The sequence below is a fragment of the Arvicola amphibius genome, chromosome 5, assembly GCF_903992535.2.
Source record: "Arvicola amphibius chromosome 5, mArvAmp1.2, whole genome shotgun sequence".
NCBI classification, from domain to species: domain Eukaryota; kingdom Metazoa; phylum Chordata; class Mammalia; order Rodentia; family Cricetidae; genus Arvicola; species Arvicola amphibius.
In genome coordinates, this window is record NC_052051.1 from 36,734,004 (window position 1) to 36,878,182 (window position 144,179).

At 39.6% G+C, this 144,179-nt stretch overlaps 1 protein-coding gene across 1 annotated transcript; it reads right to left on the bottom strand.

Moving 5' to 3' along the window:
- Positions 1 to 2,687: 2,687 nt before the first annotated feature.
- Sptlc3 (serine palmitoyltransferase long chain base subunit 3) lies at positions 2,688 to 110,131 on the bottom strand. The gene is made up of 12 exons (XM_038331986.1): positions 110,015 to 110,131; positions 86,412 to 86,597; positions 73,949 to 74,103; positions 73,211 to 73,359; positions 60,812 to 60,936; positions 58,805 to 58,898; positions 49,649 to 49,754; positions 41,600 to 41,819; positions 34,699 to 34,825; positions 12,789 to 12,924; positions 6,773 to 6,902; positions 2,688 to 2,834 (listed from the first exon to the last, which is right to left on the bottom strand). The coding sequence occupies exons 1-12, from the start codon at positions 110,129 to 110,131 to the stop codon at positions 2,688 to 2,690; spliced, it is 1,692 nt and encodes a 563-aa protein (XP_038187914.1).
- Positions 110,132 to 144,179: the final 34,048 nt, after the last annotated feature.

Here is a 144,179-nt window from a genome sequence, read left to right on the forward strand (position 1 = left end):
CATTCAGTCAGATATTCATCTATCTGTTGATTCTCTTCTTCCTTTTCAAAAAAAGTAAAAGTGTCCATGTATATGTATGTGTGTATATGGGTACATGCAGGGATGTAAAACACTATAATTCAGAGTCCTTGATCCTAACAGACCCAACTCTGATTAATAAAACTCGGTAGTTACTACTGTATTGAAATCAGACTTAATTAACCTTATAAAAATCAATAGTTCTTACAATTTACAACTTTCTATATGATATATACTGATATTGCTACACAATGGAGTCAGGGTCTCTCCTCACTCAGGAAGCATTCCACCGGAATTAGAGTTCTTTTCCTAAGTGTATATTCATTGTAGACTCTGACAAAAAGTCAGTCTTTTCATATGTGTATGGAAAGGTCACAAGTTGCTCCAGGACCCTCAGATCTTAATGAAAAGGGAAGAACCTCCTTTTCACTCTGTATACCGGGCAGTAAAGTAACTTCTCAATGATTAACTGAACACAGGTTCCTCCAAGCAAATACTAAGCATGAACATCCTTACTCGGGAAGATACCTGTCCCTCTGGTGGTTTAAAATCTTAGTGCAGGTGTGGCACTGCAGGTGATGATAACGGACAGACCTAGAGAAGAAGGGGGATGCTCACTGTCGGGATGCAGGCGTAGATCTCTCTCTGTCCTCTTTACTGCCCTTTTCCTGTTTTGAACTCCAGGTATTCTGCATTTTGTTTAGATGATCTATAAAAAACAACTTCATTGAGTGCACATATTAAAAAGAAAAGACCTACATACCTTCCTTGCTTTATGCCTCTCTGTGACATTTGTTTTCTCTGCAGAAGTGATGCTGCACCCATTCACTGGGAAGGACTGAGACCTCCGTATCATGTTGGTCTTTGACAAGCAGCTGTGCACATAGTACCTATTTTCCTCCTTTGCCACAGCATTCCTTCAGCTTTTCAGCAGTTAGGAGGCACTTTTTAACTGGGGACCACTTTTTAAAAGGATTTATTTTTTATTATATCTTAACTATGTGTATGTGTGTGTGTCTGAGTGCAGATATGCCCACACGAGTCATGGTGCCCAGAGAAGCCACAGGCATTAGCTGCCCCCGAGCTGGAGTTACAGGTGATTGCGAACAATACAACCTGCTGTGCTGAGAACTGAACTCAGGTTGTCTCTGGAAGAGCAGTAAGTGCTCTCAGCTGCTGAGTCATCTTTCCGGCGGCAAGAGATTCACTTAAAAAAAAAAAAAACCCTTAGAATCCATCAGGGGGGCTACACTTTTTGCATGAGTATCATTTCCTTTTCGAACGATCTTTAAGCATCACTGTTGCCCCAACCAGTATTGGTGTTGCAGGTTGAATTTCTGTCTCCATGCACAGCATGAAAGCTTGGGCCCATCTGTGTCACACAGAGCCAAAGCTCTTTTGAAGTGATTTGTTTACAGTGTCATTTGATGGAGTGGAATGTTCTGTAACTCATTCGAACTGCTACAGAAGCTTGGCTAAAAGGTCAACTCTGCGCTTTGGAGTTTCCAAGTCTGGGCACCATCTGGGAGCTTGTTAAAGATAAGGTTTTCCACTGGCTTTTTCCATACCAACTAGAACCAATTAGCAGAGGACTAATTTTTCAGAGATGCTCATACCGTTTTGTGTGTATTGGGTGGGGAAGAACCAGAGGTGCACCGAAGTATGCAATATCACTTCTCACCAAACCCGAGTAGACGTGCCATAGAGGATATTATTTCCTGGACCTGTATCTACAGACACGCAGCCTTGAAAGAGACAGAGAAAACTCGCTTTTGAATACTTTGTTTAACCAGTCCATTTGGAAATGAGTTTTTAAAGGGAATTGAATTTCACTAGGTCCTCAGAATTCGATAGAAAATGGGAAGTTATTAGGACCAAACAAGCTAAACTCACTCTTCATGGCACCAGCATCCAGCATCTTTTGGGTTGTTTGAGTTTTACAGTGTTAGTCTAGGTTCAAAGCTGACTTGTGCTTGCTTTCCTTATTCCTCTTTAGAAAATGAGTTACGAACTTCCCAGTCCTCAAAAGCTTAACAGCAAAATTGTACAAGAGCACCAACAGGCAAAAGCAGGTTCATTTCAAAGACGTCTCTGATCACTACTGGACCACTTTACATTCTTTCCCAAGCATTAATTATGTCTTTTAATACCTGTCCTTGGATAAAGTCGAAATGTGGCAAACAGTAGATGCAGCGTTGCCTTCTATCCTTCCTGGAACTTCCCACGACATGTAGGAACTGTTCCTGGTACTGTTATGGGTGGAACAAGAGACTCAGCTCCTCTCTGTCACTCTTTATGTGTGCAGATGGCATACATGAACACACAGCTAGATTACCCAGGTAAAAATCAAAATCCTTTCATTTAGTTGGAGCCCTTGAAGGAATCTGACTCAAAAAAAATCTCCTTGCCATGAGAGCATACTCTAAGGAAAACGTGCTTTACGTGTTTCTGGCGGAGGAGAGAAAGAATGTAAATCTAGAATTATATATTTTTGATTGTGTTGCAGTGGGTTAGAGACATTAAAGAAATGATGATTTCCCTCACTCGATTAAGCTGCGTTGGAAAATAAAACGGCCCTGGAGAAGAGGTAAAACGCAGTCCTGCTACTTGTGAGACAAAGGGGGAAGGAGGGCTTCCGGCAGTCTTCATCCCGCTCAGAGCCGGGAAACTTAGGCTTCAGGCTCAATGCTCATCTCATCAAAGCTTGCGTCTTTGTCAAAACTCTTCTCGTTGTAGAGTGCAGGGTGACCAGACTTCTTGTATGGGAAATATTTCACATTCAGGAGGTCGCCAAGTTTATCAACGACTTCCAAAACCTGCAATGAGATGTCCTTCCATAAGTTATCTTTAAACTCTGAAGTGGCCTCCTGTACAGAGCCCGGATTAATGGGCGAGCTTCCCCAAGACCCATAGTAATGTTTTGCCAGCAAAGTTCCATGTCATTAGGTTGTGGTTTGTAAGTCCTAGAAGAAGTTTAATGAACTAATCAATTTATCTGTATGGATACATGTACGTGTACAGGTGTATATGCATGTGTGTATACACATATATGATGGTCAGACGACAACCTTGACTGTCGTTCTTTAAGAGTCTTCCATCTTGTTGGTTGAGATAGGGCCTCTGGAGCTTGCTGACGAGTGAGTTTCGGGAATTCTCTTTCTCCCTTTGCCTCTCCAGTCTTAGTATTACAAGCACATGTCACTACTCTCGGCTTTATAAAACGTGGATTCTGGGAACTGAATACAGGCCCTCATGCTTGCATGTGAGCATGTTACCAACTGACTGATCTCCCTAAACATACTAGAGAAATATTGGATGGTTATTCTTTTTATTTAATGTTTTAACTCAGCGTTGTGAATATTCTATTTTAGCAGTGTGAGGAGGAGAGGGACTTAGATATCTGACTCTCCTAAACCTTGTTTTTATTTTAAGACCTGCATATGACCTCATAGAAGAAAATAATAGGGTTGCAGAATACATTGGAGATTATGTCTTCATAACAGAGTAAACCAAGGAAAGAGAACACTTGGGGAGCTAATAGCTGCATCTTCGATCCTCTCATGACTTATTCCTAACTCTTATTTTAAAAATGCCATTTCTACATTCCATGGAATAACACAACTTAGACTTACAAAGAATCAAGACCACACATATTTCAGTTTTATATTAAAGCCCTTGCAGAAGTATGGAAGAATATTGGACACCTATGGGCACCTCTGGGAAAAGGGTTAGAAGGGAGGGAATTCTTACTGCATTGCGTTTACACTGGAGGTGATTTTTAAGAAAGTAGACACAAATTCTGCCTTAGGTACCAGCAGGAAGCCACTGGATGACTATGCACTTTTCTTTTTTTATCTGGGGAGTAAAATAATTAAGAAAAGCTAGAGCTGTCACTGAGGAGCCAGACAAAGAAAATGCTATACTAGCCTGTGTCTTTTCTGTTCCCTACCTGGTCTCTGAATGACGACCCCTCTTTCTCTCTTTTCCTTTGTAGGTGTTTTACATATGTATGTGTGTTTGTGTGTGCGTCTGCACACACATGCCTGTGTATGGAGACCTGGCATAGACCGGGCCAATACTTGCTGGTATTGTTTTCCACTTTGGTTTTTGAGGCAGTGTCTCTGACAACCTGAAATTCACAGGTTCCACAAGATCCAGGACTGTGCCAATCTCTGCTGCTCTGGTGCTGGGATTATAGGCACCCGTGCTACTGTGTCCAGTTCTTTTTTACGTGAATTCACACTCATGTCCTCACACTTGCAGACGGCTAGCACCTTTCCCAACATTACCACCTCCCCAACCCTCTGACTGCCTTTGTCTAATATCGTTTATATTCTATTAGTGTTCATGTGCAGTTGCTAACCTAGTCCCCTGACTAGTCAGCAGGTTCCAGTTTCACTTTATGCTATATTAAATAACTACTCGCATGCTTGCATTGAAATGGGTACGTGATCTCATAAATAACGGTCGAGTTGATCTATCAGTACTTCTAGCATGTCAGGGGTTTGAGAGCAATGAAGAAGTTGCAAAAAGGAGCCCAGGGTCTGATTGCTACAGACAGAGTTGGTTATACTTGAGGTCTTATCGTTGTTTGGACCACAAGAAATAAAAAATCATCTCTGCTGCCCATCCCATTCCTGCCACCTTTTGGCGCTAACTCATTGTTTAGATCTTCCTTATGGTTTCTGTAAGGTTTCTTCATCACTGCCTTCTTACTTTCTTGTGTAAGCAGACACAAGCTTTCCTCCACTGTCTTCCCCTTCTCCTTCTCATCTTTCTTTCTGTCTTCTCTTTTTGCTATCTTTCCCCTCTGTCTTTCTCCCTTTCCTCTCTTTTCCCTCTGTCTGTCTTCTGCTCTTCTCTTTCTGTCTCTGCCTTTGTCTGGCTCTCCTCTTCTCTGTCTTTGTCTTAGCCTATCTCTCTTGGCTTTCTCCTTTGTCTCTTTGTCTCTCTGTCTCTCCCTCCTCCCATTCTGTCACTACCCTCTTCCCCCATCTCTTTGTCTTTCTCCTCTCCTACTCCCTCCATCTCTCTCTCTAAAGTGTGATTCACCCTTAAACGATAATCTTCATCTTCGTATTCATTGTGTTCTCATTTCTGTTCCCTGCATTCCCATAAAACCTCCCACTCTAAGGAACATTAAGCTCCCATGAATTAATTCAATAGTTTCTTCACTTCTTTTACCCTATTTGAACTTTCTTATATTTAGGTAATGTTTCTTTCCTTTATCTGGAAACTGGTGTTTAGTATACTTAACAGTATAGTATTCTCCATCCTTCCTGGCAGTTCTAGCTCTGCCTAAATTCCCACTTATTTCCCACCTTCAATTCCATCTCAGGATGTATATTGGGGTTTGGCCTGACCACTCTTATTTCTTTCTTAACAATTAGGCTTTCTGTCCTTCACTTTATCCACTTCTCAGTTACAAAACCTACCGTAGACCTAGGCTTGCAATATTTTCTGAGCTCTCCAATCAATTTCCACTGTCACCAATGGCACATACTCTTAAGACATAGTGCATTCAGCACTTCTTATTTCTCCATTCTCATTGAAGGTGATCTGATCCTTCCAGTATGTCTTCTCTCATCTACTGCTTCACCTTCATCCTTCTCTTCAACAGGACTAGAGATCTAGAGAATTATCTTTGGCCTTCTCTGCTCAGGAATCCCCTCCGTCAAATTACTCGTCAGATCTTGGCAACTCTTGCATTCCCAGTTTGTGTTCATAGATTCATTTCAGGGATTGTTTTTACCGCCATTGGAACTCTTGCCAACTTTGGTTTTGTTTCAAATGACTTCATCTCATTTTTTTTTCCTCCAGGTTCTTTCCTTCCTAACCCAGTTGTCACACTATTTTTACTGTGACTGATCATGTTGCTTTAGTGGTCAGAATGACTAAATAATGCTCCGTAATTGTTCTTTAAGAAGGTCCACTGAAAGATATGTTGTAAGAAGGTCCAACTGAAAAGTCACTTGCTTTGTGACTATTCACCACTATAATAATTCACCCACACCTTTATGCTCCCACGGGTTCCTTATTTTCTTTTCATGGTTAATTTATACTGCCTGGAATTATTAGTTTGCTTTTAATTTAGTTTTTCAATATTATCTAGTCTTTTTGTCCCAGGTTTTGTATATGATACACACACAGCACTGTTTATAAAAATTCATTGATAGTAGTCCTTTCTATAAAATCAAAATTCTGACTTTAATCAAATCATCAGTAAATGCAGTAAATGGATTTCTTTCTTTCTTTCCTTTTTTTTTAAACTGACAAAATAAGAGTTTAAATTTTTTACACTCAGGTTCATATTTGACACATAGGGAAGGTTTTTTCCCCCCAATTTTCCTTTTTTAAATTTTTTTCATTGATTTTATTTCTCTGCTTCCCTCCCTTCCTTTCCCCTCCTCTTGAACCCTCTCCTGTGGTCCCCATGCTTCCAATTTACTCAGGAGATCTTGTCTTTTTCTACTTCCCATGTAGAGTGGATCATGTCTGTCTCTCTTAGGGTCCTCTTTGCTGTCTAGGTTCTCTGGATTGTGATTTTCTTTACTATCTATTGATTCAGGCATGCTGCTGGATATTGTTGACATACCATAGTCATTTGTTTTATAAAACTTTCCAGGGAGTTTCCTCTGTCATAAGTTTTCTTCTTCTAAGCCACCCTAGAGAAGGCTAAGATGGCTCAATAAAAGTGCTTGCTCAGAATCCAGGGTATCAGAAGTAGTAACTCTGCTGGTAGATGGATACTCACTTTATCTAATGTCTCCCGAGTATGTGCTGATGAAAGGCAGAACCGTGCCCGACCTTCTGCCAGGGCAGTGGCTGGAAAACCAACAACCACCACCCCAATGTTTTTCTTAAGCAAATGTCTTCCAAAAGCACTTAAGGAAAGAGAAAAAAAAGGTTAACAGAGAGAAGTTAGAATCATCCTGCTGAAAAAAAAAAGAATATGGTTAGCTGACTTGTTCTTTTTAAAATGATATTAAGGACAGGATGGTTAAACTTGCTCCCACACAATGGACCAAGAAATGGAAGAGAATTTGCTGTCCCTCATAGCTGAGTGTGTGCTGTTATGGAAGCTGACACGCTGGTAAGACAGCTGTCAGTCTGGAGCCTTTGCTATCCAGCAGAAAACACTGATGACTGATGCTGGTGAATGAAGTCTGCACTGAGAGGAACGCCTTGAACTGCAGAGTCGTTGGGCTAGAAATCAAACAGCTGGTAGGATACAATGACATGAGAAACAATGGTCATTAAATGTAAACATATATGTTTGAAAAAATGAACTGCTTAACTGTGGATTTTTGAAGATGGGATACTTAGTGCCAATAATTTGAAGATTGTGGTTTGAGGGCTTGCAGAAGCCAAGTGAGGGTCTTCTCATTTGTTTTAAAAATTTTATTTATGAGTGAATACACACAGGTGTGTGTGCACAAGTGGGAATAACCTCTTGTGTGGCCTTGAGGGAAACCAGGTGATAGGCAAGCAGGGCGGTAAGAGACCCTCATGGGCAGTTGCAGCCTATAGGATTTCAGACATAGAACTGACTACAAAGCTCTCTGAGGCAGGGGAACCTTTGTAAGTTCTTCCGTCCCTTCATTCTTCTGCCTTTTCTTCATTCCAAAGTTAATCTCAGTAATTATCCCAGAATATTAAACTCAAAGTCTAGAAATCCCCTGTTCTAAGAGCCCAAATCAGGTTTTAACCTGATTCAATGGCAAATCCCCTAGTGAGTTCTTTTTCTCTTTGGGCTCTGTTGCTCTCTGCAGGAAATCACAATTGTGGAGTAGTGGATCTACCCACAGAAAAGTCAGGCCCTCTGGTCTGTTCCTAGCATTAAGAACTTTCTGGTCTATTATGTCAGGCTGGAAACTGACAGCAGTATAGAAACCTCCTAGCCATAATTCAGGAGGAAATGACTGAACCAGACTGTCTACTCATTCATCCATCTTGCTATTTAGCTGTCTGCCTTTTGGTTGCCTCGTGCAGGAGGCATTCTGTCAAATAAAGCAGTGGAGAACTGCAAAACCTACTGAACACACAACCCTTCTGGCCCCCTGGCTTGGGCAAGGCGAGGTTTTGTCCTTTGATTTCTACTGAGAAGGTTACAAGGCGGCAAAACTTTCTAGCTGAGAAAGTTTGAAAACAGGGGCTGTTCTTTCTGCCTTCTTGATCACCCTATGGAAGGCTGCCCACGGCACTGCACAGGATGAGAGCTGAGAATTGTCTGAGAAACAAGTCAAGTGCTTTTATTGCTAGACTACAAACCACCTGACACATGATCTCAGGGCAGTTTTCAGAGTTCCCAGAAGACCATTTCACTGCCGGTATGTTTCCCTTTGTACCAAAGGAAGTGAGTTTTGCCAAAGAATGTTGAACAAAATATACGACTGTTAGTTCGTTAGGATTATCTGGGACCTCCCTGCAACATATCCAAATTTAAAAATTAGACTACTGCAGTGAATATAGATAACTGTATTTTACATAATGAGCCTCTGGGCATGTAACCCCCAAAGCATATTAGAGTTGCTAAAGACTAAAAGCAAGCGTATGAACCAACAATAAACATGATGATGATAAGCATTAGCATTGCGCTGGAGGCAGCACTGACATCTTGTGTACCAAAGTCTCCAAATGCAGGACAAGGACACATCATGCTCATGTAGGGGAAGTATAAGCCTGAACCACAGGATAATGTAACATATTCTTTATATGTACACTTTAAGTTTTACACCTATTTACTTATTTTTTTATGTGCGTGTGAGCAGGTATGTGTGTCTTGGCACATGTGTGGAGGTCAGAGAACATCTTTTTAGAGTTAATTTTCTTCTTCCAGCGTGCGGATTCCAGGGATTGAATACAGGTTGTAGGCTTGTTGAGTTATCTTGCCTGCCTTATTTGCACATTTTATGAATGAAATTACATTGTACTGGAGCACTTTGGATGATTGTATTGTTGTAATACATTTAAACCTACACCTAATTTGAGATTACTTTTTAAAATCTCACATAGGTAGAAAGAAGAGGAAATCTCAATTCATAAGAATATCAAAGTTCTATATTTTTAAAAATTTTATTTTGTGTGTGTATGTGTGTATGTATTTGTGTGTAAATGAATGTGGAGGCAGAGGTGAATGTTGACTGCCTTCCCCTTATTTTATTGCGATATTTGACAATTTCATAGTAAGTACAATACACTAGTTCCACCCTGCACTCCCCACTCCAACTTCTCTTAAGTCCTGCCCACTCCCTCTCAACTTCAGTACCTCTTCTTTGTAATTATTTATTTAAAGGAGTCTCTCACTGGCTGTGGAGCGTCTCTGTTTGGCTAGGCTGACTGGCCAAGGAGCCCCAAGTACCTGCCTGCTGGTGTCTCCAGAGTTACGATGGTGGGTGCCTCATGCTTTTACATGAGTACTGGGGTCTGGATCAGGGAGGCACTTTGCTAACTCTCTGTGTTTCCTCAGCCCCTCATATCAACATTTTTAAATGTGAAAATGAAAACAAGTGCCTTCACCCTGGCTGATACCACTTTCTTCATGTTTCAAAAGCTTCTTTATACATAGCCTTTCAATGGAAGAGCATCATAGGTACTTTTCTGTCCTAATGGCCAACACATTTTAAATCATCAAAGACAACATTCAAGACTGTTAAGCCCACACTCTCTGTTGCATTAATGAGGGGTAGACTAAAGCTTGGATGATTGCTGCAGGTTTCAGAGCCTCGATTCATGGGCAGAAGAAAATGACATTGAAATCCTAGTTTGCTGATTACAACCTGGGCGAACCTAAGAAGGTAATCTGACCTTTGTTAGTCTCATAACCCCATTTATAAACTGGGGGCAAGCATCTCGTCCACCATGAGTATATTAAAAAAGCCTTATTTAGAATATAACCAACATCAGCAATGCTAGCTTCTTCTGAAGAACAACCTTAAGATGTAGGGAACCAGGATCTAGGCCCCATGATTGTGTAACTAAGGCAGAGTAGCAGGTTATTCCATACTATTTTAGGAGTTCTGCTTTAGTTAACTACAGTGCTTATGTTGGAGAGCCAGGCAACCACGCCAATTTCATTTTGTGTTCAGTTGAAACTACTACTACTAATTAGTACATGGAAAGGGAGCAGTGATAATAATGGCTAGGAATGACAGAAACCTTACACCTTATCAAGAGCTACGTTAAACTCATGCTTTTGAGGTCTCCGAGACCTCAAGCTGGAAGACAATGGTGAGCTCATACCCCCACTTGGTGGCTGAAGGATACTGATCCCCAACTTCTGCTCATTGTGCTTTCCTGGAGCACCCTCTCAAATGCCTGAAGCTATGCTGGGTCAGGTGCGACCTACACATGTGTCCCAGAAGCAGCAGCCAGCGTTGTTATCAATGACACCTGGGTAGACTTTGGGACGTGTGGAGCATTTACAGCGAAGCTGGGAAAAGACAGCTTGGTGGCTCAAACTTTGATCCAGCTGTAAACAATTTGGATGACACGCTGTGGGAGGGGACTGCGGGACTCTGGTATATTCTACATAAGCTCTATCCTGTTGCTGAACTGGTTTGGTTTTTGTCCAATGTGTTGGAAACTGGGATTCAGTTTAGTCGCTGGCCCCCAGCACATTCCGACAGGGTTTCTTTGGAGAAACCTGTCTAGATTGGATTGAGCAGAACATATGATCGAGGGCTCAGAGCAAAGGAGAAAACAAACATGAATGCTTGTTTACAAGAAAAGGGGAAGAGAGAAGACATTTTTTCTCTCCAAACTCAGTTTGTGGGGACTGGAGAGATGACTCGGTTGGCAAAAGCCATTGTTGCTTTTCCTGTAGAGGACCATTGTTTAGTTTCCTGTACACACGGGGGCCTTTTCAACCATCTCTAATTGGAGAGCCAGAGGATCTCAAGTCCTCCTCTTGTCTCCATGGGCACATCCATCTCTGTAGACAAAACCTCATCCAAACAAAACACGAAATGGATAAAAATTTAGAAATTAAAAAGAGCTCTGTTAAGCACTATAAATGCAATGAAAGCCATGCAAACAACAAATCCTGTGTAACTCTTAGAATGGAAAGCATCATTCCAGACGCTGTAAATGCCTTTTCTTTTCTGTTTCTTTAGTGCTGGAGACTGGGTGCCGGCTTTTGTGTGTGTGCCAGGGAAGCTTTCTGCCACTGAATTAGATCCTCGGCCCTTTGTTTGGTTCACCTCAGGAAGTGGGCACTATCTTATCTTATTTCGTACAAGATGAAACTAGTCTTCAGAGGGTTGCCTGGCTCGTCCAAGGTGCTCCAAGTAAGAAGACGGGACAGTACTCTGATTCTGAACCTTTTACCACAATATTAAAAATAATGGTTACATGAAGTATATTGTATTAGTAAATTTGAAATGTATTTGTATTTCGGGAATATTAGTACACCGTTGGGTAACTATATAGAACAATGGCATATTGTATATTCTAAAATCTTAGAAGGTTTTTGAATATTTTCACTATGAAGAAATGATAAATGTTTGTGGAAATAGATATGTTCCCCTGATTTAGTCACTATATAAATAAATGTAGATATATGTATATATTTATGTGCATATATATGTATAACAATTGTGTAATACCCTATAATTTTTATATTTTATGTATCAGTGTAAAAACAGATGTACTCTAAAATACGCTACTTTTTCTATGAGTGGACTCCCCATTTGATGAGTCACAATTCTAATTTGTGAGATTCTACTTCTGGCCCCCCTTCCTCATGCTTCTTCCTGGTCTCACTCCAGTGTCATGCATTGTGAACCTCACCAAGCTCACACTGAGTGCCTTCTTTTGAGCTATGATAAAATATTAGGTAGACATGCTCTAAGTTTGAAATCTTACAGAGCATTCTATTTACCAAGTCATTTTGAATAAGTGCATGTGTTCTTTTGTGCCCTCAAATATTAGAAGCTAGAGGGTTTAGATTGGTGGGTACTTAGAATCTCTATTGTTGTTCCCCACCTGCCATTATACTGAGCAGAATGGTGCTGTATTCTTTCTCCTTGGACAGGCAATCTCTTGGTTTTTTGACCTATGTTTGTGAACAAAGGGCTGATTCTGATATTACGGTCTACTAAAGAACTCACGTGTGTTCTCCGATTGCTTGATGTTTTGCTGTGGCAGAATGGTACAAGGATATGTTTAGAAAAATCAGGTTTTTGAGAACTTATGACTCTCTTCTACTCCGCATGAGTTCTCAATAGTCTAGGCTCCAACTACTTTTTTTCCCGCGCCACGAGAGGGCGTGGAATGGCAGGCACACTCGGGACACAGACGGCACACGGCCGCTCTGTGACACAATCGAACAACTGGGGACATCCAACTACTTTTAACGCTATGTTTGGTATTATAAATTATTTACCTCTTCAGATGCATGGTGGGTCAAACAGAAAGCTCCAATCCTGAGGTTATGTGTTGGAAGAATAGTCTTGGGTCAGAAGAAGGCTCAAAAAAACCAACTTTCTTACAGATGAGATAAATCATTTCCCTAAATTTCCAGAGCTTGAAAGTGGTGTAGAGGGGTGAGTCTCAGCATCTGTCTTTTTTTTTTTTTCTGGAAGTTACATGGAAAATGTCCTGAAGATGCTGGCAGGTGACTCCTGAGAAGCTGCGTGTCTGAGGTCAGAACTCAAACATCCCTCCAAGCATATAATCTAAATCATGCATAGAAAGCCATCCTGGTGTCAAATACGCTATCTCAGTCATGACACACTGGGCATTGGTATGATCCTGTGTTGGATACTCACGATACTTTAGCAGGCATGTATAGGAGCACAGGGATAATGGGAGAGTGGTCATCACCGTAGATGATGAATCCCATGTCTATCAGCCGCTGTCGGAAGTATTTAATGTTTCTTGTAAGTTGTTGTATTCTCTGCGGACCTGAAAGGAGACAGGTATGACACCCTTTAATCCCCCAAAGGAGGAGGGAAGTAAAGGTCAGGTTGATATGGTAAACATTTTTTGTAGGTTTGCCTTTCAGCCAGGAAGGGCTGGAAATAGGATGATCAGACACAGTATTGTCTTCTGCCTGGGAGACAAAATGGGAAAAGGGTGTGCTTAATGATACAAGCAAGTCGCAGGACCAGTGGAACAGGTATTTCTTGTGTATATATTCTAAGCCAAGTGTTTAAATCACTAGCTCAGGAGAAGGGAGTGTAATAAGAAAGGCATGAACACTCACTCACACACACACACACACACACACAAAATTAGTTGTTGGTAACATTCTTTATCCAAATCAAACCAGCCCATTAAATTCTTAGACTAAGTCTCTAATCAAAGGGAAAATCAAGTAACCTCAATTTAAAGAAGTAGCATGCCATGGAACAAGGATGGAGCCAGCTGAGACCAGGGCGGCTTCACTTGTTAGCAGTAGAGAGGGAGAAAGGAACAGGGACTGTCTGCTTTTCTCAGCCAGAAAGGAAAGATAACTTTTGTTTAAAACAGGTCAGGCAAAACATGTGCATCCATGTCAAAGATACTGATGGTTCTGTTCACTTCAAAGATCATCCTCTGTTCAAGGCATGTACCTCAGTCCTGTGGTCACATTCATAGGATGACAAAGGGAATTGAAGAGAAGACAAAGTTCTGAGAAAATCTGCTTACATCAGTCCTTCCTTTTAGAGGGTAGTGGTGAACAAGCAAGCCAGAATTAGTGGGCGTTTTCTCAATGAGAATGAATAGGATTCAATATTCTAGGTGTCCTAAATGTTAACTCAGTGTGAGCATTTGGCAGAAGGTTGCTATTCAGCCAGAATGTGCCACCGTAGTTGTGACTGTCTTTAGCTGGCTTCCATTCTGATTCATCAGGTGCTCATTTAAATTGGACTGAGGTCATGACCTAGAAGTTATCCAGCATTTTAAATATTACTTGTAGGTGTTTCTAACTCTCCAGAGAACAAAAGTGAACACTCCAAGGAACATGTTAGTTGCTGTTATCTTGGTCCTTGAAAAGTAGTTGAGCTGTGGGCATCCAGGATTCAGCGTTTTTCCTCCTGTAGATAATGATGTTTGAGTGAACCTGGTACATTTCATCTTTGCTGCAATGGCTGGAACAGTCCATCCTTCTGATTGTTGGTTCGATGATGGAATAGAATTTGTGTATATCTGTCTTAGTCATGGATCCACTGAAGAAGTGAAAGGATGGGACGCTAGATCTTTGCCAACACATCGAGAAATCCTGCCAAGAATGTTATTGACTCGGATAAAATCCAAGGCACAACATAGTGAGGGTCTTAAATGAAACCCTTGCATTTAGCCATGGCTAGGCTAAGACATCATTTGAACTTTCTATTATGTGAACCAATAAGTGATCTTGTCTGCCACCTATGAGCAAATGTTTCCTGAGTGACAGGTGGTTACTACTTTGTTTAGGTGGATCAAAGGGTATAACAATCTCAATAAATAACATTAGTAGAGTGTTGGTGAGTTTGCTCAGTGGATATAGGCACAAGTCTGATGGCCTTAGCTTGATCCCTGGATCCCACAAGGTGGCATGAAAGAAATAACTTCTGAGCATTTTCCTCTTTATGTACAAATGCTTGAACACACACACACACACACACACGCACACGCACACGCACACACACACACACAAACAGAGAGAGGAGAGAGAGAGAGAGAAAGAGACCACAGAGAGAGACACATACACAGAGAGAATTAAATAAATAAATATTAAAAGAACAGTAGCGGCAACAATGATTATTGTCCATATATGCCATCGCCTTTACAAACTGGTGCCATTTAGAAACTTATTTATTGCTACTTTATGATGACTGTATCAAGGTAGGTATTGTAATCTTATGTAATACATGAGGGGAAGCAAGTACTTACTTAAGTTCATATAGTTTGTAGCTATTCAAGCTAGAATTTAGCCCAGGAAATTGGGGCTTAGAATTTGGTCTATTAACCTCTACACTATAGTCTTCTGTCTAGATAATAAATAGATGGTGGCTATCTTTTCTAATCTTTAACAAAAATTCTAGTCTGTACAATTACAATTGATCATAATTATGCCCTCTTTTTACTAGAGAAAGTAGAGAGGTTGAAGGCCTCATGCTATAAGGGGTTGGACAGATATCAGAGATTAGAATCCAAAGCCTGATAAAAGGAAGACCTTGTGCAGCTCCTTCACTTTGGCTGGGGGCCTGAAGGCATGTACACAAAAGTAAAGTGAACTGGCAGACTGTCTTCCTGAAGCCATTTGTTAGTCTAGTCTTCTGCTATGTTGAATGATAGGATCGGTTATTTCCCAAACACATCAGATCATCTTTTACAAATTTTCTTTGCTTATTGGTTCCAAAGGGACTTAACATTCATTGCCTGATTGTGCTAACTGTACATGCAGAGGAATGAATATTTTGTTGAGTAGAATCAAGAAGTGGGATGTTAAATGATGTTTCACTTGCCCATGCTTCCCCCCACCCCCAGACATGATTTTCTTTGTGTAACAACCCTGGCTGTCCTGGAACTCTGTAGACCAGACTAGCTTCAAACTCACCGAGATCTACCTGTCTCTGCCTCCTGAGTTCTGGGATTAAAGGAGTGTACCACCACCCAGCTCCATGCTTCTTATCTATTATTGCTTCTTATCTAAGTCCAGTTCTCTAGGAAGATCCTTTCCCAAATTTCGTAGTTCCTGATAAGCAGATTATGATAGAGAAAGTATTTATTGCCATTTTTGTTCCCTAATCCTGGCCACAGAGAGTGGGTAAATATTCCCTTGGCCTAAGGAAGTCATTTGAATATTGGCTATAAAATCAGGTTGTAGTCTGTCACAAGAACTTGTGCAAAGAGATGATAAATACTAATGAAGCCCACCAGATCATCTTGCTAGTAGAGTTTAGATATAAAAAAATTCAAAACTAACAGTTGATAGAACAAAATTAGAAAAGAGACAGAGAGAGAGAGAGAGAGAGAGAGAGAGAGAGAGAGAGAGAGAGAGAGAGAAGTTGTTAGTAGCATCCATGAGACAGAGTGAACCATTGGTTAAAAGAAGCGAGGGCAGCTGTGATGAACAGACAACGTTCATTGGTAGCAGTGAGAGGAGAAGATGCAAAAGCAGAAAAGGATTATGGTCAGTGGGAAGGTAAGTGTAAAACTAAGCAATCATATTAGATAGATATAGATGATATAGATACAGATCCACCCACAATTCTACTCAACACCATGAAGGAAAGCTTATGTGGTGTTACGACAGTTCACCCGAGGCAGACTAGAGCAAGTGCAAGGTAGCCTGGCTCTAGTGATGATCAGGATGGGATCTAAACTGTGAGTAAGCTATTGGTAGAGAAACACCAGAGCAGTGCAGTCCGTTAGAGAAAAACAACACAATGGTGCAATCATGAGTAGCACAGCAGGGGGGTGGAGAACTAAGTGAGGTTTGATTGAGTGTGAGCCGGAGCATGGGAAGATTGCCTAAAGGATGAGAGATGAGCGTCCAGGGATTGAAGAATTCAACATTGAAGTTGTGAGGAGAGTAAACCTGAAAGGAAGGAAGAGGAGGGAGAGTGTACACATGCAGGAGATACAAAAATATAGTATTCCTGGGATGCTTCAACATGGCAATCATTGATAAGAGCTTTTACTCTGGGGTTCTTGGTGAACAAAGCATTGGCTTGAAAGAAACAGGGAGCTGTAAGAATGATTTACTGTCCTGTATACATCTTTCTCCGCCACGCTCACTCACCCTTCAAAAGCCAAAAGGAAAAACAATAAAACAATGCTTGCTCTCCAATTCTAGATTTGTCAATTGTATGGGATCTGAAAATGTGCAGGACCATCTGTATAAATTATACTGTGTAGACACAGCCCCTTAAGTCATTTTAAAAAAAGAACTGTTTTATAACGTGTGGAAATGTCTCTTGGAAACCAGTCTGTGTACATGGAATAGCCTATTTGAAGTAGAAGACTAGAAATTATAAAGGATGACATTTGCCTTAAAAATTTTACCTATTTGTTGAAACTCCATGTTTAGGGAGATAAGAGCATTGAGTGGGGAGAATGGGTCCAAGGACCGGAAGAGGGTGGTGGTAAGATGTGTTATGAAGGTGACCAAAAAGAAGGCATGGGTACACAGTCCAGCCACCCAAATGTATTCCATATGGCCTGCCCCCTTGTGTGCTCAGCTCTACCCTTGATTGTTAGCTGCGCAATGAACAGATGACTTCATCAGGCTGGGTCTGATGATTCCTGAATGTTCCCCCCTCAAAGACCAGGAGGATTTCCTGGTCTGGAAGTACAAGAGTGATTTAAATTGCTTTTCCCAGTGGCATTATCTTTGCACTTACCTATAATGACTCATCTATCATTGAACAGCCCGGCTACTTAATTGGCCCCGTCTGTCTTCTCTTCCTTGATTAACTCGAGTAATTGGATCATAAGCTAGTGACACCACTTCACTACTCCTAGAATATTCGAAAACTTAATAAAACAGATCAGAATTTTGGTTCTGAGATTATGTGATTTGTAAGAACTGGCCGCTTCATCCCTATCCCGTCTTTTACCTTTGCACCAGTTGTTAGCACAGTGTGGCTGATAAGGCATCATGGCACACTTTGTAGTCACCATCTCTTCTCATATAGGTCAACTATAAATGTCTTTGAGGTCTTTGGTGTTGGCCAAGATACGGCTCCTTTCAATTTTTCTATTCACTCTAAAGTTGGAAACATTTGCATTCTCCTGAAGGGCCCAGGGGCACAGGGGAATTTGTACACATAAAATGCTGCTCATCTAGACAGGATGTGGGTGATTGTACTAATTATGGTGTGCTTTGAGATCTGTGCTTGAAGAGAGCTTGGTAAAAGCAGAAGAAATATTTGGCAGGGTCCTTGTGCACAGGAATTGTTGCTGTTGAGACAGCACCCAGGCGTTCCTGGAGACTGGGCGCCACAGCCAGATCCTGTGGGAGAGGTATAGAGCCGCTCATTACAGAGGTTCATACCCTTCTGCCACATATTCCATAGACGGCAGAGAAGGTCCGAGTCAGCTAAAGAGATGAATGAGATGACTCTGACACAGGCTTCTGGAGAATTTATGGAACTGTTCGTTTTGCTAACCTCTGGACTGAGTGTGTTGTGAGGGGAAGGAATAGACTTTGGAATGATATTTCGGAATACCACCAAACTGGGCCCGGATAACTTTTGTCTTTGAAAGGAGCCTCACTGTTTTCTGCAAGATAAAGATAAACTCACCTCAGGAAGATAGAGAGAAATGAAAACTGTAAAGCAAGAGCCCTGATCATCACTGCTACTGGCATCCAGAATATACTGGATGAGAGTTAATTCTCATTTTCCACCGTTTTCAGCAGCTTTAGCATCACCTTGGCTGAAGAATCACATGCCCAGGCTGCACCCAAAACCCACTGAATCATGGACTGGGCATGAATTTTGATTTTCATAAGCAGGCTCAGATATCTCTAGAAACTGGAATGATTGCAGTTCACCAATAAGCTATGCATGCTTGTGGTAGGTGCCTGCCGATTTCCTGACTGGGCTATACTCTATGGTTGACTTTACAGATAAAAATGGAGGCTTCACTGTCAAATTATGGGCATCCAATACATATTTGTGGAATAAAAGAAAAAAAATGGAAGTTAGACAGCCGCCTCTTATTTGATATTATATCTAGGTAGTTACTGAATCCCCGGTTCCTTTTGTGGGGGTAACCTGCCTTCCTGGCCATTACCTGTTGCAAGCTAATCTCCTCAGCTGGAGATGAGCCCTGTCATCTGTCTCACTCCTTTGTGAGGGTAGACAGGGTTAGGGATGAACCCATGCCTGCAAATGAGCTAGGTACTGCCTTTCCCTTCTTCCAGATTTCCAGCCGTACCCTAGCCTGAGAGATGAGCTAGGTTAACGGAGGCCACGAATTCTTTAACCTTCCCTCTGATGCTGTTAAAACAAAAACAGCTGGGGCAGAGGAAGGAAAACAAATAAAACACAAAGCCACTTACTACAAAGCTTTGCAGTCCCCTAATAAAAACAACGGTCTGTGGCGTTTCCAGAAATATGTTTAGGACAACTCAGTCTCCCAGAGGACCAGAAGGAATTATGAATCGTGCAAACTGCCAAAGGGACCTGTCTTAAAGGAGGAAAATTTCTTCCCCACCCAAACCATTGGTATGCACAGGGGTAGAGTCGGGTGGGCAGGCAGGCATTTCCCTTGCTCCGATGGAGAAACAAGAGACCGTCTGATGATCTCCTGGGCCAACACAGCGTCACTCTCGGTTTCTAACAGAGGAACGTACCCAGGTGCCAACGGGTGACTTATTTTTATCGTTTCTCAAGCTTCAAAATGGGCATGGAGGAGTACACACTACTTAGCCCTGCTTAAATTATTTAGGGCACCACTACTGTCAGAGTACTGACCGGGCAATCGAACATTCCAGCTTGGGCAGTGATACTTGAAAAATGAGGTCCTTGTCTCCATCAACGGAAAGTATCTTTCTGTAACACATTTCTTGCCATTTAAGCAATTGGTATTTCAGAGAAGTTAGCCCATGGAAAATCAAATTGACATTAGAGGATGCCTACAGTAGTGTAAGCCTCGTCCCTTTCTTTGTCCCTGGCATTCCCCTGCCTGCTTCCCTGGCAGGACCCAGAGTGGGGGGTGTCGAGCAGACCTGGCAGTAAAGTTTCCATGTGGCAGCAGGAACCCAGTGTCTGTTATTTTTAAGCACTGGACACCAGACAGGACATTTTGTTTCCAACACACTCAGGGGCAGAGAGATCTCAGAGAAGATCAAGAGGCTAGGAGTTGTGAGAATCCTAAGAAGCGCATTAGCAGTGACAGGCTTCCCAGTGGGGTGGAGACAGCAGCGTTTGGAGTGGTTTGCTTAGAGGAGCACACATTTTTATAAGGCAACAGAGCTCTCCCTTTTGATGTCAGGATTCCAAGGTTACGGCATGTTTTATAGCTACATACACATGTGCCAGGGGCTCTTTAGTCTGCTCAGTCATGGCCCTGGGGAGTGTACAGAGGGGCAGGCTGGACATCAGGCCGGGCAGCTATCTGCATGGCCTGATCTCAAGGAGCCCACTACTACAAAGCTACTCAAACACTCTTAGGGATTTAGCTTGCCAAGCAGGATGAGAAAGGTCATCTCCTGCACATTAACGAGGAACCAGAGAGTGATGTTTTGGAATCCTTTACAGATGGGAAACTGAGGCTTAAGGATTATGAAAGCATTGGCAGGATAACAGGGAAACTGGCTCTGCTTACAAGATTACCGGAGCCTGCTGTTTGAAGAAAGATTCCTTCATGAGTGATGCACGTGTCTTAAGATGCAAGGATCTATGCATTTTACACCCAGAAGACTCGCTACAAACAGTAGCTGGGCTAATTCTGGAGATGTAATTTTGATCCAGAAATGATCCAGTAGAGGGACGGATAGAAAATAGCATGCAGAGGGTAATACACACCATTAGACCTGTGTCCATATTCCTATGGGACTATCTCATGAATATTATTAACTGAATGGGTTAATTTGCATTTAAACAGAGAGTAGTATCTTAGCAAGTCACTAATAGTAGGATTTTATTCATTATAGGAAGAGGCACACCAAAGGCTTCCGGAATTTTTTAAAATTGAGGGGAATAGGAAAGTAAGGCAAATTTGCTTTTATGTGCAGAATCAATTTCTCTCTCTGTAAACATACCCGCACGCACACAGACACGCACACACACATCCACGCACACACATCCACACACATGCACACACAAATTAAACTTGTGCTGAGAAACCGAGTCAGTAGGACCCTTTGAAAAGACTCCTAGAAGTCAGACAAATGAAAGTAGTCACCCAGAAGCCCTATGGGGATGGCCAGCTAGCTATCTAAGTTTAAAATCTTTGGTTTTCAGTGATTGCTCAGAAGTGGGCACTGACGTAGCCCAATCCTGACCATTTCCCCATATGACACCAGCACCAGGATCAAGTGCCAGAGGGCTGTGAGCCCAGTTTCTGGGGTTCAAAATCAACTCCAACACCACAGGTTTATATTTCCTTATTCTGAAACTTAGGTTCTTCACCTGTAAAAGTGGGAGTAACAAAAACAATGAAACACATATTTTTCTAGTATGAGGATTAAATATTGATCACTTGGTGGAGTGACAGGCGCCCAAGAAATTCAGTGTTATAAAATTAAACAAAAAATATGTGTGTATACAGTGGGCTCCAGTTTCTATTTCTTTTTTTCTTTTTTAGAAAAAAAAATCCCATGATTCAAAAGTTGTATAAAAACCAGTAGTTTGAGCTAAAACCTGACTGTTTGACTTATATTTGCTCCCAAAGGCTGTCCCTTTGTCCTTCTAGATCATTTTGCTGCCAGGGATTTGCTTCCATTATTTCCCCATCTCTCAGAATTGAGTAGAAACTGAGGCTTAAGGATTATGTTTCCTGAGTAATTTTTATCTTAAGTATTTGGTTTGAAGTAAATCATTACTGGGAACGTAACACTTGAAGTCTAGTCATATATGTGTGTATATAACAAATAGATAAACAAAAACATCTGAAAGCCTAGAGATAGGAACAAGCTTTGACGTCTTGATCCAGCAATCATCTTGACAGCTTGGCCAGAAAGGAGACTACTCTCCCGTTTGTGGATGGAGGGGCTGCATGGTTAGGAATGAGTGACCTCTACTTGTTGAGAATGACTCTGGCAGCCAGCCAGCAAGAAAGTGGGGACCTCAGTTCCGTAGCTCCAGAGAACTGAATTCTGTCATAGGCACCCTAACATGGGAGAGGAGCCTGAACTGACAGAAGGGTAGATGGTGCCATCTTACCTCAGCCTCCTGGGGAGCCTGAGAGGAGACCTGCCTCTGCCCAGTTTCTTGACAAGGAAGCTGATAATAAACGGGCATTGTTCTCAGCTGCCACTTAAGGCAATTTGTTATGCAGAAACAGAAAGCTAATACATTCCTTGTAGCTCAAACACACACATGCTGGGCTTCGTTAGGCATGAATCCACCTGCTTAATCCTCCCCAGCTGTGGCGGGTGAGGTAGCTGGTTTTCTCAACAAACTTCCCCCAACCAGAGTGAGGCTGAGTAAGTTGTGCTGCACAGTTTGAAAATGAGCCCACGATGAAAGAAACAAAAGCCGGCGTGGAATACCAGCTCTTTTCCACTCTAGGAGATGAGACGAACAGAATTATGTTCTTTCCTTTTCTCGGTTTACTGAACCAGTGGGGAATTCCATGTGGGTTACGTCACAATTCCCCTGTCTCAAAGCCTTTTCGTGGTGCACCTACGAGGAAGAAGAGACTTCAGCAAGGTTTGCTGGAGGGCTGTCAGGAAGGGGCCACACAATCTTGGCCCCTGTCTCGTCTAAAAAGCAAACAGTTTCCTTCAGGCCCTTGCTAGGGAAACCTTGTAAGACCTCACTAGTATGTGCTGATTTCATTAGGCTGACATAAAATTCTCTCATTAGCTGACTCCTAAGATGAAGCAAACGACGAGGCACAAGGTCTTGGAGAAATTTGCCAGGCGTTTCTGTGCAATCAGGCAACCATCCCCTTCCTATCCAGAAGTTCAGCGTGCTGGCTAATTTTGTGTTCAGTGGACAAACTCAAGTTGCCCTGTGTATATATGAGCAGCATTAAGGCCAGGAGGCAAATGCCCGCCACCTTGATTGCTGACCCCGACCTTAGGTCTGCTCACACAAAAAGGCCAGGTAGAACGTCGCTACCCACCAGCACAGGTGATTAATCATGGACGGAGGCAGGCCCTCAGTTGAAAGCCAGTGGAGCATAACACCTGACATCTGGTTCATATTAGCTATTGCTGAAATGCCAGTGGCCTGAAACCATTTAGAAAACGCAGCTCTCCGTGCCCTCTGTTTCCTTCTAGGCTGCTTTCTCTGTCTCCAGCTGGTAACCAAGTGGCAAATATATTTAGGAAGCAGCAGCTAATTCCTCCCTCAACAATGCCAAGGGCCTTCAATGCCAGGACCCTCAATACAGTGTGTTTTCAGTGGATCCCATCAGTGGGCTTACATTCATCATGGGATCTCAGGAGGACGGAACCAAGAAGTTGCTGGATTTGACCAGAAAGGGGAAAAAAAAAAAAAACTGGGAGGAAGCCAATTTTCTAGTCACCAAGTTCCTTGCTGCAAAAGACATTGAGAAATGTGAGAAGAGCTCTTCAAACTGTATTTAAGGATGGATGGTTTATCCCTTGGTGAGAGTCCTCTGTAGCTTCTCACTGTCCCTTCCTATCAGAAAGAGTATGAGGAGAGAATACATTTCTAGAATAACACATTCAAGGTAAGTTTGGTGATACCAGTGAATACTCGAGCTTAGCCCTAAGCAGCTAGCACTGAAGAAAAGCCACATTTGCTGCGGGAGGTTTGCAGCGGATCTCATGACAAAAGCCAACAGGAAGGGACTAAATTCCTCCGAAGAGCTAATGGCTGTCACCCAGGGTACTCCCTTCTTTCCCTGTCTCGATGCCCTAAATCTTCGCACTTAGACACCCTTGTTTTTAAACCTATCAAACTCAAGTGTAAAAATATGTGTGTCCTGTGTCAGAGACCAGAGCAAAGGTTGTAGGTCACAGCTGGAAGGGGCTGGTGCCACTTTCTCCAAGTCCACACTGGGTTAGGGGCCAGGTCAGTGCCTCACCTGCCAGTCTCATGGTAAACTTCCACGAATGATCAGAACGAAAGAAAGAAGCCAGACAAGGACTTTGAAAGGAAACACAACTGGGCTTTTCAGGGCAAACACATTCTCAGTATCACTTACTCATTTTTTCTTTTCCTTTTCTTTCTTTCCTCTGTAAAAGGTACATTAAAAAAAAAAGTTTCAAAAATAATTAAGTTACTGTGGCATTTCATTTAACACTTCTCTCAGTAACTGAACAAAGCCCAGAAATTTAAGCTTTAGAAATTTTGCAAAAGTCTCAGAATGAACTATTTGGCAGGAACTTGCCCACTTAACAGTAACAGTAGTAGCAAACGGTTCTGAGAGCTTTCAAAAGAGCCGACATGTTTAGAGTTCTGTGGATTAGGGTGTTTTCACACGGACTCAGTCTTGGACTGGACTATCCAGTTCCCTTTCTCTGGGCTCAGAATTCAGACTTGTCCTGTGCTTGGTCTCTCAGTTAGCCAAGGGTTGACTATGCACACAATAGGAGCACAGGCCCTGTTCAGATATTAGCTCCCTTTTTGGTTCTGGCCTCAAAAGAATTCAAGGAGAGCTAAGAGGGAGTGGGGCTGACTGAAAAAACAAATCCATCCAAGTTCAGATAATTATCCCCAAGTGGACATGTCCTTAAATTGCAATTTAAAATTTTCTGATAATAGCATCACTTTTCTGATTATAGCCCTTAAGCTTCTTTTTTCTTCCAAAAAAAAAAAAAAGACTTTTTTTTCTCTTTCTGCTTAAATTCTAGAGCTTGTCTAACTAATTTTACATCGATCTTAATTTTTGTTTTTGGTGAAGCATTTTCCTCTCATTCCATTTTCTGCTACCATAAAGAACATGGTGCTGGGGAGTTTAGAACATATGACACTCATATCACTACACACTGCGGTGGAACATGGTTCTGTGAAGAAGAAGGGAAGTAGCTGTAGTCAGGCAGACTAGTAGCCTTGAGAACCTACCTAAAGAGACCTGTTCTAGTCATTTGGGGACATTTCCCTTTCATTCTTAGCTGTTCTTATTATATTTCAGGTCAAAAGTTTATCTGCTAAGCTACTGGAAGAAGACTGGGTAACTGCTTAAAATGTATGAGATCGTAAAGTCCCTCAGGACATCTGAGGATGGCAAAGACCCATTGCCTTTTTACCAAAGGTGAGTTTTCTTCTCCTAGGGAAGATGGTTTACTGCTGTGGGATAATTCCCCTGTACACTGTAAAGATTTGCCAATGGTATTGGTTAAATAAAATGCTGATTGGCCAGTAGCCAGGCAGGAAGTATAGGCAGGGTGACCAGACTAGGAGAATTCTGGGAAGAGGAAATGTAGAGAGTCAGTCATCAGCCAGATGTAGAGCAAGCAAGATGAGGCCCCACAGAGACAAGTTACCAAGCCACGTGGCTAAATATAGACAAGAATTATGGGTTATTTTAAGTTGTGAGAGCTAGTTAATAATAAGTCTGAGATAATAGGCCAAACAGATTACAATTAATATAAGCTTCTGAGTGTTTCTTTGGAACTGAACAGCTGCAGGACTGGGCAGGACAAAAACTTCTGTCTACAGTTTACGTTGAAAGCATAGAAGCATGCTTCTCTGTGGTTAGGCAAAATCATGTAATTGATTTATGACCATCAGATTTGGGGGGGGGGGTCACACACCTCTCCAGCCATGACTCATGAAATCATCATGTATATTCCAAATCCCTTACCCTGTCTACAAATTTGGGATCCAGTTTGGAAAGATTTCCCCACTCCCAGTACTGTACTAGGAACTGAGCCTTGGGTGTTCCACATACTAGACAAGTATACCTTTCTATATCCCCAGGCCTCTTTTTACTTTTTGTTTAGAGAGTCTTGCTCTGCTGTCCAAGCTGGCACTGAACTTGCAATCTTGTGTCTTAACCTTTCAACTCAAGTAAGAAGCAAGCTAAACCAATGATATGCCAAAATGTGTTGGAAGCCTGTTTGTTCTCTCAGCCAATAAACCTTCACCAATCCAAAAATTTATAATGAGTGATTACTATAAAAAACGATTGAGAATTCAAAATCCTAATGGCCTGCTACCATTTATTAGCTGTGTAGTATAAAAGAAAACCCACATTTTTTTTTTGTGGGAATTTTACTGTCTCAACTTCTCATTACCTTTACAACATAATCCCACAGGGAAAAAAATCGAAGCACAAATGATTATTATGGAGGAGGAAGAGAAGGAAGTGGGGTAGAAAAGATCACATCAGAACCAAGTCAGCCTATTTATCTCCATTTGGACAGGCAGGGTTCGATAGGGCACGATTCCTGTTGATTACTATGTATTAAAAAGTCAAATGCACCTTTGAATGCTAGACAGTGTCTCCATAGGAAGCTCTAAGTGAGGGATTCAGCTAGACTGCTTGGATAATTAAAGGCACAGTTCTGCTTTTGCTGTTGCTATTTGGGTAGTGCTGGCTGGAGTTACTCAGTCTGCCTACCTCACTTCTATGTCGAGACACATCCCAGTATACACAATGTAAAACCATTCATGTATCCAGAGGATAGAAAAGTGAATATAGATTTGGGCTTACAATAGACCCACCCAGTGAGTGATTCTAATTCTATCATTTGATCCAAAATAGCTCCATAGGCAACATTTAAGGACAGGATATTACAGTGCTCCTAGATGTTGCTCAGGCTTCAAAACTTGCAGGCAATCTGAGTTGCTCCAAAGCCAGCATTTACTGTGCAGTCATTGGCAAATTTGATGCCTCAAGACATGTTTTAATACTTAATCACTACCAATTTAAAGAGCTTCATTTGGGATATATGTGACTAAAATAACAGGAGCAACAACAACAACAACAACAACAACAAACTGCTGGAAATTGAATGAATTGGGGATTATTGATTAGGGATATGAGGTAGGCCTTAGAAAGATGGTTCAGGAGTTTAAGGGATAGAGAAAGGTTTGGTAGGAGGAATGAAAGCTTTCTAGGTGGAGCTAAAATATTGGACATGTTTTGGGAGCTAAAAATGCTGAGACTAGCCAATAAGACTGGCCAAAGCTCAATCTGAATGGAATCATTCAGCTGATATATAACTTTGAAGACAACAGAATTCTACCCTTTTTAAGTTTGTCCTTTAAGGACAGGGGATTTGGTTGGGAATAATGCAGATGCAACTCAATGAGATAAAATATTACACATTAGAAATTGGAGTTTTGTGTGTGTGTGTGTATATATATATATATTTGTAAGTAATTTTCTACTATTCTTTTCCTGTCAGTAGACATTACTGGTGACTCAGATGTAAAATAAATATTTCTAGGCTTATGGTAGTAAATGATAGATTTAGAACTTTGGTGATTATTCCGGCAGCTTGACATTGGGGAGATTGCTGGCATAATCATACATGTGGTCTCTCTATAGCCATTTTCATCACATAAAGGAACCAGCTAATCAATGGGGTCATCCAAATTTAGACCTGCTAATTATCGCTAGGAGTATTTCATACTCCCATCTCCAGTAAACCCTTTTAAGTGAAAGAACTGGTGTTACACAAAATCCTAAGAGAGGTGAAGATGTGTGGCTGTGAGCTGCCCGGTGTGAGTGCTGGGAACCTAACCCAGGACTTCTGCAAGAGCAGCATTTGCTCTTAAATGTCAAGCCATCTCTCTAGCCCCTATTTTTTTTTTTTTTGAGATAGGGTCTCACTAAGTTTCCTAGGCTAGCATCAAATTTGCTACATAGCTCAGGCTGGCCTCACAATGAAGATCCTCCTGCCTCAGTTTTTTGAATGCTGGGATTAGACATATGCACCATCTTGCATGCATACTATAGAACTGTTATGTTTTTTTTATGTGTGTGTGTATGTGTGTGTGTACATGTTCATGTGGAGACCAGAGGACAGCCTTGGGTGTTATTCTTCGGGTGCCAAGTGCCCTCATCCTTTCTTTTTGTTTTATTTTAGCTAGGGCCTCGCTCTCACTGGCTTGGGATCAGCCAGGCCCAGGGATCCACCCATCTCTGCTTCTCCAACAGCGGGATTATAAGCCTGAACTACCACAGCTGTCTTTTAAAATGCAGCACTGATATCCTCTCTTTACCAACTGAGCTCACTCCCCAGCCCTACACAGACAAGAATTAAAGCGGGTCTTATGGATACCACCCCTTGTATCCCAAGCAACACCAATTACCAAAGCAGTGTCTCTGCTGGACGGTGATGATCAAAGAGAATACCGTAGCCAGTGTTGTAACCATTAGCTCTTATGACTTTATAGATCACAGGGAGTTTTATGAAAGCACAGGTTTACAGGACGACCTGCTATGAAGAGCACACAGCTCTGTGGGCACAAATAGCACTTCACTACAGCCAAAGTGGTCACCCGTACCAGGAATGACAGACCAGCACTAGTGGTAACTGAGTGAACAGAGTTGATGCTTGGATTTAAATGGTGGCTTAAGGAAGTGGCTCAAAATGTGTTTCATACTTTTTTTCTGATTCGCTCACATTTTCCAGTCCTCAGGCCTCCTTTCTGCAAAGTTGTCTAGCTCTGTCTGTTTGCCAGAAAGCTGTCTTCTGTTCTGTTTCCCTCTGCAAACATCCCCTTACCTGGTTCCTTTCTTTTATATGGAAATGTGGTTTTCAAATGAGGCTGCATCCCAAGCCCCTGAAGGGATGGTTAGACTGTTTGCTAACCCCGGCCCTAAAGTTTCTGACTCTAAATGAAAATGTCTATTACAGTTCTAACAAGCCCCAGGTGATGCTGACATGCTTGTCTAGGGACCACCCTTTGAGAGCCACCATAGCACACGGTGTAGCCATCCTCCTCCTCCTATGCTGCTCTCCCATCTTCATGAAACGTGAAGTGATAATGGAAGACAGATGGGCAGCAACTTCCTACACCGAAGGCATTTTAATAAACATACAAAGGCTATGAGCCAAAGTAGACATGGATCTAGGCGAGAATTATAAGGGCACAGGCTGACCTTGGTGAGCAAGCTCAGTTGCTTTGATGGCTGACAGAAATCATTCTGCTCAACACTTTTGATGAAGAGATGGCTCCCAAAATATCCCCAAAGATATTTTGTCAGCGTCTGCCTCATGGCACAATTGGAACTATCCATATTCCCCTTTAATTCCATTTGGATGCCTGCCTCCATGGTCTATTATCTGTCAGGCATGTGCTGATAGCCAACGGTGTGAATTGGATGGCTTCTATCTGGAAGAAATCCTAACTCATTCATGCTTGATGGGAAGGAGAGAGTGGGTGTGATGAGGTCATCATGCAGCAGGTGGTTCTCAAAGGGTGGCCCCTGGACCAATCATATTAGCACCACTCAGGATTTTTTTTTATAAATATAACATAAATTTTGGGGAGCAGGGCATCAGCAAGCTGTTTTTACCATCTTTGCAGGTGACTCTAGTGTGGAATCACATGGTTATAAGCAGGAAAGGAATCATGGGAGTACACTTGTGCTGGGGAACTGTATATAGAAAACCAAGGCTGGGATCCTGCTCAATGCAGGCCGAGGAAGAGGCCTTGAAGAAAGGGAATGGGGAAAGAATAAAAACAGGAGATAAACAGGGGACAATAGTAACGTGAAGACTGTTACCACAGGGGGAGGGGTGTTGAGAGGTGAAGGCCTACTGGGCAGGAGGAAGAACAGGAGAGCAAAGGCCTCAGAATGGAGGGGAGGAGCCAGGCCAAAACTGAGGGGGCTAGAACCCAAGAGCTAGCAGTCTGGGCAGAGGAAACCTGAGACTGTAAAGGAAGGAGAGGGAAGGGAAGATTGTTTTGGAAGGATAGCAGCAAGATCGTGCTGTGGAAAGGGACCAGTGCTCTTCAAAGAGAGGAATCGAACACAGCTGTGCAGAGAGATTAGAGGCATTTATTTGCTGGACTAAAAGGGCAAGGAACAGCATTGCTGCCATTCAGTAGATCTTTGTTGAGAAATTGAGGACCATGCTTGCGCGGTGCTGTTCTCTGTGTGCTTAATGAGAGGAAGCGCCTCTTCTCTTGGAGTTTGTGCTCCAGTGAGAGGAAAGAAGGACTAGACAGGAATGCTATGAGAACTGAGGTCAGAGGAATGGGGGAGATGGAGGCTGGGCTATGTAGGATCGGGCAGCTCTTTCAGAAGACCAGTGGAGGCAAAGAAAAGCCATTCTAGAGGGAGCAGCAGGCGCGAAGGCCTTCCTGTGGAAGCTGGTTTGAGTGCTCACGAGTCACTGTAATGAGCAATGGGAAGAGCCTGAGAAATATGAGGGAGAAGTTTTGGAAGCCTGTAGGCCACTGGATCACATGTCGAGTGAGTGGGAAACGGATGGGTCGGGGAGTGGCATGCTGTGAGTTATGTTTTCTCTTTTCTTAACGAGTTAGTATTTCTCTCAGATAGATGTTATTTGAAAATGTCAGCAGGAGCATAGAATGGATTTATTAGAGGCTGGGAAGGATTGAGGAAGAAGGAATGAGAGAGGATGACAGCAGTTATCCAGTAGAATAAATTCTAGTGTTCTAGAGAACAGTGGAATTGCAGTTCATAATGTCCTATTATCTATTTTAAGAGTAACTAAAAACAGGAGTTTAAAGGCTTTAAATGAAAAAAAAATGCCAATATTGAAGAGGTAGAAACATTAAATACCTCCATTTTCTCAGCATATTGTACATATATATTGAAGTGTTACTCTGTATTCCATAAATATATAATTATTATATTTTATTCAAGGCTTTTAAGACATAGCAAGAAATGGAAATACTAATAACCCTGATTTGTCCATCTCTCATACTGTATGCCTGTGTTAAATCATTATACTGCATCCTCTAGCTTTGTGCAGTTCAAATAAATGCTAAAAAGGATGATTTGGGTTTCTGTACTAAGGACAAACCATAAAAAAGCCAAGACAGAAGTGAGAAGAATATTCAGGAAGTTGTTCGAATTGTCCTGAGAGGCAGAGTTGGAGAGGTGACCAGATTATAGACATATTTTTAAGCAAGTGATGCAGGATACAGGATTACTTCTCTTCATGGATGAATAGTCATAAAATCTTAGAACAGGGGAGAATCCCATGGTGGGTAAAAAACTACCAAAAATATTTGAGAAGGAAGGGAAGGAAAGTATGTAAGTTAAAAATCACACTACCTTTGCCGAGTTCTTACTGTGCACCACCACTGTGCAGTACCCACTGTCTAGACTGTATCACTTAGTCCTTCCACCTATTTCCATTGTCAGCCGAGGAACTGAATGAAGAGAGGGAGCACGGCGAGCTCTGGGCTACATGTGATCTGGCCGCGCAGGATCCTCTTAATTACTTGTACATTTCGCCCTCCATTTTCTCTCTGTGAGAAGTAAAAGATTTCCCACGGTTGGGGAAAGAGACTGGGAGTTGAAAAAGACTGACTGAATCTCTCTCTCTCTCTCTCTCTCTCTCTCTCTCTCTCACACACACACACACACACACACACACAGCTCATTAAAGATCTAAATAGAACAAGGCAACAGATGACATTGTTTTCTGTAGGGAAGCTGTTGGTATGATTTGGGGCTTAATTCCCTTGTGGCTGCTTGTTTGACATCTAGATTAGGCCAGTGACAGAACCATCATCTTTCTAGAGTTCCCCGAAAGTCATCCCCCTCACTGAAAGGTCTCCTCAGGTACCACACTGGTGTGGACCAGACTCTTGCTCTTAGTCCTCTGAAATAAACATCTCCGCAATCTTATTTAGCACAAACATGGACCTGAAATCCAGAAGGCTGGCAAGATGGAAGTTGAGTCATGACGTATTTATTAAGCCGAGCACCGAGTTTGACACTCAGAGGAACACAAAATTAATTCAAGACACATTTCTTGCCCTTGAGGGGCTTACAACATTGGTTTAGCTAGGAGACCACCCAACAACCATTAGGATGGAGAAATCAAATCTCCACATTGGGCTCAGTGTACTGCACAGAGTGACAGGCGAGGAGATGAAACGGGCCTTGGTGCATATGGAATGCACACCCGGCCTGCAGCCCCTCAGCCTGTGTGCATTAACTCCACCAGCAGCCTGGGTGCAGAGAGAAGGTGGCTGTTGGTGCATAAACATTGTCATTTTACTGGGACTGCTATTTCATCTTTGAACCTTGGCATCAAAGGAACACTGACCTTATTGCTGTAGCTTGCTTCTCTTTGAAGCGTATGGCTTTGCCTTGCAGATTAAAGTGAAGACATTCATCAAGGAACAGATCTGGCCAACCGCTCCCCAAACTTGCCCATAACAAAGCCTTGAAAGGTTCCAGTCACAGTTGCAGTAGGTTGAAGAAGGCTTGGAGCCAGGCTCCTCTTTCTTAGATCTGTGTGGCAGATCTAGCAAGATGCAGCCTTTGGAGCTTTGGGTAACTTTATTCTCAGCAAAGGTGGCCAAGCTAATACAGTATCCTGACCTATCCTGTTCATTTGAGCCAGTATTGTTATAAATGAGGTCAATGTGATCATTCCCAGACTGCCTTTGAATCCTTTAAAGGATGTGCCAGGCAGAGTTACCTGAACCTCGGTGACTCTGTGAAAGGGAACTGCTTTCTTTTGTTCATTGATTTGAAAAAAAAAAAAAAAAATAAAACAACATCAGTAACAAAACCCCCACAAAACAAACAAACAACCCCCCTCCAAAAACTGTCTTAAATTTTCTCCTATGTCTATTTTGACTCACACCATTCTGTTTTCTTTTAATTCATAAGATGCCAAAAGATATGAGGTAAAGTATTTTAATTATGATGTTAAGAATATAAGGACCGGTTAATATGAAAGGGGGAGAATTTCACAATGTCCTATCTCTAGATAAAGAACTAGAGGCAACTAATGACTTGTGGGAGCAGGCAACTGGCCTCTTGCTTGGATGAACACCCTTACTGGTTGTCAAAGAACACTTAAAAAAAATAAGAATTAAAAAAAGCACAAAACAATATCACCACCAACAACGAAAGAAATAAGCCTTAGCTTTGTTAAGGTAACAGGATTTTTTTAGGGTTTGCTATGGTAGCCTAACCTTATTTATTCTGACTAGTCCAAGACCTGGGAGGACATCCAGTTCTTCATTTCTTTCCTAAGAAGTTTCATACAGAATCAGGGAGTTTTCACATACTTCTTGAACGCCTCAGGAACAATTGCAAATAACAGCAAGCAATTATACAAAATTCATGATTGTTTCCAGACATTCCTGAGTATTTTATATAAATTAACTTACCTAACTGTCATAAAACATCGATGCATAAATGTTATTATTCTCAGTTCACAGCTGGAAGAACTGAAGCAAAGAAAAGTTAAATCACCTGCCCAGGGTTGGATGCACCATTTGCTTGTGGAATGTCACGTGACAATAAGTAGCAGCAGAGGAACTGAATCCTGGCAACTACCTCCCCGACTGGGTTCTCAGCCAGTTAAAAACACAGTTCAGTCAAAAAAGAAAAAAATGCACACACACACACACACCACACACACACACACACACACACACACACGCACGGCAATCCTAAAAAGACCCCAGCAATCCACCAGTCACTTTTATGTAGTAGAAAAGGTACCATCTTGTGGGTCATTTTCCAGCTTTAGTGATAAAACAAACACCACGTTATAATTTTTTATTAATATTCTGGCAAGCGGAATGACTCACTGGAAGGCCTCTGGGACTGTCAGTGTAGAGGTGACTGGAGGTCCTTCTTCAAAAGACCAGTTTCATTCTTATCTGATTTGTATAAGGGATATAGGTTGTTCTTGATCAGAAATGCTTAGGACCAAAAGGGATTTGGATTTTAGATTTTTTTGAGAATATTTGTATACATATAATGAGATATCTTGAGGATGGGTCCCAAGTCTAACCACAAAATTTATTGATAATTCATATATATACACATTGTTGGCAGGATTTTTTTGAAATGATTTTTTTTTTCTGAAATCATTCTGTAGCCAAGGTTGGCCTCAAACCCAGAATCCTCAAGCCACCTGAGTGGTGAGGTCACAGGCACCTGCTGCTGTGCATTGCACCCACAGATAATTTTATAGCAGATTTTTAGTGTGCCTGCATTCAGATCGTCCTATAATTTGAGGGCAGGTGTGGAATGTTCCACTTAGAGCTTCATGTCAGTGCTCAGAAAGTTTCAGGTTACAGAACATTTCAGTTTCAGATCAGGGTGGATACTCAGTTTGAAGAAGGATTTTTTTTTTGATAAAACACGTAAGTATTCTTACTTAATACTATTAATGATAGATATTCCCGTATATCCTAGTAAGTGGGTCTAGAAGTTTGCAGAAAATGATACAGGTCTTTGTGCCAGATGGTGGTAGGATGAAGCACAAGGATTGTATAGCCCTGTGGCCATTTTAAGTATAATTTGCTGTTTCTTACTTGTACTCACTAGCTCCCTGGCAGGAAGAACTGCTTTATTATCATAACATGTAGTGAATCTTTAGAGACCAGATCTGAAAGATGGAATGAGAATTCTCAGAGGCTTCTGTGAAATAATTCTCCAAAGAGCAGGTGAAGTTCTTTTGGGCTAAGCAAAGTAGCACATTTTAGCTGAAATGACAGTAACAGACGAATGGCTGGGCTGATACTGTGAGTTTATATGTCCTCAAATGACCAGTGGCGATTTTCCCTTGCCCAACTTCTGACAATAAAACATATAAAATATTATACTAATGGTATTCATTTCAGGGAAGCACAAGGAACAGCAGTCAAGCACAGGCAAACATGCATAAACACATAACACACAAAAAGCACACATGCACATGCAAACATACATATACACAAAAGGCATTGCTTACTTCATTTTAACTACTGATCACCCAAAGTGATCCAAATTTGATGATCATACTAACATGTTGCTAAAGACTGTATGTATGTGTTACAACAGGGTTTGTGGTGTGTGCATACACATGTGAAGATGTTCTAGCATGCTCCTCTCTTGACTAAAACACTGGGCCTCACAGGACGAAAGTGTGTAGTTGAGAAGGTGGGAGACAGACAGGCAGAAGCCTAGGAGAGTTCTTGAGGGCTGAGTTCCCTGTAGATTCCTTACCTCCATGCTTCTCATCTTTTCCCATAATAAGCTTCAAGGATCTGATGATTTGCTCAGCTATGACGGGACTCATGGATGTCGCATAGGTAGCGCTATGTGAGTGAACTCGAACATAATCCACAAGTTCCTAAAATGAGGGCATAGCACAAAATGTAAGCAAATAATTCTCAGAACTTGTCCTCTGCACATTACAGCAAAGCATTTGCTCAGGTCCTCAAAAGAGGACAGTTCTCTGTCTAACCCTCATCTACTTTGTGGAACATCCAGCTCCTTAGTCTTTTCTCCTTTTTCTTAGTCTTTCCCATCGAAATCTAGAAACTGTACAAAAGTTAGAGGGAGCTATAAATTTAGAGCTGGCCTGTAAGGCAAAAACTGGGTATATGCAGGAAAAATGATTTTTGTAATATCTGCCTTGCACAAGAGCGAATGCCCAGGAACGGCCGACAATACAAAATTTGGCTCTTTTGTTCCTTGAGATTATTAGTAATTGTGCCGTGCACTGATGCATGGAATAGACTGAAAGATGCAGGGGAAAGGGCGGGTGATGCTAAGAGGAGCAGTCAGGGGACGCTCCTGAGAGGAGACAGGGCCTATGAAGCTTTGATGCGTGAAGACAGATGAAGAAGAAATGAAAACCCAACCGGGGAGAAGATGTGTGAGTTCAGAGAGACAAGATACCCCAGAAATCCAATGTCATCCTTCCACTCCTGATCCCCACCAACATTATACTCTTCCCATTTTGGTCTTTTCTTCAAGCAGTCAATGAACCTGGGCTGGCCTTGTGCTCTGCTTTCAGAAAGAGAGATACCATAGTGCTGGGTGTGAGCCCAACTCAAAGACTTTGGACACTTTGATTCAGCATGGCAAATGGCTTGTTTCCTTTCTTCCTTTACTTCTAGATTCTTTCCTTACCCTTCATTTCATTCCAATTCCCCCATTTAAAAATTTCAAATTATTAATTTTAATTATTTTTCTCTTTATTTGTAAGTATTTGCCTTTTCCATCCCTTCTTCTTTTTAGTTTTCCTTCTCTCTTACCTTCTATTTTTTCCTTCTAGCAAGTTTATTAAACACCTGTGTTGGGCTTTATCCTAGATTCACGTGTGAGGCTAGGCAGAAGGGGCACCTAGGCCATATTCTAGCTTGACATCTTTGACTGTTCTTTATTTTTCTTTTCTGAATCATGTAAAAGTAGCTGCAAGTATATCTCCTTCTTTTGAGGAGTGGGGATGTCATGGCAGGCCTCGAAGCCTCAGCTACATGGTATTTAAGGAAGTTCGCTCTGGAAGTGCTGGAGCCCATCAAAGAGAGCTCTTTGGTAATTTTCTAAGAAGTACAGATAAACTGTCCTTCAGAGTTTGTGTTCTGCCCTATGATAAATGGCAATAGGGGTTTTCATCCTCTGTTGAGATTAAATACTTTCCCACGGGCTGCTAGGGGAGGTTAGGAGGGGACTGTCAGTGAGTCATAGGCATTGGACAATAGAGTCTTATAGGATCCTGTGTCTATGGAGGAGTGTTTCCAGGGGTGATCTGGCCACAGAAGATGGGTGGATATGGAGGAATTCAGAGGAGGTTAAAAAGCACTTATATTGGCTTGCTAAAATGAGGATGTAAGGGCAAAGAAAGGAGGAGTCAGTTGGGAGAAGAGAGAGAAGCTAGTGGTTTGGACAAAAGTTGATCAGGAGTTGTTTCCTCGAAGGGTAGTATGTCCTAGAGTTGAAACAACTTCTGGAACCTAATTGCTCACTCCAAATCCTGCCTTTGTTACTGACAACTAAGTGACTATGCACAAATAAGAAAGTTTACTATCTCAGTCTTCTTCTCTGCAAAGTGAGAAAGCAGTGATACTTTTATTAACTACCTGAGAGTGATTGTAAGAGTGTGTGTATTAGAAAATATGTGAATATATATATATATATATATATATATATATTAGAAAAAAGGTACATTATGGTATTTAATGCAAGTTTATGACAGTGGTTAGACTATCAATTTAAACATTTGTAGAACAGGAAGCATTTGTGGGGTGGAGTCAGGAACCAAAACACAAAACTTCTTGGGATTTTGTTATTTCATTTTGCTCATTTGCAAAGGTGATGATCTAAGGTTAAATTACCTGCATGTGGGCAGCTGCAAGGAAGCAAACCAATGATACTTAGCTTGTATTTCCCTCCATCCCAAGATGGATAGTGGCGGCAGCAGTAAAACCAGACCAAACCTAACCTAACCTAACCTAGCCACTACGGACTACAACAGTAAAACAGACAGACCTTTGGGAGAAAGGAGAGCACAAACTTGCACTATTGAATGACTCAGAGGAGAAAATGAGGCCAGAAGCAGACACCATAGCCAACGTTCACAGGATGCTTTCAACTCCATTTTAAGAACTTTGTATATGTTAATTAACTTACAACAACTCTGAGGTAGCCAATGCTTTTTAATCCCAGTTATATACAAAGGATAATTGAGCCACAGACATCCTGAAAATTACTCACAAAGGATGGTGTGGTGAGGATTTGAACCCACTGATTCTGGTTCAGGAGTCTCTGCCTTTAATGCTATGCCTATCATCTGTTCAAAACCAGTGAAGAGCAGCCTCAGTATGAAAAGAAGTGAGTCTCAGACAGCACGAAGACCAGCTCTTCTGCCTACCCTGTGGTCCTTTCCCTGATCTACAGACTTTGCTCTTTTGGGGTTTAAAGGATTTTGTGTGTACTATTCTTATCTGTTCAAAGGGAGTGAGTACCTGGAGAGAAGGCAACGGAGGGTACACTACTTTTCTTAAAGTCCACTGTCACAGGGTCTTAGCAGACAACCTGCTCATACCGACAGCTGAGTGGGAGTCAAGGCGCCTCAGCGACAGGAAGGATGGGCAGTCCCTTGTTGTGTTAAGGATGAGCAAGCTGTATTCTTAAGAACAAGTCCAGCAACATCTCAGCTGGGAAGTAGCTACCTCAAAGATCAGACAAGGAAACAAAGCAAAGCCTCCTTTGATCAGAACGTCCCCACTCCCATTTCCTTTCATAAATTGAGGAATTTATGCAATCACTCACAAGCATCCTTAGTTCGAATAATAGCCCGTCAGAGAGAAATTGCCCCCGGGACTTGAAAACTCTCTGTCCTACAGCATATTCCTTTAGACTGAGTTCATTTTGTTCTACTCCAGGTAAAGGGTATTTTGCTTGTGTGGTTGAGGAAGGAGGGTTCTGTAGTAACTTCTGGAGAATGTCAAGGAAAGCCCACCGATTCCATCCCTTTATCCCCTGATTGGGTACCACAAGCCATGAATTAAGAGTTGACTTTTGTCCTTCACAAGGTGAGTCTGCATTGTGTCTTTCTTTGGGAGTGGGTAAGAGGTATTCTCAGACGCAGGCTTCCAAGCCCTGTTTTTTCTTTTCAAGTTCAAAACCCTGATTATTTTCTTTACCCTTAGGCTCAGAGTTCAAGGGCAAGGGTGGGTTTTGAGGAGGAAATCAGACAGGAGGCTTTTAGAATAAACATCTTGGTACTCATTCCGTGACCCCTATTTACTTCAAAGGGCTGTTATGTGCAGGCAGGGCTGAGAATGCCAGCACAGAAATGCCTCGGTAAGGGGCCTGCATTTGCTTGCTTTTCAGGCCACTGGATCTAACTATCACCCCAAACCTCGTCTCTGTTTCCCACTTCCATCCTCTAGAATTACAACTCCGCAGTCTATCAGTCACAAGGGCAGTCTCTGCTTCACGTATTTGCCAGTCATCAATCTGTGGCAGTTGGGAGAAGCCAGTGGGCAACAGTCAGCGTGCAAGAAGATGCCGGATCATGATCAGGAGAATGAGAAGATGCAGGATCATGCTCAGGACAGCAGAGGGCAGGCAGTGTTGATCACGTCCCCTCAGCAGTTAGATAAATAAAAAATTGAAAATTGAAAAGTGAAATCATTATCTAGCTTTTCATCTGGGACATCGTGGAAGGATGTCCTCCTGAGTATTGAATTGTTCACTGTCAACAGAGCTCCAAACTCAGAGAGTAAAAGAGGAAAGCCTCACAGGTTTTTGAGAAAGTACTTCAGCTTGGAATTACCCGGATTCACCAAGATGAATTTGTAGAACACCCAATAAGAAGGAAAAACTGAGATCCCAAGAGCACCTCTGCTTTCCGTGAGACCTTAGCACCAAGCACATTTCCCCCTGCCCCTCACTTGTTTCCAAGTATTTTTTACCTGCCTAATTTTTCTGTTTGGTAATGTGCAAATCTCGGCTCTTCATCCACTCCACAAAGATTCCTAGAATATCTTCATTGCAATGATTGAGAATATTGTCTCTGAACTGCCGACCAGAGAGCGTGCATGGTACTGACCTCTTTAAATACGTTACAGCTGTGTACCTTGGCGTTTTCCTGGGACTCCTAACAGTGGGACAAGAGGTTATCTCTGACTCTGTTACCTGCTTTTGGGACCCTTCCCTCCTACTGTGTTGCCACTTTCAGTCTTAATAAGAGAGGAGGTGCCTAGTCTCCTGCAACTTGGTATGCCATGGCTGATATACATGGGAGGCCTGCCCTTTTCTTATGAGAAAGAAGAAAAATTGAAGGGAAGCAGGAGAGGGGAAGTTCGGGGGGGAATGTCTGGGAGGAGAAACTGTTTTGGCTGGAGAATAAATAAATAAGAAAGAATATTGTTTGTAAATGAAGACTAACAAGAGATTTCAGAGCCAAGTATTTTTATATTTATCTAGAGTTTTGAACCCACTCGATTATTTTCGAGACTTGTGGCCAAATTCTCTTGCTCAGCCTCCATGTACTGGATTCTGTTTGTGTCTTCAAGGTTTTGCCACTTGGTGTTTTAGGACTGTGTATGGCAGTTTGGCGAGCGAGCTCCGGCCAAACATACTCTAATTCATGATGCCACCTGGTGGTTAATTGAGATACTGCAGTATAACGTGGGATAAGGGAAAAAATGCAGGCGTGATTTACAATAGCTTTCACAACTGTTCAGTCTCTACCCTAAAGGATTAGAAATCATGTGGACAAGAGTATTCCACTTAGGAAACCCTGCCCATGCCTTCAGAACAGAAAACCTGTGCAGGATCCCAGGGAACTGTCCCTCCTGCCGCTAGTCCCGGGCCTTTGTTTAAAATAGGTATCAAATGAAGGCACTCCAAGGAGAAAAATGTGATATCCAACACATCTGACAGCGTTTCAAGGATCTGCTTGCTTCAGTTTATCCAGGTGCCTTTGGTTCAGGAAACAGAGTTACGCTTGATTAAAAGTTTTGTGGCTCAGCACTGCTGCTAAAGCAATCAAGGGCGTACAAGGCAAGGTAACCCGGATCTGACAGCTCCTAACCCCGAGACCCTCTGATCCCGCTGATGTGACAGTTGGGAAGGAAATATTAACCTGTCACTAGGCTTTGCTGAAGTCTTTGAGGGCCTGACATTCCCTCTGTTTCTAGCATTACCTAGCTCATCCCCGTAGGGCACCGGAGGGAGGATGATATACAATGCCTTGAATATGGAGGAAGGCAGCAGCTAAAGGAGGGCAAAGACCACTGGAAACAGGGTTTTAGGCATCTTTATGCCTCATGGTAAGTGGCCAAGATGAAATGTGTTGTTTTAAATCACTGGCTTTTAGTGATAGTAGCTGCCTGCTACATACCCCACCAACTGGTCTAACTGGTTGACCAGTAGGCTGAACTTTTGTTCCTGCTGGTTAGAATGGATAAGTAACTGGATAAGTAAATACCTCTGTCTCACCCCTCACCCAGTTTTAAAAGATGGCATTTCTCTGTGTAGTCTTGACTGTCCTGGAACTCACTCTGTAGACGAGGCTGGCCTCGAACTCATCGAGATTTCCCTTGCTCCTGAGTGAGTGTTGGGATTAAAGGCATGTGCCACCACTGCCTGGCCTAGACAACATTTTAGCAGCACCTCCATGCACTAATTTGGGGCCAACAATGCCCCTCTAGTAGGAGCTATACTACAGTCCCTTTGGGACAAATGTAAACTGGTATGAAACAGCTGCCATGATTTGGAAAAGGTACATACAGGTAAAGGGACCAGGGCACAGCTTCTTTGTCCCTTAGAGCTAGATCTGAATATTTGATTTTCTTTTTCACTTCTTTAACAGTATAATGTCATCTGATCCAAATTTTCAAACATTTTGAGAATATAGAAGACGGGCTATATAACATTATAGGAAAGTTATTTCTTAGAAAAATAACCTTCAAAGTCCATTTTTGTTCTGCCATTGTTTAGGTGACAACTTGTAAAATCCATCAGGTCAGCTTCTCTAATACATGAACTTTTCCTACTGTTTCTATCACTTACTTTATTTTGAACACACACACACACACACACACACACACACATACACACACACCTCCTAATTCTTTAAGTTTTGAATTTAAAAAATTGTATGCACATGTTGCCTGCATGTATGTCTATGTGCCATATTTGTGCAGTGCCAGCTGAGGCTTCAGATCCTTGGGGCTGGAGATAGTGTTGAGCCGCTGTGGAGTGCCAGGGATTGAACCCAGAAGAGCAACCAATAGTCTCAACTACTGATCCATCTCTCTACCCCACTCCCTTGTAGTTCTTATAGGATCTCTTATCAGTTCTGTGGGTTGGTGTATGCTATTGTCTCTTGTGAGATTAAACCTCCCACTATTTGTCTACAAGACTGATTGATGATCTTTCCACAAGATGTCTCAGACATCGTCCAGCTGAGTTTCCTCTCTCCCAGGTGCTCTGCACATTGAGCCCTCGCTGTTGTTATCTGGTTGTGATCACTCTTTCCACACTCCTCCTTACTCCATGTTACAGGTGAGCACAACTGAAATTTACATGGAATTCAGAGAAGCCCTGCTTCCCGCTTCCCTAGGGGGTTCAGGGTCTCCACAAACACTAGACTTTCCGTTCTTACCTTCTTCCCAGCTATATAGCCTCCTGAGGCTGCAAAGCTTTTGGTGAACGTCCCCATGTATACGTCCACATCTTCAGGGGCCAGTCCAAAGAAGTCTCTGACACCTTGGCAATTGGGGCCCGTAGCACCAATACTGTGAGCTTCATCGACGTAGAGGTAAGCCTTGTATTTCTTCTTTAGAGCCACTATCTGAGGCAGATTCACAATGGAACCTTCCATGCTAGCACAGAAGGAAAAATTCTTGGTAAGTAGTGAATAGCCTCTGGAAAGTTCTGTTGCTTTCCTTCCAGTGCTTCCTAGAAAACCTGCCCTGACACCGTCAGGCTGCTGACAAGAATCTGTCACTCTTCTATTAGCATATTTTATTCAGCAATGACAACCTTTCAATCTTGTAAGGCTTCTCTGTGCCGTGCTACTTTAATAAGCTACTTATATTTGATGGATTGAGTTGTTATCTTTAGTTCTTAACACAGAAATGAACTTACCATACTGTTGATCTGATTTGTCTGTAAAGCTGCTTTTTTGCAGTTAGATCAATGCTTTGGGGATAGGTATTCTGCTGGTCTTAATGAAAGTGCTCCACTCTGAGCCACTTTGATCTATCTGCCATTGCTTGTTTGGCAGTGCTGGCCAGATCTAAAGTCAGCATCTGAACTGCTGAAGATTAAACTGGGGAACTAAAAATACACAGAAATTTTGACATAGTAGTACCAATTATCACATAATAGAAAATCCCTTGGTGTTCCTGCTCAGCACTCGTTTATGTGAGCCTCCTGGTGGCACCCTTTCTTCATGATTCTTCAGAGTGATGGGACAGAAGTTGGTTAAGCCTTAAAACTCCTGATAGGTTTAAGGCTCGGGTTTCTGGGTTCCTCCCACAGAGGTTCCAGAGGTGCTGGGTCAGGGGGCGGGACAGATCAATGGTATATACGAGCTTCCAGGATAAACTCACACCAGAGGCTACGGACATCACTTTGGGATTTACCGCTACTACCCAACCCTTTTGCTTTAGACCTATTTTATTATTTATTTTAGTTTTTCAAGTTTTAGGTTTCTTTTTTTTTTTTTAAATTGACAAAACTTCTTGTAATAATAGCTTTATGTTTGTAGAACAACTGAATAAAAGGTACTGAGGATTCTTGTATCCCCAGTCTTGCCAAGTTTCTCCTGACATTAAGGTCACCTGCTAGTGTGGGCCGTTTATTACAATTTCATGAGCCAATTTTGATACATTAACTAAAATCCCTAGTTTAGAGCTTACTCTTTGTGCTCTATGTTCTATGTGTTTTCCAAAAGAATAAGGATAATTTCCCAGATTGGTATGTCATACTTACCCAGGGTCATGTTAATCCCTGTCATCCCCATTTTAGTGTGTGTAGTGATCAAGAGAGTGTCTAAGTGTTTTATTGTCCATGGTAGTGCAAATTGTAAAATGCTTCAAGTCCCTAGAGAAGGGTAACATAAAGCCAACTAATAAGTAAAATTAAATTTTATATTTACATAGCACCTCTGGATCTCAATGGGTTTTAAAGAACATTGGCTCCACTTAGTTCTCAGACCACTGGAAGATTTTGCACTGCATAACTTGGACTGTACAAACACTCTGGCTCAAAAAAAAAAAAAAAAAAACCCCAACAAACCAGACTCGTATGTTCACAACACAATGCAGCTTGTCAAACAACTCAAGCAACAATTTAGCTAAAGACTAATCATTTGAAGAGCAGTGAACTTCGCCATCCTCCCCTGTTAGGTCTTAGATTGTATATAATACATTAAAAATAAGTTTAAGTGTTAGGTTGATTCAGTCAAAACAGTTCATTAAGTGTCACAGCTACCCAGACCAAAAGAGTTGACTTTAACCATCAATGATACAGCGCATGGGTATTTCATGAGGTCATTTGGATGGCCAAGTTCTGATTTTAATGGAAGACCAAATGGTCTTCTCTTATGCATGTTTGTGAACTATTTCCAGCACTACTTTCAATTTCTTGCTTGTTAGAGTGCTCTCCCCTGAGGAGGCAATATTACTATCTGTCTACCTTAAGCTTATATTGGGGTCACAGCACTTTCTAACCTGGGACTTAGGCGGCCTATATGATGTTTTCCATTATCCTTCGCTTCATTGTTATGTAGTAGAGGCGGGATGATGAAGCTTTCCTCCCAGAATCTTTATAATGGCTAGCACTCATGCTTGTTAACTGTCACTCCATGAGCTTGCAAGCAGAAAGTTTTACTGAGGCCTGATTTGATAAAAAGGAGGCTTTAACAAAGTTCTGGGTTTAATCTTCTAAAATAAAGGCACATGAGTGTCATTGCAGGGGTCACACATGATAAATGATTTCAGACCCTCAGAATTCTTAGATTTTGCTTGTCTTTAAAATGCTTTAATTTTAATTTAATACTTTAATGTAAGTAGGTAACACAAAATCTGCTAGAAACCTGACACGACACGAACAGCCATTCTTTTTCTCTGGAACTGAATTTGGCAGGAGGCAAAGTTAACATTGACAGTGTTTGTAGACACTCTTCACAGGTAATTAGCCGTTTTTCCAGGGGCTGCTCTCGCTGAGGTAAGGACCTAACCACCTGGCTTGTACTTCTTCTTCCTCCAAGATTAATGGCTCTACAATACTGCTTATTTTGGGGGTTAATGCCAGGCATATATCGAGCCCTAAGGAGAACTCAGTTTTTATATAGTTACATTCATCCACAATGGTTTCATTCCCCCCCCCCAGTATTATTGAATTTGCATAGAACCTTTTGTCATAGCGGGATAATGAGTCTGGGTGAAATAAATAAATAAATAAAATCATTATCTGTGTCACTACCACTATTTTCTGTCAAAACAATCAAGACCAAAAGCAATAAAGAAAAACACATAGCATGTTGTTATGTTTTTTCCTGGGTGAAAGGTTTTGTTATTCTTTTGGCTTTAGTAGAAGAAAAAGAAATAAAATACGGCTATAAATAAAGATAACGCCATCAGTTTATCTGAGACTCTGTCTAGGGACTTGAATTATTCTTTAGGCCACAAGTCAACAAGTTACTGATTTTTTATTGTATATAATGCATTAGTTGAGTAACAATTCCTTTTGAAATCTTCTCATCATCCTCTTCTCCACATGGAAACCAAAAATTAAGCCACAGCTCAGGAAACTTGTATGGTGGAAAACTTGTTGGCAGGCGCCCAAGATTTAATCCAAGAGAAAAGAGGAAAGGGTGTGGTAGAGACAAAGAGGTTCGAGGAGAAGGGAGGGGGATGTAGAGAAAAGGAAAGGGACGGTGAGAAGAAACAGAGACTGAGATACCCAAAAGGGAGAACAAGGAAGGAGAGGGATTAAGACAAAACCCATCTTATTCTTTGTCTTTACAGGTTGAAACTATAGAGGATTGGGGAAAGTTTATCACTGAGGTTATTCTTAACTTTTCGCAGTTTGAGGGAAGAAGAACTGTTAATCTATTCTTAGACTCAAGACATTCTGCAAATTCATCATATGCTTATGTGTACGATTTGGGAAAGGTTGACACATACTCTGAAACTCTTTAGATTCTGAAAGTTTGGGCTCCCACCATGCTGGTTTGTGTCCCAAGTTACCTGGGACATCTTTACTAGCATCATGCTTTTGAATAACTTTGAGATTTCTTATTATGAATTGATAAGGAATCTGTTCTCAGATACTACAAAAATAATGCTGTAGTCAAAACAGATGTTCGGTTTGAAATGATTTTTAGGACTAAATCAACAAAGTCACTGAAGTAATGACTTTTAGCTGGGTATGAGACAGTCACTTTGACCAGACAAGATGAAGAACAGGTCTCAGAGAAAAACCAGCAAGGCTAGTCTTGGCAGACTCTGGCTAGTCAGCTCAAGCAACATGAGGTTCCTGCCTTTTTAGCAACCTCGACACTATGGGTCATTAGAATTTTTAAACATATTCTTGCATTTAATGTATCTAATGGTGGATCAGAATGGCTTCTAAGACCATCGTAGACTGCCCCGCAGGTGGTAGACAAAGACTCGTGAGTCCAGATGCTAGAAACAGACTTTCATTGTGAACTTTTGGTTCAGCTCTGCCTTGAGCAAGGAGGGTGCTCTTTCCTTTTGCTTTTTCACTGGCTAAAGTAAACCTTGACTATTTGCTTGTGCTATCTCTGTCCTGGTGTGAAATCTTCTCCTTTGGGAAGACCCCAGACTACTGCCACAATTAGGAGGAGGGATATTCTCCAACCCACAGCAATATCTGCTTAACACAATAGTAGGAAATCAGATTAGAACCTTAGAACAATGCTATTTGACTTTTTGATACCAAGTCATGGATTCATGGGCATTTATGTTTGTGTTTTTCAATCCCCTTAATTTACAGATGGAGAAGATGAAGCCTAGATAGGATTACTTTAAGTCAGAGTGACTTTGTACTTTGAGAGTTTACAAGTTGGAGGCCAACAGACAGGTGGCCTCTTCTATCTGCAGTGAGCCTTTGTTTCACCAGGGCCACCTGGTTATTAATACCAGCTCTGCTTCATTTTACTAATCTGCCTGGGGCAATTTATCCAGGCCTCAGAGCCTCTGTTTCTTCATCTTTATAATACTCTCAGCAGCCTTGTGCAATGTCATACACTTAGAATATTGAGCAAGGACCAGACACAAGGCCAATATGAGACCTCGCTTTGCTGTCCTCTTTTTCTGTATGGAGAGCAAATCAGTTTTGCTATGTCAGCAGTTTGGTGTTTTCCAACCTGAAACCTCTTCAGTGGAAAACATGAGATTATAAAGACAGTTACTCTGTGTATGGGCTTTCTATGGGCTTTGCCCCTGCCAGGCCCTGCCTGATATGATCTTTCTTAACACTTACATATATGTTCTAAGGAGGGTACACAGCTATGGGGACCAATATCAAGATTTGAATCCAGGTCCCAGATCTGGCTCAAAATCCTGACTCCTCTACAGTTTTCGCAAAGATAAGAACTCTCATGGATGTGGCAATAATAATTATTATTGTCGCTAACTTTGGGAAGTGTTCTGGGTTCTCGGTCCAGTCACCTAGACACTTCTAGTTTGAAGCCTACTTGAAACTTTGTGACTTGAAAACTTAACCTTTTTCTTTAAGAATCATGAAATGATTGCTGTGGATGAACAGCTCGTGGTGTGGTACTTTACCTGTGGGCAGAGAAGTCAGAGACAGAACAACAACAGCAAAGACAACCCTAGGAGTTAAAATGCAAAAGAGGCTTTGGGGAGTTGTCCAATCAGGTAGGTGTGTACTGAGCTCACATTCTCAACCCTGACACTTCAGAAAGCACGATGGAAAGCAATTTCATTTTCTGGTGAACAGTTCTACACTGCATGCCCAAGCGAAAGCTTTCCAACTGGAATTTTGCTTCAGAATTTATGTGACTCTAGTCTTGGTTTACAAAGGAAAACACGAGGCTGCTAGTGGGATGGAGGCTGTCGGGATGGCATAATCATCATACAGAGAAGATGAGAGGAAGTTTATGACATGGAAACTTTGCTCAGTGTACATGCTAGGTTGTTTGATCTGCAGCAAACTGATGCAAAGATAGACATGTGCAAGTTTCCCGTTGCTGTGTACACAATCCAATCTTCCCACCAAGAGTTAAAGTATTATTCTCCTTTCTGAGAATCCAGGCTATCTCTGGGGTGTGTTTGGCCAGCAGGGCACAGCATGAGTACTGGGTCACTCTCTTAAAACAATGGCAGTTTCTGGGTTTTCTGTCTTGGAAGCCAGGTGTTCTGTTGTAAGGGAGCTCTGAATAGATGATCTGATGTCTTGTCAATACTAGATGACACAGATCCTGGTGTTGGTGGCCATAAAATCAAACCAGATTCATGTGAATGAGAAAAAGGCACCCCAGTCGCCTTCAAAAAGCCAGTGCTAAATATGTGAATGGGGAAAATTTGGATATTCCATGTTTGCTTGAATTCTTGACTGACTGCGGTCTCATGAATGAGTTCAGTGAACACTGTGTGTGGCAGCAGACCTGCCTCACAGGATCAAGGAAAATAAGAAATGATCACTGTTAATCTTTTCATATACAGCAATAGTTAACTAAGAGTCACCATTGCTCAGTTGTAGTAGTGCCTCATTGGCTTAGGGACAGAAGCATGCACCTGCAAACCTTCTCTTCCTTACTCCCCACAGGACAGGATAAAGCCTAGCCTAGCCCCTAGTAGGGTCCAGTTGCTGTAGTGGTTTCTGATGGGAATATTTATTAATAAAACATGGATGAACACTAATTTCAGCCATGATCCAAGCACTTGAAAATGTGACTTTCCTTTAGTGGAAATAAGTTCTGTTTGTTTGAAATTGGGTTCTTTTGACTCTGGTGAAAGGAGATGCCCAATGTGCCTTCCCTCAGCCAATTCATCCTCCCATGAGTCCAAGCCTGAATGACAGGTGTTTAGATAAGGGCTGCTTGAATCTCTCTCAGGCTGGTAGCTGCTACAAACCACACAGGGAGAAAGCTTGCCACTTAGGTTTATGACAGCACAGGCTCAGAGTGAGATTACTTCCTCAAAGTTCAAGTTCGGGGCCAGTGAGTAGTTAACTATCCAAGAATAGGGCTTTCTCAGCCTTGGCAGTATTGCTATTTTGAACGACAGAATTCTTCTGAACGCCTCGTGCTTTGCAGGGTGCTCAGGAGCATTCCCTGCCTCTGCCCACTAGATGTCAATAGTATTCCACTTCATGCGTGGCCACTAACACCGGCCAAATGCTCTCTGGTTGGAGATGGGGTAAAAATTACCCCAGCTTTCTAGATCACTGTTTTAGAGACCTTGTAAACACTGCACACTCCTGGGGTCGACCTTAGACAATAATGATGTAGCTGTGGAAAGCGACGTACTATGAGCTGCCATCTTTGCTACTACAGAATTCTAATCGCTTAAAATAAAATTAAAAAAAAAAGACTCTGGTTTTTATTTTATCTTTGACTTGGAGAATTCACCCCCTCTTTCCAAAACAAAGGATAGGTCACATTTCTCCTGTTACTCGGTACTGACATAGACGGCGTTTGCTTATGATTGATAAAGCTAATACCTTCGTGATCTCAATTGTTTTCAGTTGAAGTGGTTTCAAGTTAGGAAACATTAAACTGTCTATGTAGCAATGTTTGCTTTTCGTGAAGAAGAGGAAGGGCTGCAGAGGGAGGATTCACAGTGCTACTGTTGTTCTCTTGTCTCCTTTGTAGTCACACTCTGGCTTGGGGTTCCCCAGCCCTCACTTCCTTCCTTGGTATTTCATGTCTCTATCCGAAGCTCATAGGGGATAGAGCCCCAGGTTTCTCTTCTGTAAGGATTATTTGGGAATTGATTTAAGAACAGGCACTCTGAGAAAATGTTTCCTTGGCTTACAGAAAAGGGTGTAAACAGACGGAATGCTTGGGTGCAATTTCCATTTGAGCCATGGTAATCGATTTAGAAAGAGAATGAAGCAAATTCAATCACAGCCAGCAATATAAAACCACTGCTCAGAATGACTTAGTGGATATTTTCCTGCTCAGTTTAAGGAGGGCAGGGAAAGAATCCTGAGAATATCACCAAATGCTAGGATCAGCATTCCACTGGCCCCGCTCTGGAGGAAGGATTGCCCTTGAAGCCCCTGTATTCTGAGGCCAGTCATTAACCTACTTAATTAATGACTGAAATAAGTGATTGGGTTCACTGTTCACATAGGGTGTTGGGGTCACCCACTGAAACATTTGTGACAGATATCCTGATGTTGAATAGCCCAGGCACAAAAGGTGTTTGAAATGTTAGGGCGCTGGAAGGAAGCAATACAGATCAACGCTGAGGACATTTCTAAGGAAGGCTTTACCAGCATGTCAGTCCCCAAGCCTTCCAGAAGATGCACAGAGCTGTAGAAAAGACAGGAAACCCCAGATCTGGACGCTTCTCTCGGTAGCTTTATCTTGTGTTACTCCCTAGCATCTCTAAGCACCTCCTTTATTTTAGCAGGAAAGGTCATGTTCTCTTCATTGGGCAGCTTGCTGTGAGCCCCGAGTGTCAAAGGCCTCCAGTCACTCACATACCTGTAAATGCCCTCCACCAGAATGAGGATCTTCTTCCACGCTCGGCCTGTGCGGGGCTGGCCGCTGATGATGGATTCTCTCAGGAGCGTCTCTAGGCTTTGTACATCTTTAAATAACGGGAAAAGAAAGACTGAGTTATGAGAGGGCTTTTGTTTGCCTTCCTCTTTTTGTTTCATGAGAGGGTGTCAGAGTTATTTTTTTGCTTTTAACTTGTAGTTTTATACTCAGACCTGGACTTTAAGATTGCAAGGTTGGACCCAGAGAACACCTGGGAGATTTGGGGAGTTATTTTCTACTAAAGCTTAACTCTGGTAGGATGAACACTTGTGTCTGCACAGGCAGGCTGAGTCAGCTTACAGCTATTTTAAGCATCTCTTTGCCTGCCTGAGAGAATTTGGAAGTCAATACTATAGGCAAGTATATAGTGAGGCTGAAGTTTCATTGCTAGGTAAAAACTGGACCCTGACAGATGAACTTAACAGCCCCTCATCAGTTGTTTAGACCCAAGTCTGCTAGGGTTTGCAAAGAATACCTGTTGTGAGAGATCTCATTATCTGCGGGGGGCGGGTAAGGGGGGCTTGGACTTTGAACTGTCAGATGTTTTAGCAGTGTTCAGGTTGTGAAACAATATGGGATCCTGCGTGAAATATTTGTGAGCTCGGAACACACTGCTAGTAGCTGGCAATTACCAAGCCCCTTTTCTTGTGTCTAATACCCTTCGAATATTATTTTTGTCATAGGTCATTCAATTCTCTCACGACCACTGTGGAGACCTGCTACAGGTTCTTCATGTGCTGAGTCGGGCCACTGCGGCACAGAGGACGTGGTAAACTGAAGCAGCGGTTCTCAACCTTCCTAACGCTGAGACCCCTTAGCTGGCCTGTGGTTGTAAATGGCAAAGTTGGGTTTTGAATCTGTACTCAGGCCCATGGTTGTAACCACAAACTTTTACTGCCTTAGGTGAGAGTCCTTGGGCCACCTTTTCAATCTCCAGAACGCTGCAGGGCAGGATGAAAGGTTAATGTCTGCTAGGACAGCCTTGTTCACTTGTAATGGAAAATCAAAAAGACTGACAATAGAAAATGACTGGGCTTGGGCTAAGAGGCCGTTTGGAAGGACCTAGGAATCAACTCAGCTATTTGGTGTTTTATGTGCTATTTACATTTTAACTTTTCAAGTCAAAGTGAGTGAAAAATTACATAGTTAATGTGCATATTTTTGTAGATTTACTATATTTGTACTCTGTTTTTCTGCTGAAGAAAATTCACAGATCCTTGACTCTCCCCAGGGAAGGATGAGAGATGGTGGGGAAGTTATCTGAGCTCAAACGCGGTGCCGAATGACAGATACGTGCTGATCAGTGTATGCTACTGAGGCTTATAAACTGTTCCTTTTTCTTATAATAATAAACCAGTACAATCTCAGAAAGCCCTTCATGAGTTCGTCTCAGAATACTTCCCTGAGACAGCTTCTCTGTGGTCCCCAACACACATCCTCCTGCTCTCCGATATAGTTCTGCCTCTAGTCTGTCTGGAAGGTATCCACTCATCACCCAAGCCTCCCTTTAGACAGATGCATTTTGTTTGGAGCTAAGGTTTCCCTAGCAAACTGTATTTTTTTCATTTTGGTTTCAAAGAGTCTCCTCTTTTTTCTGAATGTTTCCAGCCAATGCCATCACTCACAACTAGATGGCAGCCAAGGAGACTGAAAGAAACTTTCCTGTTTCAAATTCTCAGGGCTCATAAATCCTCACCTGCATCGCTAGCTTGTTCCTACTTTACTTTTAGGCTGAATGTCAAAACCATTGAAGAAACCCCTGGGAGCAGAGGAGCCAGCCTCTCTGTTCTATAATCTACTTCAGGTTGTTAGCCTATGGATGGACAGAGAGATGGTGAACAAGAATTTGTGTTTAAATGAACATAAACATGACACTGCCTTTTCTAATTTTTTTGTACATAAATGAGACATCATACTAGTGGCTTTAATGCCATCCTCATAAAGGTAAGTCAAATTGAAATAAATTAGAAGATACTTTAATGCAGTGAAACTCTGTCTCGAAAGAACCAAAAAAAAAAAAAAAAAAACCCAAAAATAAAAGTTGTTTCTAATAAAGGGGAATAATGGAACAGGAAGTATTACATGAGGTCTATAGGGCAGGATAGAAGAGGGAACACAGCTAACACTAAAGACCTTCTGAAAAACTCATGAGAATATGCTATGTAGAAACTTCCCAAAAATACAAACGTATTTAGAATGTGGAATTAATTGTAATGGGGCACCAATGCCTTTGCTAGACACTACAGACTAACAAATAGAAACCGCAGTGTCATAAATGACCTCCATTAGATTTGTTGGCAAGAGAGGTCCCATAGAACTCCAAATACTCCAGGCTATTATCATTGCTTTTTGTTATCTTTCAGAACTTGATGGTGAGAAACTATTGCTGAAGTCACTGCATATTTGAGTCAAAGAACTTGGAGAGAGCAAGTTGGTTCTAACCTAGAAGCTTCACCCCTGTTTGCACAGTGCTAAAAGATACTATGTACAGGTCTGAGCAGTTGGGAAACAAAAGAGCCGTCTCCGTCCACATGCTGGCAGTCATTTCTTTCTGCTTCTTGAGTGTGGATGCAATGTGACCAGTTGAGTGTGGATGAAATATGTCCTACTGCCGTGACTCCCATACCATGCTCCACCCTAAAACTCTGATTCAAAACAGCCTTTCTTTCTTTAGGTTTCTTTGCTAAGTATTTTGTTGCAGCCAGAGGAAAAGTAAGTAACGCAAGTGGAAGAGGGATAAAGAGAACTTGGGATATAATGTAGTCCATAGGAGGAAACAAATTTTGGGTTTCATGAAATCTCATAATCTCAGTCTTTTGCAATATCCTGGCATGGGAAGTCATCATTAAGAACCTGTCTTTCATGTTATTAGCTTTTTTTTTAACCTGGTGTGGTTCATGTGTTATAGATGCAAACTTGGCATCTTCTATCTAACCTTAAATAGCGCCTGTGAGATATCACTCCAATCTATGAGTGTTCAGGAGTAAAGCATCATAGTATTGGAGGCAGACACTTTTAGTGTTATCCTGAGTATCACCAAGCTGCAAGCAGAGCCAGCAGAAATGAATATCAATTATATTGTTGTCCCATCTAATTCTTTCCCCCTCTGGACACCTTCTCACTTCCTTCACCTCCCGAGAGATTAGAAGACTCTGTATATAGCTCTGCTCCCTAAGGTGGTGCTTTCATGATGTGACTATAACATGGTGCACACTGGTGAGAGGGAGTAAAGCCTTCTATTTGTTTCTTACTTCTGCTGCAAGAAAATAGCCAAAATTATTGACGGAAACAAGACAATGGGAGGTTTTACAAATCTGGACATCAGAAGCTGCAGTGGGCCTGCCTGGACTAATTCACAGCTTTGGCAGGCTGGGCCATATTTCTGAAAGTGTTAGAGTCTATTGTGCTTTCTCATATTTTCCTGCTTCTACGCCCCACCTTCCTTAGAATGTGATCTGTTTCCATCATCAAAACTAAAAATGGCAACAGCAGTCTTTCTCATAGTGCATTTTTCTGACAACCTTCATTTTGCTTCATCTTCTGAATTTAGGGACCATATTACAATACTGGACCCCTGTAGAGGTTTTATTTTAAAGTTAATCAACTGACCTGCTGAATTATCTCTGTAGTTGTAACTTTCTTTCCAGGTAATGAGGCATTCGCAGGTTCTGGGGACCAGGGCATTGGTATATTTCAGGGGAATTATTTTGCCTTCCACAGAAAACTAAGCACTAGCAGCTCATTCATAATGGATGTCTATGGGCTAGGAGGTGGTAGCTGATGACCCAACTGCATAGTCCTAATCAATTAGAAGGGCAGCATTTTTCCAGGCAGTCCCAGATTTCACTCTTAGTTTGTAGAATCATTTTTAAAAAAGTTAGTTTAGCACACAAAAGAGCAGGTCTCCCTATATCATTTCTATAATACTTTCTTTGAGTTGTTCCTCTTCTCTAGATTATTTTGGGATAGTTTCTTAAATACCTTTGAACTTTAATCTTTTCATCTACTAATTTGTTTCTATCTCATTATGCTTCCTGCAGAACTAATTAAATGAATAAATAAATAGAGAGACAATGTCAATAACTAGACATGGCATATAGTAAATTCTCAATAACTGCTCGTTTCTGGTACAAAATAGCTACAGCTAACATTTATTATAAATATAAATAGTGTCATATACTTTCTGGGAGTAATAAGGCAGCATAAAGAGTAAGTTATTGGATAGGTTAAATATTAAAAACGTTTTGTAGAAAATAGATAATTAAAATTTAAGGCTATTGTAATCTCAGCAGAGTTGAAGACTTTAAAACAGAAATGTATTTGAACATACATTTTGGAAAATTATAAGAATAGGAACATTCTAAAATATTCTCATTCACCTGTCAGGTTAATGTTTCAACAAATTATCTCACTTGCTATCTATCTATCTATCTATCTATCTATCTATCTATCTATCTATCTATCTATCTACCTACCTATCTATCTTCTAAACATCATCTATCTATATCTTTCTATCTATCTATCTATCTATCTATCTATCTATCTATCTATCTATCTATCTATCTATCTATAATCTATCATCTATCTATCTATCTATCTATCTATCTTCTAAACATCATCTATCTATATCTATCTATCTATCTATCTATCTATCTATCTATCTATCTATCTATCATCTATCTAATCTATCCATTCACCATCTATTGCTTCTGAATTGAGACTGAGCTACATATATAATACCATGTACCCCTAAATAGTTCATTACATCTTCCCTAAGAAGAGAGATATACTTTTATGTGACAGTAACAGGGCTGGTTGACCTATCCTATATGGATCCAGATGTAATACCGTAGGCTTTATGAACCACACGTGTTCTTGGTTACACACTCCTCTTTGTTTTCTATGTAACCATTTACAAATATAAGTTCTTAGGTGATAGATAGTATAGTTACCCAACTTGGCACATTGCTCTTACTTAGTACCATTAAGTTTATTTGTCTCCTGAGTTTACAGTTTGACCCAGGAATAGCATCATCTCGTGTCACTCAGAACCTAAGACCAGGTGTATTTGTCACAATCTTCAGTATCTTTTATAGTAAACTATTTTCTTGGGTTGTTTTTTTTTTTATCTTTTATAATATTGACAAGACAAGTCTTGGCTTTTACCAAGCCTTTCTAATTTGGAGTTTTCTGCTCTGCATTCTATGTAAATGATGGAGAAAAACCTCAGATACTCCACTGAAGATAAAATGTCCATGTACCCATCACTAACAGTGTTGCTGTTTTCAGCTGTCCATGCTCCCTGCATGTGGCTTCTCCGACATTACTCTCCTGTGAGTAGAATCCGAAGAAAATACTAAATGGCTGCCTGTGTGGTGGGGTTTGTGTTGCTTGTTTTACATTAAACGACTGTGGGTCCTGAATAATCCCTGAAACAGTTGCATAGTAAAACATATTCTGTGGTTGGACCAACCTTATTTAACATAAGGTTCTTTTATATTGCTTTGCCTAGAAATTTCCCCGATTACCTAGGTGGCAAAACAAAGCCAAAAGACATGAATGTTGTCACGGAGCACGTGAGGAGGAAGGAGGGGACAGGAAGGGAGGGGGTAAGAAGGGATGGGGAGAGAGTGACCAGAGCACACTATATACAGATATGAAATTGTAATAAAATAATTAATACAGAAATCCATAATAAGATTTAGGTCTTCTGTCTCTCATTGTACATTATATACAGGCAATGTATTAGTTTCAACTCAAAGATTTGTATTTAAATTGGTCTGGAGATGGGAACAATCGTTTATCTGCCGTGGATGGTCCCTAGATGCCTATATGTTATAGTTTGGACCACAAACTACATTTTAGTAGAATGGAATGAAGAAATAAGTAATCAATCTTGACAATGACCCAGTTCACTTGTTCCAAATAAATCACAACCCAGCTCTGTCTATTCTAGAAGTGAGATTATTATGTTAACCGTATATATGGCTTATTCATTTCCAGGTATAAGCTTCTACTACCAGTCATCTGTCATGCTAAAGATTCAAAGACACACATTGCATTTGTGCTAACACCAAAGGAATTTGACTGGTCACTTAGTAAAAGCATTACTGTTTCTTCTTTGACTTTATCCTTGTCTCAGAAGAGCTTCATTATGAATATCAGCCTGACTTTGAACTCACAAACCTCTTACCTGAGTCTCCTGAGTGCTAAGCTTTTTGGAAGGAACCGTTATACCCAGCACAAATATACTTCTTATTAGTTCAGGCACACTGTCTCATTGGGTGGACCGGCCCCTCATGGTCCTGACTTCCTTGGTCATATTCTCCCTCCTTCTGCTCTTCAACTGGACCTTGGGAGCTTAGTTCAGTGCTCCCATGTGGGTCTCTGTCTCTATCTCCATCTGTCACCGGATGAAGGTTCTATGGTGATATTCAAGATAGTCATCAGTCTGACTATGGGACATGGCCAGTTCAGGCACCCTCTCCTCCACTGCCCAGGGTCCTAGCTGGGGACATCCCTGTGAATATCTGGGAAACCCTCTAGAGTCAAGCCTCTTGCTAACCTCACAATACCTCCCTTAATTAAGATATCTTCTTCTCTGCTCCTATATCTGTCCTTCCAACATCTCAACCATCCCACTCCCCCAAGCTCTATCCAACTCTCCCCTTCTTCCTTCTCTCTCCCCTTTCCTTTCTGTACCCCACCCCTACCCCCAGGACTGAATGAACATGGGATCAAACTGTACCCTCTGAATGTGGTTGACAATTGAGGCAAACCGAGAAGCTAACGGTAATGGCACTGGGATTTGTCTCTGCTGCATGTACTGGCTATTTGGGATCCTAGTCTATTTGGATGCACAGCTCCCTAAGCCTGGATGAAGGGGGGAGGGCCTTGGACTTCCCACAGGGAAGGGTACCCTGTCCTCTCTTAGGACTGGAGGGGGAGGGGGAAGGATGAGTGGGGGAGCAGGAGGGAAGAGGGAGGAGGGGAGGAAGTGGAAATTTTGATTCCTATTATTTATAAAGTAATAAAAATTATCGGAGGGAAAAACAAACAAAAAACAAAAACAAAAACAAAAAAGTCCAAATATACTTCTTAAATCCCTAAAAGATGTGTACTTCAAACATGAATTCTTAGTAATACCAATATAATGTGAAACTGGATGTGATACTAGATGGAAAATCAACATAACTGAAGGGATTTACTTTATCAATAATAAAATGAAAAGTTGAATATTTGTTGCAAATAGAAGAAAATGAGGCCAACATATTTTTAATTACACTGAACTATATCAGAGTTGAGCCACATATCTGCAGTCTTACTCTTCTGGAGTGCCTGGCCCTGGTTCCTCCCCCATCATAACAATCTGTTCACAGATGCTGAATGTAGTTTTCCAATGTGTGTTAATCCCCACCTGTTGGGGGACATTTGATACCCTGAAACTGTGTAATGAAAGGTAACTTTGAGTCAGGGGACAGAGCCAGCGACTAGTTGACTGAAATTAGCCATATAAATGGCAGGAATAGGAAGAGAGGAGCTGCACAGAAAGGAGTAGGGAGGGAAGTTAGAGAAGTCATGCGCTCTTCGATCTGGGACGTGTGGAGAAAAGGTCAGCTGGTCGCGCCTTCACCTCTTCGATTTATCAGGTTTTCACCCCAATATCTGACTCCTGAGTCTTTATTGGTAATAGAACAGCTTTGCTGAACACAGTACCCACCCTTACCCCCAACCTCTTCAGTTAGAGCAGGTTTTCATTGAACATTCCACTAGTTAAAAAAGGGACTCATTGAATTCTCTTGAGAACCCTCATGTGAATTCTCTCCTCCCTCATGAGACAATTGTTCTTTGGATAATCCTTCCTGCTCATTACCAGTCTTTTTTTCCTTTACTCTCTGTGAATTCTTTGAAGGAAGGTATATATTGTGGAGTAGAAACAAGGAAAGTTGAGGGGAATGGAAAGAAAGAGAGAAAGGCTGTAAGAAATAAAAGGAAGTGTGCTAATGTGTGTGCTATTGTGTGTGTGTGTGCGTGTGTGTATGTGTGTACTTGTATGAGCATGCACACAAAATGCAGGGGAGCCTCTGGTGCTAATGTGCCAGAAACAGAGATTTAACAGGTCATATAGGTCAATGTCTTCCTTAGCTTTACAGATGAGGACTTTGAATGAAAGAAAGATGAAAGGATTTGCAGAAAGTGGCCCACATCGGGAGCACATCTGGATCAGAGGACATAGGTGTTTCCAGCCATGACCTGCTTCTTTTAAGTTGTTTCCAGAGACTTCTAATGGTGTCTGATCTGACCCATAACGAGTGAAGGAATAGCCCCCTGCATCTTCTTCACTACTCACTTCACTTCAAACACAGCCCAAAAGGGCATCCAAAATCTTTTGAGATTTATTTTTATTTTGTTTTATGTCTCAATGTTTTTTCTGCATGTATGTATGTGTACCATGTGTGTGCAAGGTACCCACCACAGTCAGAAGAGGATATCTGGATGCTTGTTACTGAGTTGTAGTTGGTTGCAAGCTACCATGTATGTGCTGGGAATTGAACCTGGGTTCTCTAAAGAAGAATCAAGTGTTCTAAACTGTAGATCCATCTCTCTAGCTTCTGAAAGGGTATTTTAATAAAGTCTAAGACTTTCAGGGGGATGCAGGCATTAACGTTTTGTATGTAGGGATAAGGAAAACCAGCACTATACCAAGAAGAACGCTAACTTTTTACTTACGCATGGCTCAAAATGTAAAATCTTTGAACTTTTCCAAGACAAGGTTACAGGAAGGGCAGAATTGCGACACATCTGATAATTAATAGGCATCCTAAGATATCAATCACATCTTCAGAGGCCACGCCGCAAGACCACTCACTAACTGTGACATTAATGTGTTTTGGTAACACTTAGCAATCTGGATGCTTAATATACTTCAGCCATTTGTTCCAGGTCACCAGAGATTAACAAGCCAGCAGTGACTATAAGCATAATTGTCTTTCATTAGGCTAAGTTGCCAGTATGAAAAGCAAGGACAAAATATCATGAATAATCTTGACCTTTGTCTAGGAGCAAGCCAGTGTTCTGGATAAATGCTCAGATACTCACTGTTGTGTTTGAAGGGTCTTATGGTTGCACCTGAGAGTCGAGCCCCCAGGATGATAGATGTGTGGTTTAACTCATCACTTAAAATGAGGCATCCCTAGGCAGAAAACAAACACAAACCGCAAGATGACAAAAGAAAAGACAACATATGGGAACTAGAAGACACCAAAATCCATGTTAAGCCTGGACTCTACTTAATTTGAAAAGGTTGAATTTTAGCTGGTATTTATATGGACAAAATCTAAACTTTCAGCTAGCTCTCTAGTCTTTCAGCTGGCTCATGGAGATGGCAGCTGTTTGTAAGACATTGCATCTCTACTGGAACATTCACAGATGGTTTTCAACAGAAAGATCTTGTGTAAGTATCAGTCAGAGTCTAAAGGATTGAAGACTGCAGCTGGAGGACTGATGTGTGGCAGAGGGCTATAGACTATTTGGTACCTGATTCTGTGCTAGATTATTTAGAAGGTTCTCATTAGTCCTCTGGGCATCTCGGGAGGCATTTTACAGTAAGACATTTATCTTGTGTGCTCATTTTGCCTGTGCTAACAGCCCAAAGAGACAGAAGCATCTGTGTTTTACAGTTAAAAACTGGATAATTGGAAAAGTGTGCATGGAAGGTCTGTGTGCAGTGGGTGGAGAATACCTGCTACTCATCCATAATGCTTGTAAATTTATTTTTCTTTAAAAATTTAAAATGCATACATATAGAGCTTTGCAAGGATACCCAAATGAAGAGAAATTTTGGCTCTCTTTTGTTTTCTGTGGTCACCTGGAATTGAGTCCCCCTCTTAGATTTTGATAACTTCACATACAAAATGTTTTATGTTTTTGAGGCTAAAGAAAGCAAAGTCGTCTTATCTTCACACTGAGAAATATGTGTCTATTTATGTTTTTTGCTTTTGAAACATTTGAGAATTACTCTAAACATCATGATACCTCACATCTGTGTTCTTTACCTGTATAATTACTATAAATAGTGCAGTTATTGCCACAAAGTTCCACTTTTTTTTATAAATGTCACATATATTATATATCAGCATCTAATATGTCATTAAAATTAATCATTTCCCTAACTATTCTAATACTTCTAATGGTGTTATCTTCATTTTATCAAGGACGTTCACAGAATCCAATTTTAGATCATATATCACACTTAGGTGTCATTGCAATTTTTAATAGAATAAATCTGATTTATCGTACTTGCTTATATAACATGGGGTAGCCCACTTCTCATTTCTTTCTCAGGGGTACCCTTAAACATTCTGGCATGATTTATGCTCTGAAGTTCTTTGTGATTTGGCATATGCCTTCGGTGTTGCTCTCTTTCTGGATCACGAGCCTGTGTTCAGTTCCTCCACACTCTCTGCTTTGTTCATGCAGTCTCTTCTTTACTGTTACAAGAAATAATGTGCTAGTATATCAATGCTCTCTTGTCATAATTCTAGTATAGCCATTGCAAGCTCTCTCAAGAAGAGCTGCCAGCTCTCTTTTCCTGTAGTACCCATCCAATTTTATTTAGTATATGTTTCTCCACTATAATGTGAACACTTAAATTTACAAGGATGGGATCTTGTTCATCCTTGTATATACTGTGTGTGGCTTCATGCCACACCACGTGGAATCTCAATAATTAGTCAGCCAAATGATGCATGAACAAATGGCTTGGGAAATTTTTGGTCTAAAATCATGCTTAGTATGTGCTTGCTACGCGACAAATGCGGCTGCAAGTCCTTAAAACTTCAGATTGTCTGAGCTACTACTGAAGATGACATTTGATAAATATTTAGTCCGGCAACTTAATAACTGGGATGATCATGATGATTTGCTAGCCTATGCTGATGTAGTTATGCAAAGATTTTGATCTTGAAAAAAGGACTGTTTTGGCAAAGCTTCTGATAGAGGATTTCCATGAAGATGTAATTTTTAAGATAATACATAGATGTATTATCTATGTATCCATTAGATTATACATACAGCAGAAGAAGACACATAACAACAATTTCTTACCTTTCCAACAAGTATAGGGATATTCATTGAGTTGGTTGCAAATCCCATCCCAAAGGTCATCACTGCTTCTACATTCAAGAACTTAGCCATGAGCTCCTCCAGTTCCTTGTGCTTATCCAAGGTACCTAAGCAGAAATTACATGAGGAGTGATTCTCGCTTTTCAACAAGTCTAAGTTTAAAAATTCAAATTTCACTAAGCATACTTCAACAAAGTCCCATAGCATAGCAAGAATTTTTGTCATAGTCTCAATCTAGAAACAACTAAAAAAGCCCACTTGTTATACAATGAATGTATTAATTTTGGAAATACAGTTGAATGTAACCTAATAAAAGACAAAAATACTTTTTTGGTATTTTATGATGGATACATTTTTATGAGAGAAGCTGGACTTTTTTGAGTGTAGGTCAAGTATTCATTTATATACAGTTAGCAAATCTTTAACCCTTGAATATCAGGAGACTGATAGTTTTTGTTTGTTTTGTTTTGTTTTATTTTTGACCATGAGAAGGATTCTGGCTTTCTCTGAATGTTCTGTATTTGGATGTTGTTGGGAACACAGATATGTTTGTTTTATAAAAATCCATTGAGCTATATACTTATGGCTCCTTCGATACACATTTTACAATGCAATAGAATAAAATTTATAAAACACACCCCAAACTCCTGTATCTTGCAATTAATGGTTACCACCCTTTTTGAGATGTCATTCACCTAAATGCACACAGATCCCAGAACTTCTATAACTACTAATGATAATAATGGAATTAATCAAACCTTGGAATGTACTAGATATTCTGAGAAGGCTGCTATCTAAATGATTTCATTTAACGTTAGGCTTCCATTAGTGCCGGTAATATTACTTTACAAATAAGAAAACCAAAATTTAAAGGTTTCTCAGCTAAAACTCAGCAGAGATAATTTGACCTCTCTAAATATATGTTTTAATTATCATGACCTTTCCTCCTGTCTTCCTCCTCACCTCCCTCTTCCTTTACTTCCTCATTTTCCCACCACCTTCTTTCTTCTTTCTCTTTCTTTTCGTTGACATCTTCTTACTACATTGCCCTGGCTGCCTTCAACTTAGTGAGCCTCCTACGTCAACGCCCTGAGTGCTAGGATTACAGGTGTGCATCACCATGCCCGGCCCATAGCCTTTTATATACTTGTTTACTGATCTCTTCTTAAATACTATAATCATATTACTTCTTGCTGGTAGCACAGTTTAATACTTCCTAAATTTGGCTTTTAATCATTTCATCTTCTAGATCCAGCATCATAGCTACTAGCTATATATATAGTCAGTGAAATTTAAGAACTGAATTCTAAACTATATTTGAATTTCATTACTTTCATTTTAACCTTAAAATTAAAGTACTTATAAATATTTCTTACTAAACCCAGTGTCAGTATTTTAATAGGATTTCATTTGACTGCAGTCACGGAAAATTTAGTGTGCACACTGAGATGTCATACGAATGTAAAAAAAAATAATACCAAGAGATTTTATATTGATTATATGTTTAAATAATAAAATTTGGCTGTTAGAAAATTAAGAATGAGAGCGCTTGCATTAAATCTTTACTTGGCATTTTCCCCCGACAATAGATTTGATTATGTTTGTGTGATAAATGACTTTATCCACTGAGTCATCTCTCCAGTGTGACAATTTAAGCCGTTAACTGTCCCTGCAAACCTTGAGTCAGAATGACTGTGTTGTGTGTTGCTTCTGGAAACTCAGGGACTAAATAAATTCAGGTCTGGGAACAGAAAAACAGACAAGTGGTGAGATGGAGCTTGCACCCACGGGATTGGAAGAGCTGCTGTTGAGATCTAAGAGAGCGCAATGTTGTTACAATGTTTAGGACCATTGTAAACACGCTTCCCTCAGTGTAACTACCAATATATATTATGATTCACACTGGAATATCAAAATTCTATGCTCACTAGTAAATTAGCTCATTTATTATGGCAAAATGGTCAAAGGTACAATTTTAGAAAGTATTAAGCAGTCAGTTCGATGATTTAATTTTTAATATTCTTGTATGCAATATTGAGGAGGGTAGTTGAAGAGCAGCATTTATCTTCATGAGAAACCACAGTGTTATACAGAAACTAGTTGGCGGCCTTCTCAAACATGAATTCATTTATCCCTAGAGTTATTAGAAACAAGCCGCAGTACAGTCGTTCTTACTTAAGGCTTAGTGGAGCAGTTAAATGTTAAATTGTCACACTGGAGACATGGTTTAGACGATAAAAGCATTTATCATGCAAACTTAATGATCCGAGTTCATATCCCAGAATTCAGTGGAAGGGAAAAAACCAGCTCCACAGAGTTATTCCTGAACTTACACAAACACATCTCTCACACACAACAATAATAAAATTTACTAAAAGGTTGAAATTTTGATATAAAATATTATATCATCAAATACGTTATACAGTAGAAGGGGTAAATGAACTTTGAAAATGGAAATGTGAGCACATGATCATTTGTTGGATTCACTTTTAATTAGAATCACTACATTCCAAAGAGGATGGTCCCAGGAGTAGGCAATCAAAAGTTAGGAGAGTGGATTCTGGCCCTAGATCTGCCATGAACAGCTGAGTGGTCTCTGGCTACTGCCCCCGAAAGATGGTAAGAGATGAGGAGATAGGATTTAGGCTCTCCTGACACTGCACACATGCTTTTGTCCCACAGAGCATGGTGTCCTGTCAGAGTGGTGGCTCCCACTCACTTTCTCATATCACCTAACATGTGAACCACTCTCTGCTGCCCTTCTCAGCTGCCCTAACATAACTAGTCTGGAGATGACGTAATTATTATCCCATGATTACTGCTATTGCTCTAAGTTGATTCTGAAATTTGGAGAAATCTCTATTACAAAAAGAGCACACAGGGTGTAGACGAGCACATGTCACGCATGCCTTCCACAGACACTACCAATGTCAGAATGCTCATGTGAGCAAAACCTGTGATACTGTAGTAGATGTTTAGTCAGGATGAACAAAATACCCTCTCCTGATGCTGACATTCAATATGTATCGAGAGTTGTATGGAGTCTTTTTATGGAGAGTGAAGACGAGCATGAGCCAAGAGTAGAGGATGAAATTAGGAAGCTCAAAGATCTACGCAGGGCTAAGACAACAGGGTAACTAGGGAGCAAACATCAATATTTAGAAAATCTGCTTCAAGACAGAAGGCACCCAAATTGGCCAACTGGGTAACTTTCCTCATAAATTATTCCTGCCCAGGGGATCAAATGAGTAACTGTGTCACAACCAAATCATCCAGGCATATGTGAACAGATACTGAAGATAAATCTCAACCTTTGTTCTTTCTAAACCTGCTATCCCACATGCCCAGCTACAACAGCTGAATCACTGCAATTCCTTTCGATGGCGTGGGACGAGCTGTGAGGCAAACAGACAGCTGAGCGACTGAGGGATCTACATGTGCAAAGACATGACTTCAGAGGTTGCCCAATACAAGTACATCTTTATGGATTAGTAAAAAATATGGCTTTTTTGAACTAATTAAGTGTTGGTTTCTTATTATTCCTAAAAATGAAAGATGACTCCAGGGAGCAAAGAAATCACCAGGAAGTTGATGTGTTTCCTCTCTCCAGACACCAGGCTTGCCTCTGTCCAGGAAAGATGTTAAGTTGCAGCTGGGGGTCCAAATACTTGGCAGTTTTAGAAATAACGTTCAACAGTTTGTCTTTCATATAGAAACACTGCCTTTTATGAATCCTAATAAAGTCTAACTGTAGTCCTAGTTGACTGAACAAACAAATTCTCAATAGCTTTTATTTGGCTGATGTCAGTGGCTCTACCGATTGCTGTGTTATGTATACTTTGACTCCTGTTATTACTTTGATGCTTTATTTATCCAGCAGGATACTAAAATTTGCTCTGTGAATAAAAGACTATATATGAACTGGATCTACCCTCTTGCCAGCTCACTAAGTGATATTTTCAGATGCCAAACACGGAGTTGATTGCCATAAGTCAAGTGAACAAAAAGTACATTCAGGATAAACGAGCAACATTCTGGGCACGGACTACATGCTTGTGTTGGATTTTTAGTGACTCACCCTCAGTCAAAATGTTGAGATTTCTGGCTTTCATACTGGCATACTAATGTTGATTGATAGCAGTGAGTATGGGTCTAATTGAGAAGTCCATTTCGCAGTAACCAATTATTCCTCTGTCTCATGTGTGAGGCTATTTCCCTAACTGTGACTAGTCACATTTGGTTCATAATAGCCTGTTTGCATACTGTTTCTAGACTTGGCCTCAGCACAGGGTGTTATTTACCACAAAAACCTGCCAGCTCTCCCCATCTGTCTGTTTCAATGGTGCTGTGTTATCAGTTCACATCTGTGCCACTTTGTGTACATTGAGGATTCCTGAATTCAAGCCAGCGTCAGTTCTTTTGCCTAAAGGAATCTGGCTTTAGGCATCACACAGAAATCTTTGGGTACCCAGTTATTTTACTTGAAGCTTATGGGGTTATATTGCCTCTTGATTTACTTTACATTTTGTCAAACATTCAGAGGAAGACGAGAAACCAGATCCCTTGTCTGACGCCTGCATTTAGAGCCAAACAGAAGAAGCCCCTTGGATCTGCACACCTACTTTGGATGACGTTTTAAACGAGACACTCACCACATCTTGCTAAATTAAACCATTAGTAGATAATTAGAATCTGATGCTGGTAAAGTGTCTAAGAGAGGCTTGGATGGACAACTATGACACATTTTCTAGGTAAATGATATTGGTGAGAGAAGGGCCATTACACTGACCAAGTGATGTCTCCCCGACTTCATGTTCTCATTTTTTATTGTTCTTTTTTTTGCTTTTTCATTTTCTGAGAACTTCATACATAAGTACTGTTTTGCCACAATTTTCTCCCCTCTCTTTCTTCTCTCCAATTCTTTCAAGTTTCCCCTTTATTCCTTCTCAACGTCATGGCCTCTTATTCTTTAGTTATTATTGTTTTACACACACACACACACACACACACACACACACACACACACACTTACATATACAACTTGCTGAGTTTATTTGATGTTGATTCTATGTTTTTATGTTTTGGGACTGAAGAGCCATGGGAAGACTGTTCTTCCCTTCTCAGTAACCATTAATTGCTTACAGATCATTATCTAGAGATGGAGCCTTGAGAGATTTTCCCCGTCCTTGTTAGCATGCCAATTGGTGTTGTTTATCTTTCAAGTTTTATTTAGGCAACTATATTGTTGACATTTCATGGGTTCATTTGTCTGCCATATATAGAAGACACTATCTTGCAACAGATTACTTTTTAAATTTTATATATAATCATGGTATTTTGGTATAAATATAGACAGTGAAAATATCAAACAAATTAATATGCTCATTGACTAGCACAGTAACCCCTGTGTATATATGTACGTGTGTGTGTGTGTGTGTGTGTGTAGGGCCTCTAGAACACATTCCTTAAACAAGAAATTCTGATTATGGGGTTAGGGATATATCTTAGTTGGTAAAATACTTGCATTGCATGCAGAGGGCTGAAGATTCAATCCTCAGTGCTGGCAAAAAAAAAAAAAAAGAAAAAAGAAAAAAAAGAAACAAAACTGTAGCATCCAGGACCTAGTGGTGGGCGAGACCATTGATGTTTTCCTCTCCCAGCAGTGTACTTAGACTCGCTCAGCACTATGAAAGCTAGCCAGCAAGGAAAGAATTTTCTTGACAGTCAAGGTTGATTTCTCTATGTCCTGAATCCCATACTAAGTGCTGTCTTCAGCAATAGGGTCTTACCATTTAGTTTTGATGGGCAACTAAAAGCAATGGCAATATCCTGTGTTGTTCTGGATACTTCGGGGCTTCTCTCCCTAACGCACAGGAATAAACTTCCTGCCTGGGATTGAGATTTTTGTTTAATAATTCATGTCTCCTAGGTGCAGTACAGTCCACCCAGGCAGAATAGATCTATTCCAATTCCTTTAAAGACATATTACATCTTAAAAATTAACTTATAAACCAGTGGATTTTTATCAAAATTTGCAGTTTTGGTTAACTTACCTCCTATCCTTTGTTCTCTCTTATCTCCCAATCTCCATGCTCACTTAAATCTTTAACCCTGGAGTATTTCCCATTGTCCTTCCATGCCACCTGTATTATACTATCAAGATGTAGATTTCTGTATAGTTTTTCCCCCTATCATTTCATTTCAGTTAAGTCTTCCCTATTCTCTTATTTTCTCACTCCCACCCATTTCCATGTTTGAATCTTTCTGTTTCCGGGATTCTCTCTATTTTCATTTTACCCACATTTTACTATGTTCCCTTCCTTAATCACCAGCCCTGAAGGTCCCATATCTAATGACTTGATTTCCACATATATTCCAAATTAAATATACAAACCTAAATATTTGAATGTGGGTTCCAAATATAAGAGATAACAAGTAATGTTTGTCTTCCTGAGACTAGGTTATTGCACTCAGTATAATTTTTTCCAGTTCCATCAATTTGCCTGGAAATTTTGTGAATTTGTTTTTCTTTACATCCAAGTAAAATTCTATTGTCTATGCATTCTATATTTAATTATCTGTTTGTGAGTTAATAGGCAAAAATTGATTCTACTATTGCAAATAGAGCAACAGTACACATGGATCTGCCAGTATCTCTGTAGTAAGATATAACGGCTATATATGCTAGGTTCTCTGGTAGTTTTATGTCTGGCTTTCTGAGAAACCTCCAGGTTGGTATCTATAGTAGCTATACTAATTTACATTCTCACCAAGAGTTTGTAAATATTCCTCCTTCACCACATACACGCCACTATTTGTATTCCTGATGATGGCCATTCTGACTCAAGGAGACAGAAAACTGGGAGGGGTACGGAGTGGAGGGCACTAGAAGGAGTTGGTGGTAGTGGTGGGTGTAACCTTATTTATGGATACCAGAATTATAATTTCAGGTACTTCTCTTGTGTCACAAATTCTTATCCTTTTTGTCAAAAGGATAAAACTGGAAACATTACCCTTAACTTGCAGGAGTGTAGATTAGAAAACCACTGGATTACTTAGTGACCATCAAATAAGTAGAGCTCTGGTTTTAGCTGTGAGAAATCTGGTATAATGCAATGCACTCTTTAGTTATACCTAGGAGAATTATTCTTGGTTTTGATTTCCTAGCAGTATTGAGCAGCAAGTCACAACTAGGCCTAGACTGTGTGTTTTATCTTCTGGAGTGGAGAGGAAGAAGACGTTAATCTGCAAATTGTCAACTTTTGGGACTCTCCAGGTTTTCATCCCAGGTATCCCATTTGGGGGCATGTACTGTACTGATGTAAAATTATTGGCATATTGCATTTGACATTATTATACTTGCTTGATTCTGCTGAACCTGCAAGGCCCATTTCCACACTTTTGGAGATATCTGTGCTTGTTGAAATATGGCTTGGGAGTAACTCCTAACGCTGTGAGAGAAAGGACAATTACCTTGTCAGAACTCTATTAGGTCTCAGAGAATTGCCAAAAAGCTTTCAGAAACCAAGATATATTTTCACTTTTCTACTCCCAAACAATTCCTCTGAAAGTACCCCTCACCTTACAGGGACCCTTAAAGTGGCTTGAGAGTAATGCAAGGACATTTCATTAATCGGAATTTGCAATAATTTATCCTAAAAGGAACTGGCAGCATTTATGAACAATGGATTTGCAATATAAGCAAAATAATTGAAGTGGGAATCTTCGTAACTTATATAATGAAACCAATTGATTATAAACACGCTTGTAGCATTGATTTGCATAAAGTTGTGTTCATTAAAAACATCTTTGGTGGTAGTAGAACCTGTGCATGCTAAAATAGTTCCCTGCCACTGAAGTCACTTAAAAAAATAACCAAGATCTCCACTTGATATAAATTCATGAGAAACTACTCATTCCCAGGGAAACTTGAATAGCTGAAGCTTTATTTTTTTGAAATATGTTTGAATTTAGATATATTGCTATTCCAAGCTGGTCTTTTCTTCAGAAGCTTGAATTAATGAAACTACACATTTTCTATATGAAGCTTCAACCCCCTTAGCAAGAAGCATAAGATTACATGATAATTGGAGTTCAAGAACAAGGACTGGTCAGGAAGCTATGTTACAGGGGCAGGACAGAGTATTTACATGCTAATGGTTAAGGAGACTCTAAACTGAACACAGATTTCAGCACGTTGCACAGACTGGTAACTCTAGCACCGCAGCTGAAAATTTAGGTGTGAAATATGTCCCCAGTGTGTCCTTTTCTGTGGAGTCCTATTTCAATAAGATGTATTCATTCTGAGGATCTCAAAAATGAAAGCATTCATGTCTACACTGAAAGGTGCAATTAAAGTTGAAGGGATGTTCCCAAGTGGGCATGTGCTTAAACTAAACAGGTGGTTTGCTTTTTATTTTCTTTTCAAGAGTGGACAAATCACTAAGGTGAGATGAGCTCTTGTTAGCATAGGCATTGCCTTGTGGCATTCTAAGCACTGCACTGTCTCTGATGCGAACTTGTGAGTTAAAGCCCTATTAGGTCTTTGTGACTATTAGCGCTATTGGGTGCAGCAGTGTGTAGGGTTTGGAGGTTATGTGCAAACGATGTACTTGTACCGTACATCCGATTGTCACCTTTGTGTGTGCAGGGGAGGAAAGACAAGAGAGAAATCACACATTTTTGTAGAGCCAGTGTGGGAAGCGAAGAGAAATGAAATAAATGCTTCTCCATGACTTCTACTAACTTAACCTTTCCTTGGCTTCAAGATAGGGGGAGCAACATGTGTCAGGATATGTTCAATAATCAAAACTGATTCACTTCATTGATTTTCTGGGTGTCTCTTAGCTGTTTGCTGTTTTCCATTGACAAATATCATCTTCCAGGCATATTTGTTTGTCCTAAACAAAGTAAAAGACCCCTTGTACTTTGAGAAAGTCAGTCATGCTATCCGGTGTCCGGTAGTCCTTAGAGTGTCCAAATCACTTTGAACTCACTAGAAATGTAAAATATGTCTTTTCCACTTATGGGGCAAATCTGCTGTTACTCAGTTTGTAACATTAACATTTTCTTATGAATATGAAACATGTTTTTCAATCCAGTTACTTGATTTTTTTAGATGAATGGCTCTCTGAACAATGATATTTGTAATTCTTGCATGTTAATATTGCTTTTTATGTTGCAGAATGCTTTCAGTTAATCCCTCTAATTTATTTACTCCATCACTGATAGCCTCCATTCATATTTCATCCTTTTTTATGATTACTATAGGTAGCTTATCCTTGGGCCTTTAATTATTTGCTTAAAAACTGTTAAAATTTCTGTCCTAGAACTCGACTCAGATAGATGAATTGAAGAGATTTGGGGGTATGAAATAGTATAAGAATATAGGTTATTAAGATATATTGTATATGACATGATATATCGTGATATATATGGTATACATTACTAATACAGATTCTATAGAACACTAAGAACAGTATTCTTTCTCCATCTATTTCTCCACATACTGGTATGGAGAAAGAACACCAAATGAAACTTAGTCCTGCCTAATTTCTCTGCATTTGCTGATCTGCACAACCAGGGATCTGTCTGTAGGTGGCTTCCTCTGGCAGCAAATCATTGTCTGTGTCCAGCCTTTTTCCTTTGGTTTCTGTCTACTACGATGAAGAGATATTCTCTCCTACTGAGTTGATGTGTTCTTCATGACTGTCTTCTGACTTGATTATATACAATTCTAGTACTAGTGTCACCAGCTCTTGAAGAAACATCCCAAGAAGTCCTTCTGTGTTTCTAATAGCTGGAGGTGTTCCTCCAGCATTTGATCCATCATCAAACAAAACATTATGGGTATCTCATGTCTAAGTGGAGTAGAACTATCTCTGTCCCATGACGCAGTGCTACTTCATCTACAGCTGTAGCTCTAATACCAAATGGAAATTAATAAGAATCCCTTGTTAAGTAATATGAGCAACCATGGTTGGCTCTGGAGATTGAGCCACATATTTACTGTATTTGAGGATAAAATCTAACACTGAAGGTTGAAAATGCTTGGAAAAGCCATATAAAAGCCTATTATTTCATAAGTGTCATATATATACATATATATGAATATATATTCATATGAAAAAGTTTAGTTGTTGGAGTTATCCGGCTTAGGGAATTATGTTCATCCCCGAAGCAACAGGATATCAAATCAAAATCCTAGTGCCAGTCATATTTGTGATAAATCCCCATGTGTTGCTGGTCAAAGGTGTCCCGGAAACTCTAAAACAATACAAGCTATTGCCACTGCTCTTAGTTGCCTCCTATAGTTTGGTGATAAGACCCTATTGCTGAAGACAACACACATATTGCTCAAAGGGGATAGAGAAATCAAGTTGGTAATGACTAGGAAGCCTCCTCTCTACTGGCTGGCTCTCCCAGTATCGAAAGGTGCCTGGCAGGCTGCTGGAGGAAAAGTCAGCAGCAGTCTTACCCAACTGAGAACCCTGTGAACTGTAAAATGGACTGGGGCGGCAAGCTACACTCATAGGTTAAATAGTGAATGCTTTCTGCTTGGACTTAGGGCCTTCTTCATAGCAGGAAATACAAGCCTCACATGCAATATGGCCAGGAAGAGTTTTCAGCCCCTGAGGTCAATCTATTTTGTATAAAACTACACACAAATTCATATCTCTCTACCTACAGATCAGTACAGCTCTTGAGTCTCATGGATGGGGATTGACGTAAAAACTCGAAAGTGTTCAAAGAGCAGAGAATAAGTACCTGTGGCATGCTCAACCACAAACGGTTCATCTGTATCACATCCCTCCCCTGAGTCTTCACACAGGGAACATCACAGAAGAGGGATCTGAAGATGCTAAAAGCCAGATATCATGCAGGACTGAAGCAAAACCATCAGAAATTTCATAGCAGCTACTGTTACTGGCACAAGAGCCTCATGAGACCAAGTCAGTGAACACTGTAGCATGGAGAGGGAAGGGGTTCATGAGCTCTTACTACTAACTGAGGAACTAGGGACAGTTAATGGCTTCTGGGGAAGGAAGAGTCAGTTGTCTTTAAGGAGATGACTCCTGGCATGCTGACAGCATTCTAATGGATGGCTCAACACCCAAGGGTGTAAGGACAGCACAAATGCTGTCAATGGTTATTAAGTAAAGCTAAAAGAGAAAGGGAAGTCACAGAGGTATGGGGTAGGTATATATCTTGGAAGAGTTGAGGTGAATGTGATTAAAACACATTTTATAAAATTCTCAAAGAATTAATGTAACATTTAAGATGTAATTAAATTTAAATTTATTATTAATAAGGCATTTGCTTTGAGTTATTTGTTTCACATATCTGAATAATTACACTTAAAATATCTGTGGACATAGTAAACTAATCCTAAGGGTGTAGTCATCTATCCCTTCTAGATAACTGACCTGTTTATAAAACGCATTTGCCAAATGGATATCTGAAAGGGGCTTGGGACTTGTTTTGCAATAGTTGTAAATCTCATTGATCAGATTTCCCTGTGATCTTAGGTAGGCCTGAACCAAGCTGGGGAACCCTGAATTTGGTACCTGGACAGGCAGTAAAGAAGATGACAGGAACTGAAATGTGGGGTGGGCTATTAATCCTGCAGAGTCTATTGCTCAGATCCCATAATCCTGAGTTTTCTTCTTCAGAATATGGGAGTAGTATCACACAGGCTGCCCAGAGCACAGGAATTCTTAAAGAATAAAAGAAATGCTACATAATAAAAAACATGGTGAAGAGTTATAAATAATTTTTAAAAAGCAAGTATCTTAAGTGTCATCTCTTTCCCATAATTTTTACTTTCTATGAGAAAAAAGTTGTTTTCTTTTCCAAAAGAGAAGAAAATAGTGTGCTCCATTTTGTGTATCCAATAATTTTTCATTCATTCATTCATTCAGCACAGCATTCCAGAAGGTGAATCCTTCTGCTCAGGATATTTCCATCTGAGTAGTAGAAACATGCATATATGCATATACAGCAGCAAGATTATTTTAATCACTGATGAATGTCATTAGGAAAAAAATGAGGGTAAAGAAAAAAAAAGAATGTCCTGAAGGAGACATGAAAAACTGTGTGACAAGAACAGGATGACTGACATTTTAAAAAAAAGATGCTTATATCTCTTCTTCTCCTCCTCCTCCTCCTCTTCCTCCTTATCTTCCTCCTCCTCCTCCTCTTCATTCTCTTCCTCCTCATCTTCCTCATCCTCCTCATCCTTGTGCTTCTCCTCTTTCTTTTCCCCCTTCTTCTCTCTTCAATTTTATCACATTTATTTCAGATATACAACATCAACACAATCATGATTTGATATGTAGTACCATGACTCTGAAACTTGACAGGACCAAATCCTGTACTTACCCATTTCATGTCTGGTGCTGGCTACACCTACACCATACTTTTCTAAAGCATCCTTTACCGTCTTCATTGACTCATCATATTTGACTGCAAGCCCAAGATAGTTGTAGGAGCCCATGTTGATAACATCTTTAATAACTTTTCCAGTGTGTCTATAGGGAGATAAGCAAGTGAACACACAGTACTATCTCATTTGATATTCTACTGCCTCAAAGACTTCAGTTTGCCCAAGCCTGACATAGTCTTTCCCATTTTAATGTGTGCTGGTTTTTTGTTTTTGTTTGTTTTGTTAGAGGAATATAACCGGATAGTAAGGTGAGGCACAACATTAGTGAAATGGCCTGGTCCCCTGTGTATTACTAGGCCCCGGTTTTCCCTAAATGACTGATTTTATGACTGGTTGAACGTGCTACAAAATGTTCTAAAGAAAAAAGGTCACAGTCATCACCGAGTCCATCCTTGAGAAAGCAGAAAGGTACAATTTAACAAGGAAGTTGACAAAGGCTCTTTCAGGTTGACTGTCTGTGCTGTGCACAGGTATAACCTTAATTATAATGTAAAGAAAGCCTGCTTGGCAATTTAATCCCCTTTTCTTCCACCATATCATGAGAAGTTGCAAAGGAACGAGCAGGTAAAGATGAGCCTCATCCACACCTTAGCTTTTTCAGTTCTGCAACTTGTGTCCATGCTAGAGTTTACCTGAGTGTTTACCCATCAAGCCCTCCCAGCTGGCTGCTTCACCTGAATGTCCAGTTATAGTCATCAGACACTTTCTCCATTATGTCAATGTGGGGCTCCGGGGCACTGCAAACCGTCTGATTCCAGCTGTCTCTGATTCTCATGTAAAGGTTCCTTTTATAAAAATTCTCAAAGTCCTGATACAACGGCACAAAATCCTGTTACAACAGAAGTGGAGAATAAAGGTTAGTTTTGGTCTTGCTTTTCTTTTTTCTTTTTAAAAAGATCTTATTTGCAGCTGAAATCTAAGAGAAATGAAAGATCCTGGTTTATTCACAAAGAGGACTTTTGTTGGGCAAGAACAACAAAATGATGGGGAGCAGAGGGAGCTCACAAAACTGTAGGGCCTCCATACCTAAAGAATCTGTGAAAAAAATATGAGCTCTGTGGCACATGTCTGTAACCTCAGCTTTTTAGGAAGCCTCGTTAGGAAGAGTGCAAATTCAAAGCCTGCCTTGGCTGCAGAGTAGATGCAAAACTAGTCTCAACAACTTAATGTGATTCTGCCAGAAAATAAAAAAATTGAATCAAGTGCCAGGTGTGGTATCGCTGTGGTAGGCTTTACATAGAAGGTCCTAGATTCAACCGTTGGTGGTGCCAAGTAAAAAAAAATAACAAAGATGCTAACTCGATTCAAGAGAAAATGGCAGAAGAGGAGTTTCTTTACTGTCCATTAAAAAGGGGTAATCCCAGTTGTAGGGTTGGGATGTATTGATACTCAAGCAATTCTGTTGGGGAAAATAGTTGAGATATTAATATTGATTTTTGAATCTAAATACCCTCATGCGTTGTGCTTTCAGGGTAGGTAGATGTGAGCAATGGTAGGAGTCTTCACTAATCATGAGGAACTTGATAGTGATTTGAGGGCACAATTTGAAGTACCTGCCAAATTGTGGTTGGCAGAGAGCTGTGGCATGCTGAGTGCCAGAAACTGAGCTGACAAGGGTTTGGAGGGACCAGGGCCTCTTTTGGAGGAGAGGTAGCTGCTTATGTTCCTGTACAAAATGTCACCAATGAATTTAAAGGTTTCCAATGAGTAGAGGTTCAAACCAAAATATCTATGATTTTATCAGATGGTTCATATAGTTTATGTTAGGCAGAAAATACAAAAGACTTACCTATGGCCTGAGCCAAGTGCTTTGTGTATTCACAGTGATAGAGCAAGAGAGAGATTCACAACTTGTTGGAGGAACTGGGGAGACTTTATGTTAAAAGAACCTTCTAGGTGGTGTTAAGGTAGAATGAGGTTGTGAGGCAAGAGTAAGTGAAGAGGCTACACAATGTGAGTAGGTTTGTTTGCTAGAAATGCAGAGAGCATTGGAGGAGAATAAACCATCTGGCATATCCTGTTGGTCTTTGTTCAGAATTTACCTCATCCAAAGACAAAAGCAATGTTAAGATTCATGTGGCCTCTGAATACTTTTCTCATCCTACCTTCTAACTTTCCCTACAGTGTGGATAAGGCTGCTGTGCCACCTAGGCATAGCGGGAGGGAGACATACAGCTGTCTGAGGAGACTCAGCTTTATCCTACAGTCAATGGGAAGGTGCTGGATAATTGAGAGTAAGCTTTCTCATCGTCGTTGTCATCCTCTCTGCTCTTCCTGCATGAAACTGCATGGAGCTAGTTTCCAGAGAAAGGACCACGGGAAAGCCATTGTGCAACATCTCTCTATGCTTTTGATTTGCCTACTCACTCTTTGAGTTGCTTGACTCTAGAGAAAGATGCAGAGAGTATGCCGCTTTGATGACAAATGGCTGTACCTCAGTCACATTCCTTTCTGTTATTTCACATTTTGCTGCTTGGTGACAATGACATGATGATTTCTCAGGGGGAAAATATCTATGACTTTGTGTGGGAAAAAATTGCTCATAAACACACATGAAAGGAACTTCCTATTGCATGTACATTTGCCACTCCACTGGTTACATTCGACAACTTCAAATCACTCGATTTCTCTAATAGCCGTGATACAGGTCTTACTATTAAAATCTGGGATGAGCCATAACATCTTCTCACGCTTTCACAAGGAAAAGATACAATTTGTTACCGCTCCAATTTCATAATTTTTCAAGTTGTTTCTTGCTTTGCAAATTAGTTAATAAAGATTTAGTATTCCAAAGACAGTGATTGCGACAGGACTTATTGTAGAGGACAATCTTCAGATTTGTCACTTGGCTTACTTGTCTACTTATTTATTGTTTCTGATGTAAAGAGCTTGGTGTAATAGAGACAATAAGGACACAGTCATTTGGGGATATGGGAAAGAGTGAATTCCGCCTAAAACCATAGATATAAAAGAGTGTTGATCCTTCTTCATTATGTCAGTCATTTTGTTTTCTTTTAAATTATATGATAAGTTTAAAATGATACAGCTTTAATAGAAAAAGTGACAGAATGTCAGAAAACATCACTACATAAATTAGAAATTGTAGCTAGCCCAGAGTTTGAGTTTTGCAGGATGCGTAAGTTCTAGAGAATAAGTGGACAGGGTGGTGGCTATATTTATAATAATGTACTGTGTATTTTAAATTTGATAAAACAGAAGATCTTAAATGTTCTCACTACAAAAGAAAAAAAGATAAAGTGGGTATAACAGGAAAGAAAGAGACAAAACTCTACTTCTTTGTAGATGATATGATTCTATACATAAAATACATAAAGACTCTACTGGATAATTTCTACAACTGCTAAATAAATTTAGAAAAGTAACAGGATATACAATTAATACAAAAAGTCAGTAGCTTTTATACATGTTGAGAAAGCAATTAGGAAAAAAATCTCATTGATATTAATCTAGAAGAAATCTTGGAATAAATCTAATTAAGGAAGAACTAGAATAAAAAGAATTTAAGACAAAGAAGAAGTGTAAGAAGAGGGAAAGACCTCCCATATCTAAGAACTAGGATTACTATTGTAAAAAATTACATATTGTAAATATGTAAAAATAGGATTACTATTGTAAAAATGGCTATCCTACTAGAACACAATTCCTACTAGATTCTAATGCAATTCTTCACATAAATATAAAAAAATCTTAAATTTCATCTGGAAGCACAAAAAAAAAATCAGAATAACCAAAGTAATTCTGAACAATCAAAGAATTGAAATGCTGGCTTCTCTGTGGAAAGTTGAAATCTGATTTTACCAATGAACTCATTTTTTAAGATAAATAGAACTTTCATGTTTTTGGAGTTCTTTTCCCAGCCTATCTACATACTTTTATAGATACAAGTGTGGAAAATCTTTACCTTAGACGAGTAGGTTTGCTTTTGAGGCAGAAGATGCTTGGGAACAAGCCTTAGGAGGAGATTAAATTTTCACCTGCTAGTAATTTCTACTGTGTTTAAAGGTATACACTCACAAACAAACACACATTAAATTTACCTTGTGTGTGTGTGTGTGTGTGTGTGTGTGTGTGAACTCTTTGAGGGATTTGTTTCTTCAACTGTGTGTCCCATGGAACTAACTGAGATTTTCAGACTTGGTGGCAAGTACCTTTTTACCTATTGAATCATCTTGCTGTTAATTGTTTTTTTTAGTAACAGGTAAGACAGGCATGAGCTGTACAGACAATTCCTGGACAAAAGAAATGGAAATTAAAATCCCTGAGACTGCTAGTTTGAGCAGAAGAAGTTTGAGGAAAAGCAAGGAGGTCTTAGTATTTGAAGTAGAGTAAGTCAAGAGAGCGTGGTAGAGAAGATGAATTAGATACAGAAGAGGGGACCACATTCTTCAGAGAACCCTCCCAGGTTTGCTTTTTGGTTAGTGACTTGGACATACATTAGTTCTGTACAAAGATGGGATATGGCTTGACTTGGAAATCATGTTGGTTGTCAGTTGAGAAGAGATCATAAGGTTAAAAAAATGGACATCAAATTCATTGGGTAAGAGAAAATAGAAAAATCATGCTGCAGCATGATTGGTCAAAACAAAATAAAACAAACAAAAAAGCCAACAGTCATCTAGTGATAAACATATTTTAAACACAAGGCAACCAACCATAACTGACAAATTTGACTTGGGGTGCAAGATAAAGGGGAGCACCAAGGATGACTTGGAGGCTTTTGAGGAGCCCTTGGACTTTCAGAATCACCATTTACTGATCTGGGAAAGATTTTTGAAGACAGTGGCCTGGAGGGGCAGCTCAGATGTACAATTTGTAGTACTGGATGAAGATGTAAGAATGTAGATTCGTACTTTCTTTTGTTTTCACAGTAAAATAGGAAGCAATAGATCATTGTTACAAAAGTCAAGAGGTACTGGAGACTTGAAGAAGGAACAGAATGTAAGAAATAGTTGCCTAAGAGTCAACTAAATATACTAATGTGATTGGCAGATATAACTCAACTACCTGGAATTTATTCACCCTGAATTTAAAGGGAAATCAGCCCTCTTAGGCAAGAAGGATATCAAGTGGAGTTTGTATCAGAGCCCATCAAATTCCAACTGAACAGAGGCAGGAGAAAGTGGACACAGTGGACTGAGAGAGCTTGAAATCTGTGACTGAGGTCTTGATAGGTGGGATGGGGTACAGTTGCTAGAGGCAGTCCTGGAGGGAGAAAGCTGATAAAGACAAGCCCTTTGGGCCAACCAGATAATTAGGATGTATGCTCAGGTTTTACTCATTCCTATCCTCAGCTGTTAGTCATTGACAGTGGGCTTCAGGAAATAGCACCCTAGTAAAGCGTCCATGGGCTACCTTCCGTGGAACTGAAGGGAAACTAGCTGGACACAGAAAGGGAGATGAACACCTAGGGCTGAACTTCCAGGGAAGAATTTCTAGAATAACAGGCATTGGCTTCTCCTATGACCATGTTTAGAAGTGAAAGATCTTGTTGCTATGGAATCCTCATTAGATTATGAATATCATCCCCTAATCTGTACATATCACAAACTTGAAAACTATTTTTCCAAATCACTGACTCACAGTTTTGCCTGCATAGTAAAATCACTCAGCAAGCTTGTATGTACCCCTTTATCCAGGCTTCACCTCAAAGTAGTTAAATTAGAGGTTTTTTTTTTTTAATGTAAGGCCCAGGCATTGGTTTTTTTTTATTAAAACTCATTGATTTCAATGAGTAACCAAGGCTACAAAGCACTACTTTAATATTATTGACTTACAAACTTAAAGCTAATATAATCAGTTGCTAAAAGCTACCCCAAGAAGCTCTCTAGACCCTCATGGGTCTACACAGCAAGATCACTATCTGAACCCTTATCTGCCATACCACCTGGGTTCACTAATTGCCCTATCCTTCACGTTGTTCAGGAGAAAGTCTCGTTAGGACTATTTTGCTGTTGTTTTGGGTCCATAATATAGATGACACAGAACAAATTATATTTCATGTAAATGTGAATATTCATTTAAAATTTTATACAGTTGCCACTTGTTGAGTCTTCTTTGTTTCACCTGGGTGCAGCCAGAGAAGCCTGCCACGCTTTCGATCAGGTGTCAACACCACTCAGAGAGGAGGCAGTGTTTCAACTACTGTGTTTTATACCAAACTGGCGTCCTTTTTCTTTCTTGAGTCTACTGATAATTTTATCAAGAGTCCTGAGCCTGTGTTGTAATCATGGATTGCAGTTTGGAACTTTGTATTCCTTTTTCCTTATTAATCCGGGTAAAGGAGATTATCAAAGCTGAGCTAGGCACTTCTCCCTTACTGTGATAAGGTACCATGACCAAGGCCATTTAAGGAAGAGAGAGTTTAATTTAGTTTATGGGTCCAGAGGCAAAGAGTCTTGGCAGCAGGTGGAGGTTACTGCAATAATACCAGGAAGTTGCAAACTCATGTCTTGACCCACCAAAAACAGAGCCGAGAGGTTAAACTGCAAGTAAGGTGAGACTCTGAGCTCTCAAAGCTCTCCCACTCCCCCCGCAAATGACACACTCCCTTCAGTAAGGCTATACCTTGTAGAACACCAGAAACATGGCCACCAACTCAGGACCAGATGTTCAAATTTGAGCCCATGGTGGGTATTCTTATTCAAACAAGTAAAAGAGCCTTTATGTTTTGCAATTAAGTTGAGGGCATTTGTGTAAAAAGTCAAAACTGCGTAAAAACAAACAAATATTAAATTTAGGCCAGTATTCCACTTGGAGAAGTGAGAGAAATAATAGGAAAACTGAGTCAATGAGTTCTTATATTTTGGTTGTGAAAGGAAAAGGGGAAAATAAAGGCATCAGTGTAGTTTTTGAGGAAAACATCAGATCATCTCCACTGCCAGTTCATAAATGTGTTCCCTTTTCTGAAGCTGTTTTGCCCAAAGCTGGTTTGTGATAAATGTGCTATATATCACCAGTGGTGGATTTAGAAGACACAAATGCCCATTTTCACTAAAAGAACCATAGGCCGTTGGAAAATAGCCTATCACATGCTGTGAAGAAGAGTCTTTAAGATGTGATTTATACAGTTTGTTAACACAAGGCAAGGATATTGTCATACATACAGGGGATTTAAAAAATCAAGAGTAAGACTACAAATAGTATTGGGAAGACTAAATCACATCCCAAGAATATAGTCATTAATAATTATAACACTTTACTCTGAAAGGTTCTAAATTTCTAAAGGATCTGAAATGGAACAAGTAACAAATATTAAAATCGTTGGGGAAGTCACCAGTCTGATTAGAGGAGAAGGTCAGTTCAGGCACCCTCTCCTCTACTGCTAGGAGTCTTAGCTGTGGTCATCCTTGTAAATTCTTGGGTTTCTACCTAACTCCACAATGGCTCCTTCTATCAAGATATCTCTTTCATTGCTCTCCTCAGTTCCTCCCCACGTTGACCATTCTGTTCCCCCATATTCTTATACTCCTTTCCCTCCCCCCATCTCTCAGTTTAGCTGGGAGATCTTATTTATTTCGTCTTCCTAGGGCAATCCATGTGTTCCTTTTAGGGTCCTCCTTGCTACCTAGCTTTTCTGGGACTGTGGGTTGTAGCCCAGTTATCCTTTGCTTTATATCTAATATCTGCTTATGAGTGAGTACATACTGAGTTTGTCTTTCTAAGTTTGGGTTACCTTACTTGGGATGATTTTTTCTAGTTCTATCCACTTGCTTGCAAATTTCATGATGTCATTTCTTTTTAGCACTGACATCCATTGTGTAAAATGTACCACATTTTCTTTATTCATCCTTCCATTGAGGGGCATCTAGGTTGTTTCCAGGTTCTGGCCATTATGAACAATGCTGCTATGAACCTAGTTGAGCAAATATCCTAGTTGTATGATTGAACATCCTTTGAGTATATGTCCAAAGATCTCTGGGTATTGAGGTAGATTGATTCCCAATTTTCTGAGAAACTGCCATACTGATTTCCAAAGTGGCTGTGAAAGTTTGCACTCCCACCAGCAGTGGGGGAGTGTTCCTCTTACTCCACATCCTCTGTAATATAATCTGCCCTCAGTAATTTTGATCTTAGCCATTCTGGCAGGTGTAAGATGTTATCTCAGAGTCATTTTGATTTGCATTTCCCTGATGACTAAGGATGTTGAGCAATTTCTTAAATGTCTTTCAGCCATTTGAGATTCTTCTGTTGAGAATTTCTGTTTAGATCTGTATCCCATTTTTTTAACTGGATTGTTTGGTATTTTGATGACTAGTTTGTTGAGTACTTTATGTGTTCTGGAGATAACTCTCTGACAGATGTGGGGTTGGTGAAGATCTTTTCCCATTCTGTAGGCTGCTGTCTTATCTTATTTACTGTATCCTTTGCCTTACAAAATTTTTCTTCTGGTCTTGAATTAGAATTCCATCTCTGCTATCTATTAAATTCTCTGAAGTTAATTTTATCTTTCTTTTGTCTGTTTGCTCTTCTGGAACTGCCCTAGAGATCCTGTATATATCTTTTCCTTGACTACAAATCGCTGAACTGAAGATTAGCATGGGAGTTGCCACAGGATCCACCGTGAGAGTTTTCTTCTGAGGTTCTTCTTCAGATATTCAGCTGCCAATTCTTGACAAGCTAGACTTGTCAAGGAAGAATCAATCAATTTGCTCTTATGACAATCAATCTTTCTGCTTCATTTTCCATCTCAATGAATGCATAGTTGCCCACACCAAAACCCTAGGTCTGGTCTTTATCGCTCTGTTTCTCCAAATAAGATTGACTATTCGTAGTGCCACTTCTCAAACATCTCTTGGCTTTAATTCTTATCTCTGTCCTGTTGTCACTACCTTGGTCCCATCCCCACTGTCTCACTTAAATTTTTTTTGTATCAGTATTACTTTCTGTAATTCATTTTTCATAGTGTAGAAAGAATAATCTTTCTAATCTACAAATATACATTTTTCTGTCAGAAATTTGTCAATACTGTCACATAATAAGCATCCCTGGATTATAAAACAGTTATAGTCTGACCCCATTTGTCTTTCACACAGTCCTTGTCCTCATACTCAAGCATTGGAATTCTTTGACTCCTTGTGTATTGCAACACTTCCCCTTATTCTGGGACCATCTTGTGTCACTGTCCTATCCTTAAAGGATACCTACACTTTGCCTTACCACTTGCTCTTCCACATTCATAACTTAATTTAAGTTTGTTCATCCCAGGAGACTTTTCTTAATACCACATTCAGGCCGGGGTATTTTCCAAAACTCTCCTACTATCCTCTCCTAGTGCCTACTACTTATTTCTCTGATGCTTCTTATTGCATCTTTTTTATGGCTAGTCCATATCTGTCCTGATATTCTCTTATTAGCTTGTACCCAAAGAATCTCTCAACTTTCATTAGAGAAGCTTCTCTTTGCAGTACATTGTGAATGACATAGACACCTTCAACTAGCCAAGGTGCAAAGGATGAGAGGTTGCAGAATGCTCAGCCAAGAAAGGAACATTTACATAGCCCTCTTTCCGCTCAAGGTTTAGAGATCACTGGGGAAGAAGAGGCCAATACAAACAAGCAAACAAATAAAGAAGCAAAACAGAACCAGAGTTGATGACTACAAGGAAACAGTGTATTCTACATACAGCAGGGCAGTTACACATATCTAACAGCATACAACAGATCTTTACAAAGTCAAAGCATACCAAATTTTAGTACAGAGAGGGTATATGGGCATGAAGTCCTACTGGTAGTGGAGAAACTATTGGTAATGGATAGTTTCTGGAAGAAGGAAAGTCCGTTTTTTTTTTTTTTTAAAGAGTGTAGCCTCTGGTAAGTTGATCATGCTCCAGTGAAATGCCACATATCCAAGAACATTTGGGCATCATAAATTGTACTTGATGGGTTAAAGAAAAGAAAAAGACACAAAGTTTGGTGTGCAGGGAATAGGGAAAAATTGAGGAGTCAGTAGCAGAAGCACATATGATCAAAATGTATATGAACTTCTCAAAGAACTGATTATATATATACATGGGAGACCTCTGATTATCTTTCAGTTTATTCTCTAACTCAGTACAGAAACAAAGCAATATAGGTGCTTTAAAAATTATCTAGGTAAATGACTCTAAACGGAGTGACTTGATTATTGCCATGTGTGTCAGTTAGTGCAAGTGGCAAATCTAATGTGTGGAGGACAGGGATGTTCTTTAAATTCCTTCAATGCACAAGGCTGCTTTCCAAACAGATGAATCACCTAGTGAGTGAGATATATCAGTGCAGATTTTGAGAAAACCTGACCTAGATGAAATAGAAATACTGTGGGATGATATTCTATTCTGTACACTGTAAAGAATTGTCATTCATATTAGTTTAATAAAACTCTGATTGGACAGTAGCCAGGTAGGAAGTATAGATGGAGTGACAATACTAGGAGAATTTGGTGAAGAATAAAGGCAGAGATGCAGTCACCATCCGGAAGCAAAGGAAGCAAGATGAGAATGCCTTACTGAGAAGACGTATCAAGTCACATGGCTCAATATAGATAAGAATTATGGGTTAACTTAAGTTGTAAGAGCTAGTTAATAATGAGCGTGAGCTAATAGGTTAAGCAGTTTATAATTAATATGAGTTTCTGTGTGTTTCTTTGGGACTAAATGACTGCAGGACCAGGTGGGATAAAAACTTCTGTCAACAAATGGGACCCAAACATTTGGCAAGAATTTTCACATAAAACCTGAGAAAGCTTTTTTAAAAATGCTAGACAGTCAAGAACAGAGTCCAGCACAGCTTTTGGTAATCCTCTTTTCTCAAGTAGGCTCTGTTTGCTAGTGGCAAGCAGATGTACATCTCCTTTAAGAGAGTCTTCCTGACTCAGTGGTAGTGGCAAAAACCTCAGAGCTCTTTTAAGAGGCTCTGACACAAAACATTTAAATAGTTTTTATGAGCAGATAGCATCAGGCTTCTTGGTGGTGGCATGCACCTTGAAACTCTATAGAGTTGTGACAAAAAGCATGGCTCCTGCTAGTACCTCTACCATGAAGCTAGACTTTTAGAAAGTTATGTAATGGGGCAGAGCCAGCCACCAAAGCCACAACTTTACTTCTGGCCATATCTCTTAGCAGATTAAAGACTCACATGGTCAGGAAAAAAATAGAAATATACAGTAAAGACAGATTCAGACAAAAGAGACCTCTAAATGGTTTACAGTGTGTTTACATATATACACAATGTTGGAAGAGAAAAGAAAAAGGATAAAGTCCTTTAAAAAAAGAAAAAGAGTAGTTGGTTGTGGTGGCACATGCCTTTAATACCAGCACTTAGGAGGCAGAAGCAGGCAGATCTCTGTTAGTTTGAGGCCAACCTGGCCTACAGAGTGAGTTTCAGGACAGCCAAAAGTACACAGAGAAATCTTGTCTCAAAAAACTAAACATTAAAACATAAAAATAAAAAAGACAAAGAAAAAAACAAATAAAGATGAAAAATACACAGAGTCTGGATACTATATGTTATTGTGTTGCCATTGTTTGACTGCTGAAAAAGAAGCAACAGTCACTAAGAGACATTTGATTATAAATGCTGTTGATTAATCCAATCTATATATTTTGAAAATACCTTGAAGTCAAAATTTATATCAAAAGATATGTTACTTTAGAGAAGAGGGTTTGTTTTTATTTCTAGAGGAAATGTAAGACTGGATTTATTCTGGGTTAAGAAAAATAAGGTTTGGGCTGGAGAGATGGCTCAGAGGTTAAGAGCACTGGCTGCTCTTCCAGAGGTCCTGAGTTCAATTCCCAGCAACCACATGGTGGCTCACAACCATCTGTACTGAGATCTGGCGCCCTCCTCTGGCATGTGGGCATACATCAAGGCAGAATGTTGTATACATATTAAATAAGTAAATCTAAAACAAACAAACAAACAAACAACTTAAAAAAAGAAAAATAAGGTTTGATTGAGGAAGCCTCCCTGAAAAAATCTCCAATGGGAATGGATAGCCCAGAGATCCAACACTTCAGAGCACTTCTATTAAGGTTTCTTCTGAGCTCTGCATCCAGAACAGCTATAAGGCTGCTGGCTGAGATGATCCAGCTTCACAGAATACTCCAGCCAGGACTTGACCATAATCCTAAATTTTCTTTGAGTCACCACAAGTTTACCAGCACCCACAATCAGCAGGAAGCGGCCTAGAAAACTATGTCCATATTCCCCCAAAGTGGATTATGGATGTTTGTATTTGTTTGTCATGTTGGTTATAATTTTTTATGGATAATGGTCAGGAAAAAGCTAAACAAAGGAGATTGGATTCTGGTTTCTTGTTTTGAAAAGAAAAAAAGGGAAAATGCTGTGGGATAATGCTCTTGTACACTGTAAAGATTTGTCACTTGTATTTGTTTAATAAAATGCTTATTGGCCAGTAGCCAGGTAGGAAGTATAGCTGGGCCAACCAGACTAAGAGAATTCTGAAAAGAGGAAAGGCAGAGAGTCAGTCACCAGCCAGATAAAGAGGAAGTGAGATGAGAATTCCTCACTGAGAAAAGGAACCAAGCCACATGGCTAAACATAGACAAGAATTATGGGTTAATTTAAGTTGTAAGAGCTAGTTAATTATAAACCTGAGCTGAGTTAATATGCCAAACAGTTTATAATTAATATAAGCCTCTGTGTATTTCTTTGGGACTGAACAGCTGTGGGATTGGGTGTGACAGAAATTTCTGTCTACAAGAAATGTCTCATTTCACTCAGATACATGTTCTTATTTTGGAGTAGGGCACAAATGATACTGAATCTAGAAGACCAGAAGACTACCTCCTATGTGCACTTACTTTCATTGTTGTCTTTCACATTGATTCGCTCATCATTAAATTGATCTTTCATCATATATGCTATGGAATTATCATATAAGTTAAGTATTATGTTGAGCAAGAAAGCTTAAATTCTGTTCCTGGCAGTTAATAATATTCTAATAAATGTGAACAAACAAGGCCACAAATTGACAGTAGACAGGGATTAGTAACTGGAGATGAATGAAATTTTTGCTGAATGGTTCTTGGACATGTTATTCTTTCTGGGTTCTGTACCTGAGTCACTGTTTTTGGGAAAGGTATACAATGACACAGATCCAGGGAGCAGACATACGTACTTTTTGTTCTTCTCGCTCTATAGCTGCGTTGCATTTTTCTATTCCCCAGCTTCTCATAAAGTCTCTGAGATAGCCAAATAGGCTTCCAATTCCATATCCCATGTAAGTGAAAACCAAGACATAAAGTGGTGGTTCCGGGTAGGACTCAAAGATGGGCTTATCAGAAAAACGTGGCTTCCTATTTTGCTGAAAATACCAAAGAAAATCCAAGGTTAACAATTTCTCATTAAAAACATATTATGATAGATTTATTTGTCAATTTTTGATCTTTAAAATTTAAAGAACACATTTAAAAGTAACAAATTACTTTAAAAATTTTGGAATTTGATCATTGATAAGGATAAAAGGAAGCATAAATTTGATTTACAATCCATAACAAAATAGTTGATATAAGAAAAAAATTCTCAACAAACGATTTGGTGAAAAGTTAATGAGTAATGAATGGGATGATTTTAAGAATCCAAAATTCAGCTCCATTAATTACTTCTTAGTCATGAATTCAGACTCATTGCCTTACTCAAGCCATCTAAGTACATCTAAGAATAACCAGCCCTTTGTGCTCTTGTGAGGTAGCAATCCATGTTTAGTATTTCCTATGAAACACTAACCCTGAAGACTGGCAATCAATTATATGTTTCTATTAAAAGTAAAAAACAAACAAAAATCAAAATCAAAAAAGAGTTAGCAGAATCTTTCTAGGTAAATCATATTCTGCTATTTCAGCTGGATATATCAGTTCATCTTTGTACTTGGTATGGTTTATAGAGAAAACCGAGTTTAAATGTGTCTGTGAGACAAACACATTTTAGGACTTAATGTCACAGTGGAGAGACTTAACATCAAACTGCTTCAATTCTTAAAATATTGACTTGCTCACACTAGCTTTACTGATATTTGCTCAATGAAATAATGGATAGTTTAGAAACCAATAGTTTTATTATTATATCATTTCACTGGAAATATACAAATACTTTCTTAACAAATGAAACTAAAGTCAGTCAAACCTATTAGAAAGTGGTTTTCTTTCAAGATGGCTCTATTTTTAAAAATTTGTTTAGTTATTTTATGTGTATGAGTGTTTTGCTTGCATGACTGTATGCATACCCCCATGCATTTCTCCTGACACTAGAAGCCAGATGAGGTCATTGGCCCTTGTGAAGCTGGAGTAACAGATGCTTGGGAGCTGCCATGTGGTTTCTAGGAACTGAAACCAGGTCCTCTGCAAGAGCATCAAATGCTCTTACTGTTGAGCTGTCTTTCTATCTCAGGAAACATTTTCAAATCTACAGTTGAATAATGGTTTGCAAATATGAGATCTTTTCTTTATTCAAATAGACTAGCAATAATGTCTTTCCTAATGAGTTTTTTTTCCTGAATATACTATTGTTATATTCTGAGCCATGTTCCTCAGAATGCCTTTTCATATATGGTGATGTCCTAGGGATTGTTTTCTATCTGAACTCTGATCAAATTTGGAATATACAGGATGTTGCAATATCCTAGGAGGATCCACCTCTACGAATGATTTCTTTTCCATTGATGTTGGCAACACTGTTGATAGCAATTTTGCATGTGCTAGGACAACACAAAAGGAGATATGAAATCAGTAAACACAGCATTTCTTTTATGGTGCAATAACACAGCAGTGGGAAAGGTACAAATTATAACATAGAGAAATGTTAAATGTCACAAGGATGGCTCCAAGGGGATCATACTTTACTGAATGATCAGAACTGGCTTCCTGAAGAAAGCTGAACTACAGGCCAGCACTGATGGGTGGTGGAAAAGAATGGTAGAGAAGGCAGCAATGTAAGTCAGATTGCCTGGCGTCAAATCGGAGTCCTTTTATTTACTAAATGTGTGACCTTGTATAAATCTCTTGATTTCTGTGGTTTTCAAATGTCTCTAATTTAAAAAAAATGAGGCTAATAATGTTTGTTTTGGAACTTAAATAATATCTGCAAATGACCTGTTATAGCACAATTACCCATTGGATGTCCCAATGGCTCTCATGTTATCACCGGGAGAGAGGTGATAGATGAGAGTGTAAGAACAGGAGATGCTGATTTAGAGAAATATTTGGGGAGGATGAAAAAACAAAATTTGCCTTGGCTGATATCAATGCTTAGCATGCACAAGGCCCTGTGATTGCTCTTCAGTGCTCTGCAGACACACACACTCACACACACACACACACACACACACACACACACACGATCTAAAATCAAGTGAATTCTGTAGACTCTTCCACCATTTACAAGAAAAGCTACATTCAAGATGAGGCAACCTATGGAACACGCACACTTCATTCTGCTGCTCTATCAGGACTTAAGAAGGAGAGTGGATTTGACAACGAGGAACAAGGGAAAGTTCCAGACTGTATTTACTCTACCAGAGCAGGAAGTCTAGCCATGGGATCCAGTTTGGGGTGGTAAAATGCCAATGGAATCCCAGAGGGCTAGAGATAAGGGGAAGCTCACTGTTCTCCTTACAGCGGTATGCATACAGCTTTGCACACTGTGACCGAAAGCTGTCGCTAAAGCTTTACTTTAGACAGAACACAGGAGTCATCTGCTTATATTATAGCAGTTGAGTGAGTTCTGAGCAGAAAAATGAACGACTGTGAATGACATGGATTATAAAACTTTGTCAAAATATTTTTCTTCTTTCAATATAGAAGCTAGTTGTGTGTGTGTTTGTGTGTAATCATTTTCATAATAATATTATTGGAATGCTATAGATTCTTTAAACAATTAAAATAGCATAATTGGTAAAATAAATATAAAAATATGAATTTACAAAGTATTTGGAAATTGTAAAGACACTGAAAAGAGGTAATATTTATTCAAGATAATCTATGGAATAGCTTCAAAGACCAGCAAAAATCTCTAATAATAAACCATAGCCTACTCCTTCCTTGATTTTCTTCACTCTACCACTCAACATGAGAAAGTTTCCTTCTGAGCAGGTGTGGCTATAAAGATTGAGTTTCTTTTTCCCTACTCAGTTCTGATCTGGGATGAGATGACTATCTGTCAACATTCTTATCTTGCTCCGGTGCTGCTGTACAGAGGCCAAATTCCATGCAATTTGTGCCTAAGAGATAAGAAGTTGTCTTTCTTCATTGGGTACACAATTTTAGGGTGGAGAGTACACTAAGGTTGGCAGGGAGTACAGCAGCCCCAAGATTTCCATGGAAGAAGAGAAAAACCAAGATCTCCAAAGATTACTGTGCCACCCAGGGAGCCCTGTCCCTAAAGCCTAGAGACACAGGAACTGTTCCACAGCTGGTTCTGAAACAATGACTTGTTAACTTTACTGAGGAGGAGAGTTTGACCATAAAAACATAAAAATTTTCATACTTTAAATACTTGAATTTATTGGGAACAGAGAATAGGAGAATTCGGGGTGATGATATACTCCTGAAAAAAAAAAAGTGAAGCTTCAGTGGTAAACAGTGGAGAACAGAGCCATGACTCCAAAAATTACAAGTTGAACCGTTGGCTTGAGTTGATCTTCCAGAGAGAACCGGGCAAGTGCACAGCTAAAACAGGCTCTTTCAGGATCAGACCAAAGGTTGATCTCAGAGGTTGACTTCAAAAACATACCCTTGTGAAAGTTGTGATTTTGATTGAGCCAGCTGATAGGGCAGACTATGCCCTGTGGGGATATCAGTCAATAAAATAATTTCCCTGTAAGTATGGAGACTAGCAGCTGATATTGATGTCCATTGCAGATGGTAGCTCACCAGAGTGACTAGTAAAGACGACACTAGGAGAAGCCTATTTTAACTTCTGTCACTCCAATGCAGATGTGAAGGAAGATATGAGCAGCGTTAGAGCTTCGTGTTCTGAGATGAGAGTTATTATGGAAGTAGCTTCCGGAAGCTAATAAAGCAAGCAAACACAAAGATGCACAAGGCATACACACACACAAGACACACATACATATACATACAAACACACACATACAAAGACACCACGTATATACAAACTCTGGGCCAGGGGATGATTTTTATGCAGAAGTATGAGAATATATTATTTTAAAGTTTATTTAGTAAAAAAAAAAAAAAACCTTGAACTCAGAGAAGAAATAGGAAAACATAACCTATACAAAGAGTAAGGAAGGCCTGACAAGAGACACTGTCCATGGGGATGACCCAGATGTTAGACTTAGCAAAGATGTCAATGCATCTTAGAAGAAAAAATAAAGCTCTTTGGGGAAAAAGCAAGTGATTTCAGACAGTTCTTTATAACCAATCCCCCCAAACAAAACAAAACCAGAAAGCAAAAGCAAATGTCAGTATAAAATTATGAGCATATATACATATCATAACTGTGTTCAAAATGCTAAAAGAAGACATGTTGAAAGAAATAAAAAAGCATGATGACAGTGTTTCCCCAAATAAAAAGACGCAGTCGAGAAATAGGTGTAAGATATTGGAGCAATTGGGCGTAGTGACATGTAATCCAGAACCTGGGAGACTGAAACAGAAGGACCATGCATTCAAGCCTAGTGATGGCTACAAGGGAAACTCTCTCAGAAAGATGCGTAATAACTTGTGGAGGCCAAGAAATGCAGGTTCATTCACCACTGTCTGGGGAGAGTTTGAGAGACTAATGGTCATAATTGTACCTTCTAACTCAGGAGGTGGCTGCCTGGCCCCTTTTGAAGTTAAGATAGCTTGGTGCTATCCTGACAGGTGGTCAAAATGTGCAAATGTACTTCTGCTGTTTTGTTTTCTGTAACTATGAGGTCACCTGGGGAAGGGCTGTCTTTCAGGTATGTGACTCAGTGTATGTAATTTGGGCATCTCGCTACCTTGGCAACAGAACGCTGATGAAGGGAGGTCTCAGATTTGGCCCTGTGAGTTAATCTTGTGTATCATGCTAATGAAGCCTTTTGTTACTTTCTCTCCCAGTTTACATTGGTTTAAAAGCTGCAGAAAAATAAACGTGGGTGATGTCAGGGTCTGAGTGATTCCTGAAATACCCTCCTGATACTGTCTTATGTTTTCTGTCTTATTATTTTTATGCATCTTCATATTCCTTCATATAATTTCTCCAGTTCCCATGCCCCTACCCTGGTAAGAGGTGATTTTGTTGAGACCAGTCCTCAACAATAACTGCATTAGAAAATCAGCATGCAGACTCATCATATTTAAATTGAAAGTCAAAAGAGTCAGAACATGTTAACTGAGGATTTATACAAGCCAAAGCCCAAGACCCACAAAGGTAAAGAAAAATAAGGAGAAATGACCGCAGGCAGCATCTGGAAAAATGTGAGATATCTCTTAAGACAGAAACATTTACCTAATCTAAGAGGAAAGAGAAGAGATAGGAAATGACTAGTAAAATATTATAGGAATATTGTCTGAAAACTCTCCCAATTTTGATGATGTATATTGAACTCACATTTAGATGTTATGGGATGATCCTTCCATATGCTGTGAATATGTATTGCTCTCATTGGTTAAAAATAAAACTAATTTGACCTATAGCCAGGCAGAATAAAGCTAGACAGGAAAACCAAACAGGATACAGGGAGAAAGAAGGGTGGAGTCGAGAGAGAGATGCAAGCTCGAGAAGCAAGACACCAACAAACCAGTAAAGCCACGGCCACGTGGTAATACAGAAATTAATAGAAATGGGTTCATTTAAATGTAAGAGATTTAGTGATAATCTTGATAATTAGTTAGTGATAATCTTGAACTATCTGTGAAGCATTCTATGATTAAGATAAGGACTCTGAGTGATTATTTAAGAGCAGCTGTGGGACGGGACAGGACAAAGAAACCTCCCTTTACAATTTCTATCTAGCATAAATTATAAAGCAAATAGATCTGCTTACATAAACATGATAGTAAAAATGTGGGTGATAAAGATGAAGAGCAAAAAAAGTAATTCATCACATCTTAGTGATCACAGTGAGGTGGACCCTCTCCTTTAGCAGATATGATGGTATCCAGAAGTCACCATATTCAAAACATAGAAAGATTAGGAAATGTGGATTGGAAAAACCATGTTTGAAAAGTGATTGCAAAATAAAGATATTGCAAGAGAAGCCATAACTGGGGGGAATTTATGAATAGAAGAAAGCTTCTTAGAAGAAAAGAACCCAAAGGAAATTCTTCGACCTTGGGGAGATGGAGGAGACTGGGAGGAGTGAAGGGAAGGGAGGCTGTGGTTGGAATATATTGTATGAGAGAAGAATAAATGAAAAAGAAAATAAGTCTCAAATAGCACTTCAAACATAGTCATATCTACTCCTAAGAACAAAGGAAATATCATATAATTATGAAAATGTAACATGTACATTTTTGGTTTCTTTTTCTAGTAAATTAGTTTAAAAGACATTATGCAATATAGGATGTTCGAGCTTATTATTGAAGCTGTCATTGGGCACATATGAAATAAAGTATTTAGATATGAATGAATCTACATTAGAGTAAGCGAATGATGCACAGTGGCAGCAAGAACACTGCAAGGAACTGATGAGTGGAGAAAGAAATGGGAAATGGGTATTAATAGAAGTAGCACATCTCTCTCTCTCTCTCTCTCTCTCTCTCTCTCTCTCTCTCTCTCTCTCTCTCTCTCGCCCTGTTCATGTGTCTGTACGTTATATACATACATGATTATTTTAATAATGCATATGCATCATTTAGCTTGTATCCTTTGCTCTAACCTGTTCAAAAGAACAGGGCTACATTGGCAGCCTTGAATATTAAGGACCAAAGAAACTACTAAGAAAACTCAAGAATATAAGAAGACCCATCAAAATAATAAAAATATTACATTGGAGCAATCACTTAACGAAAAAAGAAGCATTAAAGTTAGACTACATACAAGACACCCAGAAAGCAAAGCAAAACAAACAGAACAACAACAATAACAACAAACCTCGCAGACATAAACCTAGTAATTCTTTTTTTAATTTAATTTTCTTTGTTGAGTTTCACATCATGCATCCCAATTCCGCTCACCTTCCTGATCCCCCCATATCATGTAGTGTCCCCTAAAACAAAAGTATACAAAATAAAGCAAGCAAGCAAACAAACAAACAAAAGCAAGAACAATCTAAAACAAAACCAAACCATCACCAACAGAAACAACACCAAAAATAACTGTGCTTCTCTCTCTTTTCTGCCTCTCCAACACCTCTTTATTTGTCCTGGTGGCATTGGAGGCATCACTGTTTCAAATAGTTTACCCTTCACCCCATCAGCTTTACTAGCAAATGTTCATTGCAATGAGTCATTGGTCTGGTTCAAGGCCTCTGGTTTCTGGTCCACTGTCCTCACTGGATCCTCACTGAACTCGTCTGGAATATCCTGTTGTCATTCTGAGTCTTGGAGATCCTGCGGGTATTGTTCCATAGGACTAGTAACTTCAATGAGCTTCAGCGGGTTCTAGATGGGGTAGATGCTAGGATGGCCCAACCTGAGGTTGGGCTGTGGGTCTAGATGGGAGCTGAGCTTGTCAATTCATGTTACTGGGACCACCCACCTCAGCTGAAGGTGTGGAGTCACCTCCTTTAAGTTCATGCCCTCAGGGTAGGTTCACCCTTGACTATGATGAGGGATGGAGCCTTGTCTCCTGAGTGCGGGGGAGGGGAGGTAGGATGGGGAGGGTCAGCTCTCTTGCTGCAATGTCCAGGGAAAGGCAAGGCCAGCTTTCCCAGGACCATCAAAGGACAGGACCTACTCAGCAGGACCCTCTGACTTCATCCCACATGGTTCCTAAGGACTCCTGAGGTGACGTGGGCCACAGACATCAACACAGACCCCAACACAGACCCCAGCTGCAACTGGACCACAGACTCAGACATGGCCCTCGGTAGCACCTTGGGCCCAGACATCTGGTTCTGGGTAGAAGCAATGGCCACTTAGGTAAGGATGATTCTGGCCCTCGATACCACCAAGGCCTCAGGTTGCCGCCCCAGCCCTGGGCTTCTATGTGACCTTTGGTGGCAATATGGGACTTAGACTTCAGCATAGCCCCAGACATTGTCCTTGGCAACACCTGGGGCTGGATGCCCCCACTGCCCCAAATGGCAGTGCAAGCCGCTCAGATCAGCACAAGCCCTAACTGACATGGCTCTCAGCTGCAGTTCTGGCCTGGATGTCACCATGACATTGAGTAGCAGCACAGGCAACACAGATATGCATGTATTCTGGCCCTGGAACACCAACCTGGGCTTAGGCAGTTGATCTGACCCTGGGCATCCTCACAGCCCTGAGTAAACCTAATGATTCTTGTCACTTAGTCAAAGGGAATGGAGGAAGCAGTCGCATTAGGTGACAGAGTGTCAAGCTGAATAAAAGAAATGTGAAATCCAGCTATGGAAACACAGATTCACAGTTGCAAATCAGCTGGTAGAGTGGAACACTGTGGAGTGAGAGCCACCTCCATCAGAATGCTGTGGGACTGCACCCGTTGACCTCAGAGCTAAATTGAACTTAGAAATAGGCATTTGGTTTTGTTGTAAAGAATCATTTTGGAGCGATGAGATGGCAATCCACTAGGGAATGCAGCAATGACAAACATATGCATGGCTAAGAAATTCACAAATCCATGAAACAAAACCTGACAGAAATGGAGAAAGAGGAAACTCTACAATTATAGTAGAAACTTTGGTATTCTGCTCTTGATAATAGATGAAGCAGCAGACAGCTATAGGATTCTTCTCTCTCAAACAGAAAAATCCAGTTTTCTCAAAAATGTGTACAAACTAGGTGGAAAACAATTCCCAATACATTTAAAATAATTGGAATCATGCAGTATACATTTTCTCCAACTGCAATGAAATTAAAAATAAGTAACGGAAAAAAATGGGAAGCTTACAAATATGCGGAAATGAAACAGCACATTCCAAAACTGGATTGGGTCAGAGAAGAAATCAAAGTTAGAAAACATTTTGAGATCAATAAATATGAAGGATACAACCACACTTAGTGGATATAACTAAGCAGTGTTTCATGTGAAATAGCTGTGGTGCCTACGTCAGAAAACAAAGATCTCAGATTAATAATCTGTCATTGGGAAAAGTAGAATAAGCTAAAGTTAAATCTAATAGAAAAAAGAGAAAAAAAATACAACAAAACCTAAGCAGGCAATAGAGAATTTAGTTCTTCAAATGACATAAGCCTTTAATCCTAGCACTTGGGGATAGGACAAAGGCAAGAGAATCTCTATGAATTCCCTGGTCTACAGAGTGAGTGCCCAGACAGTCAAGGCTACACAGAGAAAGCCTGTCTTTAAAAAAAATGATGACTGATCATGAGAATACTCAAATTACCAAAGTCAGGAAGGAACAGGAGGCATTACTGCTGACTGTATGGAGGGAACTATTCTGAGGTAATATCATAGGTAACTGTATGTTAACACAATAGAGCATTTAAGAAATAAATACATTATAAGGAAGCCTTTGATACAAAATCTGATTCATAAGGAAAATCTGAACAGACTCATAGCAAGGAAAAACACTAAATTACTGATCTACAACTTCTAAAATGACCAAACCCAGATGATGTCATTGGTAAATTCAACCAAACGTTTAATGGGTAATTTATACTAATTCTTCTTAAATAATTTGAAAATATTAAAGAAAAGGAATCTGCTAAATTCATTAAAGTCAATATTATCCTTGGATCAAAGGTATTGACTAGTATCAAGCTTTAGACTAGTATCGCAAATGTTTTGGTGAGAATTATTTTTAAAATCATGTTGCAGGTAGCACATTTATAACAGGTAGCGAGTCATAACACACTTATCCCATGCTCTACATTTACAGGCTCTCCTTGACACTGTCTTGGGCTCCTTGGCTACTGTTAGAGCCAGCAAGGCGCAGACTGAGGCCATCAGAAGCTGGATATGCTAGAGGATAGGAGATGGGGAGATGGGAATCCCTACAACTCTCGATGAGCCTGTTGAGTCATGGAATCTACCATCTGAGACTTCTCAATATGCAAGAATGATAAAGGTCATTTAAAAAAAATCTATCCCCTTTTGAGTTCTCCATTACTTACAGCTGATTGCATTCCATTCATCAGTACCCAGTCCTTAGTGAGAGAGGCAGAACTGATGTTAGTCATCTGCACATGAATGTACTCATTTCAGTGACTTCGACTGAGAATGAGTACTCTGTTCCAACTTCCAAAAATAAATTCCTCGCCGCTAGCATTTTAACTATCAATCACGCCCAATGGCAGGTAGGTTCAGAATAATCCTTTCTTCAACAGAATCCTCCGCATCAAACAGCTGGATAGCTGACTGACTCCAAGCCTACTATTTTTCTCTTCTAAAATATCATCAAATGTGAAGCTGATGTTGCTGAAGGCCTATGAGGGACACAGCAGTGAGAACAACAGCAGTGGGATGGTGTGAGGATGGGGAACGCGTCCAGTTCTACCTTACTTGGCAAAGCCTTAAGTGCAACTGAAATGGCGTTGCTCAAAACTCGAACTCCTTAAGTTGTCTGGGAAAGTTGGGAGATGAGCAGCTGCCTCTCTGTCTTCCCTTATCTTATATCCATTCTATATCTAACTAGCGTTAAATATTTTTTGAAAGTGCACCTGAACTGAGCATGCACAGCCATTATTCTTTGTCACTGTCCTCTAAACAATCAACTGTGAGAAGCATTGACAGAGTCTTCATGTTGATTATGCATACTGATTAATCTAAAGTGATCTTAAGTAATCGGAGAACACATGCAGGTTATATAAATTTTCATAGCATTTTACGTATTATCAGTAAAGAGACTTGAATATCAGTAGAGTTTGCTCTTTTTGATGGGTCCTGAAAACAATCCCCCATGGCTACCAAGTAATGAATGTATTTATACAATAGCATTGCATCATGTATTTTACAGATAAAAACCATTTAAAACACTTTATTCATTCTTGTGACTCAGACTAACTAGTCACTAAGAATTAACAAGGTTGTTAAACACTTTATTTTCTACCTGTTTATTACCAGTAAACAGAAACAAAATTGTTTCATACATTAATTTTTTTGAAAATAGATTTTTCATATGATATATTCTGTTTACCATTTCCCCTTCACTAATTGCTCCCAGATTCCCTCTCTATGAACTAGAAATAAACAGGTAGAAAATAAAAATTTGAACAAATGCTATTTAAAGTAAAACCAAACAAAATACAATGCAGACTCCTGGATCATATAATAGGGACAAAAATTATAGGAAAAATAGATGGAATCCAAATAAACTCTATAGTTCACCATAGTTTGCAAATATTTATTTTGTAATGATTACAGAGGTATCATGATCTTGTAAGGTACTAGGATGAGCTGAGTGAGAAAGAGTTCCAGGAATTTTCTGTCTGTCTTTGTATCTCTTCTGTAAATCTAATTTTTTTTCAAAATAAAAGCATCATATATCTGTCTCTGTCTCTCTGTCTCTCTCCAGAGAGAGCAAGAGAGGAGAGAGAGTTGCTTCGGTTCAGATTATGTCATCTGATTCCTTTTGCAAGAGTCATGTTTGATAAAGCTTTATAGACACAACATTTTCCTGGTAGTATTCACTCTGTGCTTTAAGATACCTGGTGTAATTAGTCACTACTGATGGAAGCTTTCTGAAGACTGAACCAATACACAGATTAGCATCTGTATAGATAAAGGAAGCCCAGGTAAAGGAAGGGTTCACCTGCTGGTTTTCAACCAGAAAAAAAACGTCCCTTTTGTTGAGCCATAATCCCAATGGGATCAAGAGCTACTTTCATTTTTGTCTGTAGCAAAGGAGAGCAAACAAATGTTAAGCATATATAAAAATGCTATAATAAAACTCATTACTTTGTATAATTTTTAAGAACTCTTAAAAATTGAAATTGTAAAAATGTATCTGTCGGAAGTAAATATATTTCTTTTTTCTCAAAAAAGGAAAGAAAAACTACATGTAAAACCTTCCACTTCTGCCTCAGAATGTGAAGGAGTAGAACCTAGAAGGATATCATCTTGCTAAAAAACTCAGTTTAATGCTGAAAAGTAATTCCTAAAGGCAACTCAGGCGTGAAACAGGGAAGGTGGAAATCTACTGTGTCCACAAAGTTAAATTGCTTTTAGCTTTGATATAATTATAGCCCTTAATCAACTGATTCAACCAAGAAATGAAGACAGAGATACAGTGATAAACAGGTACATGCCTCTCCTGGCTCTCACACCCTTAGGAGTACCCCCTCCCCCCCCCCCAGGAGTCAGACAAAGTGGAGCACTCTTTCAAATACCATGACTCATGATTATTTCTGCGGGGAGTACTTTGGAAATTCTGGAATGAATATTGCATCGGCATTAGAACTAGGAGGTTCTCTGGCAGTTGCAGAATAAAGAACTTGAGGACTCGAGATGGAATAAAACGTCCACCAAGATGATGAAAGCAGTTGTCCAGAGGTAAAGGGACTCACATCTCTCATGAAGCTCTCATTTCTCTCTTGGAATCTTTCCACCCATTGCTACATGCCTTTATCTTTTTGGCTCATCGTTCAAGCCCTTGGTCAATTGTTTCATGGTTGATGAAACATTCCCTCCCTCTTCTAGACAACGTTACAACATCTTTCTCCAAAGTCCCACAGTAACCTCAACGATTCTCTATTACCTGTGACTCTTTCCACCTGGATTCAGGTTGAGCATTAAGCAACTAATACCTACTAAGCTTGTTGAATTTAAAATACAAATAAAAGGTGGAGGAGAACAGGAGGGATCAGGAAGGTCATGTTGGGAAAGGTACGAAAGGGAGAGTAAGGAAATAGAGGAAACCATTTTTGGGGGGTTAGCGAGAAACCTGACATGAGAAAAATTCCCAGGAATCCACAAGGATGATATCAGCTAAGAATCTAAGCAGTAGTGGAGAGGGTGCCTTAAATGTCCTTCCCCTGTAATCAGATTGATGACTATTTTAATTGTCATCATACAACCTTCATCCAGTAACTCATGGAGGCAGATACAGAGATTCACAGCTACGCACTGTGCCGAGCTCATAGAGCCCAGTTGGAGAGAGGAAGGAGTGATAATTTGAGCAATAAAGTTAAGACCATGATGGCAAAACCCACAAAAACAACTGACCTGAGCTAGTGGGAGCTACAGACAAAAATGAAAGTAGCTCTTGATCCCATTGGAATTATGGCTCAACAACAGGGACGTTTTTCTGGTTGAAAACCAACAGGTGAACCCTTCCTTTATCTGGGCTACCTTTATCTATATAGATGTTAATCTGTGTATTGGTTCTCATGTTAGAGATTAAATTCTTCTATGTTAAGAAGTTGAAAAGCTTCCAAAGTCACATGGTCTTAGGAAAATCTATCTAGTAACATTAATCTGAAAACAGTGTAGATTAAAATTCACAGAAAGATATACTTTATATATGTGTATTTCATTGTAAATTTGACCTCAAATTAAAATAACTATTGACAAATATTAAAGTCTAGTTCATGGCTCACATGCTGAGTAGTTAGGGGACAAAGTGTAATGTCTCTACAGCTTCTCTGAAATGCACAATATGTACGGACTTATGAATTAACAGAGGGATACATACATGCGTAGATTTACAACAGAATATAACAAAATATCAGTTGTAGAATGTAAATGATAGCTTTCTGAGCATTTCTTGTAGCATTTTTAAAAACATTCTGTAAGTTTGCAAATACTTGTAATGAAATTCTGTAGTAAAAGGCTTTGGTCTAGTCACAAAAATATAGATGCAGGGCTAGCTTATACATGTAACGAGATGTTTAGCCAGTTACTTGACTAAGACTCCATTTTCTCATCTGTAAAATGGGCACAAGAACACTTTAATCTTGTTTGGATATTTGAAGACTGAATAAATTAGTATTATGCAAAGTTCTTAACTGTAGGACAATGTAAAAGTTTATTAGTTAAATTTTAGAAAATTATTTTTTTTGTATGAAGTCACTGATGGCAAAGTAGATTGAATTGACTTTTCTTAGACATCAGATTCTGAGGAATGAAGGATTTATTGGTACCTGATGACAAGTTCACGTGTCTGAGGGAATTAACCAGCTTCTTCCTAATGGAGGCAGATTTTATTTTATTCTAAGAGGCGGTAAGATTCATATTGACACAAATGAGCTACATTTCATTTCTATCTTCAACATGTCCTACTTTTAAAAGCTTAATTCTGCCCCCAGGCTTGGAATACAGCACAAGTACTGTCTGTATCCCCCACAAAAATGTCTGGTGCCAGCCGTCCAAAACAATCTAGTGACAAGGGATTTTTTACAAAGATAGTATCTTTCGTTCTTTCTCTCCTTCCCTCCCGCTTCCTCCTTCTCTTCATCTTCCCTCCCCTCTTCCCTCCTACCTTCCTCTCCTCTCTATCTTTCTCTCTCTGACAGATTCTCACAGTCGGGCTGGTTCTGATTCTCCGATCTCCATCTTTTATGTGCCAGGTTATAGGTGTGGGCTACCACACCCAGCTGAAGAATATTCTTATTAGTCACCATGTTCTCCCACAATGGTTATAGCATGATAGCAGGCTGTAAACGTTGACAGTTGCAATAAATTCTATGTATCACACAGAAGAGATAATTTTTTTTTAAATTCAGTCCTAATGAGGCAAGAGTGTTTACTGTTCCTGCAGAGGATCTGAATTTGATTCCAGTGTGTCAGGCAACTCACAGGTTCCAGAGGATCCGATGCTCTCTTTTATACTCCACATTCACTCATTCAAATACACACACACACACACACACACACACACACACACACGGGGGGGGGGGGGAGGAGGCGGGAATTGAATATGAAATGGATAAAATGAAAGAGGAAATATCATGTGTGATACTTAAGTTTTTGATCACAAAAAAGATAGAGTTTTTTTAATTGAGAAGAGAAGGCCATTATCAGGACAGATTTGAGCAATGGAGAGAGGAGTATCAGGAACTCAGTTGCTTATAAGTTAAGTTTTAGAACTTTTTGGTCATTTAAGGACAGAGGGACAGAGATTAAATTGGGTGTCAAGTGTGTGTGTGTGTGTATGTGTGTGTGTGTGCGCGTGCGTGCACGTGCGCACGCCTAATAATTGTTTGCAAATACCTGTTTGGAGGTCCTGTTGGGAAGCTCTGCTGATCGTAAGTTGCAGTCTATCCTGGCCTGGCAGCTCTCTCCAATCTCAGCAACATGGAGGACTTTACTCCCCCAGCAGAAGCTTCCTGATCCCTAACTAACCTTAGCTGAAGGATGTCTCTAGGCCTGGATGCCTGACTTATCTCAAGGATGAGACTTAACATAGCTCCTGCAAATGCTTTTCCCTGTTCCCCACATGATAATTAGGTTAATGCTCTAGCCATTTTGATAGGGCTGCGCTTCCACTGATACAGTTATATGAAAGGAGTGCAACACACTTAATACAAATTAGGGTTTATCCTCACGCTTCCCAGCCCTACATATTTCCTATACTGTGGAATAAAGTTATGTTGCCTTACTGAAGCCATCTCTCCAGAGGGTTATCGCCATCATATCCAGAGATGTCTGATCCTGGTCCCCAATTCAGCTCCCTCCACCCTCATGGAGCAGTGACCAATGAACCCCGAAGAAGAATGAGACCCACAAATACGTACTGTAGGTATAGTGAGGAGGCAAGGTCAGACCATCATGAAAGATAGATGCCACTATGAAGAGCCAATGATATAACTGGAAAAACAGAAAAGGTGCAAGGGTGGAGCCTTGGGTTGCCATTGTTTACAGGTTAGAGACATGCACAAGAAACAAGAACAGACACTAGAAAGGAATAGTTCCTGACAAAGGAGGAAAAATCAAGAGCAGGAATGTCTTAAGGAAGAAGGGTACCAGTCATTTTTTCATTACTTTTTGCAAACCTGAAGTTGTGTATTTACAAAGAGATTTATTTCACTGACAGTCTTGGATGCTGAGCCTCTAAGCAGCAGAGTGCTGGTCCTGGCAAGGGTTCCCTTGACTCTATTACTTCGTGGAACAGAATAAGAGATCACATATAGGTAAAGAGATTTACTTAGGGACTGGATGCCCTCTTGTGACTTCCTCTCATGAGAACTAGTGCAGGCTCTCGCAAAAACTACCTTCATTATTTCCACGGCCAGTCTCTGTTATCTAATCGCTTTTCACTGGGCTTAGGTTTTGAAAGTCCTTTCACCTTGGTGCCACCATACTAAGTACCAAGGCTTTAACATGTGAACTCTTGGAGGAAACACTCACCCAACATTTAGACAATAGTAAGAGGGAAGTGAATAGTTGTGACAAATACTTCTGGTAAGCCAATCCATGTGAAGATTGCTAAGTTTCCACTGGATGAGGAATTCGGAGTTTATGTCTGAAATTTACCGAGCTCCTACTATACCAGACACTTCCACAATAGCAATAGAGGAGAAAGGGTTGATTGCTAAGTTTAGTAGATAATATTGGGCATCACTATTGGTAGAAAGAGCAGTGAATTTACTAAGGACGTTTAGTGGTGTAAAGAGACAATCACAAGAATTCTAGCTTGTGCATTTCTGGACCAGATGTGAATACAACAGCCCAGGAATGTGAAGATGAATGGACCATTTGTTGCCTTCTCAGGTTCATTTTGGATTTTGTGTGGAAGGTATTTGAGTTGCTGTATTAAAACTTTGTGGCTAGGTACATCTCTAGTTTAAGAGTTGAGCACATGAATCTTCATACCAAACAAAATAAAACTGAACAAAATAAGGCAAATGTTTGCTTACAACCTGAGGAAAGGCATCAAGGTCAAAACTGGAGAATAATGGGTGTTCAAAACAAACTCCTCAATATGTAAGTGTAAGTGTGGAAAATGGGTTGTGAAACTTTACAACATTTAAAACAGCCACCATTTGGAAACCTGCCATTTGGCAGAGCTCAGATGGGACACAAGAATGAATTAAAATGGACAGGCCCCCAGGAGAGTGAAGCCACCATGAAGCTTGCTCACTCACATGGTGGGCAAGTTAGTGAGGCATCTTGGCTAAGAACATATACACACAGATAATTTCTTCTTACTCCTTGGGCTTTACCTTATCCACTTGGGTTCCTAATAAGAAGGCTACTATTCTCTTAAGACTGGGTTCGCTCTTGAAGACTTCTTGAGCTGAGTCTCAGAAGTCCCAGGTTGCCCCTTAGTCGTTCTGAATTAGCTATGTAAGTCATTAGGCCAAAACTAGATTCCAAGGGAACAGCATGGGATTCTATCTCTCAATGGGAAATGTCATAAAAAAAATCTACACTCACTGTTCACTTACTGTGCCACCTATTATTTGCAGATACCAGTCCTTTTTAGAAAAGATTGCATATCGTGAGCTTCTGAAAGTGACTGCCATTCTAAAGTACCAGGCAACTTAGCTCGAGGGCTCCCTGTATGCTTAACTCTGTGTCCACATGACTCAAGGTCATGAAGGCATCTATGTTCTTGAACTCAGAACTGTTTAGAGCGAAGCATGGAGTTGAATAGTTCACTGCCTTGGTGTGTCTGTGTTTGGACAGTGTTGTATAGGCAAAACTCTAATGCGTGAGTGTGGAGTTACTTGTGAAAAAAACCTCACATTTTTATTAGGAACCAAAGAGGAAGGACAAATCAACCCATAATACCTACAATCCATACTAACATTATCCTTTAATGTTGGATGTCGTGGGCCTCTTTGCAATGGGGGAATGAAACTCACTCCTAATACTGGTTTGTGTTTAGAGAGGCAGTGTAAATTAAGGAACAAAGCCTTGTGATCAAGGATTGAGCAAACCTTATTTCCAAACTTTGTTTTGATTATTATAAGCAGGTGACTTTGATTAAGCTTTTTGTTTCCTCACTGCGGAAGCAAGTCAAGTAGAATGCAGTGAGATAGTGGCTGTAAGTAAGATACTTAAAGTGCCCGGTGCTTTGAAAGAGCTCAGTGCATGTTGGGGAGTATTATAATTATTATTTTCATGGTTAATTTTGACACTTTCAACTACAGAATGGTGTGCAGTAGGAAGGACAGCAGGGTGTTCCTGGATTCTGAGCTTACAGTGGGAGCCCAAGTCCTTTTGGGTGAATGACTCATGGCACAGTTTTTTCTCTAGCTGTTTATGGCCTTGAGAAGTCACTTATGCTCTTGGCACCTGAGTTTTCTTATCTAAACAAAAATGAATATAAAGATCAGTTTAGCAATGTGGCTATTATGTTAAATGACTGACACCAAGCAGTGACTGAGAATTTTGTTAGTTTTTCCACTGGTGTTGTCTTGATCTAAATGAGATCTTCAAAATGCATTCCAGCCCGATTTCTCACTTCACAGACATAACTAAGAAAGTGGGTCCTTTTTTTTTTTTTGTGATTCTATGGCAATCCCTCCTCCACCCCCGTCTCAACTTTTGTCCATTGAAATTTATTTTTTAAAACAATCTTTTCTCACTTTACATACCAATCCCATTTCCCATTCTCTCCCCTTTTCCCGCTCCCCTATCTTTTCCCCCACCCCATCCACCCATCCACTCCCCAGAGAGAGAGGATAAGGCTTCTCATGGGGAGTCTATAAGGTCTAGCACATCACTTTGAGGCAGGAGCAAGGCCCTCACTACTATATCTAGATCGAGCAAGGTATCCCTCCATGGAGAATGGACTCCAAAAAAACAGTTCTTCAACTAGGGATAAATCCTGGTCCCACTGCCAGTGGCCCCGCTATCTGCCCTAGCCATACAACTGTCACCCACATACAGAGGACCTAGGTTTTTTTTTATGCTGGTTCCTTTGCTGTCAGTCCAGAGTCAGTGAGCTCCCTCCCCCCCCCCTCTCTCTCTCTCTCTCACACACACACACACACACATACATATATTCCTATTATTTTTCTGTGGAATTAGACATTTTCAATTTTGGGTTCTAAATGTCCCCATAGATTTTTTAATTTAATTTTGAGAATCATAAACATTTTCCTGGCCTATCATATGTCTTTTGATGATTTAATAGTGTCGTCTTTTTTTATATATAACTTTGGTTTTATCATTCAAAAGAAATGTTTGATTTTTTTTATGCTGATAAGTTTTAGCCTCTCCTTTTGTGGATCTTGAATATTTGTTTGTCTGTTTTGTTTTCTGAGACAGGGTCTCTTTATGTTGCTCTGGATATCTTAGAACTAGCTCTGTAGACCAGGCTGGCACTGAACTCACAGAGATCCTCCTGCTTCTGCTTCCTGAGTGCTGGGATTAAAGGCATGCACCACTACTGCCCAGTTTGGATCTTGAATTTTATGTTATAATTATGATAGCTTTATCTATGAAAATACTATTTTTAAAATATATATTATCCTCTATTTTATGTATGAATTTTATAATCTATATATTCTTTTGTTCATATAAAAGGCTCTAATTATTTCATGTATAACACAGTAATAATTATCCCTCATTATTTTATCCTTTCAAATAATATTTTTCTATTTATTTTCCCCTATTATCTTCCCATATATTTTAAAGTTATTTTTCTGGCTTAAAAGATATTATATTCACATGAAACTTACATGTGATGATAGAAATTTTTCATCTTGATATTTCTATCAATATTATAGGATTTCTTCTTATTTTTGTTTTGCTTCATGGCTCTCAGTAGTATATTATTAATACCTCTAAATTATTTTGTATTTTAATTTTAAATCTTTTCCTACATTCTTTTTTATTTTGGCGCTATTGTGAGGGCTTTCTCTTTCAAATATATATATATTATATACATGATTTATTTATTTTTATTTTATGTGTATGAGTGTTTTGTTTCTATGTGTGTAAGTGAATAACACATGTGCACTGTGCCTGTGAAAGTCAGAAGAGGGTGCCAGATCTCCTCAAGACGGACTTATGGGGGATTTGAGGAACCGTGTTGGTATTGAGACTTGAACCCTGGTCCCCTGAAAGAAAAGCAAGAGCTCTTATCCTCTGAGCCTTCTCTACAGTTTATCCCTTTATTTATATTGAGAATTTTAAGTTTTCACTGTCTTTTATGATGCTGTGTAAAGTTTTAAATTTTTACATCGTTAAAAATTGCTGATATTGTCATGGTTCTGCTTTATGAAAAATTCATGGAGATTATATGGGATTTAATTTATTTGTTTTCTTCTTTGCTAAATTCAGTGGAAAATGTTTGTGTACATCACTTACTAGCACAATCCAGTCTTCTGTGGTGATGAAATTAAAATTATCTAAATCTCAAGCATGGTCTACATAGCTCAGTGCTTATGCATTTTTTCCTAAGATGGTGGTGGCAGTCCCTCTCATCCCTTCAATAGCTTTTATACTGTGACTGACCAGTTCCTCCAGTTAGAAAGCATAGTCTGTTTATCCTCCCTTTGCTTCTGGGATGGAGTCCTTTCCTCTAATTTCTGTTAGGTCCCTTATTGCCTGTTCCCTGGTATCCTTGTCTTTCAGTATCTCATGGAATGGGCTACAACACTAGCTGCAGAGTCAGAGATATTTCTAGTCTGCTCCTTTAAACTCTCTAGCAACATATCATCCAACTACAAAGCTACCCCCATATTCACAGGTCTGGTAATAATTATGAACAACTATTTTGCAACACATTCCCATTTTGATAAAGTTTCGATTATAAAAACAAAATGCCTGGAATAATATAATTTTATCAAGATAAAAATTATGAAAGTAACAATACAGGATGTTCAAGGGTATAATGCCAGTATTGGCTCAGGTCTGATAAAGATCTTGTGATATGACATCTTAATGGTGGGAATATATGGGAAAGGAAGGGATCACATCACCAGAAAGGAAACTGGAGTGAGGCTGGTCTCCCCAAATCCCATTTGAGGTCATGAGTACAGCTAACCCAAGGATCTTCCATTAAATCTCACCTCTCAGAGACCCTATGTCACTTATCTCTGTTCTCAGAGCTAGTCCTGTTGTAAGAACTTGCCTGTATTATGTCTATGCCACGAAATTTTTCATAAAGGATGAGATTAACAATGAAGAACAGTTTATATTGAAGAACAAACTTTTGAAGCAATGAATTATTCAAGTCTTGAAAGGATAATATTGACCACTTTTGGTCATCTTGATGGTGAGACTTGGTAACAAATAGAAGCCAAAGGCAAAATTGGAAAACTTTTCAACTGTCCAGGAAAGAGTTCATAAAACTTAAGAGTGTATCGAAAGCCAACCAAGCTTTACATGGATATGCTCATGGGGAGGGAAGCTCAGTTGTCTTGGACAATAGCATTCTAGCAAGCATAACAACACAGGAGCCATATTAGAAGTGAGCAAAGAATAGACTTAATCAGTGGTGAAAGCCCGTTTCAGTTCATCCCTGGGTCATACGGGGCTTAATGAGAAAAGAAAGGCAATAGGATTAAGGATCAGAAAAGCTCCAGAAGGAAACTCTAGATGTTTTCCAAGTGGAAAAGTTCTGGCTTCTGTTCAGTTGTGAGGTTGGGCTACTGAGCCTACATACTGGACTCACAGAGTTCATACCAAGCCAAACTGGAACAAAGTGGAGGACATTCCCAAGTTCCTGCCTAACAGTGTTTATTTTTTGCTTGCTATGCTAGGAAATTGTTTACCAATAGAATACTACAGAGTAGCCAGTATGTGAAAGTGGCAACTCTATGTCTGTGTGTGTACAAAGAAGCAGAAGAAAAGCTAAAGAGGTCTTCATTGGAACTGGTAGGGTTTGAGGCACTGTCCTGAAAGACCTAAGTCCGGCATAGCATTTGAAAGACCGCTGACCTCAAACATCTACAAGCTCCCATGGATTGCTTTTGCCAACAGACAAGACTGTTGGTCAAGACATAGTTTGTTAAGAGGCCCATGATGTAGAACTTTTGCCTGAGGATCATATAATAAAGACAACTTTATTCATACTTAAGACTGAGAAAATCGGTCCTTTTTACTTCATTCTGTTATAAATTCAGCAGTTTATTATTTCAGGGAAATATTTATTAAGACATAACTGAGCGCCTTAGTAAAAGCCAATTTCAACTTAGAAACATCTAAATATATCTTAGCAAACAGGATCTTCTCAGAAAGAGCTGTCAGGAAAGTCCACAGTAGTGACATTATGCACTTACAGAAGCTTCCATGACTAAGTGTCTTATGGACTTATACAGTTACACTCATGTACAGGAGGGACCTTACTCTTACATAGGGATGTCTGTGTTTTCTATTTACTCTTTCAGTTTCAAGCACTAGAATATAGTTATGAAATCAAGATAAGTAAAGAAAAGAAAAACTTGTTTTGAAGGCATCTATGGTCAAATAAGATACCCAAGAATCAGAAAAGCCTAGGCAGTAAACAGTGTCTAGTGAAACAGGTACTTCAGGAACAAGGGGCATCTTAGCAATGATCTAAGTGGAGGATGTATGTACAGTGCTTTAAGTTTTCTAATGCCCTTTCTCTTCATCCTGCTTCAGCCTAAGATTTCTGGTAGGTACTTCCAAATGTCTTTGGATAAAAGATGGGTACACTTAGGGGCCATACCATTTACCACACAAGCCAGGCTCCTGAGTGCCCCTTGCACCTCACAAGTGGGCATGCAAATTTGATTCAGAGTGTGGAGGCCTATCCCCAGCCAGACCTCTCTCTTCTAGGTGCTTGGCACAACCTAACATTTTCCTCAAGCAGAGGCTGGCTCACAAGGGGAGGATTACATGGGGTTCCACACACAGCTCTGCCAATTCCCCCACAGTGAGATTGCCTATCTCTCTATTCAAGCTTGTCCTTAAGGCAGGTTAGCTCACCGTGTGACTCAGATCAGAAAGTCTTGGCAAGATATGTGACATGCACAAATGCTTTTCTTCAAGATTTGAGACGCTATTTTGAATAGTTTTTTGAGTTTCTCTTCCCTATTACATCCCCTAAAATATTTTACAAGAGCAGAGGCCCCAAAGAGGGAAAAATGCGAAATGGAAGTAACTGGAAAGTCTGTTTTAAAGACCTTGCTCTGCTTTCAGTGTGCACAACACCATAAGCTATACTTTCAGAAGTGGTTTTTAGAAAGGGATACTGGGGGGAGGGAGTCCGATTCCAAAGAGAGACCCTAGTCTCTAATCAGGCTGTGGCCGTGACAATACTCTGTTAAACACCATTTTTTTCAACCATAAAGGCATTTCATATGCATCAGGGACAAGCATTGTCTACTCCATGATCTCAGCAAGATTTACCATCCTCTCTCTCCCCCCCTCTCTCTTTCTCTCTCTCTCTCTCTCTCTCTCTCTCTCTCTCTCTCTCTCTCTCTCTCTCTCTCTCTCTCTCTCTCTTTCTCTCTCTTTTTTTCTCTCTCTTTTCTGAAGCATTGTGAGTGTAGCAAGTTGCTTGCTAGCCCAAAGAGTTTGATCTTTAACAATCTTGACCCCCCAAAATGCTTGATAGGAAATAAAAAGTTTACAAACTCTTTATTTTAGAGAATCTGGGACCTTGTGACTCTGCCCGTGTCTTCTCTTGTCTACAGAAGAAATTCCCTTATAGCCACCTCTAAGCTTTGTAGCAGACACACATAACAAATATTATCTGATTAGCTGAGTCAAGACAATAAAACATCTCCCAAGAGAAACTTCGAGTAAAGACTACTTTAAATTATGCTGCTAAGAAATATGGAAATATTTGGATCATGCAGATTAAGGATGTAGGGGATAGCTTCTTACCTGGGACTCTTTTGGGATTCCATTTTTCACACAGTCAGTGCTTGGCCGTTTGCTGTGCTGAGTCTTGGGGCTGTGGAAAGTTCCATTAGTAACAGCAGTACCTCTAGGATTGGCCATTGGTGGGAAGCCTTTGAGCCCAGTAGGTTCTCTTTCAGAGGTCTCCTGTAGCTTCAGTTTTCAAGTAGCTGAAGTGATGACATAAAACACTTTGGGGCTGAGCCCTTAAAGGAATCCTACCAGTCAGGCTTTTCCAGAAGAAGAACCACAGCCTATCTATGGACAGGATCTTTAGTGGTTACCTTTTACTAGTCTACTCCAGTGGCATTGTGGACTCCATGGCAACAAACCTGCTTCTGAAACTACAAAGGAATTTTCCTTGTTAGCTGCTCTCTGAGGCAGAGGAAACTTGGAGACAGAAAATTCCAGGGGTAAACACCGAGGAGGCGGGCTGAGAGGTGGGGAGACTTTTAAAGATATACACAGCACACTCACAGAGTTCACAGTACTGAAGGGCTAGTTACAATTTTTTTCTCCTTATTGTATCATTTCCCCTTTGCATATACTTACATTTTTTTGCCGCTTATAAATAAAGTTTTTTTTTTAATGCCAGAAAATAACATCCATGAGCGACTGCTAGGAACTGAAGGGGCAAGGTGCTGGGGAATTGTTATCTGATGGGTACAGAGCCTCGTTTGGAGTGGAGGAGAAACTTGTTGTCATTGGTCATTGAACAAGAATGAGTATATACGCAATGCCACTGAACTGTGCAAGTAACGTGACTCAAATGATCAATGGCCTATCATTTCTCATGGTATATCTTAAAATCGCAACAGCATCATTTGTAACTCATATATAAACATATACACCATATAACACATAAAATTATGACATGATGAAGTGTCCTAGGTCATCAAATAATTCAAGACAGACAGAAGTCAGTAAAACAGAAAATTCTAATTCTTACCAGTAATGCATTATTTTTTTAATCATATGACCTTGGAGGAGCATTTACCTTCTCTATATCTCAGTTTTTCTGCCCATAAAATGAGATAATGTATTTGTTGAATTAGCCTATGTAGGGTGGTAAGAAATGCTGTCTGGCCTTGATTTTGCCACCAATTCTTCTGTTGTGAGGCATATGATTACCATAGGGTCCTAGTCCCCAAATATCTCTGGCTTACCTATTACCCCTTATTCGTTCAATACAACAATCATAAGAGGTCTTTTTCTTTTCTTTATCATTAAAGGGAACTGTGGTTTGTTGGGCAATACAAATAGTTTACAGCTGATTGAGTATTTCCAAGCTTACCTTTGTGGTTTTCCTCTGTCGATATCAGAAAATCCTACTTTAAACTAAAGGACTTAGGAGTAATGTTCCAGGCTATGGTGGCACCGTCCTGTGATCCCACTATTGGGAAGCTAGAGGCGTGATGATTGCTAGATCTAGGCCAGTTTGGCAGTTTGGAATATGCAGTGAGTTCCAGGCTTGGCTGAACTATCTACTCAGTGAGGCCCTCTCCTGACTTTTTCCCATTTCTGTCTCCTTACCCCATCCCAGCACCTCACACTCATCCTCTCCTGAATGTGTGAAACTGAGCTTTCTGCTCTTGAGATGAGTCTTAGAAACGTATCCTCCTTCCACAAAGCAAAGAATAAAACCTAAAAATATATCCTGATATTTACTGTTTTGAAGCTCACCATTAAGTTTTCTGGCAAACTCTGTGTGGTAGTAGACCATAGGACTCTCTTTCAGGTGTCCTGTCCCATACTTGGTAGGACATATGCTCTATTAGAGACTAAGAAGAGATGGGTTATATAGATCTTGCTGTTTTTCTCAACTGAGTATAAAATGGATTACATAAACCTTGGAATCCACCTTGGGTCTTTGAATCATTCATCTAAATGTCACCAGGTTCATATAAAGCTATAATTGAATACATTTGTTATATTTTCTTCTTAGCTTACTATGCTACTGTTTTTTCATGTAGTGATGTCAGTCATGAATATTTACGAACAGAGAAGAGATTGCCCCTCTTCCTGTCTTTACATGGAATCAAGACTTTTTGACACCAGGTACCTAAAAATGAAGGTGCACTTATTGGGACAACAGTACAAATGAATGAACAAACAAGTAAACAGAATAAAATTAAGAAGGAAGAATGTCTGATGCCAGAGCCTCATATACTGGGTGTAAACTCTTTTATGTAATATTTGTTTCTCTCCAAAATGAAATGATTTCCAGAAGAGGTGATTGTAAGGATAATGTGACCATAAATTTCATGCAAGTTTCCCCATTTTTCCTATCAGTGGATGAGTAAAATGATAATATTGAGTTAATTCTAAGCATGCCCATCCTAGTGTGTTCCCCCTCAGATTTGTATTTCATTTGCCTCAATCCTTGTCACCAGGGCAGAATGATCTTTTTACTGATCGCTTTCTCTGAGGCTGTTACAGAGGGTGTTGGGCACTAAATCTTTGCTGGCTTCTTTCCTACTAAATTTTGCACAACAGAGAGATAAAGAAGTAGGAGAAAGTACAGATTATTTTTGGCCTGATTGACTGCCTCATGTTACCCAGAAAGATAATGTAAAGACAGTGTGTTATTTTGACTGAGTTCTATTATTCTGTCAGAATTAATAATATTATTTTGATCTGAATTTTGGAGGCTTAATCTTGAGCTTTGAACTGGCCTGTGCCCATGCTGTGCCTATCATGATACTGCACCCACAACCTCTAAAGCAACGCTTTGAGTAAAGATTTTAAGATAAAACTAACAATTTAGAGAGTAGAAGATCTTCCTTATTTCCTTTCCTCTTTCACATTTCTCTTCTTTTCTTTTCTTTCTACTTTCCTTCTTTTCCTTTTCATATTTTTCTTTATTTTTTTTCTACAAAAGACAAAAGTCATATGTAAAGAAAAACATCTCAAAAGCACATTAAGTTTCCCTCTATTCCCACATTTCAAATTTGGTAACCATGTATAGACCTTTAGGAGATTTACTGTCTGCGTCTGGTGGCATGCGTGTATATGTTTCTATGTGTTCATGTGTGTGCAGGTGCATGTGGAGGACAGAGGTCAAAATCAGGTGTCTTCAATATCTTTCCAACTTAGTTTGTTTTTTTAAGATTATAATTATGCCATTTCTCTCTTCTATTTCCCCTCCACTTCCTGTCCTTTTTTCACTAATTGTTGCACATGTACATATGTGTGTGCATATGCATGCATATTTCTAAATGCAACCATTCAATTTGCATAATGTTGCTCATATGTATTTTTTCAGGGCTGGGCATTTCATATTGGAAAACCTATTGGTATGTTCCTCCCTGGAGAAGACTAATTCTTCTGCTCTGTGCGTTCCTTAGTTATCCATAGTCCTCTGTGCAAGGGTTAAATTTCATATTTCCCTCTCCACTTTGGTGTTCTGTGTTGATATCCCTTAGTTTTTTTTGAGACAGAGTCTCTCATTGTACCTGAGCTTCAAGGATCCCTTCTCTACCTACCAGTGTTGACTTTTTATGTAAATAATCAGCATTTGAATACAGCAAGTACTTAGCTAACTGAGATATCCCCCAACCCTCACTCTTAAGCGTTTTCTCTTTTAAGTGTCATGTTGCTATACATATATATGTGTATATATGTATTGCAATATGACAAATATAAAAACAAACTAAGTTGGAAAGATATTGAAGACACCTGATTTTGACCTCTGTCCTCCACATGCACCTGCACACACACACACACACACGCACACACCTGTATATAAATGGTTTTTCGAGACAGGATTTCTCTGTGCAGCTTTGGAGCCTGTCCTGGAACTTGCTCTGTAGATCAGGCTGGCCCCAAACTCACACATATATACCATCTTGGTTCACCAATCCTTTGTACTTAGTACTTTCAGGCATATAATCAGTTGTGGGTCATTGTTTTGTATCATCTATCAAAGCAAATATCAAGTTCTACTCAAGTGAATGGATGTTTTAGGTTTAACCGTAAAAAGAGTAAATATTTAGAAACATTTGAGTGGTATTTTTAGTAATTAAATAAATTATAGGTTAATCATTAAACTTGATTGATAATGGTTTGAATAGCTACTGCACATTTCCTTTATGCTGAGTCTTCAGATAACATCATTTAATGAAATACCCTCAGTCTCCTTCTCTCTAAGAACTAAGACTTAGCAGTCTCTTCATATGTACTATTTAAGATATATCTCATAGATGAAGATCAAAGTAAGCTTACCCCTGAGTGGTAGACAGCAAAAACAAACCTAGTTAATGACAGTCTTATGTTCTCTGATGGGACTTTTTGTTTTGGCCACAAGTCTGCTTCTAAGCAACTCTGTTAATTGAGAAGACACAAGGGAAAATAACAGAGTTAGATAGACAATTAAGGGATGCTCAAAGGCTTTGCCATATAATCTGCAGAAGTTCTTAGATGCATGAGAGTTGTTAGGAGATGAACAAAATGAATAGTTAAAATTGTACAGAATTGGGTCAATGGAAATCTGTTGCTTACTTGCGACTCAACTTTTATCTGTTTGCTAGAGTAGGGATGATCTGAAAATTAACGTTTCAATGGATTATGTGACTTCTCAAAGTTATTGGAATAATATGCTATAAAACTAAGTCATGTACTCAAAAATATTTGGGTTCAGGGTGAGAGATACCAGTCTGTGTACCATGATACTTCTCCTAATATAGACTTGAGTAACATTAACCACCAAAGAATGAAATAACAAGGACTTTCAAGGCTTAATAAATTTCACTTGTGAGCAGACAATAAATACATACTTTATTTTGCCTTTTTGATACAGTAAAGTCTTGCAAACCATCAGACAGTTATGAAGAATTAAGGACATCTCAGTGTTGACTCATAAATCTATATAGAACTTAACTTTCCTAAAAATTTTAGTCTGAAAATAATTCTCAGAGTATAGATAATTTTATTTCTAAAACTGCCTCAACACCAATATTTAAGCACAAAAGCATGTAAATGCCAACTATTTGTGATCAAATATCAAATCTGGAGTGATCAAGAAGTCATTGAATTTGTCTGAGAAAATAGAAAGTAATCACATTAACTTGTCATTTATCAAGTGGAAATTACAGCTTTTAATCAGCTTAGGTTTAGAGCTTCTAATCAAGATCAAGATAGATTTAATTTTCATATCTCTAGGTTTTGTGGACTGCTGAGATTAGGAAGATTATATGCAATACACAGTCATTGTCTCACAGTTTTACCCTGAAATGCAACCTGGCTACAGCTGCAGGTTCCAACCACATCTCATTCAGATTCTCTTGCTTGGTTGGAGTCTTTGAGAGACAGTTTATTGTGTGTCTGCCCTCTGTCTCTCTCTGTACCTGGACAGGCTATGTGACCATAGTTGTCTTTTTCTGTGTAGTGTGGGCCTTGTATACCGGGGATTTTGTGTTCATGGCTTTTGACTTTTGCCAAAAAAAAAACACAGGATTCATGAGTAAAGCATCTCTGTTATTGTTTTCTCTGTTCTGACGTGTGTTCATGTAATGGCCAGTGGGGTTGCAGCCAGTTGCCCTCAGCAATAACTATGTTTGTGAAATGGTTATCAGCTTGCATCCTTTCCTTGTTTACTTGCCCATTCCTTTTGAACACCTCCCAAGAAAATGCTTGAGCCCAAATCTTTGTTTCAGAGACTATGTGCATGAACCTAAATTAGAAAAAAGTACTCCAGATGATCCATCAGATGTGCTGATTCGAGATCCACCTGGGTTTTTAGAGTGATAAGTACTAGCTTATCCTGAAGATTAATTAAGCTATATGACAGAATTAGAACCAACAACCAGAGACCGACCTAAGCCCTCTCTATATATGTGAAAGTCGTGATAAATAGACAACTTGTTCTATTTGTGGGACTCTTTAACAATGGGAGCAGGTACTGTCCCTAATGCTTTAGCTGGCACTTGGGAACCTATTTCTCATACTCGGTTGCTTTGCTTAGCCTGAATACAAAGGGAGGTGCTTAGTTTTACTGCAACTTGATATGCCATGCTTTTTTGATATCTACCCCTTTCTGAACAGAAATAGAGGAGGAGCTGGTGGGAGGCGTGGAGGGAGGAAAAACTGCAGTCAAGATGTAAAATAAATAAATAAATAAATAAATATTTTAAAAGATGAGTTTTAAGAGTTGGAAATTTCATACATTTTTTGAATGAACCCTAAGGGAATTTTTGGAAGCAGGAAGTTATGTTATGTCTCTCATAAACTGCGGGCTCAACTTACATAGAAGGTGTCTACAATCTGAGTTGAGGAGGAACATCATTGACTTTTAGTCATCATATAGAAACCTACAATTGGAATGAGGTATAGGTCCTGAAATATTTTCCAGAGCAAGTTTTCTATGTAGAAAGAAATAAAAACTAATGAATTGTCTTTTCCTAATATTTACCTAGAAAGTATCTGTTTCTATTCCTAGTTAGCAAGGGATGGTAAATAAAATGAAATGCTCATCACTTCCATCAGGAACAGATGTATTTCATCTGAATGTAGGTGGAGCCCACTGGTCTAAGATCAACATCCCAACAAGACTTTACTCCCCTTTGTAGACTTCAGGGAGAATCTGTTTTCCTGAGTTTTTCCCTTCAGAGGCTTCATACCCTTCAGCCACTGCTCCTCTCTCTCACCTTCAAACTAGCAATGTCACATATTTCACTTTTCTTTCAGTGACAAATTTCTGACTGACATTACCGGAAATGTTAACTGCTTTGAAAAAGCCTGAAGTGTGTAATTATATGACTAATCTAATATAATGACAGATTTATCAATCAAGTTCCCATTTTAGGAAATAAAATATAAGTTAAAATTATTTATAGTGTGCATCATGATGGGTCTTGTACCATAAACATGTTCATACACTGTAGAATGGCTTAGGCAAAATATTTGAATATATTATCTTGATTATCACTGCAATTATCTTCATTGTGTGTGGACAACGCTTAACAGCTAATCTTTTAGTAATTGATGGGTAATTTATACATTGTTTCTAACTATAGCATTGCATTGAATTAGAGCTATCAAAAATTCTAATTTAACTGATTTTTTGTGCATTTGATTAACACTTTTTAAAACTTACTTTTGTCATTTAAGGCAAGATACTCACAGGATCCAGTTATTGGGGTATGGAAAATGAGGGATCAGTTACTCTTCTGATCACGTTCTATTTCTATTAAGTAACAAAGGGTCTCTTTAGTCTATCATCCTCATTAGAGATGTTTGAAAATGTCTAGTTTTATATTTACTTATTTAATATTATTTGGTGATTTTCGTGGAACTCCCTTGAACAACAGTTCAATTAAATGGAGCCCAGGGCTTGCACAGGAAGTGTCACCCAACTATAAGATTAAGTGAGTTGAGACCCTGTATCCTCATTACTAGAAGTCCTCATTAGGATCACCTTCATAGATTCCAGGGAGTTTCTGTTGCACTTGGTTTCTACACCAGCACCCCAAACGCCCCACAATTCCAGTTCTCTCCCTGCACTCTCTCCCTCAATCTCACCTCCCACAAGCCTGATCCTTCTGCTCTAATCCCCCAAAGCCCCCTGTACACCCATAAAATCTATTCTATTTTCCCTTCCCAGAGATAGTCATGCATCTCAACCAGACCCTTTCTCGTTATTGAACCTCTCTGCTTCTATGAATTGTAACTTAATTATTATTTACTCAACGGCTAATATCCACTTGTAAGAGAATATATATCTTATTTGTCTTTCTGGGTCTGGGTTGCCTCACTCAGGATGACTTTTTTTTTCTAGTTACGTTAATTTTCCTGCAAATATCATGGTATCACTATTTTTAAAGAACTGAGTAATACTTCATTGTGTAAGTTTCTCACATTTTCTTTATCCATTCTTCTCTTGAGGGACATTTAGGGTGTTCCCAGTTTCTGAATACTATAAATAAATCCAAAATTAACATGGTTGAGCAAGTGTACTTGTAGAATGGAGCATCCTTTGGGTATATGTTGAAGAGTGGTATAGCTGAATCTTGAGGTAGATTGATTGCTAATTTTCTGCCATATTGATTTCCACAGTGGTTTTACAAGTTTGTAGTCACACCAGCGATGGAAGAGTGTTTCCTATGCTCCACATTCTTGCAGCATGAACTGTCACTTGTGCTTTTGATCTTAAGTACTCTGAGAGGTGTAAGACTCTCAAAGTAGTTTTGATTTGCCTTTCCCTGATATCTAAGGATGTTGAGCATTCCTTAAGTGTTTCTTAGCCATTTGATATTCTTCTATTCTCTGTTTACATCTGTACCCTATTCTAAATTAGATTATTTGTTGTGGGTTTTTTTTTTGCTATCTAATTTCTTGAGTCCTTTATTTATTTTGGATTTAGCCCTCTATCAGATGTAGAGTTGGTAAAAAAAAAAAGTCATTTCTTACGTTGTGGCTCCTGTTTTGTTTGATTGATGGTGTCCTTTGCTTTACTACTGCTGTTCTGTTCAGGAAATTGTCTCCTCTGCCCATGTGTTCAAGCCTATTTCTCACTTTCTCTTTATCAAGTTCAATGTATCTGGTCTTATGTTAAGGTCATTTGATTCACTTGAACTTAAGTTTTGTGTAGGGTTATAAATATGGATCTATTTGCATCCTTCTACATGCAGACATCCAGTTTGACCAACATCTTTTTGTTGAAGAGACTGTCTTTTTCCAGTATGTATTTGTGGTTTATTTATAAAAGGTCAGGTTTTCATAGGTGTGTGGATATATGTCTGGGTCTTCGATGCAATTCTTTTAGCAATTGTGTCTGTTTTTAGGCCAATACCATGTGGTTTTTTATTATTAGAGTTTTGTAGTACAACTTAGAATAAGAAATGTTGAAACTTCTAGCATTTCTTTTATTGTTCAGGATTTTTTTCACTATCCTGTTTTTGTTGTTGTTGTTGTTTTTCCTATATGAAGTTGAGAATTGTCCTTTTAAGGTCTGTAAGAATTGTGTTGAAATTTTTGTGGAGATTACATTGAATCTGTAGATTGCTTTTGGTAGAATGGATATTAAATTATTTGAGCCTATTGTGAAAGATATTGTTTCCCTGATTTCTTTCTCAGTCCATTTATCATTTGTATAAAGGAGGGTTCCTAATTTTTTTGAGTTAATCTTGTAACCTGCCACTTTGCTGAAAGTGTTTAATCATCTGTAGAAGTTCTCTGGTAGAATTTTAAGGATCATTTATATATACTATAATATCATTTTCCAATAGCAATACTTTGACATCTTCCTTTCTAATTTCTGTCTCCTTGATCTCCTTCAGTTCTCTTACTGATCTAGCTAAAACTTCAAGTACTGTATTGAGTATATATAGAGTGAGTAGTCAACCTTTTCTTGTTCTTAAATTTCCCTTTCATTTGAAGTTAGCTTTAGCTTGTTGTCTTTGTAATGTTTAGGTATGTCCCTTGTATCCCTACTCTCTCCAGGACTTTTATGATGAAGGAGTGCTAGATTTTGTCGAAGACCTTTTCTTCATTCAAGGAGGTGTTCATGTGTGTTTTTCATTCAGTTTGGTTATATGGTGAGTTACAGTTATTGATTTTTATCCCTGTATACCTTGAATGAAGTCTCCTTTTGATAGTTGATCTATTTGATGTGTTCTTGGATTTGGTTTGCAAATATTTTATTGAGTATTTTTGCATCAGTGTTCATAAGAGAAATTGGTCTGTAATTCTCTTTTTCGTTGAGTCTTTATGTGGTTTGAGTATTAGGGTAATGGTGGCCTCATAAATTAATTGATCCATGTTCTTCCTGTTTCTGTTTGGTTGGATAGTTTGAGGAGTATTGTCATTAACCCATCCTAAAAGTCTGGTAAAGTTCTGAACTAAAACCATCATGTCATAATGGCCTTTTTTATTTTATTTTATTTTTTTTTTAGTTTGGAGACATTTTAATGACTTTTAATGGTTCTTCGATAGGACAGGAGTCTCTTCCATTTTGTTGATTCACTGTTGGATTATCCTACAGTTCTGTTGGAATTGTTAAATAATACTTAGGATTCTTGTGAAGACAATACAAACTAATATTTACTTGTAGAGATATATTTCCTTTCTGGAAATTTGATAAGATAATCCAAATATCACTCACCCTTTTACTGGAGGATGTTCTCCAGTTTGCATTTGGGAAAATAGCATCTCCCTTCTTGCTGTTTCTATATAGTACATATATTTGCAGAAGTCTTGGACTCCAGTTTCAGTGCCAACACCGAGGTAGAATGATTCTGCACTTTATTGGGCTTGTGATGAATGTACTGTGCTCTACTGTTCACAAAGAACAGACTAATAGGTAACATTAAAATAAAAAAGAATACTACTATATCATTTTATCAAAGTAAAGTGGGACCATATGAACACAAAGTAATTTTTAAAAATCATATTAAAAAAGGTCAGGCTCAAGGACTTACTGACATACCAGTCTGGGCAATAGATAGATTAGAGAAAGGATACAACACCCTCAACTGGGACCCAATTAACAAGACTTCTGTTGTTGTGTCAATGTGATACTGATGACCCATATTGACTTGTCTTCAACCAGCCAGTGTATTTGTCAAGGGACCAACAAGCAGAGAACTTTTAACTTTCTTAGGTCTTCAGATCCACTTGGTTTTCACCATTGACAAAGTCTATTTGAATGATTAGCTGTCATCTTCCTGTTCATAAATCTGGAGCTGTCCTAGTCCTTCACCTCGACTGCCCCTTTGGTCCTACATTTTAATTCTTTTAGTTCCAAGTGAGTCTGAGGTTCTAGTCTGCAGGTGTGTTTCCAGTAGTCCTCCAACAGGTTTAGTTATCTGGAGCTGTAAACAGGGACTGTAGACTCTCTTTCTATAGACGGAGACTTCTCATTCATTTCCCAGCTGCCCAGACCTGAATAATCACAGAGAAACTATATTAATTAAAACACTGTTTGACCAACTGTTTGACTGTTTGGCTTAGATTTTTTATTAACTGACTCTTACATCCTAAATTAATCCATTTCCACTCATCTGTGTATTGCCACAAGTCTGTGGCCTACTGAGTAATATTCTGACTGGCGGCTGGCATCTTTCTTCTTTGGCAGCTACATGGTATCTCCTTGACTTTGCCTACTTTCTCTCTATATCTCCGTTCGGATTTCCTGCCTGTTTGGATTTCAAACAACAGAGATGTTTTATCTGTTTCATTTCCTGCTTCTGCCTCTGAACTAAGACATTTAGAATTCCTTGAACACTTCTCTTGTCTTTTTAACCTTTTACATCCCTTTTATCACCTAATGTACTATCTATCTATCTATCTATCTATCTATCTATCTATCTATCATCTATCTATCTACCTACCTATCTATCTATCTATCATCTATATTCCTCCTTAGGTGAATTCCCATGATGTATAATATGCAATCTGAGAATTAATGTTAATATTTAGGATTGAAATAAATGAACCTGAATTTGCTTCAGCCAGTCATCAAGATAATTGGAACTACTTGGCAAACTGCTACCATGGAAACCAACATAGTTTGTGAATTTACTGCTATTCAGTTTAATTTGACATGTGGAAAGATACAAACACGTTCATCTTTGTTTCTGACATAGCAACCTCATGATAATCAGAGCTCATTTTAGAACATTTTTCTCACTGTCAAAAGAAAGCACCATATCTATTATTAGTAATTCTCATTTTCTTTAACCTCTACTCTAGTTCCCAGTCATTCTCTAATCTATTTGTCTTATACAGTCTTATGTATCCTGAACATTTCATATAAACGAAATCAGAATGAGTGGTATTTCTGTGAAAGGCATCTCTCACTCTCTCCCTTAGCAGAATATTTCGATGTTTATTTACATTTTATATGCATCAATATTTTATTCCTTTCTCTGGTTGAACAATAATATATCAAATAGATATATCACACTTTATCCACTTACAAATTTATGGACATCAATTGCTTTCATCTTTTGTTTAGTAATAAATAAGAAGTTTTTAATGTGGAAATGGTTTTCTAAAATATGTTTTTATTTTCTTATGTAAATACACAAACATAACACACACACACACACACACACAATGAGGTTTTCTGAGTGAAAAGACCACAAAATTGGCACAACACACTCCAAAATCAAGTTCTTAACACAAAGGAGATTTATTTGCCCCAGAAGGAAAAAGACAGGGAATAAGAAGCAAAGACTTAAGATGGAGGACTACGGAAAAGGAGAAAGAAGCAAGGGAGAAGGGGAAGGGATATTTGCCTAGGAGGGACAAAGGACTGCCTTTGGATAGAGAGGAGACAGATGTGGTCCATAGACAAATTACAGTTTATAAAGGAAAAGGGGAAACCTTGTGTTAGGATGAGTTGGTTTGTTTTGATTTGACAGGTTAATTATGGCAGCCAAAAATGGCCTTTTGATTGTTGGACTTTGATACTTTGTTAAGTGGACCTTGGTGGTCAGCCTCAAGAGGGAAGAAAGGAGCAAAATAAGGGACTAGATCTTGGGAGTAGTTTGAGGAAGTTAACCTACCAGGTAGAAGGAATGGGGGAGAAGGGTAAAGAGCAAAACCTGATGGTGACATGTTTGCCATGCTCAGGCCTGTGTTTGCCAGGCTCTTGCCTGCTCTGGCCTGCTCCAGCCTGCTCCAACCCTTCAATGTTCTTAGTGCTGAGTAAAAGTACCATAGCCCTTGTGTTTTCCTAAGTGATTAAGATTCAAAATCAATCTTGTGTTAAAGCATCTTTCCCTGGTTCTTGAAGTAGCTTCAGAGAAGCAAAGGCAATTGACAGCAATACTGAGTTTCTTTAGGCTTCAGAGAAACAAAAACAAAAACAAAACCTAGAAAGCAAAGTGTCTTTCTCTCTCTAACCAGCCCACTTTCCATCTTACATTTTGAACCCCAAGACAAGACATAGAAATTAGGATTTCCATCCTTTAAGGTGACTCAAGCCTTTTCTCTAAATTTCCACCACCTTTTTTGCCTTGAAGCTGTGAAGAGGTTCTGCTGACTGGTGTCCCTAGGGATGTTTTGACTTTGGTGACCTGACCAAGCAGTGTAGTCAGTATAAACCCAGACCCAGTTCCTGGGTCCCAGGGCACTCACTCAGGTGAACACTCACTTAGGTGAACAGTTCTCTAGCCTTATAGGCAGAAAATCCTTTAAGAAATGGCTTAATAGTATTTCTTTTATACTTCTTTCTCTACCAGATTTGCTGGATAATGAAACTCTGAACCTCCCAGTTTGTCTGCATGGGTCAGGTCTGCTGAGGCCTATCTCCCTTAACCTGCAGACTCTCTTCCGATGAGATTTCCCCCAAGTGCTTCCTCTAGAGATCAGTTTTTACTTGTTGAATAAGGGTCCTCACTTACTGTCTTGCATCTAGGCATTGACTTAGGTGCATAGAAGTATGACAGAACATGTGTATAAATCTGAGCTGACAAATGGATGATTCTATTTAGGCTGTTTTGTTTTTTGTGGGGGTTTGAATGAGAGCAGTCCCCATAGACTCATATGTTTGAAAACTTGGTCCCTAGTTAGTGGAACTGTTTGGGAAGGATCAAGAGGTGTGACCTTATTGGACAGTATGGGAAATAGTTTTTAGGTTTCAAAATTTATGACATGGCAGTGGCAGTCACTCTCTTTGCTTCATACTTGTGGATGTAAGTTCTCAGGTGCTGCCCCAGCACCATGCCTACCTCCCTGAGGTCATGCTCACTACCATAAAGGGTGGTCATGGACTCTAATCCTCTGTAACTGCAGCCCCAATAAACTTGTAAGAACCAAAGTTACATTTTATGTTTTAATTACTCTGCCTTGGAGATTCAAGAAACAAAAATTCCTGTGATCTGCAAGCCCCTTGCCCAAATACAGATAGTTCCTGAAATGCCAGAGGCTCTTGTTTATGGGAGATAACAAACCACATGCTTTTACTTCCCTAAGCAGGCTTGTTACTAGATGTGCTTGATCACATGTACTGGGTAGGTTCATATGCAGGAAATATGTCAGGATGTATGCTTGCCCCTGATTGGACCTGCTTCAAAATGCTTAAGTCACTGCAAAACTTATTCAGGGCCATTTTCTGGGTACCCAGATATATACTTGGGAAGAGCCCATCTACCTGGCCAGTATTTAATTAAAACTTTCTTCAAATTTGGCTTTAAACTATGGTAGTGGTTTTAGTCTTGGTCTGTAGGATTAACATTTTCTGGCAGCCTCAGTGAGATTCAGAAAACCCACCCAAATTCTAAAGCTGACCTTTATTCTGGAACTCTGGGACTGAAGGGCTGTTTCAGGAGGCTCATGCCTTGAGACCTTTGAGAACTCCCTGACTGCCTTCAGTGCATAGACTATTGGAGTGAACTTCCATACTGAGAAATACCTGGCAAGCATCAGTGGAGACCTCCTGGTGAGTCATAGTCTGCTTCTGTTTTATAGGATCCCTATCTGGGACATGGAGGGGATTCAGTTTTGACAGGACTCCAATATTCTCCTGTTCAGAACATATGGTTCTGGTTCTTGTTAGAAAGCTTTTGTTTTCCACAAAAAGTTGTCTTGTTGAAAAGTTTTGTTTGTCTTTCTCAAGGAACTTGTGTCTGCTTGCTTTGTTGGACAGTTTGTTCATGTTGTCTAGTGTGTCTGTAAGTTTTGCTGCAAGCATGGAGCTGGGACAGAAACATGTCGGAAATTTTTGCTGTCTTTGTTACTGCCAGTTCCCAGTCACTACTGCTTCTATGACTGCCTTTATGGCCAGGACTCAGAATTTATCTCTGAACTTTCTGTTCACTGGATTAGGGTTAGTTGGAAATTGCATATCTTTTTAGTGTAGATAATATTAAAGTTGTTTATGCTGTTCTATCTTATTGGAAAGCTGGCTCTATATTTGGGTCATGACTCTTCCTTCTCTAGACTTAGGCCTTCTTATTTAAAAGTTTCCTCTACGTCACTGTGTCAGCTGATCTGCCTGGCACAGTGACAGGGAAAAGAAAGCAAAGCAGAACATCCAAAAAAATAGACTTTATTTCTGAGACCATTCTGTATGTCAAGATTTATTAGTTTATTAGGTATGGTTAAAAATTTGTAAAATGTATGGAAAAGTTAATTTAAAACTTATAACATGGAGTTGACAGAAAAAAATCTATGCATAGGTAATCTTAAGGAACCATGTAGCATGATTCCATTTGGGGGTATAAGCAACACGTGGCTTACTGCCATCTTTAGGAAGTCACATAGCTAGATGTTGTCTTTCCTAAGACTGGAGATGGCAAGTGTCATGTGATTTTACCACTTTAGACAACCGTGTGTCTGGTAGCCATATTTTCACACAGAGGTGTGGGGAAGGTGTTAATATAGTGTATAATATTTTTTTTAGTATTTTTATATGGTTTATTTTTTATATTTAAAAATTTCCATCTCCTACCCTCCTCCTCCCCTTTCCCTCCCCTTCCCTCCTCCCATATCCCCCTCCCTCCCTCTCAAGGCCAAGGAGCCATCGGGGTTCCCTACTCTATGTTAAGACCAAGGTCCTCCCAACTCCCCCCAGGTCCAGGAAGGTAATCAACCAAGCTGAGAAGGCTCCCACAGAGCCCATCCATGCAGAAGAATCAAAGCCCAGCGCCTTTGTCCTTGGCTTCTCAGTCAGCCTCCACCGTCCGCCACATTCAGAGAGTCAGGTTTGGTCTTATGTTCCATCAGTCCCATTCGAACTGGAGTTGGTGATTTCCCGTTAGTTCTGTCCCACCGTCTCCATGGGTGAACGACCCCTCACGGTCCTGACTTTCTTTCTCATGTTCTCTCTCCTTCTGCTCCTCATCAGGACCTTGGGAGCTCAGTCCGGTGCTCCAATGTGGGGCTCAGTCATTTTCTTCATCTATCGCCAGGTGGAGGTTCTATGGTGATATGCAAGAAATTCATCAGTATGGCTATAGGAACTGGCCTTTTCAGGCTCCCTCTCCTCAGCTGCCCAAGGAACTAGCTGGGGGCGTCTCCCTGGAAACCCTGGGAACCCCTCTAGAGTCAAGTCTCTTGACAACCCCTCAGATGGCTCCCTTAATTAAGATATATGCTTCCCTGCTCCCATATCCACCCATCCTGTATCCCAAGCATCCCATTCCTCCGAGCTCCCCCCATTCTCCCCTTCAGGCTTTTCTCTCCCCATCTTCCCTTGGCCCCGTCTCGCCCCTCCCTCAAGTTCCCAATTTTTGCCCGGTGATCGTGTCTACTTCCAATATCCAGGAGGATTACTATATGTTTTCCTTTGGGTTCACCTTCTTATTATCTTCTCAAGGATCCCGAATTATAGGCTCGATATCCTTTAATTATGGCTAGAAACTGATTATGAGTGAGTACATCCCATGTTCATCTTTTTGGATCTGGGTTACCTCACTCAGAATAGTGTTTTCTATTTCCATCCATTTGCATGCAAAATTCAAGATGTCATTGTTTTTTACCGCTGAGTAGTATTCTAACATGTATATATCCCACAGTTTCTTCATCCATTCTTCCACTGAAGGGCATCTAGGTTGTTTCCAGGATCTGGTTATTACAAATAATGCTGCTATGAACATAGTTGAACAAATGCTTTTGTAGTATGTTTGGGCATCTCTTGGGTAAATTCCCAAGAGTGGAATTGCTGGGTCCTGGGGTAGGTTGATCCCGAATTTCCTGAGAAACCTCCACACTGCTTTCCAAAGTGGTTGCACAAGTTTGCATTCCCACCAGCAAGGATGAGTGTACCCCTTACCCCACCACCTCTCCAGCAAAGGTTATCATTGGTGTTTTGGATTTTAGCCAATCTGAGAGGTGTAAGATGATATCTCAAAGTTGTTTTGATTTGCATTTCCCTGATAGCTAAGGAGGTTGAGCATGACCTTAAGTGTCTTTTGGCCATTCGAACTTCTTCTGTTGAGAATTCTCTGTTCAGTTCAGCGTCCCATTTTTTAATTGGGTTAATTAGCTTTTTAAAGTCTAGTCTCTTGAATTCCTTATATATTTTAGAGACCTTTGTCATTTGCAGGGTTGGTGAAGATCTTTTCCCAGTCAGTAGGCTGCCTTTGTGTCTTAGTGACAGTGTCCTTTGCTTTACAGAAGCTGCTCAGCTTCCCTTGCTTGTGGATTGGGAGGATCAACATAGTAAAAATGGCAATTCTACCAAAAGCAATCTATAAATTCAATGCAATCCCCATCAAGGTCCCATCAAAATTTATAAGGCTATGGGACTTTCTAAGTTCATAAAATGTTTTTATTACTAATATTGGGATTTAAAAATAAATAAACAAAAGGCTAAAAATTAGGGCCACACATACTAAACCTAAAAAATTGGGTCACCAAATACTAAACATCAGAAAATGTGATATTCCCATCTTACAATGCAACAAATCAGTGAGGTAAGTAGTCTAGCAAAGGACTTGGAATAGCTTCTCAGTCTATGAGTCTCAACCATTCAGGAGGTTGAAAGACCTTTTTACAGGTGTAGCCTTGGACTACCTGTAATGTTAAAAATAAAAATACTGCAGGATTCCCAGCAGCAGCAGGCAGCAGAAATATTCTGTAATGGCATACTATAAAATGAAAATTCCCAGTATCTCTATGGACAGTGTTTATTAATTAAAGCTTTATTTTGATACTAAAAAGAGCTTCAGTTGAGAAATATAATTTATTTAGAAAGAAATGAGGCTTAAACTTAGCAGATAAAAGGTATAAAGTCCCTTTCCCAAGGTTAGGCATTTAGATAAAACCCCCATCCCCTCAAGGGTTTGAGGAAAGTTCCTGCTTGATAAAAATGGAGTTATTCTCCTTATCTCTGGTGAAAGGAACTTGTGGTTCTTCCATTAACATGACTGTGGTGCCTATTAACTTGTCAAGGGCAATACTAGCTTCTAGGTTTCCTTGGTCTCTGCTCACAAGCTCTACCCCTGCAAGTCCTAGTCTTATGAAAGTTAATGAGTTATTGTAAATTGTAAAGGATGATTAAGAAATACAAGTTAATGGTCAGACACCTTATAAATGATTTAAATTCTTTAACATGTTCAGAACTGTATTTGTAGCCATGCTAAGTAGTAATGTGATTAATTATAGGAAAAAGTTGTGCTTAGCCTATATCTGTTTCCAAAGTGAAGCCTAGGTTTATTTAGTTCAGATATACTTAATAGATACTGGTCCTCAAACTTGTCATAGATCTGATGAGTATGACATTTAAATGTTTAATGGAAAATGCTTAATATGATAGGCAACCCCAGCTACTAGCAGCAACCCTAAGGTCTCCAAAGAAGATGACGGAACACCAAAATGACTCTATCTGGATTGTGGTAACAATATCCACTGTCCAGGGCCTCATCTGCTGACAGGACCCGGCCCAAAACTGTGGACAAGCAGGCAACTAGAGAGTTGATAGCACTACTTTATCTAGATAAAGTAAGCTTAGTCTCCTCCATTTTCCTCATCCACAGAAAAGTCTCTCACCTTCTGGGCCTGGTGGCCAAAGACTGATGCTGTCTTGGTACTTCTGCCTCCAATACCATGGAGACCACAGGAGCCTGGGATACCCATCTAGGGAATGGAATAGTCTCTGCCTTTTAACTGATAAACAGATCATTTGGATTCTACTTCTATAATTTATCCTTCACAGATCTCTGATGGTATCAACACCTAGGCTATCTGTGGTTTTTTCAGCTTAGCAACAGCAACCATATTCTTCTCCATGGTTGCAATCACCTTACTAGCTCACCTCAGATGTGAAAACCCAGCCTTGTTTTTTCTAAAGCTACTAGATGCTCTGTTGAGAAAAGGTAGACAGGTTTGCCTTGCTAGCAGGCTTCATATTAAGGGGGAAACAGGTTTCAGATGCCTGAGGCTAAAATGACATATTTGGACTATTTTCCTTGACAGAGGAGATTTTAAGACAGTCTAATATTGACTCTGTTCCTTGGTTATTAGTAATTACTCCGATAATGATCTACAGTGAAAAAAGAGCATAAAGGGGAAAAAGAAATACAAAATACATCAGTTGAGGACAAAGGAGGACCAGGGAATTTAATGTTGCAGTCAGGGTTTGTGCAGAAAGAGGTAAGGAGAAATAGAACAAAGGGAGTGCTACCCTGAGGACAAGACACCACCCAGCTAATCCTGTAATTTGTGAAAATTAAAAGCCTCAACAAGTCAACATGTATGCAAACGTATTTCAAGGAGGGAACCAGGTTTGTTTTTATTTTTCTCAAGGAAGCAGCCAAACTTGGCAGTGGTGACATATGGTCCAGGCTTTTGTGTTATAAAAAATGCAAGAGGACAGGGGCAGCAGAAACTTCCTCCAGGTTTAAGAAAAGTTCCTGTGACTGGGAGTGTGTAGGAGAGTTCTTGCATGGAAACCTGGATAGGTCATTGTGCGAAACTCTTGAGTATGAATCATGGATTGTGCTGGAGATCCCAAGGTGGGCGTGATGTTGCAGCCATGGGATATCTGCCAAGGAGAGCAACAGACAGGCTATGGAACCAGTCCAGGAGACAGAGATGAATATTTCAATCAACAAAGCTGGAAGGGCAGTGCCAGCTAAGTTCCTTTGACATCAGACATGAAGTTACAGGATTTGGAGTTTGATATGCTGGGATCTGGTTTTACTCTGGTACAGTATTTCCTTACTATGCCTCCATTCTACCCTTTTGAAATGGTAATATATGTTCTGTGCCATTGTATGATGGAATGGTGTGGGAAGTCCTTCAGTCTATGTGGTGCTTTTATTGGTTAATGAATAAAGAAGCTGCTTTTGGCCAACAGCATAACACAGCCAGGCTAGAATATATGTATATGAATATATGTATATACATATATATATATATATATATATATATATATAGAGAGAGAGAGAGAGAGAGAGAGAGGGTGGGGGAGTAGGGGGAGTCAGAGAGAAGCCATGTAGCCTCTCCAGAGACAGACTTCGGATGGAACTTTCCCCACTAAATCCCAGCCATGTGGCAATACACAGATGGATAGAAATTGGTTAAATTAAGATGTAAGAGCTAGCCAATAAGAAGCTAGAGCTAATAGGTCAAGCAGTGATTTAATTAATACACAATTTCTGTGTGGTTATTTCAGGGCTGAGCAGCTGGGAACAAACAAGCAGCCTCTTACTATAGTGGAAGGATATAACTTGCCTTTTGATTTTATAGGGCATTAAAATTAAGACATTGCTTTGAGGCTCAGAAGAAACTGGACTTTTAAAGTGTGTTAAGGTTGTGAAAGACTGTGAGGACTTTGAAATTGAACTAAATGTATTATTGTGTTATGATTTGGCTGCTATTAATCCCATAAGTGAGAATAAGACCACCTCTATAGTTCGAGCCATATTTAAAGCAAACTTGATTTTTATTAGGGTATACTCAAGAGCTGACCAGTGACTGCCTTCATGGCTATGGGCTCTGATTCTTCTTCATGGACGGGCTCTGTGGGAGCCTTCTCAGCTTGGTCGATCACCTTCCTGGACCTGGGGGGAGTTGGGAGGACCTTGGTCTTAGCATAGAGTGGGGAACCCTGATGGCTCCTTGGCCTTGAGAGGGAGGGAGGGGAGGTATGGGTGGAGGGGAGGGGAGGGAAGGGGGAGAAGGAGGGGAGAGAAAGGGGAGAAGGAGGGGAGGGAGGGGGGAGGAGGAGGGAAGGAGATGGAAATTTTTAAATATAAAAAAAAAATAAACCATGAGAAAAAAAAAAAAAAAAGAATAAAAGCAGACAAAAAAAAAAAAAATAAAGTTAAAGAGAGCAGCACTGAATCCATTTCTTGGGCCCCTTTTAAGGAATAAAATCACAAGTAGTTGCAATGTAGATTTACAGAAGAAAGACAATGAAGCAATAAGGAAATGCAAAAAAACTCAAAAAAATCATGTGATTAGAAAGGTTGAAGGGGTTTATTGTATTCTCAAAAACAAGCCAAAATCATGGGTTTGGGGAGGATCAGGTTCCAGGGAACAGACTTAAAAACAGCAACTCAGCTCTTACAGTAAGACATATTTTTAACAATGCAGCAAAATGACTCTTGCTTTCAACACGGAGTCAGGCAGCTTTCTCACTACAAGCTTATGGGAGACAAGCAGTAGGATTTGGTGGTGGGGATGAGAGTGGCTTTCATAAATACATACACTTGAATACTTGGTCTCCAGTTGGTAGAGCTGTTTGGAAAAGATTAGGAGGTGTGGCCTTGGTGGAGTGTGTCATGTCATTGGGGACAGGTTTTGAGGTTTCAAAAGCCCATGCCATTCCCAGTTTACTCCTGCCTCCTTCCTTGCCTCCTACTTGTGGATAAGGATGTTAGCAATCATCTATTGATCTAGCCCATGCCTGCCTACTTGCTTCCGTGCTGCCTGCCTTGATAGCCATAGACTCACCATCTGAAACTGTAGCTCTTCGAAAAGTTGTCTGAATCATGGTATCTCATCACACAAATAAAAAAGTGACTCCAATATATTGGAATGTTTATTTAAAACCTATTTTGAGAATTAAGTAACTGGAGGACCATGAAATCTTTGAGACCTCATCATGGACATAATACAATAAGGGTATTCTATACACTTTAGTACAGAGATAGCCATTTCTGTTGAGAATCCTATGACTTTTCTACAAATCTGTGGGATATAGACACAGGGCAGGGTGCTTCTGGTACTCAGACCTACATTTGTACAACAGTTTCATGGATAGAAACTTGTACAGGTTCCTTTGATTGCCACAGTTTGCTGAGTTTGAAGTTCTGGTGTCAGGATCTAGCACTTTTGGGGAGAATACAGTATTTATAAAGTATGGACTAAAGAGGAGCTAGATGACTTGGTGAGTTTTTCTGTAGATTTCACTGTGTGTATTCTTTATTTCCTGAGATAGGATTACAGAATGAGCCAGCAAGGTGATTTCACAGAACTCCAAACTCAAACCTTGCTTGAACTGCTGAAGACCATCCTCTGGTGTGTAGACAAATATGAGATCAAGATTGGGCAAATTAAGAAAGAAATTTGCTGCAAATGCTCAAAGACATTATCTGTGAGGGTTAAACTATTTTCTTGCAGTTAACACTGTATTTCGATGACAAACACATTGTCTGTATTTAATCACTTGATCTACCAGTGAGACCTGGCACAATGAGAATGAGAGGAGTCACCACTATACCCGAAATAGTAGTCTTGTTTGGCTTTAGAGATGTTTTTGCTTTATTATTTTACAACTGATTTCTTCACACCACGAGTTTGTAGACAGAAAGCCTGATTAGGGGATGGCCTCTGCCAGAGTACAAGAAGTTAAAGAAGAATTTCAGCTTCAGAATCCTGGATGAAGCCGGGCGTTGGTGGCGCACGCCTTTAATCCCAGCACTCAGGAGGCAGAGGCAGGCGGATCTCTGAGTTCGAGGCCAGCCTGGTCTACAAGAGCTAGTTCCAGGACAGGCTCTAGAAACTACAGGGAAACCCTGTCTCGAAAAACCAAAAAAAAAAAAAGAATCCTGGATGAATGGGTTGGATGAGCAATGTCATGGACTTAGTCTGCCAACGGCATTGTTGGTCACAGCATCCGCCTGGTTTTATAGAAGGAATATGCTTAACTCAATACATTCTATTTTTAGGAAGTACCATATTGTTCTCTAAGTTGGCAGAACTGTATTATGTCCAATTAGCAATGTACAAAAGTTCTAATTTCTCCACATCATTCCTCAGACAAAATAATTTCTGACAGAAAAGCAATCTACAACTTTCTATATGTTTTTGAAGTCTTGAATTCACATGTGTCACTTAGTCCTGGTTTAAATAAAAATGGAAAAGTTCAAGATGGCGAGAAGAGGTAAGAGGATATTTTAGTTCCTTTGGAAACTTGATCAGCTTATTTTCTCACATTTGAATAGTATATTTGAATGTGCTTAAATAATAGTCTGTATGAGTGTATGTATTGCCAATAAGAATTAAAGTCTAATTTTACAATTATTGTTAAGCAAAATGTCAATAAATTTCAACTTACTTAAAAATAAAAAAGGATTAATGAAGATGAAATGAGTAAACCATCAGAAACCTAGTATCTAGGAAGCTAATTAAAAACCACACTGAATTTGAAGGCAGATACCCTGCAAGGCTAGACTGTGTCAGTGCTAGAAATACTGAGTCATTAAACAGAAAGCCCAGTGCCATGTGTGGGATACTCCATAGAAGTTGTTTTCCAGGAAGACTACAAAAGCCCCTAAAACAAGGCAGGATCATTTTTCCTCTTTATTACTCATTAGATCTATTTGATCTCACCTGTGGTAGTGTAAATGTTATTGGTCCCCCCATAAACTCATAGGGAGTGGCATGATTAGAAGGTTTGGCTTTGCTGGAGTGAATATGGACTTGTTAGAGGAAGTGTGTCAAGGTGAATGTGGGCTTTGAGGTTTCCTATGCTCAGGATATCTCCCAATATTTCAGTTGACTTCCTGCTGCCTGCAAGATGAAAACAGGACTGGGGTATTTCTGAGACAGGAATGATTGTGTTTTTGCTTGAAGAAATATGGACTTTGGGACTGTGGATTAGAAAATCAGAGGAATGCTTTAAGCACGGCTTAAGGAGCCATAGTAGTAGGAACATCGAAGCCAGTGGTGGTTCCAAGATGTTAGGGATATCAGAGTTGTGGAATATCTGCCAAGGAGAGCAGCTAACAGGGAGGAGAACAAGCCCAAGAGAAAGGAGTGTGTAGCATTCAACAAAGCTGAATGGAGTTAGATATCTGAAGAGTGTTTTGACATCAGAAATAGTGATGCAGAGTTTAAAGATTTCCCAGCTGGCTTTCAGTCTTGCTTTGGTTTAGCATTTCCTTACTATGATCCCTTTCCTATGCTTTGGAACAGTAATATACAACCTATGCCTTTATATATTGGAAGTATGTGAAGTTAATTATGAGGTGTGGCTTAGTTTGAATAGGTAAGACCTTGTGGGAAGAAGTGTGTCACTGTGAGGGCAGGTTTTGAGGTTTCCTATGCTCTAGCTACTCCCAGTGTCACAGACCATATTCTGCAAGATGTAGGACTCTTAGCTACTTCCCTACAGCACCATATCTGCCTATATACCACCATGTCTCACTGTGTTGATAATGGACTGAACCTCTGAACTGTAAGCAAGCCAGCTCATTTAAAGGTTTTCCGTTATAAGAGTTGTTCTGGTCATCATGTCTCTTCACAGCAATAGAAATACCATCTAAGCCACTGCTCCAGGACTGCAGACACCACATTCCTTACATGACATTTCTAGAGAAATCTAGCTGGAAATGAGCTAGAAAGTTCTTTCCTCACAGTTACTTGAATGTAGTATGAAGGCTTCAGGATGTTGGAGTAAAGGTATCAACGGTCATACCTATTTGAGGATTCTATAAATTACATACAAACCTTCAAGGCAAGATTGAAAGCATAAGTCACAAAACAATTCCACACCTGTTGGGAATTATGATTAATAAAAGGGTTATTTATTTAAGGGGAAAAAACTTACAGATCAGTGTCCTAGACAACAGCCCTCAGCGTGACCAGGAACAGAGTCTAGCAGCTGGAAGTAGAGCCAGAAGCAAGAGAGTGAGTGCGTAGCTACCACTGCTTTTTAAAGTGAGTGGGCTGGTATCTTAAAGGCTATTGGCTGAAGGAGTGTGTGATAATGGCACTTCTATTATAAGAGTAACCAACTGCTGCCCATTTTAATTTGAGGCCTGTTCTACAAAAGAGAATTTATACATGGTATGATAAACACAAAGCACATATGACAGAAATTCTGAGACCTTTGGGGTGAACCTAATGCTGCTGCTATTTGAACTGATATAGCATCAAACCAACTTCTACATATATATGGTTGTACTCCTAGACAATGACAACATCTACTCTCAGTTATTTAGAAATGTCTTTCTTTGTAGTGGATGCAAGTTGATGCAAAGACCCGTGCCTTCAGAGGTTGCTAAGAATAAAGGACTGCCAAGGAGTCAGCTGTAAAAAATAAATTTTATATTCCACTCCTTTAAAGACTCTGAGAACATTCCAGAAAAGAGTAATGAACTAACATAAGAGCTGAAAACCAGGGAGAAAGGGTTCAAAATTCCCATTTACTAGGCACAGCACAGCCACTATGATCATAAACTAAAGAGTACCCGTGGCCCTGATCCCACACAAATCAGGCCCTATAAACAGTCAGCTCTGGGTAGGAAGGGGCTCATGGGGCCTTCCACTTGCTGCTGACTGATTGACAGCTAATAGGGAGGCCTAGTACCCACAAAGTCTTGACAGTTAGCTCTAAACCCAGAATAACACAGATAGTCCTTGTTAAGTGCTGCGAAACCCTAGACAAAACAAAAACCAATGTATGCTGCAGAGATTTTTAAGGAAGAAAGAGGACTAGTAAGACAGGGAAGGAAATAAAATGCTGGGAGGGAGTAACTAGAATGTATTATACAAGTATGAAACTGTCAAAGAACAACATCTATTAACATAAAAAGAAACCCAAACAGAGATTATAGCAAGCAAGCATAGCTTTTCAATAATAAAAAGGAAGTTTCAAGTAAAACTATTTTTTTCTAATAAAGGAGATAAACATGTCTAGAAGATGATGTATTTTGAAAGCAAATATAGAATGGGAATGTTTTCTGGCTGGTTTGATATTAGGTTATCTTGACAGCCAAAATGAAAAGCCCCTAAGCTCTTCAATGTAGTAATTCGTACTCACTGAGCCTGGGCTTGAGGCTCGTCTTAGAATTTCAGGAGTCTGACAAGCAGTGGATGATAGACTAGACTCATTTAGGATTGTATTAGCTATATGGAAGTGATATAACACTTGGTAAAATAAAAATACATGTGTCCTTTGTCCCAGTGATCTTGATTTTGAAAATCTATTCTATGTCACTAGCAGCACCAAATCCCAAAGAAATGTGTATCATGTTTTCACAGGATTGTCTGTAGTAGAAAACAACCATAAAACCCAAACGTTAAGCAAAAAGTAAACAAAAAAGTCTGGATAAAGCCTGAGCATGCACTATATTTACAGGATGAGGCATGGTATAGATATGAGAAAGATTAACTCTAGTGCTCTAAGTTACATTTGAAGGAGCATGGAAGAATGGTGAAAGAGAAGGTGGAGAGAAATGATGAAGAATTGTGAATAATGATTGTGAATTTGTGTAATGATCCTACAGGCTCAGTGGATGAAGGTTTTGGTCACCAACCCTGACAACCCGAGTTTGATCCTCAGAGTCCACATGACAGAAATACAGAACTGACTCCAGCAAGTTTTATCGGGACCTCTATATGCATGCTGTGGCACCTGTGCACTCACATATATGCATTTATGCATGCGTATGTGCACACACACACACACTCAGAGTCACACAAACAGTCACACATAGAGCAGATAAATAAATATAAAATGTTTCTCTGGGAATCTGGTACTGACCCAGGTTCTTTGCATATATGTTACAGTTGTTCTATTATTGTTGTGGGACTCCTAACAGGCAATACTCTGCTTCTGAACTGTTTGGAACTGGAATGTTTGCTAATCTCCTGTGTTGTATGTATGTGTGTATGTTTGACAGTTTCTCTTGCTGCTAGTTTTAGCTTTATTCCACTGTGGTCAAATATAACACACACAATTATTTCCATGTTTCTATGTTTGTTAAAATTACTTTGTGCCCATTAGATGATTTATTTTAGAGAAAACTTTATGGGCTACTGAGAAAAAAATGGAATATTCTGTCATGTTTAGATCAAATGTTCTGTAGATGTCTTTGATGTCATTTAATTCAGATGATTCTCTGTTTAGTTTTTATCAGGAGGACTTTTTTACGGTGAGAGTATAATTTTGAGTTTGCCTACTTATTATTGTGCTGTGGTTAATGTTTACATCTGGGGTACTTGTCTTTTTTAAATCTGATATATACATTTCAGTGTATGTATGTATATAAGTGTAATATCTTTTATTGTTTTCTTGATCAGCATATAGAAACCAATTTTATCTCCTGTAAATGGAGTTTTGCTCCCACCCATCATTTCCCAAATAAATACTCAGAGACTTATACTAATTATAAAAGTTTTCCCTATGGCTCATACTTATTACTAACTAGCTCTTACTTTTAAATTAATCTATTTCTCTTATTCTATATTTTACCTCCAGACTTTTGGCTAGTTACCTCATCTCTTGCTTCTCTGTTAACTGTTGATATCTCCCAGACTCTGTCTTCTTTTTTCCCTTTATCATTGCTTGGATTTCCTGCCTGTCTTTATTCTGCCTGGCTATTGGCCAAATCAGCCTCTTTATTAACCAGTGGTGGTAAAAATATCCACACACACAACATACAGAGGGGTATACCACATTGATCTCCTCTAACCTGTTTTGGCTGGAAGTCTATTTTTTAAGATATTTTAACAATGACATCTGCTTTTTTCCTACTTCTATTTCTTAGAATAGATATGTTTCATCTTTCACCTTTTGTAGAATCTGTTATTGATGGTGAGATGTGTTCCTAGGAGACAGAAAATATGGATTTTATATCTTAACCCAATCTGATAGTATTTTTGGATTTGGGAATTGGGAGCACTGACATTCAAAGAAATTATTTAAGTATATATTAATTATTATCATTTTGCTGATTGTATAATGTTTGATGTTTTCACATTCCTCATCTTTTTCTATGTAGGCTATTTCCTTTAACTTCATTCATTTATCTGTCTCAAGGATCCTTGCAAGTGTTTTCTTTAGTAGTTATGAATTCTTTTAATTTGTTCTTTCACCACAGATATGGTTTCTTTCTTTAATTATAAAAGATAATTTTGCTGAGTGTAATAGTGTTGTTTGGTAACCACTGTCTTTCAGAACTTGAAATTCATAATTTTAAGTACTTTTGATTTATAAGTTTCTCATGAGAACTCAGTTGTTATTTTGATGGCCCTGTCTTTCATATGTGACTTGGTGTTTTTCTCTTGCAGTTTTTAATACTTTTTCTTTGTTTCAATATATTTAGTATTTTACCTATAATATATAATGATGAATTGATGAATTTCTTTTCTTTTCTTTTTTTTTTTTTGGTTTTTCGAGACAGGGTTTCTCTGTAGCTTTGAAGCCTATCCTGGAACTAGCTCTTGTAGACCAGGCTGGTCTCGAACTCACAGAGATCCGCCTTCCTCTGCCTCCCGAGTGCTGGGATTAAAGGCGTGCGCCACCACCGCCCGGCTTGAATTTCTTTTCTTATCTTGTGTACTTGAAACTCTTAATGAATCATACTAAGTTCATTTCTCTTTTTGGGTTTAGAAATTTTTCTGGGATTTTATTTAAAATGTTTTCTATTCTTTGGCATTAAATTCCTTCATCTTTATGATTCACATATTTTTTATAGTACTCTAAAGCTCTCTCAAGTTCAATTCCTCTACCATGCCTGTAAGCCCTAATATTCTGTCCTTCTGTCGCTCAGTCTTTTGGTGAAAGTTTCCACTGAGCTTTTAATTTGACACTGAAATTTTCTTTTCCAGTACTCCAGTTTGTTATTTTCTTCAGCTTTTCTATCTTTTTATTGAATTCTATTTTCATAGCCTATATAGACTTCCTTATTTTCCTCAGCTATTTCTCTTTTCTTCAAATTCATGAGTTTACTCATGTCTCCCTCCCCCCTTTGAACTTTTTTTATTTCATTTAATTCATTCTCATTAGGTTCATTATTATGGGATGGCAATTTGTAGAGAAGTCATGTTGCTTTAGTATTTCTTTCTTTTTCATTGGGACTTGTACAGATTGTTGGCTGAATTTTCATTTAAGTCAGATTTATTTTCAGTGGAAGCATTTTCAATGTTCAAAAGGGACTATGATGAACTAGGGGTTGAAGTGTCTTTTTTCTCCATCAGACTTGTGTTCAGGGCGCTGTGCTTAGTCCCCAGTATTCCTGACTGAGTAGAGTCCTATCTTCAAAAGTGATCATTATTTGCTCAGAGATTATTTAAAATTAGGAATTGAAACAGGGTATGGACTTGCCTATGTTTCTGGTCTACTTAAGGAGCACCAGCAAGTTCTTGTAGAAAGTTACTGGAGTCTTTCTGAGTTCAGAGTTTTCTCCTTTATAAAGCAAGGCTAACACAGCTCCATTGTCTTGTGATAATTAGAATAAAGTTCCTGAACACATTTTCCACTTTATACTACACATAGCTCACAAGTTACATTCTCCTTTCTAGCTGACAATGTAAAACTTAAAAGATATTAAACAGTTTGGCCAAAGTTAAATTCCCATCTGTTAAACAGATCGGCAAACTCCATGTGGTCGGCCCTACCTTGCCAAGAGGAAACACACACCACCTCTATGCTCTTCCAGGTTATGAAAGAGGAACTGGGGAGACATGGGATGTTTATATGAGGTTGGAGAAGTAAGCACTCGTCACAGCTATGCTTTCTCATATACAGCGGCAACCAGTGGAGGTATCTGAGAACTGCTTATGAAGATGGAGATGCCCGCTAAAAAAGAAGTCAGTTTATTCCCAGACAAACAACTCTAAAATACAGAACTTGCTCATCTGGAGATAGCTGTCATCAACCCCGAAAAGCTCCCAGGATGCAGTTTCTTCAGGTTCTACATATGACCACAATGGTCTTAAGGTCTTTGGAGTTTTTCTTATTCAAAAAATAAATAAAATAAAATGGAATAAAACAGACAAAAAACGAAACTAAACAAAACGAAACAAAACCAAACCTGCTTCAGTGCCCAGAAATCTCAGCGATGACTAAGCTTAGGCTGACATCTTGTGGCCTGGCATGACCAGGCTTTTCCTCAAAGATTCTTCATGTGGATTTTGGACTAAGAACACAACATGTAAATAAGTAAAATTAACTTTCATTTCATATTTTTTGGGAAGATTATTTAATTGTATATTAAGTATACAAGAAAGATAATATTTAATTGCAAAAACTATAACTTTAATTTTGACTAATAGAATGGTATAGCTTTTGTAACGTCATAAGTTCAAGCTCAGCCTAGATAAGCTAAAAAAAAAAACAATTAGTAAACATAACATATTCTTTTCTATCATTAGAGGCAACTTCTCCTTTACTATTCAGTAATATAATCTGAGCCCTCTGGAAGTTGAAAAATAGTTTTGAGAATCAAGAGGAATTCAGGAATATCCCTTAATTAGTCACCAATCATGGGGGTCGTTTCTCTCTACTCAGACAGAAATCATGGGTACACAAGAAGCTCTTGAAATGACACTATGCTTTAATAGCTTTCATTTTCCTCAACATTGACAGTTGCCAGTGGCAACAACAATTGGTACCCTCTTAGAGGACAGTACCCATGCAAGCTTCAGGTATGGGAATAGTTGGTCCTGGGCAGCTAACAGTGTTAAGGCATGCAACCTAGGTCTGGGACCCTCACCCTGAAGGCTTGCCGGTTCTCTGGAACACCTGTGGCGACCCCAGCCTGCTGGCGTCCTTCTCCAATTCTCTCCAGGTTTTACCAACTCTTTGCTTTTCTGTCTCTGCACCTATTTCCCTTATTCTTTTTGCCTCGGCTGCTCTTAAACGGCTCAATTGTCAGGAGGTGCCTCCCACAATGCTTGCCTCGGGGTACTTTCCTTTATCTAGATGAAAGGAAATTCAGACCTAGGCACCTCTGCCAGGATCAACAGTTGCAGGCTTCTTCTCCCACTGTCCTCAAGGTCTCGCAGCTTTTACAGTAGTCAAGTAGCCCTGCTAGGGCTTTGCTCTGGGAAGGCTGCCAGGGCTCAGGATCCAGGTGCTAGTCACTAATGGAGCTGTTGGGAAGCCCGGCACCTGGTATCAGAAACAGCACACTACCCGTGGGACTGACCCCAAGGCTGTAACACATAGATACCCTAAGACGTCAAAGACTGAGCTAAGAAACACATCATTGGTCTGCTTAGAGTCCCTGGTATTAAGCAGCCAGTATTAGGAGGCTGCCTGAGGCCCGGTGGAAACCGTTTCAATGATAGCCTATGCCCGCCAGTCTACTGTCCTCTCCATTGCTGCCACGGCTCTCTGCTGCTTCTGTTACTACCCAGTCTGCATACTTGGAAACAAGAAAGTCAGACCATGGGCAAAACACTTTATTGGATCTGATGTTTAACATCAGGAAAGGTAGACTAGGAACTCATCTCCCAGCTGGCTTCACGGAGGGCCTAAGCCTGCTTACAGTTTGAGGTATAGAGAACAATAAGAGATATTTGATTGAACCAACCATAGCAGTCCATTTTTGATCAACCACAGCCCCTGTTTGGACCGATCACAGCCTTGAATCTCAGCGTAAATCAGTCCTCAAGGCTTGTGTTTCCACCAATCATGACCTCATTATGAGTCTTCTTTAGCCCTCTGTCGGGAGTAGTACACACCTTGTGACCAAGATGGAAAGGTTTACAGAGGCTTGTGACTAGTAAAAGTCTGGTACAAACAATCTTGGCTAGAGCTGTATCTTCTAGAGCCAGGGAAATCAGCAGTAGCCTTTTATGTGGCTATTGAAAAATCTGGGGGCGGGGGCGGGGGCAGGGAGGCAGGGAGGCAGTGTACAAGATGACTGGGGCTGGCATAAAGGTAGACTGATTGGCTGTTACACTGATAGCCTTCTGCTCAAAGCAACTAAGGCATGAAGGAGTCTAATTCCCCCTTCACAAACATCTTCATTTATAGGAAAATGAACACCAGGAGTGTTTATAATACAAACTTTATCATTAGTCATAACTGTCATTTTACATTGCTTTATTTTACAATGTTTTATTTACAATTTATTTTACGATTCCCAAAGAAAGGTAAGTCCGAAAGTCAGAACTCTGGTCCATCTCCTTTACCATTAGTGTTCTCAATCCCAATGTTTCATCCACCCCTCCCTGCCATAAAGGAATCCTGAGCTATGTTTGAGAATGATGGAATCTTTGTTTGGGAGCTAAGGTCCTGAAAAACATGGTGGCCACTGAAGCTGCCCAAGCCAGTGACTTTGGGCTCTTATCTTGTGAATTTGAAGAATGAAATTCACAGACCACAAAGAATGAATTTTAGAGAGTTTATTGTAGATTCATATGTAGGAGATTGAGTGGAGAAGAACAAATACACTGTTTGAGGCCTGGAGGTGATCCATATGGCAGACAAGAAGACGTGGGGAGGGGAGAAGCCAAGGAGGAAAACTATAGAGAAAGAATGATGTGGGATGTTAGAGCCACTGCAGTCTATAATGATGCAAATGAACCAGGAAAGGCAGGTTACAAATCACAAGATTTAAGTAAAGTGGAACAAAGCCCTTATGAATCTGTCCAAAAGTCAGAATTATATGCTATTCTCATGGTACTAAGGAATTTTAAAGAATCTCTGAATATAGTTACTGATTTGCAATATGTAGAAAGAGTTGTTTTATATATTTAAATCTCTGAATTTATACCAAATGATATAGAATTGACTTTATTATTTATTCAGGTTTAAAATATAATCAAGAATAGGCTTTGTCCCATATACATAACACACATCTGATCCCATACAGAACTGCCAGGTTCTCTAACACAAGGTAATGCAGAAATTGATTGATTATTGATTAGAAATGTGCTGAAGCTCTCAGAATTTTATAAAAAAATCCCATCATGTCAATAGCAAAGAACTTAAAAAAGAACTCTATTACATGGCAACAAGCTAAGGAAATTATAAGGCGATGTCCTACTTGTTCTTTATATAACCAAACACCACTACCTGTAGTAAGTAACCCAAAGGGTAATCAAAGGAATAAAATCTGGCAGATGGATGTGTTCCACTTTGTAGAATTTGGAAAATTAAAATACGTGCACCACACCATTATACCTATTCAAATTTTCAATGGGCAACTTATTTGAGTTCAGAAAAGGCTGATTCTGTAATCACACATTTACTAGAAGTTATGGCCATCATGGGTATACCTACACAAATAAGACAGACAATGCTCCAGCATATGTCTCAAAGATAATGAAACAGTTTTTTGCTTATTATAATATAATTATAATATTATATAATATTATATTATATTATATTATAATATTGTATACCATACAATCCTACATGTTAGGCAGTCATAGAAAGATCAAATCAAACTATAAAGGATTTGTTAAACAAACAGAAAGGGATGAAAATACCCCCAGAAATAGATTGCATAATGCTTTATTAATCTTGATTTTTCTTAATGCTAATAAGAAAGGAACAATGGCAATGGCAACAATGGATAGTAGAAAAAAAACTTTTGAATTAAACTAGTTGGTATATTTCAAGGATGTGTTGACCTCGGGATGGATATCAGGAGATGTACTGCATTGGGTAAGAGGTTTTGCTCTTGTTTCCATAGAAGAAAAAAAGAAATGGATAATATCAAAGTTAATAAAGATTTGTTTGAAAAGGAGAAACCTCTTGATAAAGAGAAATGACAGCTCATCCACAGAGATGACAATCCGCACGTTGTAAGGAAATCTCATAAGGGTTGGGGCACGGTTCTATTCTTGTCTTTGCAGGAAAACACCCATCCTTGAAAAGTCAAGAGACCTTGGACATATAGATGCTTAAAGAAAAAAGATAGATATACAGAAATAATAACCAAGCAAAGAGAAATCTGACTTATGATACCAATATCTTCTGCAAGGTAAGATCTTATTGACATACATATAATAGTAGTTATCATTTATTAAAAATCACAGCTGGCTTTGGAGTTGACACAGTGGCTCTCCTTCTCTAAATCCAAACAAGTTGTTAAAAGAAAAATTCAGAGTTTCTCATAACAGGAGACACCTGGTATGGGACAGAAGGAAGATAAAATTTAGGAACTATTGTCAAAACTCCGCTTTCATAAAATTTAACTTCTCCTCATACCTATTTTTGTCTCTATAATATATTTCATTGAATATATGTCTATATGAATAAAGTTTAATTTTGTACAATGAGCAATAAATTTGTCCACAGTAATCTTTGAAGTTTCCAGGAAGAAAATGGGGCCCCACAACAACAGTTTCACCTGGTGGATATAATATCATTATGCTGACAGCCCACTTTAAGATTGTTTTGAGTTACAAACTGCTCAAGATGATTCCAACTTGGCTAACTGAGATGGTGCACCTTCTTACAATGTTCTGACCAGAACTTGAAATAAGATCTTCAGAAAAAAACTTACCAACTACTCAGAGACTATTTGCAATTGTAACAGAGAGTAATCTTGAAACTTAACCATCATTT

Bases quoted from the DNA above. Each gene is read 5' to 3' on its own strand.
- Sptlc3 (XM_038331986.1), bottom strand. From the start codon at position 110,131: ATGGCCAATCCTAGAGGTACTGCTGTTACTAATGGAACTTTCCACAGC. The intron at 73,360-73,948 runs GTGAAGCAGCCA...ATCTCCCTATAG, and splicing joins GACTATAACTGGACATTCAG to ACACACTGGAAAAGTTATTA. The intron at 2,835-6,772 runs GTGAGTATCCAT...ATCTCATTGCAG, and splicing joins CTCGGGAGACATTAGATAAA to GTTTTGGAAGTCGTTGATAA.